Source organism: Heptranchias perlo, chromosome 15, assembly GCF_035084215.1.
Source record: "Heptranchias perlo isolate sHepPer1 chromosome 15, sHepPer1.hap1, whole genome shotgun sequence".
NCBI lineage: Eukaryota > Metazoa > Chordata > Chondrichthyes > Hexanchiformes > Hexanchidae > Heptranchias > Heptranchias perlo.
Genome location: NC_090339.1, coordinates 31388334 through 31510229, shown reverse-complemented (window position 1 = coordinate 31510229; position 121896 = coordinate 31388334). Strand labels below are relative to the sequence as shown.

Below are 121896 nucleotides of genomic sequence, written 5' to 3'. Positions count from 1 at the left end.
GATTCTGTCAGGCTGTTGCTTGACTTGTCTCTGGGACAGCTCTCCCAATTTTGGCACAAGTCCCCAGATGTTAGTGAGGGGGATTTTGCAGGGTTGACTGGGCTTGGTTTGCTTTTGTTGTGTCCAGTGCCGCGTGGTCCATCTGATTTTATTCTTATGTCTTTTTATTGCGGGATTGTACAACTGAGTGGCTTGCTATTTCAGAGGGCAGTTAAGAATCAACCACATTGCTGTGAATCTGGAGTCACGTATAGGCCAGGCCGGGTAAGGACACCAGGTTTCCTTCCTTAAAGAACATTAGTGAACAAGATGAGTTTTTACGACAAGCTCGTAGTTTCATCGTCACCATTACTGATGCTAGTTTTTTTATTCCAGATTTTATTTAATTAACTGAATTTAAATTCCCCAGCCACCGTAGCAGGATTTGAACTCATATCCGGATTATTAGTCTAGGCCTCTGGATTACTAATTCAGCAACATAACCACTATTCTACAGTACCCAGTCATAGCATGGCCTAAAGGAATGGGATCAACTCCCAATTATTTAAAGGAATGGAATCAGTTCCCAATGAATTAAAAGGATGTTACAGTTGGCACTTAGAAAAAAATATACCGCGGACAATTTTTGTTCAAGCTGCAACGAGGCAGAAGTGGCAACTCTAGACAAGCCACCGACTGGTTTCAATTCATCGTCGCATGTTTGGGGAGTGGCTGCTTGTTCAGAGCTGGATTGGTGATCGTTGGAGACCAGGCTCCGAGGCCCTATGTTCGGATGGTTTTCGGATGATTAGCAAAGTCGAAGAGGAAAAGCAATCGCCTTGTAATGCATGTCCTTATCAGGGCCAGAGTGATCTCCTGGCCTACTTTCACCTGAGGGAGCTGGGGGGGGGGGGGGGGGAGGGGAGGGAAAATCGGAGAGGAATTTCCCAGATTCCACCCCCCCCCCCCAAAAAATGGCCTGGGTTTCTAATCTGGTTTTTCGCCTCTCCCAGGACATTATATGGTCTCAGGTGGGGTGGGGAGTGTATAATATTTGGGACAGGTTGAATGGACTACTGGATCTTTTCCTGTCCTGCATTTTTTGTATGTTTTAAGAGTGACGTTATTTCAACAACTTAAATGTGATAAATTTAACATCTGGAAATAAACGTGGAAGGAAAACTAACCAACTTACTGTGTGTTTTCTGATTTGTGCACTGGTCACAGCAAGGAACAGAAAGGGGAAGAAATGAGTTCTCCGATGGGGATTGCAGAATGGGAATTGACCCTGGGCTTAGCTACTAACTGGGTGAACTCTCTGATCCTCACACCAGGCAGGGCCCAGAGACAATCCCCAGTCTGCACATACAAACACACAAAAAGGGCAAGTAAAGACTATCAGGCCCATCAAGCTTGCCCCATCCAGTAGACAGTATAACCTCGCATGTTGCCGTCCGACCTCTTGGTAATGCTGTCTCTTGGAACAGACAAAGAAAATGGACAATCCAGGAAAAACTCTGGGCAATTGCTCTCCTACTCCCTGAGGCTCCAGGAGAGACACATCACAATCTAAACCACTAACTCCCTGTAACTGGACATACATCACAATCCAAACTAACCGCCAACTCTCTGTAACTGGCAATGTTTTCTCAGGAACTTGTCACATTCCTTTTAAAAGGAGTGTAGTGACCCTACACTCACCACATGTGTAACATCTGAAATTCTCTAGTCCTCTGGCACCATCCCCATATCTAAGGATGTTTGGAAGATTATGGTCAGCACCTCTGCAATTTCCACCCTTACTTCCCTCAGCAACCTAGAATGTATCCCATCCGGACCGGGTGACTTACCTACTTTAAGCACAGCCAGCCTTTCTAGTACCTTTATCAATTTTTAGCCCATCCAGTACCTCAACTACCTCCTATTATACTATGACTTTGGCAGCATCTTCTTCCTTGGTAAAGACACATGCAGAGCCCTCGTTTATGTAGATCTCCTTTTTGGTCCCTAATCAGCCCAACCCCTCCTCTTACTACCCGTTTACTATTTATATACTTAAAAGGAAATCCAAAAGTTGTCTTTATGTTAGTTGCCAGTCTATTCTCATACTCTCTCTTTGTCCCTCATTTCCTTTTCCTCATCTCGTCTGTACTTTCTATATTCAGCCTGGTTGTCACTTGTATTATCAACCTGACATGTCATATGCCCCCTTTTTCTGCTTCATCTTACTCTATCGCTTTCATCATTCAGGGAGCTCTACTTTAGATGCCCTACCTTTCCCCCTCGTGGGAATGTACCTAGACTGTACCTGAACCATCTCCTCTTTAAAAGCTGACCATTGTTCAATTACGGATTTGCCTGCCAATCTTTGGTTCCAATTTACCTGGGTCTGATCCGTTCTCAACCCACTGAAATTGGCCCTCCTCCAATTAAAAAAAAAAATCGGGGTGGGGGGGGGGGGGGTGGGTGGGGTTGGCGAGCTGGGAGGACATGGACGACATTGGGGGGGGGGTTCAGCCAGCATTGAGGATCTGGGGGGTGGGAGGGAGGAGAGGGGTCAGCTGATTGCCGGGGTCCTGTCAGCCAGGTGAGTTTGTTGGGCCTGGATGAAGCACTCCTGCTCCTCCCGGCCCATGAGCAGTGCAATAAAGGCACTCACCTCATAGATCCGGCCCTTCCCGCCTGCTTTCACCTGACGTGAATAGGAAGCGATGGGAAACCCGAACAGGCAAGGTTAAATTCATTTAAATTTTCCAATACACAAAATATTAAGTACCTCAAATATTTCAATGAGGTAAATTGCCCCTTTAAGTATCGGCCCGCCGGCTTTAAGTAGGGGCGGGACTTCCAGGTGTCTGCTGTCCACACGCAGACAAACCTGCCTGGGTTAAACACAGAAGTGGGCGAGTTGGTGCCGGGATGCGGTCCCGCTCCGAAAAGTTATTATTTTAACCTCCTACCCACCCACAACCCACCTGTTCTTGAGGGTTAAAATTACCCCCAAGGTGTTTAGTGAAAATATTAGCCTGAAAGCTGAATTTTATTATTTGTGTATGATTTTGGATGGCTTGATAGAAGTGTGAGAAAACTTTTAATATCAACTCTTTCCCTCCCTCCCTCCACAATTAAATGGAAAGGTTTTTTGCTATTTAGATGGATGGTGTAACTGTGATTTTATTTGTAGATTTAGCTGAGGTTCTATGGGAGGGTGTTTGCATAGCCTCAGGTGAACCAAAGTGACCTCCACCTCATTCCCGATCCCAGCAACCTGATTGATAAATCTACTCTTCACCCCTAGAGTGAACTTACTGAAAGATCATTTGGTACTATGAAACCATACAGCTATACAATGCTGTAGGGAAACTACCACCTCATGCATAAGTGACTAAAACCTGGTTCAGTAAGACACAGTGGAACTGCATATAACATATTTCAGTAAACTTCTTAAAGCAAATTTGAAACAGTAGAATTTATTAAATATCATGCAGTTCACTAATGACCAGGACTTATTACACTTACAATAAAAGACAGACTGAACAGAGCCCTACATAACAATTTCTAAAAGTACTGAAGCCTGCCTGCACAGTGATGTTCAGCATTAGAGCTATAAAGTTCAGTGCCAAGAAGTATGCAGATTTGGTCCTTCACTCTGCTCAGTTCTAAGCTGGGCAGAGGCTGCAATGTGTCTCTACAATGGGGAAGGGAAAATGGAAAAAGATGATCTGGCGGGGTGGTACAATACATCTTAGTGCCAAAGAGGATATTTGGCATTGGTCTGCGATCTGGCCACCCAGCTTGCTCTTTCAATGGCACAGGCACGGTTTTAGATGAACTGAAAGAAGATGCAGGTTAACTTAGTGAGAAAAAAACATAACAAAAGCAGCCTGCTCCAGCAATCAGATGTTAAGTGTCAAGCTGACCAAATGTGACTCCAAAGCATAGCCGGTGTGACCATTTTAGTCTCAACTAATTGCTGTGCTGTGGGTTGAGGGAAACCCTCTGCATTCACCATGCCAGATACTATGAACAATACGTAGTACAAATCTTAAAAACAAAATAAAATTTTGACTGTTGCTGTTAGACCTTCGGACAATTAATTAAAATGTCAAGTTCAAAACACACTGCCAACTTCCAATCACACAGAAAATTCAGCTTTTGTCCTGAGCAGACAGGCAGCAATTGCTTTTCGATAGCCTAGGATGCCTTAAGAATGAGTCAATAGAGATCTCTTTAAAAGGAAGGCTGTTTTTTGAACTGAAAGCACAAAATTATCTAAATTTTTATAAAACATCAATTAAAAATTGAGCTTTAGTACCTCCTAGGGATTCATTTCTAGGATGTCCTAGTCTCTCTGGAGAGTAATTAATGCTGTCTGCTTTGATCAACAGCTGAGATTACCTTATCATGTGAAAGAAGTTACCAAATTATTTAAACTTGACATTGTAACGTGCATTTAACAGATTGCAGGACTTGCTCGTTTCACTTTTAACTAAAATTTTTTTTTTAAAGCAGCGGCATATTTATAGCCTGTATAAATGAAAACAAATATATCTACACATACAGCTCAACAAATAAACAGTACTATGATACATGTAAGACAATGGAGTGATGACCCACTGGTACTGCAAGTACTCGGTACAGTATTAGGGAAAATATACAGTTAAAGTTCTGCATCAAAACACTACTTCCGGATGGGCCATTAATATGAATAAATTTAAACTTTCTAACATGTAGTATTAAAACATCTGATCTTAAATACACAGCAATAAAAAAAATTGGCACAGTTTCAATGATCCTGGCTGTATTGAATATCAGAATTGAACACAAGCCCCTTTTTTCTTGCTCAAAGTACAAAGAATGGGTCAGGACTGTGTTTGGCAATACAAGAAACACTTGGAGCAGCTGTAGTATCATAGAATACAGTAGCAGTTTAACAATCCAATTCTCCCCAAAAAAGACTTAACAGTATCTATTTTAGATGCACCAGAGTGTCACATAATTACTGCACATTACTTTTGACCCATTTAAGAAATGACATTGTTGGAATTGGCTGCACCTGATGGCCATTTGCTAAATGAACTGGTTATAAGTACACAAGACAGGCTGACCTGAACTATACTACTGCAGAAATCACACAAACACATCAATGGGATGAACACTATTCTAAACAGTGAATACTCTCAATAATTGCAGTGCAATACAGGAATATACCTCCTGAATCACAATTTCTGATATCTTAGGAGCTTGAAGATGATAATTAACAAAAGGAACTTATCCAATAACTTAAAAGGCCCAAATAACAGAAACCAGATTTGTGTATTTTTAAATAAATGACAAATGATGCTATTTGGATAGATATGAATTGATTTTAATTGGAAAATTTAACTGTAAGATAATGAAATAACCTAGAGACTGAAATATACATTGTAGTGTATTACAGCAATTGTGAATCATAGTTTGGTATCTATGATCTTGATTTCTCCCCTCTACACCAATGTCATTGAACACTTCCTGTACCTGGTCTTTTGATTTAGGCCTATCTTTAGTTATCAAGTCTGTTGAATTACAACCGACACTACAGTGATAAAAGCACAGTTAAGATAAATCCGTTACACAACAGATGACGACATTTCAATAGTTCAATACACTCAAGGACAGGAATTTAAAGGATTTTAATTTTGTTTCTGGTTGCAATGGATATCAATTGTCTCAATTTTCCATTACCAGTACTGGCTGGCAAAAACATCAGCCCAAAGTTTCACCCAACTACTGCTTCTGTTTTTCTTGGTATCAGTGCATTTGGAAATTGAGTTGCTTGATTATCTCTCATTTCAACTGGTGTGTAATCTGGTCTAATTAACTGACTTGTATCTTTCAACTGTTAAATTAAAGCCAAATAGTATTAAAAAATAAGGTAAATGTACAAAAGTACTACTCTATTCATCTCATTTAGGTAATTTATTTAGAGGAGAAACAAAATCAAATAACCAAAACCCAACTCGAAGGTTTGTAGTGTTTTTTTTCTCAGCTGAGTGGTTCCTTGCTGAATGTGAGATCCAATACAACACGTCTCTACAGACATTTACAAGCATCTCGTATGAAAGGGGAGGTGATTGTTGTTTTTGTAAAAATGATTTCTGAATCTTATCTGGACCATTATACATTATATTGAAAGTACTCTGTTCTACACACAAATTCTTCATTAAGGACACTGCCATAGTTTCTTTTAAATATATATACACACATATCTCCCCATGGCTGGGATCTGGCAACAATACATCAGCCTAAGCTGATCACATGGCTTTTAACTAGTGATCGAATGATACATGGATTCAACCTAAACTAACCCCACAGTTGAATAAAACATTAAGTAGCATAGTTTCCTCCTCTATTCCCCGTCATATAATTCATACAACATTCTTTCTCTGATTGAAGGACAGGATTTATCGATGGCACTGCAATGTTACTCTGATTGGCAAAAAGGAAGCGTGTTTCGGGAAGGTGAAGTGGAGCATTGCAGTCCACTCCACATGGAGCCCAGTGGTTGACAACTGGATTTGGAATCTAATATAGCATTGGCACTACTGCTCCTTTCCTTTGACATAACAGAGTGGGCTTATAATTCATCATATAGAAGTTAGAACACACAGCTGGGGTATTACCTTACAGACGAACAAAAGCTATTTGTAGAACACAAATCGAATCTTCAATAAATATGCAAAAGCAAATAAACCTTGTTGCATCACTTTTTTGAATAGAATTTTGCAACAAAGTTTGTATTTTTCATGTACAGCATCATTTTCATGAACTCTGGAGCTTGACTGCATATACGGAAGTCTAATTATGTTTAGGTACATCTAGGATTTTTACAATTTTATAAACATTTATGCATCAACCATAATCTTTCAGACAACCATTCATTTTGTGATTTATATTATTAAATTGGTATCTCTAAAAGTCAACTCATTCTTTTCCCCTTCCCCCAATGGAATCCATTGTTTCCATGTCATCGTCTTTACTTGGAATTCAAGCCAATAGCTTTCCAAAGTGGAACACTCTTTTATACCCCTCTGTCCAGCCGGGAAGTAGGGAAACTCAATTGTATCAGGTAAGCACAAGTCCGACCACGGTCATGAGACTTGAAGCATTACTACTCAGAGAATAAGTTACTGTTCATGCTCACTTACTATTGTTTTAACTTTTTTTATTCATTTGCTACAATTATGATTTAGTGTTACGTTTCAATGGTGAGGGGTTGAAAGAGGCATATCATGGGTTTTATATACTGTGATATATTGGTATATTCCCTGTTTAATCCGATGCAGCTTCCCTTGCTCAGTGTTGCCTTCCAGTCACCTTCAAATACAATAAAGATTCCCACTCTAACCTGCATTAACCTGGCAGCAAAAACAGACTTTAGTTGCAATGCTGGAAAAATTTCATACAATAATTGGTAATAAAAATTTAGATTGGTAAGAACTTGTGCAATTGCTGGAAACGTGTATGGTTTTGCTGGGTCACTATGTGACGAGCATTCTCAGCTACTTGGTGAGAATAGGTTAAGGAGCTGCCTTCATTCACCCAGATCAACACTGAACCGTACTGAAAAACCAGAGATCTGAGCATCTGTATCATTCGATCACCACTCTAACATAACATTTTCAGCTATGGTCACAGTGCAGTGAAGATGTTATCTGAAGAATGGCCAACATTTAGTCATCCTCTCCACCTAACAGGAAGCCAAAGATGAAATTCACAGCACGTTGTCGATCATTCTGGGTTTGCCTCCCAACTAAGTTTGGTGGTGGCCTCAAAAGGAGACTTGCAAAGAGGGTAGCTGTGGATGACAGGAAAAATACAATTATACAATATACCTGAAGTGAAATGCCAATTCCTTCAACCATATGTGTTTGCTTCACATACCTAAAAAACTTGGTCTTTAAACACATCCGTAATAACTACCTTATAGAAGTACAATTAATATTTAGGCTCGCACCTCAGAACATTTGCCTCTCTGTAGAAAAGTGATTCCATTTCATAAATATATTTGGGCAAATCAGACATAATTCAAACTTAATCTCAATTTCTCATTTGGCTTAGACTATCCACAACCCGAGAGACATGAATTAATTTGGAGCTCTGAGGATAAAACATGCAGGGGAAGTCAACCCATAAATTCTGTGTACCAGAACAAATGGCCGCTATTGTCCCTGGAATGCTCCCAACTTACACAATCAACTCCTACCCATGTAGCAGTTCCCTGTCCTCCAGTTAGTACCAATTGGCTGAAGAAACAGCAAGAGTCAAAACAGCAAAAAACACTGCCTGTATATGGTTTTCTTTCTTTGGCCCGAATTTTCTCCCCTCCTTGCCTGAAAGTAATGACTCTGTTGGAGTTTGGTTCCACTGCTACTAACAATGTTCTAAGTGGTCATTCTTCACGTGTGAACCTAGGTACTGAGTGTCTATGAGGAAGGAGGACGGAGATGGAGATATGCCCTAACACTCGTTCTCTGAACACAATATAAAAATTAACATTTGAAAAATATTAAGTGAAACCAAATGCCAAAGAATGAACAAACTTGCATTTACAAAGCACCTTTCACATCCTCAGAATATCCCAAGGTGCTTCACAGCCCACAAATTACTCAAAGTGCACACACTGTTGTTTTGTAGGCGAATGTGGCAACCAATTTGTGCACAGCTAGGTCACACCAACAACAATGACATGACTGACCAGTTTTGTTTCTTTGAAATTTTACTATTTGCACTAGATGGGAATTTTGGTTTAAGCTACAATATAATTTTGATATAAAGTCAGACTCAAGATTCTGAGGTTTAAATCCCAAAGGTACAGCATCTTTTTTTTCTTTTTTCACTTGACAGAGAAAAAAAGCTAGAGCCACTGAAACAATAAGGGGGCTGGGTCTCTTAATGAGTTCTCCCAAAAGTAATAATCCATAACAGTCTGGGACAATACATGAATTATTACCACATTCTGACACTTCTAGTAAGCAATTATGTTATGTTAGAAGGGGCTGCTTTTATATGCACTCAGTATGGACTTGTCTGGCTGGAACCCACTCTGATTGGCAACTCAACTGGTCAATCCTTAGACATGGAAAGCTGTGGGAGGATCAGAGGTCAAGCCTCGGCCTGCCTGCCCAGCGAGAAAAGGAGGACACTGTCTGGGACAATCTGTGAGATCTGGTAAGGAAGCCAGACTTAAAGAGAGAAAGTTCTCTCAAGCACAGAGCCGACTAGATTCAGAAAGAACACTGATCAGAAAAACTGTATTCAGCCCGCTAACAGAGATAGTATGGTGTGGGCTATTTTCTGTGTTACAAGGAATGTTGTGAAATAAGTTATAATTGACTGTAATCGTTATTCTGTTCATTCACATATCATATGAAAATAAATCAGCTTGTTGATTTATATTTAGTTTTGTCTCACTAAAGTGTTCATCAGACCACCTTTTGGAAAACTGGGGAAATGCATGTGGCAACACCCAGTTCACATAATGAGGGATTTTCATCGTTGCGATCCCAGGTCATGCTATTGTATCACTAGATATTGGGCAATAATGGTAAATACCTGATCGTAAGGAATGCAAGGCCCGCTAATGGGAGAGCTGCTGAACCAGAGAAAATATCTATATCCAGACCCAAAATCTGTAACACCAGTTAATCTGTTTTGGTGGTGTTGGTTGAACAACGAACGCTGGCCAGGACAGTGGGAGAATTCCCTGATCTTCTTTGAAAAAGTGCCATAGGATATTTTTTGCATCCACCTGAACAGGCAGATGAGATCTCTGTTTACTGTCTCATCTGACAATTCAGCACTCCCTCAGTATTGCACTGAAGTGTCGGCCTACATCATGTGGTCAATTCCTTGAGTGGGGCTTGAACCCTCGGCCTTCTGATTCAGAGGTAAGAGTGCTACCACAGTAGCAACTGGTTTACCTATAGCCCTAATATTGAGTGCAACAGCTCCTCCAGTCCAAGACATTGTTCTGGAGACCAAAGAGTTGATTTTAACTTCTGGAAAACGGGTGGTAACGGATTGGCCATCCATTATAGTCCCCGTCCGATTTTCTTTTCCGTAATGGAATAGAGAATTGGGCCGAGCACATCACAGGCGGCCGATCCGCTACCATCGGTTTTCCAGCACCGCCGAAAGTTAAAATTAGCCCTCAAGTTTCCATATTTTGATATTACATAGGTTAGGGAAGCATTTAAAAAAAATAAACAAATCAACACTAGTTACAGAACTGGCATAATGGAGGCCTTCCAAGTTCTGTATCTCAAATTGGCACAATAAATGTTTTGAATTATTATTTTACATTTAAAATATATATACTGTAGTCAAAGGGAGAAAGCATAAATCTTCTCTTGCAATATGATCGCTTTCAATCTTGTTAAAACATTGGTAACAAGCTCAGAGTAAGCAACTCAATTCAACACGTCAGCAATCTTACTCAGAGATGTACATACATTGTCATACTGATGCTGTGAGAGATGCTCTTAGGATCTGAAGGTAAATGTGCTTTATTAAGGCATCCAGGAAAAGCTGCCACGTCACTTGACCTATGTTTCAAAACTTTCTACTTATTAATGGCAAAGTGTTACATCTTTTCTTACCTAACATCTTGGCATCAAGCTTGTTGTCTTCTGTGTACTTCAACAATTCCCGTAGAAATGCCATCAAATACCTAAACACGTTTCTGTGACTGCGAGGCAGCTGGGATATCAACTGGAGAAAAAGAAACAAATGTATATGGCAATGTAAAGATTGTTTTAAAAAAAGTCATTGTGATCACTTGATATAGTACACCCAATGTAGTGTAGCACCGTGTAAAACACTCTACAACAATGAATAATTGGATATTAGTGTTTAATAACCTTAGAATACCCATTACATTCCATGATGGCTACAATGCTGTTTACAACAACTGTATTCTATAATTGTTATAAGATAAATCCTACCTAAAGGGATCCGGACTTGATAATTTTTGTACTAAAAATATAGATGTTCAGGATTAATATAACACTGCACTGTGTACAGACATTCAACAACAACTTATTTATATGGTGCCTTTAATGTGGCAAGAAGTCCCAAAGCACTCAACAATTTGAGCAGGAAAAGGAAGGAAATTAGGGGAGGGGGCCAAATGTGTGGTTGAAGAAGTAGGTTTTTTAGCAGCATTTTGAAGATGAGGAGGGTGCAGCAAGGTGAGGGTATTTAGGAAGAGAGCTCCAGAGAGTGGGGATGAGGTGACTAAAGGCTCTGTCATCAATGGTGGGGCAAAGAGAGTGGAGTATGCTTAGCAGATTAAAATTTGAAATGCAGAAGATGCAGGATGGAACATAGGGTTGGAGGGGTAGGGTGGAGCAAGACCATGTAGGGTTTTGGAGACAAATATGAGGATTTTGAAGTTGTTGAGATGACTGATGGGGAGTCAATGGAGGTTGGCAAGGACAGGGGATGATAGGTGAGTGGGACTGTGTGTGAGATAGGATGTGAGAAATGTGGTATTAGTGTACATGTGTTTGCAGAGATTCTGCTGCAGAACCAAGACTGTCTTTTGTTGTAAAAGGTTCCTGTGAAGTCTCTGGGTAACTTATCTATTTAAGACCATCTCAAATATCTCAAGGTTCAGAGTCCATTTGTGTGGACCACGTCCCCGTTTGAGATATCCACCGTTCATTCTGCACTTTTGAGTTGCTGAAGCGTGTGATGGGGCTACTGGTTTGCACTGACTGAATAAAAAAAAATACTGTTTTTGTTACATGGGAATCTGGGGTTTTTGGATGTTTTGGCGATTGCATTCCATAAGATCATCCATTTTTCTTCAAAAACTACAAACCAGTAGTGTTCATGATGTTCTTATCAATGCAAACTTCATGTCTGCATGGCATCCAGACACAAGGTTCAGAAATAAGTCCTTCCTGCTTTATGTACCTCAAAATGTGGTTACATTACCTGGCCATACTTACTGATTTCTCCTGAATTTGCTCTTTGAACAACAGAGTTTGCTACACTGCTTAAACATCATCTTGCACGTGATGAAATGCGACCACGCCCACACTACTTGGAGCCACCCTCCCTGAAGGTGAGTGCCCCATCCTGTAAGAGGACCGTCTGCCATCACCTGTGGTGCAGCTTACAACTGAAATTTCCTCAACATATTTGTCTTGTCATTATCTTAAAGAGTTAATCTCAACATCCAGGGACAACAGAGTATATATAAAGGACCATGGCCTGTGAAGGTGCACTTGTAAATTTATGAAATATGTTTGATCATGTAAGGCCAAGATTCCATGAATAATAGTGTCTGAATTTTACATTGCATGATCTTGAAGCAAGCACTTTAATGACAGCAGGACTATGTCCCAGTCTAAACCCACCTAATAGACATTCAGCTTTAGGTCTAACTGGGATTGCTCATTATTGACTGGGAATCCCAATCTTCCTGATAAAATCAAGCCCTGGAGGACTTAGCATCTAAGCCGCATCTTAAGGAGTTCAGATGAGTCAGCTATCTGGATATACAAAAACATGTAGCCAGGAAAAGGCTGCCACTACCGCCAGGCACTTTTTGAACTGGGTGCTGTTAGGGCAAAAGACAGAGCTTCATACTGATAGTTTACTATTGAACTGCCTAGCAAAATGTTACTTTTCTTAACTTCATTCTATTTTTCTTTTCCATACAAAAAGTCTGTTAGATGCATGTTTCAATCAAACCTCACAGTTGCCAGTTGTGCTTCTATGAATAATCTAGTCACACTGGTCCAATCTAATAAAGGGTCATTTTACTAAGGTAAAGGCCCTAGGTAAATGCAAGTTGTTGTTGTAATAAGGCAGCTAAATTGGCGAGATGTGTGCCTGCTACAGACAATAAAATGTATCTGCACAAACCATGAACCAAGCTAAGCAACAGTGATTCCTTTTATACGTGGCATCCTGATAGTCACGCAAAACAATCATGGAGCTGTAACTCTTACTTGTCTGCAGCTGCGGCCATCGTATGAAAATTCTAGGCATCGCAGATGCAGCTCATAACATATCACAGGCTCTGGGAGGGCTTCAAGGAAGATGAGCAGAGCTTCAGCCACCGAATGATTACTGCCAGCTAGTACACAAAATCAGGAAATGTCAACAGCATAGATGGTCTGGAGTATCTAAAATCAGATACGCATTTGGCTTTGCACAGAACACCTATGTGGTTTCTGTTATATGTTGAAATGTATAGGATTGCAATAAATCTAGACTGTTTGGCACTCGCAGCGGAGCTACAGGTGGGAGTGGACCTAGGAGAGAGCGCAGGACTTGGAGACTACTAAAGGCCCAGGCTCGAGGGCCTATCTGCACTCGCAGCGGCAGAGAGGCAATCGGTGAAAAAAACAAGGAGCGACGTCACAGGACAACAGGTAGGTGATTGGCTGGTGAGTATTAGTTTTTTTCGCTGAGTTAGGGAATTGGGTAAAATTGAATTAAAAACTAGAAGCGTAAAACTACTGGTATCTTATTAAAATTACAGCTTAAACTACTTAACTAGAGTAATATATCCAAAATAACTGTATTTGAGGCTTAATTTGTTTTTTTGCTTGGTTTAAGTTAATCTAATATATTTTGTGGTTACTACGGTCTCTGTGTAGCGGGGACGACTGTTAAGCAGGGCCCTTGAGTATATCACTTAATTCCAGTGTGATTGGTGGGATCCATTTAATTTAAATTTAATTTAAATCAATTAAAGGGTAAGTCATGGGAGGACAGCTCGGCCCCGTGGCATGCTCCTCCTGCTCTATGTGGGAAATCAGGGACACTTTGTGTCTCCGACGACCATGTGTGCGGGAAGTGTATCCAGCTGCAGCTACTGAACGACCGCATTGCGACACTGGAGCTGCGGATGGATACATACTGGTGCATTCGTGATGCTGAGAACCACGTGGATAGCACGTTTAGCGAGTTGGTCACACCGCAGGTAAAGGGTGTACAGGCAGGAAGTGAATGGGTGACCACCAGGCAGAGTAAGAGGTGCAGGCAGGTAGTGCAGGGGTCCACTGTGGCCATCCCCCTCTCAAACAGATATACCACTTTGGATAATGTTGGGGGGGATGACTTATCAGGGGAAGGCAGCAGCAGCCAACTTCTTGGCACCATGGGTGGCTCTGCTGCACAGGCTGGGAGGAAAAAGAGTGGAAGAACTATAGTGATAGGGGATTCAATTGTAAGGGGGATAGGCGTTTCTGCGGCCGCAACCGAGACTCCAGGATGGTGTGTTGCCTCCCTGGTGCAAGGGTCAAGGACGTCTCGGAGCAGCTACAGAACATTTTGGAGGGGGAGGGCGAACAGCCATCTGTCGTGGTGCACATAGGCACCAACGATATAGGTAAAAAAGAGGATGAGGTCATAAAAGCAGAATATAGGGAGTTAGGAGGTAAATTAAAAAATAGGACCTCAAAAGTAGCAATCTCAGGATTGCTACCAGTGCCACGTGCTAGTCAGAGTAGAAATAGGAGGATATTTCAAATGAATACGTGGCTAGAGGAGTAGTGCAAGGAGGAGGGATTCAAATTCCTGGGGCATTGGAACCGGTTCTGGGGGAGGTGGGACTAGTACAAACCGGACGGTCTGCACCCGGGCAGGGCTGGGACCGCTGTCCTAGGGGGAGTGTTTGCTAGTGCTGTTGGGGAGGGTTTAAACTGGCAGGGGGTTGGGAACCTGAGCAGGGAGACAGAGGAAAGCGTGTCAGGAAGGGACAGAAGGTATAGAGTAAAAGGTAAAGTGTTAAAAAAGGAAAAAGCAGGAACTAAGTGTCACAAAACATATTTGAAAGTTCTTTATAATGCACGTGCATTCGTAACAAAATGGACGAGTTAGCGGCACAAATAACTACGTATGGGTATGATCTTGTGGCCATTACAGAAACACGGCTGCAGGGTGACAACGACTGGGAATTAAATATGCCAGGGTATTTAACAATCAGGAAGGACAGGCAGGATGGAAGGGGAGGTGGGGTGGCTATGTTAATAAAGGAAGGAATCACTAATACAGAGAAATGATATTGGGACAAAGGATCAGGATAATGAAACAGTTTGGGTAGAGATAAGGAATAATAAGGGGAACCAGTGGACGTAGTGTATTTAGACTTCCAGAAGGCATTCGACAAGGTGCCACATAAAAGATTATTGCTCAAGATAAAGAATCACTGGATTGGGGGTAATATTCTGGCATGGGTGGAGGATTGGTTATCTAACAGGAAGCAGAGAATTGGGATAAATGGTTCATTCTCGGACTGGCAACCAGTAGCCAGTTGTGTTCCGCAGGGGTCGGTGCTGGGTCCCCAACTCTTTACAATCTATATTAACGATTTGGAGGAGGGGACCGAGTGTGACATATCAAAGTGTGCAGATGATACAAAGATGGGAGGGAAAGTAGAGTGAGGAGGACATAAAAAACCGACAAGGGGATATAGACAGGCTGGGTGAGTGGGCGGAGATTTGGCAGATGCAATACAATATTGGAAAATGTGAGGTTATGCACTTTGGCAGGAAAAATCAGAGAGCAAGTTGTTATCTTAATGGCGAGAAACTGGAAAGTACTGCAGTACAAAGGGATCTGGGGGTCCTAGTGCAAGAAGATCAAAAAGTTAGTATGCAGGTGCAGCAGGTGATCAAGAAGGCCAATGGAATGTTGGCTTTTATTGCTTGGGGGATAGAATATAAAAACAGGGAGGTATTGCTGCAGTTATATAAGGTATTGGTGAGACCGCACCTGGAATACTGCATACAGTTTTGGTGTCCATACTTAAGAAAAGACATACTTGCTCTTGAGGCAGTACAAAGAAGGTTCACTCGGTTAGTCCCGGGGATGAGGGGGTGGATATATGAGGAGAGGTTGAGTAGATTGGGACTCAACTCATTGGAGTTCAGAAGAATGAGAGGCGATCTTATTGAAACATATAAGATTGTGAAGGGGCTTGATCGGGTGGATGCGGTAAGGATGTTCCCAAGGATGGGTGAAACTAGAACGAGGGGGCATAATCTTAGAATAAGGGGCTGCTCTTTCAAAACTGAGATGAGGAGAAACTTCTTCACTCAGAGGGTAGTAGGTCTGTGGAATTTGCTGCCCCAGGAAGCTGTGGAAGCTACATCATTAAATAAATTTAAAACAGAAATAGACAGTTTCCTAGAAGTAAAGGGAATCAGGGGTTACGGGGAGCGGGCAGGAAATTGGACATGAAGCTGAGTTCGGATCGGTCAGGGCCCTGTGGGTGGCGGAGCGGGCCCAGGGGCTGAGTGGCCGGGTCCTGCTCCTACTTCTTGTGTTCTTTAGATTTGAGGTTAGGATCAGATCAGCCATGATCTTATTGAATGGCGGAGCAGGCGCGAGGGGCCGATTGGCCTACTCCTGCTCCTATTTCTTATGTTCTTATAGGCCGATACTGAATTACAGGCAAATGATGGCAGTTTGACCAGTGAAGAAATAACCTCCCAAAACTCTCAATCGCTGAACACAATACCTTTCATCAAAAATCGGACAGCTGTCTGAAAATGCTATAAATTTCACTGAAACCATCAGAGACAAAAGATTTGTAGAAAAACTAATTATGTAGCCTCCTTTTGAGCTTTTTTCCCCCTCCTGCCTGCTCTGGTTTCCAAAACCAAATACCAACTGCAGCCAAGAAGTAGGCAGGCTCCCAATCCTTTACAATGCTGCTCTTAAATTACCACTGCAGGTGCACGAGAGCAGTTTAGTGTTTTTCCATAAAACACAACTGAGATGGGCAACTCTGTGGCAATGGGGTTACAGCAGTGAAGTTATGTCCTCCAATGCATGATGCCATGCATTTCTGCTTTAATAAGCTGCAAAAAATGAAGCAGCTTTTTAATGCACAATTTCTATTTTTTTTCATTTTAAATACAAACTTAAAAGGTTCACATCCCAAATTAGAATTTGCAAAAAAAAACTTAAAATTAATCACAATACCAAATTCACATAGCCTCAAAAACCATGTAGAACCTAATATCAAAAGATAGTTAGAAATTTACATCCATCTTTGTAATCTGACTCCACCTTTTTAGTTCTTCTATAACCAGCTGCAAGGCTGCAACATAGACTAATGCAACGTTTTCCTCACAGTGCAAAATTGAAATACAATTTTTAAAAGTATGCATATTTTTGGAAAACAATAATGTAAGATTAGCCCTGATCCTTAAATTCATAAGTCTGGTCAAACAGCAATCATAAGGTTAATTATTTTCCACTACACAAGGTTTCTCTAATAAGAGTCATCTCCCATTCTTGCCCTCCAGCCTAATTTCTCTTGTGCAAGAAGGCCACTCTCTAAAAAGCATGGTAAAAATCATTAGAGTCATTTGAAACAAATCAGACTACCTCAGGGGCAAAAGGGTTTTTGGCTACTATTTTTTGAGGGGGGGGTGGGGGGGGGGGGAAGACAGGAGAGAAAGATAGAAGGATGCAAAATATTTCCAGCAGTTTTAGTAACTCTCCACATTTCAGCAAAGAAGCCACAAAATTATTGCAGTCATTAGTACTACTGATTCTTCAACTTCTAATAAGCACTCACAATGTGCATAAAAATGAACATAAGCATTTGATATTACATTTAAAAAGTATCTACTCTTGGATATAAAAACCCCCCCATAGTTCTAAGCACATTGATCTATAATGATCTAATAGCTGTGCATCTCATGTTAGAGGCTCTCAAACATTTGAGTTCTTATAGTGACCGTGCAGCTGCCTGTGCAACTAAAGCTTGACTTGGCTCTAGCTCCCTGTTATAGCATAAAGGATACAAATGGTTTGTGGAATGCTCGTGTCCAAGCAGTCAAAAATCCGCTGAAGTTCTTCCTGTGTACCAGGTGTCTGGAACAGGTCCTCCTGTCAAAACAGCAACAGGATTAGATGAAACCTCCTCCAGCTTTTAAATTCTGTGCACTAGTGACAACTCACATTTCAAACTCTCCAGTTTAGTTTTAGATACAATGGTCTAGAAATTTGAGCGCGGTCATTTTTGGAAATGCAAAAAAACGGGTGCTGCATGGTCGAATTTCTAGGCCCAAGACTTCATGCCTCATCTCTTCAGGCTTCCTACAGCTAGATTATCAGCAGGGAAATTGAACAGTGGTTATTAGTCAGATACAAGTACACTTTAAAAAAAACTTTTAACAACATGTCCCTAGTGTAGCACCAAGCCATATAAATTAGAACAACCAGGTTCAACACCTGGCCTATGCTGAGTTAGCAATTGTCAGGGGAGCAGAAGGGAAAAAAAATAGGAGGAATTAGTCTGGGTTTCTATTCCTGATTGCCATTCTGTAACCCCTTCCAGATGTGTGCAAACGGGGACAAGATCAGGTTTGACTGTGAAGCTCTTATAGCCAGGCAACACTGTGTGGGCCCTTGCATTAAGGACAGCCAGCACACGGAATCATATACCAGCATGGGTCAGCTCCTTCAGGCAAAGGGTAAAACTGGAAATAAAGAAGAAAATGACAATGGGATTATGAAAACTCTGTGATAAGGCCACAGTAAGAGCATTCCTTTAAACAGGCAAAGCTGATTCCCAATGCATCTAAAATGTAGCAGTATTATAGCTATTTTTGCAAAAACACAATAGCTCAGATAACATTCCTCAGCCAGAATGATTATTTCATTCACCATTATCTTTGTATATCACAATATGCAAACTACAAGATCACAAGTCTTTACACCTATGGTCATACCTCTCATTAGCAGAGCACTATTTTTTGAGATATGGAGGAATCATTTTGAGTGATAGTTTTACAGATGGAACAGAAGGAAATAAAAATTATTACACCTACCTGTCGAATTGCATTTTTAAAGAGATGATCCACCAACAACCAAATTTCCTTTGGAATCTGCAGAGGTTTATTGTCAGTTCCTATATTATCCACTGAGACGAGCTCTAACCGAGATTTCTCCTATTAAACACAGTAAGAAATTTAGATAATTCAGGGTCAGTTTTTGGAATGGGGCAAGTCCTTTGCTGTGCCATTTCTGATTTATACAGCTCATTCAAATCCAGACCAGAAACTATGCTGTTTATAAAAATATAGGAAAGTAGTACTACTTTAATCAAGTGTTTTATAGCTATAACACTGATCAGCTTCATGAACTCCAAATATTTTACAAAAAAAGTTTTGAAATAATTATCAGCTGCTCATTTTTAAAAACAAAAAGCAACTAGTCTATTTTTTAAAAAAACTACAGAACGTCTCATTTCTGGCACGAGGTGATAATGGCGCTCTTTGGCAGAATGCTGTACTTGGAAATTATGCTAGTCATCTAGTGTCAGTAAAAGGCTATGGCATGAACTCTGGCAACATTTCACCGTTGTTTTTTTTAAATTGCTGGAGGTAACAGAAGACTATATATTTCATTACATTGTGCTACAGGGGAACATGGTGAAGATTACTTTTCGTCCTGACCAATAACACGTTCATCTGTTAACAATGCAAGGAGGCATCGACTCTCTTGCGTGCATATGGATACATGGGCACCAATTACTCAAGGAGCCATATTTTAAACTGGGGCGTGGGAAAGAAAGAAATGCAGGAATGTTAAGGACAGGGAGAGTGTGACAAAAGCCATCTCAGGAACTGAAGACTGGGAGAGGTAGCAGGAAGAAGCATTGGGGTTAGACTGAACTCAGTCAAAATGTCTATTTGAGACCCATTTTCCTTTGATATCTCAATATACAAACTGCAAAATCGTGAGAGGCTATACAAGATTGACATTATTCCAAGATATAAAATCTACATTGTACTGTATAACCATGCAACGTATCAGCTAAAGCATTAAAGAGCTGAAACTCTAATACCTTTTTAACAGTTTTCAGTTTTACATTTTTGAAAAAAATTCCAGAAATATTTTGGATTTAATTTTATTTAAACACAACTAAAATTAGAGATAATAATATTCAAAGTTTTGGTGGAAATTGGAGAAAAAATTATTTTACAGGGTTGAAAAGGTATGGGCATTTTTTTTTATTCGTTCATGGGATGTGGGTGTCGCTGGCGAGGCCAGCATTTATTGCCCATCTCTAATTGCCCTTGAGAAGGTGGTGGTGAGCCGCCTTCTTGAACCGCTGCAGCCTGTGTGGTGAAGGTTCTCCCACAGTGCTGTTAGGAAGGGAGTTCCAGGATTTTGACCCAGCGACAATGAAGGAACGGCGATATATTTCCAAGTCGGATGGTGTTGTTCCCACGTGCCTGCTGCTCTTGTCCTTCTAGGTGGTAGAGGTCGCGGGTTTGGGAGGTGCTATCGAAGAAGCCTTGGCGAGTTGCTGCAGTGCTGCTGGTGGTGAAGGGAGTGAATGTTTAGGGTGGTGGATGGGGTGCCAATCAAGCGGGCTGCTTTGTCCTGGATGGTGTCGAGCTTCTTGAGTGTTGTTGGAGATGCACTCATCCAGGCAAGTGGAGAGTATTCCATCACACTTCTGACTTGTGCCTTGTAGATGGTGGAAAGGCTTTGGGGAGTCAGGAGGTGAGTCACTCGCCGAAGAATACCTAGCCTCTGACCTGCTCTTGTAGCCACAGTATTTATATGGCTGGTCCAGTTAAGTTTCTGGTCAACGGTGACCCCCAAGATGTTGATGGTGGGGGATTCGGCGATGGTAATGCCGTTTAATGTCAAGGGGAGGTGGTTAGACTCTCTCTTGTTGGAGATGGTGATTGCCTGGCACGAATGTAACTTGCCACTTATGAGCCCAAGCCTGGATGTTGTCCAGGTCTTGTTGCATGCGGGCTCGGACTGCTTCATAATTTGAGGGGTTGAACACTCTGCAATCATCAGCAAACATCCCCAGTTCTGACCTTATGATGGAGGGAAGGTCATTGATGAAGCAGCTGAAGATGGTTGGGCCTAGGACACTGCCCTGAGTATTCATTCTCGGTGTATTCTCTGTATGTGTGAATGTGTTAAAGGTATTGTATTAGCACTTAACAATTGAAATGCAGTGCAGGAAAAGAAAGCAAGGTTTTTGGGGAACCAGTAGTAGCATTTCAGTTAAAATAAATGGAAAAATTGGATTTTTAAAAACCAGAGAAAGTGTAACAGCAAAAAAAGGGCAAATATCAGAGAGAAAAACATGATTGGTATGGGTAGAGGAGAAGGTAGCACTTTTTTGGCTGAATAAAATCAGGAAGGCCTGAAAACATAGAACACTACTTATTAACAAACAATGCAAAAATACAGCTCTCTTAACCAAGAACAACAGGTCTCATTTCCCTGTACCTTGAAAGATGTTGATTTTAGCCCATTATTTTCAAGAATGTTAAAGCCACAGTTGCAATTCATCCATCACAGTTCAAAATTCTGTACAATGTATACAATTTTTATTACTTCACACAAAATTCCTGGTGTTGCCTTTAGTACAGAGAAGAAAATTCCCATCGGCATTGAGAGCAATTGGAAAACAAGAGCAAAATTAGAGCAGCATATTCCACAGACCAGATGTTCAAGCATACAAATAGAGTTTTAATATTTTGGGGAAGATTTATGAACTGTGTGTATTATAATCTTTTCATACTCTGCCTACTTACATAAATTGGAACCTGTAGCCCAGCAATTAATGATTTTCAATTGTACATTTTTCATTGACCCACTGTAAAGTTTGCTATTTTTACTTGCACTTTCTTTTGCCCCAGAAAAATAGGAGCCAAAGCACAGCTGCCATTTAGGGCACCTTACCAGCAGTCCATGTCATTGTAGTTGTAAGCAAGAGCGTTTAAATAGATTGTTGTGGAAGTAGATTTGTACCATTATTAAAGCAAATGTTTTAGTGCAACATGCCATGCCAAATCCTGCAAATTTCTACACTTAACAGCATGTAGCATGATTTGCTGACTGAGTATTGTAATTCTGCACAAAGAATGCCAGAAGGAGTAAAAATGCTTCCATATGAATGATAACAGATCACTTGGCCCAACCAGCCTAAGGACATTTCAGACTATAAATCAGTTCTTCTAGTTTGTGAAAGTAGCAAAATAAATCCATAAATACATACATGTTAGTTGATAACAAGGTCAGATTCAAAAACTAGAAGTTAGTCAGTCTCCAATGGAATTTTTAAAATGCGAGTACTGTATTTTAAAAATTCACAGAGAAAAAAAACTGTAGCAGTACCATTTGTGCCATTAAGTATCTGTGGGCCATTTTGTAACTACTGCAGATTTTTATTGTGTATGAAGGTGATGCCTATGATGCTCCTCCAGTGGTCTAGTAGGTCAAAGTGCTTCCTGATGTAATACTAAGCCATGGCCCCAGATCTGCTCAGAGTTAGCTGATCTCAGCCAGGAGAGCAGCTGGGGCACTGCAATTAGTTTCGCCTCCCTGGGCTATGGAGGAGTGGGGGAAAAAAAAAAAATCAGCCAGGGTACTCAATCTTCCTTGTTGTTCAGTGATTCCTGTGTGCATGCATGAACATCAGGTAAGAATAGAATTGAACTCAGCTGGGATGCCCTCCATGGTCAAATAGCCTACACAGTGTAAGTTCACACATGATTGTCATTTCATTATAGAATCATGGAGGTATCAACACCCAAAGAACCACTATCTAGGCAAGGAGGAGAAAACGTCCAGCCTCTTTGCAACATCTTATCATCCACTAGTTACTTATGTATGAAGCCAATAATAATAAAAATGTAGTTCCTTTACAGGCATTTCTGACCCAACGATGCTATCTCATTGAAAAATGGCACTGTAGAGCAGTTAGCCTGGTAATCTGACACTTAACAGTGCTGGCTTCCCAACCAGGTGTTTTCAGGTTTGAGTGATAGAACTACTTGCTACTCTAATTTTTATTTGAGGTAAAGAAATAAAAGTGTCAGTTCTTTGCTGATTACTTGGTGGTGGAAAATTTGACAATGTCCTTCTTGTCGTAGAACAGGGTCAGTAGACCAATAAGTGCGCAGTATGGACAATATTTGCCCTTTCAGCTCTAGTATGTGCAGGAAAATGAAGTCTAGTCTTTGTGGGAAAATGGGGTTGGGGGGAGAATAGTAATTTCCCACCACCCCACAGCAATAAAAACAAGTATATGCTGGGAAAGCAATTATTGTTCATGTGTGAGGCTTGACAGGGAGTGTCAGCAGGCTACTTGACTAGTGGGGTGGGAACACAATGGAGTTCAATCTTCAATCAACTGACATGTGCACTTTCTAGCAGGGATCACTGGGTAGTGATCAGGAGCAAGAATCCTGGTTGTATTTAAACCTTGCTAGCCAGGGGTGTAGAGACCAATAGTAGCACACCAAGCTAACTCAATAGAGTTGGAAATCAAACTTTTATATGGTTTAGGACTACACCAGTGACTTCATACACAAGGCCACTGGGGAAAACTCAGAACATTTCTAACCTTCAAAATCCGTGATCTATTTAGAAAGGATTAGATGAAGTCAGCCAGTATTAGTCTAACACTTGCCAAATGTACTATTACCTTCTGTAACATGCGATCATCATCCTGAACAGGGCACAAGAAGAGACAGGAAGAAAAAAAAGCATCAGCAAAAGAAGGTTTTCTGAAAAAAACAAATCACATGCAGAAACAACAGAATTGAGGTAAGTGAAAAATAATTACTTCTATCCCCTAGAGTGCTGTTCATAACCTTCAAAATATGCACTTTTTAAAAACCTAGTTTTAAAGATGAGCCTGAGGAAGTGCAATTGGGCAACTGGGAAATATGAGCATTTAAAAAAAAAAATTGTGTGTGTGTGTTCGGGAATGAAATAATTTCAAGCATTCTCAAGTCAAGTATAGCACAGCAAGATTCAGGATAAAGCTCTCCTTACTCGGTTCCAAAAATGTAATTTAGCTTCAACCTCAGAAGAGTACTCCCCATTGCACCAGTGTGGCATTTTTCATTATTTCCCACCAACCATCTTTAGGCCCGAGTGACTCCAAATTAGTGCAATAATAATAAGCTTCATAATATCTTTTACTTTCTTGTACTAATCAAGGTGAGGGATGTTAATGCTGGAGAATGGAACATTTTCCATTTTGGGCATTGGGTGTCAACAGCTGGTAATTCCAGGTCAGGTGGAGAACATTAGACTCAGTAAAAATCCTTCTACAATGTACCCTAGCCCCAATCTCAGAAGTGCGTCTCCTGCTGTAACAGTGTAACATGTTCCCATTTCCCACATCAGCCACCTTGTGGCCAATCGGAGTGGGATTACCAACTAATGTTACATTCTTGGTAGTTTTATGCTGTGGGTCCATACTTCGCAAACTGATTTCATGTCAGGTCTTTACAGCCAGCAGACTGAAAAGACATTCTAGTCCATCATTCTGGCTAGATTTGAACTCAGAGATGAAAAGCCAGTGTTTAAACCAATGCACTATACAGGTCTGGGTTGTAACGTCAACGTTGCCTTTATTTTAGTGAATTTATAGAAAGATATAAGAAACTATAACTTTCAGCAGTTTATAATGGACAAGTTGAGACTACTATTACTATAGTGGTTGCAGGTGAAGATGTGGCAGAAAGAATCCTGAGGCAAACATACCCAGGATAGAAAGTAACAGTGGCACATGCATAGCACACATGTGAGATGTATGTCTTTTTACACACAAGATTATGCCAGATAAACAGCAACTCATCCACCAAAACAATATATTCTTGCTCTCAATCAGCTCCTCCATCAACAGTACTCTCCACTATTGATCGTTCTGCTGATAGGCACACTATATACCTAGTAAAAAGCACAAAGAAAAGAGGGATGCAGAATAATTTTGCAGAAATGGACTTGCAGGAATCAAATCTTTTAGCTAGTGCAGCTACTTACCATCTTCAGATCATCAAACAACATATTAGGGGCTTAAAACCACCTATGGCATTCTTTGAGTACATTTCCATTGTGTGTCTCTATGCTCCACAACTAAACTATACATTAACATGTCATTATTTGGAGGCAACTAAATGGCCAGAGAATCACATCAATGATTCTATAGGAACAAAAGTTCAACATTAGTATGTTAATGACAACCAAAGGGCAGCCTGGTTGGTGCTTCTAACTTTAGCTATACCGACACAAGCAGGGTGCAAAGTAGTCAAATGTCTCATTGCCTAGCAGAACCATCCCTTTACAGCAAATACCACTTGCAAAGATCTAAAATTCAGAACAAAATAGGACTGTAAAGAAGCAATGGGGAGAACGTACTAGTAATATCAACAACACTTCTCCAGGGTGACAAAGATTTCTTGCTTTTCATTTAACAAAAGCTCATAGATGTGATCAAACTGAAAGCAATTTTATAAGGGAATGTAATTTTGATCACTCAGTTTAAATCTGGGAGGGTGGGGGAAGAAGGGCTTGCAAGGGGCAGTGTCCAAAATGTTGCAAGACATTAATAATGTAGATTTTCTTATATTAATCCAAATTCTTACCAGGTCTATAAGTTTGGTGATGGGCACTTCCCTGATTGGCTTCTTCATTCGACACAGTGTTTCTAGTGACGTACCAAAGCAGCTTGGCAAGTAGTTTCCACCAATTGTAAGGAAATAATCCTTCCCTCGGTCCAGATGCAAAACCAAGATGTCCTCAATCTTATCCTCACCCGAGTTCAATAATGTCACAGAGTCCTTGCTAACATAAATTTCAAGTGATATATCCACAGACTCATCTGAAAGAGAACAAATACGAAGTATTCAGAAACCTTTTTTTAAAATGGAGACATTTGGATTAAAAACTACAGCTACTTGCATTTATGTTGTGCCTTTAAAAGATTAAAAAGGTCCCAAGGGGCTTCATAATGGAAATAAGTAGGGCAGCGGATACAGAGCCATAGAGGGAGAAATTAGAAAGGATGACTGAGTTTTAATTAGGTTTTTACAGATGAAGAAAAGTGGAAAGCTGGAGGGACATAAAGAGGGTAGCTCCAAAGAATAGGGCTACTGCCAATGGTAGGACAAGGGAGGGGGAGATGCACAGAAGGCTAGAATCAGAGAACCTAAGGGTGTGATTGCGGATACGAGAGTGCGAGAGAAAGAACATGCATTTATATGGCACCTTTTACGACCTCAAGACATTCCAAAGTGTTTCACAGCCAATGAAGTACTTTTGAAGTATAGTCAGTGTGTAATGTAGGGAAACGTGGCAGCCAATTTGGATACAGCAAGGTCCCACAAACAGCAAAGGGATAAATGTTGGCCAGGACACTGGAGAACTCCTCTGCTCTTAGAATAGTGCTATTGGATCTTCTACGTCTACCAGAGAGGATAGACGGGGCCTTGGTTTAACGTCTCATCTAAAAGACAGCACCTCTGACAGTGCAGCATTCCCTCAGTACAGAAAAGAAGCCTTGATTACGTGCTTAAGTCTCTGAAGTGGGCTTAAACCCACAACCTTCAGACTCAAGAAGTGATAGCCATGGCTGAGATGGAATACAAGGGTGTGTGGGGGGATACAGGTGTGCTGTTTTGATTTAATTTTGCTATTTATTACTTTTTGTTTTGATAAGTCACTCTTCCTTGAACCTTTGGTGGTGCTCTCTCTTTAATGGGAGGCACGTGATGTATGCCTGTAGTGTTAGGCTTTACCTAACCCATAATTCCATTGATCTGCTGCAAATTAGGATCCTTTCATATTACAAAGTTTCGGTTAAGTATCCCACCCGCTCCCCCCTACACTTTGGGCAGGATTTTAATATGCCAGCAGAAAGAATCAGCCGTGGGACTTGGGGGGGGGGGGGGGGGGTGATATGCGGGTACAAAGAGAGGGAGAGAGAGACCTCATCGGCAGTTAGGATAGGGGTGCAGAAACAAAGATCAGAGGGGAGACATTGGACATCGGGGGTGGGGTCCAGGCAACATCGTTTTTAAGGTATGTTTATTTACTTTTTTTTAACAATGGGAAATGTAATTTTATTTAATTTATTTAGATATTTTTCATTGATCTGGCACTTCCCGTCTGGTTTCACCAGGCGTGAATTGGAAGCTGTGGGAAAGCCGCTCAGGTAATGTTGAAATCTTTTGAAGTGTCCAATACACAAAAAATAAACTAGCTTAAGTACTTCAATGAGGTAAATTTGCCCCTTTAATTATCAGTCCACCAGATTTAAGTGGGGATGGCACTTCCTGGTGATTGATGTGCACACGCACACAGGTTTGCCTGAGTCTCATTCAAAAATGTGTGGGTTCCAGCTGGGATGTCTGCCCGCTCCCAAAAACACCGATTTAGATTGCCCCCCTGCCCCCAACCCATCTGATTTTCCCTTTTAAAATCCTGCCCTTTATCTTCAATCAACCTACACTTAGGGCAAGGAAATTGGAGGACCTCCTGGTGGGTCTGTAAGTCTGCCAACCACCGGTATGGGATACGATAGATCATCAGGCACAGTTGATCCTGCAGCTTTAGTTCATGCCTGGGTGACCCTTCAGCAGCAACATGCACGTGGCAGTTCACTGGGTACCTTCCATAACCAGTGGGAATGCATGGATTGTTTTGTTTGCTTTCCCCAGACTTCACAGTTTTAATTTTAGTTGTGTATAAACGTAAGTTTGGATTAAATGTCAATTTGGGTAAGTAAACTCCTCCCTGAATTTTTGGTGGTGTCTTCCTTGCATAGAGAGGTGACCTGATGATGTACCCTACAATCCACTTGCCCATAGCAAAATAAGTTCCGTTTATACTTTATATGTTTATTAATATTTATTCCTATATGCACTACTCTGTTTCTTCACATTAATATCAATTTACTATATCTTACCCAACTACATAAATGATCCTAAGTCTTCCAAAAGACAATAAATCTTTCTCATTTTTGTTCTAAAACTATGTTTTCTTCTCTATGATTCCTGTGCTCTTTAAATGTTCATTAATAGCACCCTCACACATTTTTACCATCATGAATGTTAAGTTTGGCAGCCTTTAATTTCCATGTTTGTGCCTGATTCTTTTGACAACTGATACATTTGCTAACCTGAATCCTCATATTCAGATCCAGTATTTATGGATATTTTTTCGTAACTTCTTTGTGTGTTGTAGATTGCTTAGTCCCATTCACTATGATGGGAATTTGCTTAGTCAGTCTCCCTTTGCGAAAATTAATGCAAAGAATGCATCTTGTATACTTGACACATTCTGATAATCTCAATAATTTTATCCAATTTATTCTTTAATGGACCCATCTTTCTTCTACTATTAACAGAGCTACAAAACTTTTTAGCCTGTCTTGCTGCTGTGCAATGTCATTATTTTCTCTTATTTTTTCTAATATTTTCTTTAGCTATCCTTAGTTGCATTTTGTATCAATCCCAAACTTTTTGTTTTTGTTTCCTTGCATCTTTGAAGTATTTCTTTTTGTTTAAGGTTTCTTCTACTCTAATCTCTTTATTAAACTACTGTGACCAGCAAAGACAGGGATTTTGGGGGATCAAGACTTAGGGGTCAATTTTCGGATGGCCGAGCTGGTGCGTTCGTGGCGGGGGCCTCCTAAAATTGGGTATTCCCGGAGCCCGACTCCAACCCCCCACTTCCGGGTTCCTCAATGACGCATGCGGGATCCCAATTAAGATAATTATCTGGGTACTTGAGGTCGTTTACAGACCTCATTAGTTGGAGATTTTTTGAGGATTCGGATTTTGGACTACCCAGAGCGTGTTTCCCATGCTGGGGGAAACACTCCCTGTTTAAACAGACGTATTGCAGCCTGCAGCCAGTGGCAACTGTAAAGGTCCATTTGAAAGGTGCAGGGTATACCCTCATACATTGCAACAGGGCACTCGGTCACCTCAGACAAAGTTTTGCCTGCCACACCGTTGTCTCCACAATCCAAATTAATAAATCACACCCTAAACTCTGCTGTCCAAACGCATTTACTTTCTTTGTGGACCCCCTCACACCATCAGGATTTGGGGGGGGGTCCATTGCTGCATTCATCACACCATTGGAGGACGAGCAACATCACCAGGAGTGCCGTCCACCTCCGCCACATGGAGCTACACAACACAGTGCTGCACAAAAGGCACCTGCACAAAGCAGTCGTGCAACTACACATACACCCACTGTAGGGTGAACCAATGGGTGGCATCAAGGGTGTTCATGGAGAACCTCATGAAAGGGCATTATTGCACAAGCCAGTCCAGAATGGCCAAGACGTGGCAGTAATGGTGACAATGTGATAAGTAATGTGAGTAGATCAGAAATCAAATAAGTAAAAACCATGACAAACCCTCAAACACCCTTGTGCATCCCCTTCATGCTCACGACACGTTTGCCTTATGCTTCCTACTACACATACGTGATGCATGCCCTGTGGCTGCAGCACAGGTAGTGGCAGGTGGGGTGAGGCTGACCGTGAAAGAGATGTATGAGAGGGTGAGTATGAGATAGAGCCATGAGATTGTATGAGTATTGGGTTGAGTGGTAGTGGTGGGATGAGTACTGGGAAGGTGAGGAAGTGCAGGTAAGATGAGGATGAGGGTTCACTGGGTGTGAGGAGTGATGTGACAGAGTAGTGTTGGCAGTGCAGAAGGAAATGTGGGGTGGGGGCGGTGATGTGGCAGATGGAGTGTAGGGGAATGTGTAAGAGTACACACATTGGCTGACCTGGTTAGGTTATTGAAGCGCCTCCTGCACTGTATGCAGGTGCGTGATATGTTGGTGGTGCTGGTGACCTGCCTTTGTGGTGGCAGAGGCAGGCCACTTCCTCCCGTCCGCTGGGTGGAAGATCTCCCTCCTCCTCGCCCCATCCATTAAGACCTGGAGTAAGGCATCATTAAACCTGGGAGCAGCCTTCCCCCTGGACTGCTCCATGCTGTAATTTTGCCTAATTTCTGCAGCATCAGTCATTGGAGGACTGTCCCTTTAAATAGGGCTCCTCCAGCTGACAGCCTATGATGCGGGTGCGCAGTCCGCCCGCTGCGCAGCTTTCCAGCGCGAAACCCGGAAGCCAAAGTAAGTGGCTTCAATTTACTTACGATCGCGTGCCAAACCCACCGATTTTACTGGGCACGTTACTCACGCGCCCAGTCGACCCCCCGCTACCAACCCGCCTCCCTCCTAATATCGGGCCCTTAGTGTTGGGCAGGATATGGACAGTGCAGCTTTGGGCGAATTGGAGTTTGCTTAGGAGGCCAGTGAGAAGGACATTAGAGAAATTGAGATTAAAAAGTCTGTATTACCGTTTTGGTAGTGGTGCAATTGAGGTAGGGACAGAGATGATGGTGAGAGAGACAATGATGAAAATAAGCAGTCTTGGTGAGATAGGATATGGGGTAGCACAGGATGAACTAGCAGCCGGGTCAGGGGAATGGAGTTGGAGGCAAGGGTAGAGTTTTTGCCAGGAACTGATAAGATGGTTTGTTTCCCCAGTGTCCCATTGAAGAAAGTTCCAGACTTTCTTTACTCGTATTTTATACCATTTAATACATGCCATTTTTCTTCTCTTCTATTTTTAAATATGATTTCTAAATCTTGGGCCATCATATTATTTTTGGCCTGAGCTTTGACAACAATTGTGATGGCACAAAGATTGCTCGGTCCCAGGTGGTCAATCTCCAATTTACTAACCAGCTCTCGTGACTTGCTAAACACAAAATACCACATAGGTTCTCCTCCAGGAGCCTAGCGTGCTAGAATCATAGAATGGTTACAGCACGGAAGGAGGCCATTCAGTCGAGTTTGTGCCAGCTCTCTGCAAGAGCAATCCAGCTAGTCCCACTTCCCTGCCCTATCCCTGTAGCCCTGCAAATTTTTCCTTTCAAGTGCTTATCCAATTCCTTTTTTGAAAGCCACAATTGAATCTGCCTCCAACACCCCCTCAAGCAGTGCATTCCTGATCACAACCACTTGTTGTGTAAAAAAGTTTCTCATGTCTCCTTTGGTTCTATTGCCAATCACCTTAAATCTACGTCCTCTGGTTCTTGATCCCTCCGCCAGTGAGAACGGTTTCTCTCTATCTAGTCTGTCCAGACCCTTCATGATTTTGAATACCTCTATCAAATCTCCTCTCAACCTTCTCTGCTCAAACGAGAACAGCCCCAGATTCTCCAGTGTAACTGAAGTCCCTCATCCCTGGAATCATTCTAGTAAATTTCTTCTGCACCCTCTCTAAGGCCTTCACATCCTTCCTAAACTGCGGTGCCCAGAACTAGACACAATACTCTAGTTGTGGTCGAACCAGTGTTTTATAAAGTTTCATCATAACCTCCTTGCTTTTGTACTCTATGCCTCTATTTATAAAGCCGAGGATCCCATGTGCTTTCTTAACTGCTTTTTCAACCTGCCCTGACACCTTCAACGATTTGTGCACATATACCCCCAGATCTCTCTGTTCCTGCACCCACTTTTAGAATTGTACCCTTTAGTTTATACTGCCTCTGCTCATTCTTCCTACCGAAATGTATCACGTCACACTTTTCTGCGTTGAATTTCATCTGCCACGTGTCTGCCCATTCCAATAGCCTGTCTATGTCCTCTTGAAGTCTATCACTAGCCTCCTCACTGTTCACTACCCTTCCAAGTTTTGTGTCATCTGCAAATTTTGAAATTGTGCCCTGTGCACCCAAGTCCAAGTCATTAAAATAAGAAAAGAAATGGTCCTAGTACCAACCCCTAGGGAACACCACTCTATACCTCCCTCCAGTCTGAAAAACAAACGTTCACCACTACTCTCTGTTTCCAACTACTTAACCAATTTCGTATCCATGCTGCCAATGTCCCCTTTATTCTATGGGCTTCAATTTTGATGACAAGCCTATTACGCGGCACTTTATCAAACGCCTTTTGGATGTCCATATACATCACATCAACTGTATTGCCCTCATCGACCCTCTCTGTTAGCTCATTAAAAAAACTCAATCAAGTTGGTTAAACACGATTTGCCTGCATGCGGAAACTATCCTTTACTGTATAAGTGAATTTGTATTTTAATATCTCCCTTCTGCTGGTCTCTGATCTAACCATTGTTAATTATGGGGAATTTCAATTTCAGAGATGTTGAAATTCCCCATAATTAACAAAGTACAATGTTCCACGGCTGTCCTTGTCTGCTTACTCACCTTTCACTAGTGGTCTATAGTTAATAATTTATAGTGGTTTGGTTCTATTCATATTAAGGCGGATTCCCCAGTCAGGTGCTTACCAGAAGCGATGGTTGGGAGATTGTGGGTCTGCAGTTCTTGATCTTTCATCCATTAATTTAAATGGGAAGGAGCGCCACTCCTGATTGGGAGTGCCCGAGTGAGGAAACTGGCCCTATTGTCTCATCTTTATCTCCTTCTACTGTTGTGTCCACTTTTTCTGTCTCTACTAAAATCAGTCCTGATCAATAATGCAATTCCTCCACCTCTCTGTGTACATCTACAGTTTAAATATTTTATACCATCTTAGTTCCAGCTCTTGGTCATCCTCTGCCATTAGTCATATTTCTGAGATGCCAATATTCTCACTACCATTAACTCCAGTACTTTATTCCTGCTACTCTTTGAGTAAATATAAAAATGATTAAGCACGTCCTTCAAAACACTTCTTTTCTTATTTGATTGTTGTTATTTACACCATTCATATTCCTTCTCTCTCTTTCTCTAATCCCAGATTCTGAGGCTATCATCTTTTCCCCTTACATCACAGCAGCAGTCTCCAGAGGGATGCAGTGTAACATGGGAGGCGCTCAAGATGATAGCGGGCGCTAAATTGGGCCGTATGGCGGCCATTGTTTCGGCGCAACATGGCCTCTCCGACATCCAAGATGGTGTCTTGGATGCGCACGCACGTTTCCAGCGGGACGTGCACCAGACGCCATCTTGGTATAGGAATTAGTGCAGGCACAGATAACAAACGCTGGAATCTCGTAAAGTAGGGAGAAAATGGCTTAAAATAGTGTGCAACGCTGATTTAAAATGATAGACACCATTTTGGGACTTAACGCTCAACTCAACGCACAGTCTTAACCTCGACCATCTGAACGTATCTTAGAGTGACTGGAGAACCCCCCACCAGTGCAATTGAAAGGGACCATGCAGGATTTGCAGGTTAGTGACTGGATTATTGCTTCTGGCTGGCAAGACATATTATAACTGTTTTTGGAGGTCTCCTCAACTTCAATACTAGGACACGGGGACATAACCTAACATTTAGAGCCAGGACATGCAGGAGTGAAGTTAGGAAATGCTTCTACATGCAACGGGTGTGAGACATTTGGAACGCTCTTCTGCAGACGGCAGTTGATGCTAGCTCACTTGTGAATGTTAAATCTGAGATTGATATATTTCTGTGAACCAAGGGATATGGGGCTAAGACAGGTATATGGAGTTAGGTCACAGGTCCACCATGATCTCAATGAATGGCGGAACAGGTTCGATGAGCTTAATGCCACTGCCACTTGCTGCCTCTTGGTATGCACCACCTTCTCCTGAAAGAAAGCGGGACGTGTGTCTGGGTGATGTGCCTGTCGTGGTTGAATAACTGCCAGTGTGTGTGGTCTGTGAGATGTGGGTGGGCGGCTTGATAAAGTGGTAATGTGTAAGGATGAGAGGAAGCATCTGATTGGAAGAGTTGAGTACTGATGGAAAAAGTTTATTGGTATGTGGGGGATGGGGGGTATAGTGAGTGGTGCAGTTAGTAGGAGAAGCCACTTGACAGTTGACCTCACTCATCTTGACCACTCATGTCAAAGCATTGAACTTCTCCCTGCACTGCATCCATGTTCATGATGCTGTGCACCTGGCATTGACTGCTGCCTTTCGAGTATATGTGTGGAGGGCCTCTTGCCCGCCCACCCCCGCGGAGATAGGATGTCTCTCCTTCTGTCCACCTCTTGCACCCAAGGTCTCTAGTGCATTAGCACAGAACCTTGGTGCACGCACTCTTGCAGGCCTGGTACCAACTCAGATCGGCAGTTTGGCGAGGTCTGGCGTGCAGATTGGAGGATGTGGAATTTAGTAGTGCACAACCTTTGTTCAATGCTTTAACATAACTCAGTGTGTAAACATAGGGATGGGACCTGCATCTGTGTTTTATGTGTGTGATGTCTGATCTCAGTTCAGACAGTAGACTGTTATTTTCATCAAATAACAGGCACCAGCTACCTTTAAGAGATTTTTAAGAAACATTCTCCCTTTAAGAGATTGAGCTCCCTCTGGTGGTGGGAAGGGCGAATTGCATTGATTCCACGTGCAAGGCCTGGAAAGGAAGGCCAATTGCAGGCAAGACCTCAGGTAGGTCGAAACGTGTGTCCTGCCTGCGTGGGGTCCATCGGGTGCGGGGTACTAGCGCATCGCACTACCCCCAGCCGAAACGAACCCTTATCCAATTTCTCCCCCATCCTCTCAATCAGGGATTAGAGAGAAAAAGTACCTCTGTAATGGGGGTGATGAGAGAAAGAGTCTCTCTGTAAAGATGAAAGTGACTGCTCTGCTAGCTTTCAAGGAAGTGATTTGTTGGGATTGCTTTTCTGAATATGGATAAAGCCATGTGTCATTTATTTTTCTTATAATCTTTTTAAACGATTAAAAATTCAAAATGTTCAGTGGGCATCTGGGAGTTGGGATGGCAGCATTTGGAAACTGTGCATACAATTTTAACCCAGCAGCTTGGAAACATTTTTCAGAATCGTAAGTATTTTGCAGCATTGTCTTGGATTTTTGGGGAATACAAAGGGAAAAATTTCCTCCTAAAGACAAAGAAAATCAGTTCTTAATTTGCCATTTTCAATGAATATAACAACTTATACTTCTGCAGTACTGCTCAAGTACAGAAAAATGTAATAGCATTGACCAAATGTGTCAAAGTTCAACCGAAATTCCAACAGCTAAATTGTGTTACAGGTTTTGCTCGCACTCATGCGGCATAATTTTTGTCTGGAGCCGGGAAGGGGGTGGGAGGGGTCGAATTGCGGACGGGAAACCCGGAGGAACGGGTTTCCCGGACGTCCTTACGATTTTGACGCAAGGACGTCTTTTTTTTTAACGGTTTCCCGCCCAACAGGCCAGCCTGGTTGACAGGCTGGTCTCAGTCAGACGGGGGTGGGGGGGGAGGAAATCGGGGGTTGGAAATCATGGAGGGGGAACGGCACTTGTCTTGGGGGGAGGGGGGGGGGGGTGGGGGAGAGAAGAGGGGCACTCCAGGTAGGCTTGTTGGGCCTGTGGGAATAACTCCTGCTCCTTTGGGCCCACAAGCTGCGCTATAAAGGCACTTACCTGCAGTTTCAGGCTTTCTTGCCTCCTCTCACCTGAGACCTGCAGTCTCCTTAAAAGCTTTTAATGCCTGACCTGCCTCCTGAAAGCGGGTTGGTTGCCCACACCTCATCCCGCCCCTGTGAAAACCGGAAATGGGCAGGATGGAGGCAGTTTTTAGATTTTTGCAATTTTTAATGCCCCTCCCAGCCCCCAACCCACCCGTTTTTCCAGACTAAAATCATGTCCGTGGAGTCTGAGTAGTGCTGTTTAATCAAGGAGGAAAACAGTCATTGATTAAAAATTGTTTCTCTCATCAATTAAATTAAAATTAGAACTAAATTTTTTATTAAGACTAAAACTAAAGTTCAAGAGACAAGAGTAAAATTAAAATGATTTCTAGGATTAAAAGAATAGGAAGTAGTCCACAACTTGTGGAACAGATGCTGGAAATTCAAGCAGATGAATAAAGTCTGAGTTATCATTCAAGCTCTCGTTTATTTCTCAACAGTACTTGTGGCCACATGAGCTGTACGAGAAGTGAAACAAATGTCATTTGTCAAAACATAAATTTTGAAAAAAAGACAAATCTGGAAAGCAAACACAAAATGACAATTTTTTTTCAAAGATTAATACTAAAAATATGGCTAAAATTTGGGAACAAAAGACTAAATTCCTTCTGAACTCTAAACAAAATACTTAAGTTTTAGGTCTAGAGACCAAAGCTAAAATTAAAATTATTTCTAGGTATAAGTCCAACGCTGATAGAAGTCAATGATCTGTGACAGCACCATTATATTAGAGGACAACTAAATGGTGGCTGTTATTCTCAGTTTACTTACTAGGTTCGAGATATCCTTCACGGGGTTCTGCCCGTAGCCACAATTTACTGTAATGGCTGTCATTCAGTTTGGGAATGAAGGAGAAATGACATGGCACCTGCCCATCATTAGTAATCTGAAACTTTTCCTTCTGCAGTTGTCGGAACTTAACGTCCCCAAAAGTAAACTGAAATTAAGAGAACAAAACAAAACATATCATGAGTCTTTTGTTGACTCTCCGTTTTGGTTCAATTATTCCGGTACATGTTTAAAAGAATACTTAAGAAATTACTGGTGGTAATATTTTTTATTTAACCTCATATATCTCAAAGATCCTGGAATAATTGACCTGTTGTCTCTTAACATCACATAAATGTCCTCCTATTGCTTTCACTTTGCCACTTCCACAAAGCTTAGAAAGGATGGATGCCTAACTATTAATGTCCTGTACTGGCTAACACAAGATGTGCTTGCTTTGTGGGCTAGGTGGAATATGAGCATTTGCCTGTTGCAGGATACTCTATCCAATTCATGGTCGAAGAGTTCCTCTGGCTAATGCTAATGACTGACAAGTCAAGCTCCAAGATGGAGCATTACGCTGCTGCATCCAGCAGGGTAGCTGCAAACCGATTTTAAGTTCCTCGAATGAAACTCTTAAGTGATTTGCTGCTAAGCTGGTTAGAGCTATTTTCTTTAATGTGTTCTCCTTTGACAGTCACTTAACTTTTTAATAGAAGAACTTTACATTAGGGACAAAAATGATTAATTATTACCTTGATGCAGAATATCACAGACAAATATGGTTTTAAACCACATTTTCTCCTCATTACTTAATCATAAATATATCTTTCCCAATACAGTACTACTTGTATGATGTACTCCCCATTACTCTCATTAAAGATAATTACACCAACTTGCAAATCAGGCCGCTAGAATTCCACTGAACCTTATATTATAGGACATTCTCTATAGCACACATCCAGTTCAAAAAGCTAAACAGCATTATGAATGGAGTACATGGCTAAGGTTAATTTTGTATCCCATAAGCAGTGACCAGAACAGAAGCTTCATTCCAATTATGGCAGTACTACTTGAGTGGGTAAATATTATTTAATATTCCAGACACAGTTCGCTAAAAGTGGTAAAACTATAGTTGCCATGCAGCTTCTTCTATTTGCATGGACCTGCATATGTAGATATTGTGCAGCAATTTAAGTGACAGTCTGGTAACCAGTATATAAAGGTGTCCACCTGGCTGGTATCCGGTACTTATGGAGGTGGAGCAATCTGATAAAAATCGAAGTATTAATTTTGAATGTTGCCTGACAAAATAGCCTTGGATTCTGTTTTGTCCAGAGTGACATTCAGTGGGTCCTAGGCTACAATCCTGATCTATTCAGGCACCAACACACGCAAAGTTAATTCATATACAGTACATCTGAAATAAAAAGGAGATTTTCACATAGCTCACATCCATTTAGAACCCAATTGTACAACAAACGCTAGCAATATTGTAGGTGACCAAAGGGTTGATAATGTTCAATCAAGAATAGTAGCTATGCACTTACATCCCTTCTGCTAAGGCATAAAGAAGGTAAGAACTCATTCTCCATTCGGTCCATCACTCGAACAATATCTTCAAACACCTTCTTGTACCTGCGCTCATCTACAATTTTCACCTATGGCAGAATGGAATAAGGTAATTATCTGATATTTCTCTTGGTTACACAAAATCTACATATATTAATTTCTACATAGAATCATAGCATCGTTACAGCACAGGTCATTCGGTCCATTGAGCTCGTGCCGGCTCTTAGTAAGAGCAATCCAGTTAGTCCCATTCCTTCTCTTCTTCCCCATAGCCCTACAAATTTTTTCTCTTCAACTATTTATCCAATTCCTTTTTGAAAGCCACGATTGAATCTGCTTCCACTTCCTTTCCAGGCAGCGAATTCCAGGTCATAACTACTTGCTGCATAAAAAAGCTTTTGTCAATCACCTTAAATCTGTGTCCTCTGGTTCTCGACCCTTCCACCAATGGGAACAGTTTCTCTATTTATTTTATCTAAATCCTTCATGATTTTGAACACTTCTATCAACCTTCTCTGCTCTAAGGAGAACAACCCCAGCTTCTCCAGTCTATCCACATAACTGCAGGCCCTCATCCTTGGAACCATACCAGTAAATCTCTTCTGCACCTTCTCTAAGACCTTCACATCCTTCCTAAAGTGCGGTGCCCAAATTTGGACAATACTCCAGTTATGGCCGAACCAGTGTTTTATAAAGGTTCAACATAACTTCCTTGCTTTTGTACTCTATGCCTCTATTTATAAAGTCCAGGATCTCGTATGCTTTTTTAACCGCTTTCTCAACCTGTCCTGCCACCTTCAAAGATTTATGCACATATACCACCTGGTCTCTCTATTCCTGCACCCCCTTTAGAATTGTACCATTTAGTTTATACTGCCTCTCCTCATTCTTCTTGCCAAAATGTATCACTTCACACTTCTCTGAATTAAATTTCATCTGCCATGTGTCCGTCCATTTCACCAGCCTGTCTGTCCTCTTGAAGTCTATTACTGTCCTCCTCACTGTTTACTACACTACCAAGTTTTGTGTCATCTGCAAATTTTGAAATTGTGCCCTGTACACCCAAGGCCAAGTCATTAATATATATTAAAAAAGCAGTGGTCCTTGTACCAACCCATGGAGAACACCACTGTAAAACTTCCTCCAGTCCAAAACATAACCGTTCACCAGTACTCTCTGTTTCTTGTCACTTAGCCAATTTCATATCCATGTTGCCACTGCCCCTTTTATTCCATGGGCTTCAATTTTGCAGACAATCCTATTATGTGGCACTTTATCAAACGCCTTTTGGAAGTCCATATACACATCAACCGCATTGCTCTCACCAAGCCTCTCTGTTACCTCATCAAAAAACTCAACAAGTTAGTTAAACACAATTTGCGGTTAACAAATCCATGCTGGCTTTCCTTTATCCACACTTGTCCAAATGACTATTAATTTTGTCCCGGATTATAGTTTCTAAAAGCTTCCCCACCACCGAGATTAAATTGACTGGCCTACAGTTGCCAGGTTTATCCTTACAACCTTTTTTGAACAAGGGTGCATCATTTGCAGTTCTCCAGTCCTCTGGCACCACCCCTGTATCTAAGGATGTTTGGAAGATTACAGCCAGCACCTCTGCAATTTCCACCCTTACTTCCCTCAGCAACCTAGGATGCATCCCATCCGGACCGGGTGACTTATCTACTTTAAGCACAGCCAGCCTTTCTACTATCTCCTCTATCAATTTTTAGCCCATCCAGTATCTTAACTACCTCCTCTTTTACTATGACTTTGGCAGCATCTTCTTCTTTGGTAAAGAAAGACGCAAAGTACACATTTAGTACCTCAGCCATGCCATCTGCCTCCATGCGCAGATCTCCTTTTTGTTCCCTAACCTGCCCTACCCCTCCTCTTACTACCAGTTTACTATTTATATGTCTATAGAAGACTTTTGGATTCCCTTTTATGTTAGCCGCCAGTCTATTAATTCCGCTGGACCTGATGGCCTACATCTGAGGGCTTATAAGAGGTGGCTGAAGTGGATGCACTGGTTACGATCTTCCAAAATTCCCTAGATTCTAGAACGGTCCCAGCTGATTGGAAGGTAGAAAATGTAACTCTGCTATGCAAGAAAGGAAGGAGAGAGAAAACAGGGAACTACAGGCCAGTTAGCCTGACATCAGTTGTCGGGAAAATGCTGGAATCCATTATTAAGGAAGTGGTAACAGGGCACTTAGAATATCATAATATGATTAGGCAGAATCAACATGGATTTATGAAAGGGAAATCGTGTTTGACAAATTTATTAGAGTTTTTTGAGGATATAACTAGCAGGTTAGATAAAGGGGAACCAGTGGATGTTGTATATTTGGATTTTCAAAAGGCATTCGATAAGGTGCCACATAAAAGGTTGTTAGACAAGATAAGGGCTCATGGGATTGAGGTAACATATTAGCATGGATAGAGGATTGGTTAATGGACAGAAGACAAAGATTAGGGATAAATGGGTCATTTCAGGTTGGCAGGCTGTAACTAGTGGGGTACTGCAAGGATCAGTGCTTGGGCCTCAGCATTTTACAATCTATATTAATGACTTGGATGAAGGGACAGAGTGTAATGTATCCAAGTTTGCTGACAATACAAAGCTAGGTGGAAAAGTAAGCTGTCAGGAGGACACAAACAGTCTGCAAGGGGATATGGACAGGTTAAGTGAGTGGGCAAGAAGGTGGCAGATGGAGTATAATGTGGGGAAATGTGAGGTTATTCACTTTGGTAGAAAGAATAGAAAAACAGAATGTTTTTTAAATGGTGAGAAACTATTAAATGTTGGAGTCCAGAGAGACTTGGGTGTCTTGGTACAAGAAACACAGAAAGTTAGCATGTAGCTATGGCAGGCAATTAGGAAAGCAAATGGCATGTTGGCCTTTATTGCAAGGGGGTTGGAGTACAAAACTAAGGAAATCTTACTACAATTGTACAGGGCTTTAGTGAGACCTCACCTGGAGTACTGAGTACAGTTTTGGTCTCCTTATCTAAGAAACGATATGCTTGCCTTAGAGACAGTACAATGAAGGTTCACTAGATTAATTCCTGGGATGAGAGGGTTGTCCTATGAGAGGTTGAGTAGAATGGGCCTATACTCTCTGGAGTTTAGAAGAATGAGAGGTGATCTCACTGAAACATATAAGATTCTGAGGGGGCTTGACAGGGTAGATGCTGAGAGGTTGTTTCCTCTGGCTGGAGAGTCTGGAACGAGAGGGCATAGTCACAAGATAAAGGGTCGGCCATTTAAGACTGAGATGAGGAGGAATTTCTTCACTCGGAGGATTGTGAATCTTTGGAATTCTCTACCCCAGAGAGCTGTGGATACTGAGTTGTTGAGTATATTTAAGGCTGAGATAGATAGATTTTGGGGAAATCAAGGGATATGGGAATCAGGCAGGAAAGTGGAGTTGCGGTTGAAGATCACCACGATCTGATTGAATGGCGCAACAGGCTCGAGGGGCCATATGGCCTACTCCTGCTCCTATTTCTTATGTTATTATTCTTATACTCTCTCTTTGCTCCTCTTATTTCCTTTTTCACTTCTTCTCTGTACTTCCTATAATCAGCCTGGTTCTCATTTGTATTATCAACCTAACATCTGTCATACGCCCCCTTTTTTTGCTTCATCTTACTCTATCTCTTTCATCATCCAGGGAGCTCTGGCTTTGGTTGCCCTACCTTTCATCCTCGTGGGAATATACCTAGACTGCACCCGAACCATCTCCTCTTTAAATGCCGCCCATTGTTTGATTACAGTTTTGCCTGCCAATCTTTGATTCCAATTTACCCAGGCCAGATCCGTTCTCAACCCACTGAAATTGGCCCTCCTCCAAATAAGTATTTTTACTCTAGATTACTCTTTGTCCTTTTCCATAACTAATCTAAACCTTATGATACTACAATCACTGTTCCTTAAATGTTCCCCCACTGACACTTGCTCTACTTGACCCACCTCATTCCCCAGAACCAGATCCAGCAATGTCTCCTTCCTTATTGGGCTGGAAACATACTGATCAGGAAAGTTCTCCTGAACACACTTCAGAAATTCCTCCCCCTCTTTGCCCTTTACTGTATTACTATCCCAGTTTATATTAGGATAGTTGAAGTCCCCCATTATCACTATATAGTTCTTGCACCTCTAATTTCCCTGCAAATTTGCTCCTTCCCACTAATTGGTGGCCTATAGAATACACCCAGTAGTGTAATGGCACCTCTATTGTTTCTTAATTCTAACCAAATAGATTCGGTCCTTGACCCCTCAAGTACATCCTCTCTCTCCAGCACTGCAATATTCTGCTTAATCAATACTGCTCCTCCCCCACCATTTTTTCCTTCCCTCTCTTTCCTGAACTAAATTTGTGAAACAAACAGAATTCTGCAGAGGGTGACATGAGTTATTGTTCTAGGGTACTTTTTAATTCATTTATTAGATTAATTTAATCGTGCTGAAAGGCGGAAGCCTCTGCACCTGGGGCATTTTTCTGTACTCAACGTTATCTGGTAAATCCCCCATCTAGCATGATTTACATATTGTCTTTCTTCCTCTGGCAATGGCAGTTTTATTTAAAAATTCTGAACAGTAAGAACGCCAGCCGTTAAAAAATAGTATTAATTGAATCACATTTAGTGCTGAGTAAACATTACCCTGACAAAAATGTTAACTGTAACCAATTTAACTTTCTTTTTCCAGAAGAAACATACCTGGTACAATGCTAACTTCTACTTATAAAAGAAAATATTTAAAGATTAGTTGTAGAATTGATGCATGCTAAACTTACTGTAAAGCAATTAAATTGAGGTTTTCGTAAAAGTATAATTTACTTTCGGGGAAAGAGCAGGGAAATGGGACCAACTGGATTGGTCTTACAAAGAGCCGGCACAGGCTTAATGGGCCAAATGGCTGCCTCCTGTGCTGTAACCATTCTGAACACCTTGTATCCAGGAATATTTCGTATCTAATCCTGCCATTTTTTGAGCCAGGACTCTTATTGCCACTACATCATATTCCCATGTGGCTATATGTGCCTGCAGCTCACCAACCTTATTTACCATGCTTTGTGCATTTACACACATGCACTCTAAACTATCTTAGGCCTTCTCATATTCTCTCTTAGTCTGATCCCACCTAATACTGTACTACTTTTTACTCTAGTGCTACTTATCTCTCCCAATCCTTGAGCACCTTGTTTCTCCTTTCGAATGCTACATTTTGGTGCTCATCCCCCTTCCAGATAGTTTAAACCCTCCTCCACAGCACGAGTGAACCTCCCCACGAGTACATTGGTCCCAGTTCTGTTGAGGTGCAACCCATTCATCTTGAACAGGTCCCTCCTGCCCCAGAACTGGTCCCAATGTCCAAAGAATCTGAAGATCTCCCTCCTGCACCAAGTCTCTAGCCACACATTAACCTGCCTTATCTTCCTCTTTTTGTACTCACTAGCGTGTGGCACTGGGAGTAATCCTGAGATTACTACCTTTGAGGTCCTGCTTTTTAACTTCTTCCCTAGCTCCTGAAACTCTAGCCACAGGACCTCATCCCTTTTCTTATGTTGTTGGTACCCACATGGACCACGACTTTTGGCTGTTCCCTTCCCCCCCGCAGAATGTTCTGCACCCTCTCTGTGATGTCCTTTACCCTGGCACCAGGGAGGCAACACACCATGCGGGACTCACATAGATGGTCACAGAAATGCCTGTCTGTCCCCCTAACTATCGAAACCCCTATGACTACTGCATTTCTACATTTTACTGTGCCCCCGTGAAGTCTTTTGCCCCGCGGTACCATGCTCAGGTCCGCACTCCTTTTAAGTGTCATCACCGTCACTAGTATTCCGTGCTGAATATCAGTTTAAGAGTGGCGCACACCCAGAAGATTCCCGCACTGCCTGCCTCTTCCTACCCTTTCGGATGGCCACCCAGTTGCCATCCTGAACTCTTTGGCTACAGGGTGATCACCTCTTGGAACATACGATCCAGGACACCTTCAACTTCACTTATGCTCTGTAGTGACTCCAGCTGCCCATCAAGCTCAGAAACCCTCAGCTTGAGCTCGAGCAACTGGAAGCATTTCCTGCACACGTGGCCCTCCAGGACACGTGAAGCATCCTGAAGTTCCCAAATGGCGCAGGAATTGCAGGCAATGGGTCTCAGCTGCTCGTCCATTATATTTAGAAACCTTTTTTTTCTAAACTCCCTTTAGATACTCGATAATTATTAATTTACTTACTGTTTATTTACCCCAATTAACCTACCCTTTTATTCCGGGTCTGTCAGAGCTCTTCCTCTCTGTTCATAGTACTTCCCCCTCTACACCTAATTCCTCCCCTCACCAAATTCTCAAGTTCCCACTCGGTTCGCAATCCACTCCGTGTTTCAGCAGATAACGGTCCACTTTATACACCTTTGAAGAACACCAGTTACAACTGCGCATAAAATAACCATTTTAAGAAAGAAAAAGAATTGTTCCTCAGGATTAGTTCTTAGATTTACTAAGCCTCTGTGGTGGAAAATAAAAGTAGTACCTATATTTGATCCAGCATGTACTTAATGAAGACAAAATTGTTTTTTTGTGATAATCAGTTTAAGGGATTATAATTTTTAAAGCATTTCATATATTTATTTTAATATTGATTCAATCTTAATTTAAATTCAGATTTAGTATCTAATGTACTGTATTAAACCTTCCTAATGATCAGATTAACTGTTTATTCAGGAAACATATTTAATATTTTGTTTTTTGGGTTGTATGTGCAAAGTATCTTTCACAGATCTAACTGTACTAGGTTACCAAAGCTATTTTTGTTTAACTGATTTATTTCTAGAATTCTGGAAATCATTTTGTGACAGTAGAGACATTCTATTACATTATAGAGCTAGTCATATGCTAGTCTTCATTCTTGAGCTTAGACAATCAGAAGTCTTGCATCTTAAAGCTTTGTGAATGTAAAGAGTTAAGATATTTATAGGACTATTAGCATGAAAAAACCCAGAATTTTTGACCTCCCATATTACACTACTTATATTATTGTCAATTTAATGCTTTTAACAAAATTTACCATGTGATATTGTTGGAATCTTGTTTTGAAAAATGGTATTATAAACCAGGTAGTATTCATAGTTGTTTGTAAAAAGAATGTAAAAAGTACAAAGAAAAAGATTAGTGAAGACAAATGTAGGTCCCTTACAGTCAGAAACAGGAGAATTTATAATGGGGAATTGGGAAATGGCAGAGCAATTAAACAAATACTTTGGTTCTGTCTTCACGGAAGAGGACACAAATAACTTCCCAGAAATGCTAGGGAACCAAGGAACAAGTGAGAAGGAGGAATTAAAGGAAATTAGTATTAGTAAAAAAAAGTGCTGGAGAAATTAATGGGACTGAAAGCCGATAAATCCCCAGGGTCTGATAATCTGCATCCCAGAGTACTAAAAGAGGTAGCCATGGAAATAGTGGATGCATTAGTTGTCATCTTCCAAAATTCTATAGATTATGGGACAGTTCCTGCAGATTGAAGGGTGGCAAATGTGACCCCATTATTTAAAAAAGGAGTGAGAGAAAACAGGGAACTACAGACCGGTTAGCCGAAGGAAAATGCTGGAGTCTATTATTAAGGATGTGATAACAGGACACTTAGAAAATATCAATGGGATGAGACAAAGTCAAAATGGATTTATGAAAGGGAAATCATGTTTGACAAACCTACTGGAGTTTTTTTGAGGATGTAACTGGTAGAATAGATAAGGGAGAACCAGTGGATGTGGTTTATTTGGATTTTCAGAAGGTCCTTTTGATAAAGTCACACATAAGAGTTTGGTGTGCAAAATTAAAGCACATGGGATTGGGGGTAATATACTGGCATGGATTGAAAATTGGTTAACAGACAGGAAACAGAGAATAGGAATAAATGGGTCTTTTTCTGGGTGGCAGGCAGTGACTAGTGGGGTATCGCAGGGATCAGTGCTTGGTCCCCAGCTATTCACAATATATATCAATGATTTGGATGAGGGAATCAAATGTAATATTTCCAAGTTTGCTGATGACACAAAACTAGGTGGGATCGTGAGTTGTGAGGAGGATGCAAAGAGGCTTCAAGGCGATTTAGACAAGTTGAGTGAGTGGGCAAATACATGGCAGATGCAGTATAATGTGGATGATTTTGAAGTTATCCACTTCAGAAGGAAAAACAGAAAGGCAGAGTATTATTTAAATGGTGATAGATTAGGGAATGTTGATGTACAAAGGGACCCGGGTGTCCTTGTACACCAGTCACTGAAAGCAAACATGCAGCAAGCAGTTAGGAAGGCAAATGGTATGTTGGCCTTCATTGCAAGAAGATTTGAGCACAGGAGCAAGGATGTCTTACTGCAGTTATACAGGGCCTTGGTGAGACCACACCTGGAGTATTGTGTGCAGTTTTGGTCTCCTTATCTAAGAAAGGATATACTCGCCATGGAGGGAGTGCAGCGAAGGTTCACCAGACTGATCCCTGGGATGGCAGGACTGTCGTAAGAGGAGAGATTGGGTCGACTCGGCCTGTATTCACTCGAGTTTAGAAGAATGAGAGGGGATCTCATTGAAACATATAAAATTCTGACAGGGCTAGACAGACTGGATGCAGGGAGGATGTTTCCCCTGGCTGGGGGGTCCAAAACGAGGGGGGCCACAGTCTCAGGATACGGGGTTGGACATTTAGGACTGAGATAAGGAGAAATTTCTTCACTGAGGGTGGTGAACCTGTGGAATTCTCTACCACAGAAGGCTGTGGAGGCCAAGTAACTGAATATATTTAAGGAGCTAGATAGATTTCTAGACACAAAAGGCATCAAGGGGTATGGGGAGAGAGAGGAAATATGGTATTGAGATAGAGGATCAGCCATGATCATACTGAACGACGGAGCAGGCTCGAAGGGCCGAATGGCCTACTCCTGCTTCTATTTTCTATGTTTCTACGTTTGTATTTAGGAAGATTGGCACAGGGAGGAATATCTTTGGGAATATGCTAACTATGAGAAATTATATTTGATGGCAAAATAGCAGCGCCTATGGAAATTATATTAGTCCTGCATAAACATAAAATTATTAAAAAGGCAGCATTGACAGTCTTTGGGTTTAATTGTATTGAGGTCTACAGTTACAAGCAACCAACAACCAACTGAAATGTGCAAGAAACAATAGTCTGAATGGCTTCTCAAATGCGACTTTGTATTACATATTCACTTTACAAATTTTTAAAAGGCTCTTGTATGGAATGATAGGGTTAGATGAAGTAGCAAGGAGGCTCATGTGGGGCATAAACACCGGCATGGTCCTGTTGGGCCGAATGGTCTGTTTCTGAGCTGTACATTCTATGTAATTCCATGTTCAATCAGCTTCCAGCTCACAGAGATAACCCTCTAATCAAAAAATCACTTACAGCTGATTAACTGTTAACTGCCACTGACTTGCCGTTTCTGTTAACTGTTACTTAACTTGCAGTTTCTTCTGAAGTTTTAAAGTTCTATGTTAAATTTAAAACTAAATTTTAATTTCAATTCACGTACTACTTTAACAGAGTCTCCCTCTCACCAAATTCTCAAGTTCCCACTCTGTTCGCATTCCACGTATAGTGTACGCTTCCTGACTTACAGAAAGGTCACATTATACTACTTCTGTCATGCCTGAAAGAAAGAACTTGCATTTATATAGCGCCTTTTACGACCTCAGGATGTCCCAAACTTTTGAACTGTAGTCACTGTTGTAATGTAGGAAACGCGGCAGCCAATTTTGTGCACAGCAAGGTCCTATAAACAGCAATGAGATAACAACCACATAATCTGCTTTGAATGGTGTTGGTTGAGAGATAAATTCAAAAAGTGGCATGGGATCTCTTACATGTAGCCTCTATTACAGACCTTCCCTTTTGTTCTTTCCTCCCCCCCCACACTTTTCCTGGCTCTGTACTTGCTTATACACTGTTGAATCTCTAACTTCTTCCAGTTCTGATCAAAGGTCGTGCACAGATGCTGCCCGACCAGAGTGTTTCCAGCATTTTCTGTTTGAGCTTGAATTTATAGTCAGAGTACAGTCAAAAGGTAGTTTGTTCTTCTAATTTAAAAGAAACAGGGTTTTGTGGATTCTGACATCCATTGAAAAGAAACCACTTCAAATTGCTTCTTGGTAATCCTGAATGTGCTTAGGAAATTCTCCCTCACTCTTCCAAATTGGTTTCAACGTCTCTTTTATACTTAGCCCATCTCCTGTTCACTGTCCCAATTTGGGAAATTTCTTCACTAACTTTATTTCTACTCTACCCACTATATCTGTTTTTATCACTGAGGAATCCACTATTTCTGTTTTTATCACTGAGGAGTCCAGGAGAACACCAAAGCTAAAAAGAGGAGAGAAGAGATGGTAAATCAGGAAATAGAGATTAGGTAACACCAAGATTGGAAGAAGAAGGTCGTAAGAAATTAAACAGAATTGGTTTGGAAGAACAGTTTGTACAACTGCAGCTGGAGGGGACAGGGCAGATTTGACCAACTTAGCTGTGTGCAGTTGGCATTGTTGGAGGGAAAGATTTTTTTCATGTACAGTAGGAAAGTTTCAAGTCTACACAGAGACAATACGTACCCCAATATCCAAGAGTGAGCTGACAGGCTTGTGATCGCTGGTTCGAAGCTCCATGTGACTTCGATAACTTTTTTGCTGTACACTTTCACCTCTCCAGAGCACACGATCACACCATGCTGGGACACGACACTTCCCACTGCCAAGGAGAAACAGTCAGCATGATATAGCAGCACAATAATCTTGGAATGAAATATACAGTGTAATGACAGGAAATATTCACCATAAGCTAAACATCAAAACCTATATAAAGTGTCCATCTATCCCTGACACAAACCCAATTCATGGTTTATATGAGTTGTCAGTATCAAACAGAGGTTTATCATTTCCTTGCTTGGGAGGGTGGGTGGGAGGCTAGGTAAGAGGAATAAACAGAGTGCCAATTTTTCTGTGATGCCCAGCAAGCACATTTTGGTGGAGTACAGGCCAATATTAGGCCGAAATTAGGTAGACCTCCAGCCGGTATTCTCAGCCAAGGAAGTTGGCTGGTTTGCTCCATACTCCAGGAGGTGAGAAAAATTAAATACCTAAACAGTAGAACAGTTATAGTTAGGAATAATTAGTCAGGACTGTATTTCTTTTTAACGTAGAGCAGCGACAAAGACGGACTCAAAACAGTGAGTTAAATTGGAACACAACTTAAAATTTTTTAAAAAGATATCTCTATCATTAATAAAACATGCTCCAAAGTACATGTTCTTTGCTAAATATATTTATCAGGATGAGTTTTATACTTAAGACAAAAAACTTACATCGATGACCTTGACACCCAATGTCAGCATCAACCACTTCTATGTTTTGGATAGCACAAAACAGCAGAACGTGGAGGAGCAGGCCATTCAGCCCTCGAGCCTGTTCCGCCATTCAATTAGATCATGGCTGACCTGTATCTTAGCACCATCTACCCTGCCTTGGTACCGTAAACCTTAATACCCTTGCCTAAAAAAAAATCAATCTCAGTTTTGAAATTTTCAATTGACCTAGCCTCAACAGCTTTTTGGGGGAGATTATCATAGAATCATAGAAGTTACAACATGGAAACAGGCCCTTCGGCCCAACATGTCCATGTCGCCCAGTTTATACCACTAAGCTAGTTCCAATTGCCTGCACTTGGCCCATATCCCTCTATACCCATCTTACCCATGTAACTGTCCAAATGCTTTTTAAAAGACAAAATTGTACCTGCCTCTACTACTGCCTCTGGCAGCTCATTCCAGACACTCACCACCCTTTGAGTGAAAAAATTGCCCCTCTGGACCCTTTTGTATCTCTCCCCTCTCACCTTAAATCTATGCCCCCTCGTTATAGACTCCCCTACCTTTGGGAAAAGTAGAGTTCCACATTTCCACTACCCTTTGTGTGAAGAAATGCCTTCTGACATCACCCCTGAACAGCCTAGCTCTAATTTTAAGGTTACATCTCCTTGTTCTGGACTCTCCCACCAGAGGAAATAGTTTCTCTCTATCTACCCTATCAAATCCTTTAATCATTTTAAACACTTCAATTAGATCACCCCTTAATCTTCTATATTCAAGCCTAGTCTATAAAATCTGTCCTCATAATTTAAGCCTTTTAGCTCCCGTATCATTCCGATGAATCTGTGCTGTATCCCCAAAGCCAATGCATCCTTCGAGATGCAGTGCCCAGAACTGAATGCAGTTTGCCAGATAGGATCTAACCAGAGCTCTGTACAGCTGTAACATAACTTCCACCCCATTGTATTCCAGCCCTGTTGAGACAAAAGCCAACATTCCATTAGCCTTTTAACTTATTTTTTGTACCTGTCCATTAGCTTTCAGTGATTTCTGTACTTGGACTCCTAAATCTCTCTGCTCATTGACAGTTCCTAGCTTTGCCATTTAGAAAATACTCTGATCTATCTTTCTTAGGTCCAAAGTGGATGACTTCACACTTTTCCACATTAAACTCCATCTGCCACAGTTTTGCCCACCCACTTAATTTATCAATTTTCCTTTGCAACTTTCTGCTCCCATCTACACCATTTACTGTGCCACCTAACTTAGTGTTGTCAGCAAACTTAGATATTCGTTCCTTTAGTCCTTCATCCAAGTCATTTATAAAAATAGTGAAAAGCTGTGGCCCCAATACAGATCCCTAGGGAATTTGAGTACATACCCATTATCCCTACTCTTTGAGGCCAAAGATCAGCCGTGATCTTATTGAATGACGGAGCAGGCTTGAGGGGCCATATGCCCTAGTTCTGCTCCTATTTCTTGTATTCTCTATCTCCAACCTCCTACCCAATTCCCTATCCAAACCAATAGGTTGCCACCAATGCCACATGCTCTCATTTTTGTTAACAGTCTCTTATTTGGAACTGTATCAAATGCCTTCAGGAAGTCCATATTAGTTACCGCCTCAAAAAATTCAACTAGGTTCATTAGACACGACTTACCGTCCATAAGTCCATGCTGGCTTTCTCTGATCAGTCGCTCTGTCCTTAATAACAGATACTAGTAATTTCCCTACAACTGATGTTAGACTAATAGGCCTATAATTTCCTTGTTTATCTCTCTTATGCTTCTTAAATAGTGGAATGATATTGGCAATTTTCCAATGCATAAGTAAAGCTTAACATACATTGCCTCAACACTGGTTCAACTTCTAAGAGAAGGAGTTATACCCTTGAGAATTTTGTTTCCATCTCTGACTTTATGCCCTCTCAAAGTGAGAGCTGATATAGGTTACTATAATTAATAACTGATTTTCCAGTGACCTGTACATGTTAGGAGCTGGGTCAAAACTGGCATATCATTTCAATTCTCAATTAATTTTTTTAAAATTGAGAACGATAAAGGGCCAATTTTCAGAGTGCAAGATACCACCAAGGTTGAAAAATGCAAGGGAGAAGTCAAAGTGAGTCAGGTAGTAGTGATTACGTGACACTAAGCTAGGATTATAAAAAGAAAGACTATGTTTAACCAATTCCATCACAAAATCTGTGTACGAGGATAGGCAACTTAAGAAACATCTTTGTGAATAGGGTGATTCTAGATACCACTGTACACAACTCCATAAACAAATCTATCCATCAAGATTGTTTACCTTGAGTCCCATCGGTCTGATTTGGTGTCATATTTGTAAGTTGGTCTGAAATGAATTTCCCCCTCCTTGAAGTCTACAAAAGCTTTCTTAGTACTGCGCTGAATATTCAGCTAAAAAATATAGGATAGAAACTAATTAAATTGTGTCATAATCAAATATTAGACATGTTTTAAAGTTATGCTCCTGGTTTAAGCCAAAAAAAAGTGAGGAATGCTTACAACACCCTCCCCAAAACAGATATAATGAGAAGGATGTGGAAATCAAACTGCCGCTGAATTATGTGTGAAGGAAGAGTACAGACTCACATCAACATTTCTCTGAATTGAAAAGTAGTGAGGACTTACTGAGAGTCTTATTTTGTTATCAGGATATACTTTCTTCCCTCAAATATCTAAAAGGTATATAAATTCTTTAAGCAAAAATAAGCAATTAGTCAATAATCCAAAGGAATAAAAAACATTGTGCTATTGCACAAAGTTCCCTCTCCAGAAAGTTTTGACAGCACACTGGGCAATTTTAGTTCTCCCTTCACATCCTTAAAGTTTTTCCTCTTTTCTCTAGTTCTTTAATTCGACCTAAAGCAGGCCTTGAATTTAAGGACGTTAATTGTTCCAGTTCATATTATGGTTCTCAAAACTAACAAATATAAAACAAATATTACTTGAAACAAATATACTGGACGCAAAAAGTACAGCAGTGAGAGATATTCAGTGTTAAGTTGTTCTATATGAAATATACCGCATAGGCTATTGGGAAACTGAACAAATTCTCCCCACGCTGATCACATGCAAAGATCTGAAATTCTGCATTTAACTGCTTATCTTTCAACATTCTGCTTATATTCCAAATGTTCCCATTAGTGGGGTTTAAATATAGAAATGGATTGCAGGTATGGTCCCAAAACCTGTATATTTTAATAACCAATCATAAAGCTCAGATAATTTTTTAGCTCTCTTAATATTTGGCATTCTTAATTATAATATAAGCAAGGTAGCAGTGCCAAGCAAAATCAGCCAATTTTAAAATATATTACTTATAATTACAGTTCGAGTGATTGCACTGAAATTATTAGAGGTACTATTTTCAGAACTCTAAGGAAATCAGCAAATATAAAATAAAAACACAAAGACTTAACTTTCCCTACCTGGTCATATTCCAATAGCTTCTTTAAATCTTGCCTCTCTATCAATGCCTTCACTTCACTGGCATCTGGGAGGCAGAGTCTGTAATTCAGGTCTCCAAGCCAAATAACAACACTGTGACATGAAATATGAATAACATGAGAAAGGTCAGAAAACTGCCACTGCTTTGGAAAGGTGTAGAAACTACATTACATGCAAAAATTGCACATGGTAGTCTTATGCTCTCCATTCACAAAGGAGTGTTGGTTTCAAATAGGAACTTGCCTTGCATACTTTGTAGTGAATATTTGAGACATTGTAGTTTTCACAACTTTTCCAGATATTCAGTAAGTGGAATCTGCTTTTTAACTCCACTTGTGAAAGTCCTGGGTTAATTGATTTGCAGTTGCAACTCACATTAGTCACACTATCTATTGCCCATTACACCTAATTGTGCTTCATTTCTAACGTATGGGCTTTTTACATTTTCCCTGTGCTAAGTACTCAGATGGCAGAGGGCCTATCCTTTTTCATCGACTAGATGTTAGGAAATGTACAAAAGTACTTTGGATTGTTTCATCCTCTCATTTTCCTTTTCTCAGAGAAGATTCTTACACAGCCAATCCTAGAATGCCTCATGTTTCAATTCATATGCAATTCCATATTTATGTTTTTACATAAATTTCTAGATCAGCCTAGGTATTGGGATGCTTAAAGTGGAAGACACGTTTGATATGATTGTTAAGAATTCCTAAGATTTTTCTTGAGAGCCGACAGGCAAAGCATTTTTGCCTGGGAGTATAGTACATTCATCACAAATTTAAATTGTATTGTTAACAAGCGACGTATTTCTCAGTCATAAGAGGCAAATGTACAAACACTTTGAGGCCTGAAACTAACTGAGTCTGGTTGAAGTGAACACCTGTAGATTCCCTTTGTCTTTGGTCTTCTATGCAGGAAGTAATTCAAAGTGGGTCTGTTTTGGCTAATTGGGAAGGATAACATTTTTATATTCCTATGTGCATCTTAGACGTCCAAGCAATGCTTAGACATAACCAGATTGGTGCCCCATGTTTTTTCAGTTTCCAGTTTTATTGCATTGCTATACAAGTCAGGGCTTATAGGGGTTCTGAGGGGTTAATTTCTTGCATAAAGCTTTTCATCATGGACTCATGTTTAAAAGCTTCTGATGAGAATTGCTCAGACTTCAGAATCTTTTATTGTTTCAGAACAGAAATAGAGTGTTTATTAGGTCTATCTGCAGATTTATCTTTTATCATTATATAATTTCACTTCTTGCAATAAATTTGATTAGTAGTTTTTAGCTGAGCTAAATGGTCTATCAGAATAGTGTTTTCCGCTGATTTAGAAGGATTTGAAGGGCACAGTGGATAGGCTGTACGATTTCCAGTGCAAACCCGAATACTAAGTGTTCACTTCTTGCTTGTTGGCTTGCTTTCTTAGATACTTCAAACATAAAATAAGTTCATAGGAAGTGCAGGTTTGTTTATGAAGCTGACTTGTTGCATTAAGTTTAAAAAGTATACTGGGAAGAAGCCTGAATTGCAACACCTTGCTTTTTTAAAATAAAAGTGCCTGCCCAATTGTCCATTCTGAAATTAAGAACAGGGGATTGGATGATGCAGTACCTTTCACCTCTGCAGTCTGGGTTCAAATCTGAAGGGACAAAAACCCCCTTGTATTCTCTTTGCAAGGGTTCTAAATAGAATTAGTTTAGACAGTCTGATTCCAGTTTCCAGTGGACATGGACCTATAGCAGAGAATTTGGTACTAATTGGTAACCCGAGTCAGAGAAACTGGTGTGAGAAATGTCACAGTGATGTAAGAGAGGTTATTCTTCTGAGATTGGGAATGACACATTGTTGGGGCATTAAAAAGGGAGCATTTTACTACATCTAAAACATGCCCTAGAGTGCTATATTCAGGCTCTGGGTGCTTGAATTGGAACAGTATATAATGACCCAATGCAAACATTTCTCACCTTGATGAGTACAACATTCCTCACCTTAATTAGCACAAAATTCAAACACACACACATACACACTTGTTTTTACACCCACACACAAACACTGAGCTGAACATCAATTCTTTAAGAGATACTTAGTCCCCACTAGCATATGTTCCTCAAGCCCATTTTCATACTCACTCATGTTTAATAATGTTTACTGAAGGTTGATTCTGCTCAGACACTTGGAAACTCATGCGAGCGCAGATATCTTTGTAATCCTGATTCCGTCTCTCAAAGTCCTCCACGTGAGCAGCTAGGTGGGAGTTCACTATGCAGAAGCTTGTATTATGAAAGACAAACCGTACTGCTACTCCACCTTTATTACCCTGAGAACGGGGACACCCACATGTTAATTAGTCTTTCCCAATTCCTGCCCAGTTTGGCAGAAACTTGTATGTTTTATACAGAAAGTGCACCTTGTGATACTATTTCAATATAGGGATAATGGCTATTAGATCATTTTTATGGCCATGTGGCACAAAAACTTATAAACAAGTTGCATAGTATGCTACACAACTTTCTTTTTGAATCAGTTATGCAGACCAGTCTTGCAATTACACATCCAATGGTATCACCAGGCATTTAAAGTGTATCTGTTCCAACACGGTACAGTGAAGATACCGGATGGCCTGATACGCTTTAAACTCATTCCAGATTTTAGCAAAGCACTAACAATAGGACCCACTTACTTAGCTCAGTCTAACTTCTCTCCTTGGAGTGATGAGGCAAAAATAATAAATGACACACCCTGTCCCTTGCATGGGCTGCTTTACTTGTTTTTGGCATTATCTTTCTTTTAGATTACTTCCAACTGCAAAAAATGACCCCCTGCATTTTTAGCTTCCAGTTCTAAGCCAAGGGCCGTTTCTTCACAGCTCTTTGTTTAAAACCTGACTGCCTACATCTCTTTTCTGTTATTTCTGGCTCCAGGAAGCCGAGGGGTGGTGCTTCTGACGTCGTCCTGCACAGGGATTCGTCATCAGGCCCGTCAAGCAAACCAACTTGCATTTATATGGCACCTTTCAAGACCACGGGATGTCCCAAAGCGCTTTACAACCAATGAAGTACTTTTGAAGTGTAGTCACTGTTGTAGGAAACGCGGCAGCCAATTTTCACACAGCAAGCTCCCACAAACAGCAATGAGATACATGACTAGATCACCTATTTTAGTTGTTAGTTGAGGGATAAATGTTGGCCAGGACATAGAAGAGTGGGGATCCATCTACCTTGAATAATATCATGGAATATTTTAAGTTCATCTGAGAGGGCAGATGGGGCCTCATTTTAATGTCTCATCCGAAAGACAGCAGCTCCTCAGTACTGCACTGAATTGCAAGCCGAGATTATGTGCTCAAGTCTCTGGAGTGTGACTTGAACCCACAACCTTTTGACTCAGAGGCAAGAGTGCTACCAGTGACCAAAGGCTGACACATAAATCCTCGCTGTGAGCAGTGACATCTCCCAAACTGGCTCATGTCCTTTAATATATATTCTCCAATGCCAGCAGCATGTGCTCTTTGCACTTTTAAACCTGTGCAAATTCCCTTGTTTTAAAACACAACCTTTTAATGGATTTTGGGTTTGAATTACTTTCTGTGAAGATAGAGAAAATGATCAAACATTCAAAAAAGTGACAATCCTCATTATAAATATAGAAATATGAACAGGAAGAAACATGCACTGTGTACAAATTTTTCATGTCCATGAACTATCATGCAATGATGTGCAATGTTTGGTGATGCCCACCAATGTGCACTTCAAATCTGCTGTCGTCACCCTCCCTGCTCCAAAAACCCACCCTTGACCTCGCTGTCCTTGCAATCTACCGCCCCATCTCCAACCTCCCTTTCCTCGCCAAAGTGAGCATGTTGTTGCCTCCCAAATCCACACTCATCTTTCCCACAACTCCATGTTTGAACCTCTCAAATCATGTTTCCGCCTCGCCACAGCACTGAAACGACCCTAATTAAAGTCACAAATGACATTCTTTGTGACTGACTGTGGTGCACTATCCCAGCTCACACTTCTTGATTTGTCTGCAGCCTTTGACAGTGAGGAGGAAAGCTGTAGACTGCAGGAAGATATCAATGGGCAGAAAAGTGGCAAATGGAATTCAATCTGGAGAAGTGTGAGCTAATGCATTTGGGGAGGGCAAACAAGACAAGGAAGTACACAATAAATGGGAGGATACTGAAAGGTGTAGAGGAGGTGAGGGACCTTGGAGTGCATGTCCACAGATCCCTGAAGATAGCGGGACAGGTAGATAAGGTGGTTAAGAAGGCGTATGGAATATTTTCCTTTATTAGCCGAGGCACAGAATATAAGAGCAGGGAGGTAATAAAACACTGGTTAGGCCACAGCTTGAGTACTGTATGCAGCTCTGGTCATCACATTATAGGAAGGACGTAATTGCACTAGAGAGGGTCAAGAGGAGATTTACGAGGATGTTGCCAGGACTGGAGAATTTTAGCTATAAGGAAAGATTGGATAGGCTGGGGTTGTTCTCTTTGGAACAGAGGAAGCTGAGAGGAGATTTAATTGAGATGTACAAAATTATGAGGGGCTTAAATAGATTGGATAGGAAGGATCTATTTCTCTTAGCAGAGGTCAATAACTAGGGGGCATAGATTTAAAGTGATTGGTAGAAGGATTAGAAGGGAGCTGAGGAAAGTGTTTTTTAAACCCAGAGGGTGGTAGGGGTCTGGAACTCACTGCCTGAAAGGGTGGTAGAGGCAGAAACCCTCAACTCATTTAAAAAGTACCTGGATGTGCACCTGAAGTACTGTGACCTATAAGGCTACAGACCAAGTGCTGGAAAGTGGGATTAGGCTGGGTGGCTCATTTCGGCCAGTGCAGACACGATGGGCTGAATGGCCTCCTTCTGTGCCGTAAATTTTCTATGATTCTAATGCCTTTCAACCGATGCCCAGCTGAGTGAGTCCAGCCTCATCCGTTTCCACTCTTACCTATCCAGTTGCAGCCAGAGAATCTCCTGCAATGGCTTCTCTTCTCGCCCACTTACCTCTCTGCCTCTCCACCTCTCTCTCTCCTCCTTTAAAACATTCCTGAAAACCTACCCCTTTGACCAAGCTTTTGGTCCCCTGTTCTAATGTCTCCTTTGGCTCGGTGTCATTTTTTTTTTCAGATTACGCTCTTGTGAAGCACCTTGGGACATTTTTTTTTGCTATGTTAAAAGCATTATATAAATGCAAGTTATGAAAATTTTTGCAAAATCCCTGCAAGTCTATAGAAATATTCATCAGTGCTAGAAAAATGGTATTGAAACATATTGTATATTAAAAATAGTTCCTCAATGTTTCAACTCTTCTGTGCACTATTACGGAGCATCTTATATAAGGAAAGTTTCTAAAGGAAGGTGTGTTGCAATAATCTCCTTACTGAGTTTAATATTTCTATCTAGAAGCGACCAAATTAATGATGGTAAATTACACAGAACAGAAAGCATACCAGTAATGAACCATAAATGTGATAGTCAATTCCAAGGGATGCACTTTACTTGAGATGAAGTGTATCTCAGATCTACTGAATCAGAGCATTGAAAGAGTCAATCATTTAAAAAAATTATTGCAATAAGTCACCATACTGCTAAACAACAACATAATTAGGACAAGTAAAAATTTTTGATTGGGAGTTACTGTCAGATGAAATTTATGTTCAGTCTTTTATTGCACTCCTAGCCATGTTCAAGAACATTTCATAACAGAAAATTCAACATTAACAAATATGGGTAATAAAATCAACACAAATCATGGTTCTTGCCCTTCAACAGAACTCCAAAATCGATTTTATTAGGTCACAGTTTTAGGGTAGGCTTCCAAAATGGATTTTATTAGGACATAGTTTTAGGTGTTTTAGGGTAGGCGTAACAAAATAATAACTTTCCATCAGTTTCCTTTCTATCTAAGGCTACAAGAAAAATATATAGGTTTGAACTAATTTTATTTGCTGAGGAAAACGGAAAGTGAATCCTGACTTGGTCAAGTTTCCACAAGGTCAAAGAAGTAAGAGTTAAGCCAGCTAGTTCAAATACAGCGAACAGAGTAGAAGGTGAATTTACCCAGGAGCAGAGGCTCCAAGAGAGAACAGATTTTATCTTTACGGATAGAGGTTCATCACTTTGACGTCTCAGGAAGCTAACGCCATTACTGTTATGGATTCCGAGTCAATCAGTTCCACCATGGCAACTCATAAGGATGAGGTTGTATAAGTTCTGGAAACATTGCTAATTAACAACATATAGACTTTAATCCATTCAACAGACCAGCTGTCCAAGGAGTATAATCATAAATTAGTCTCACCAATTTGTATCAATCTCAGACACTGATCTTAACTGTCAAATTATACTCAACAAGCCAATTAATGCTGAATTACCATGACATACCTGAACTGCCTTTGTAACCTCCATTATTTATTGTCAGTTAAACTATCTACTAAACAATTTGCATACTCAAATGTCTAAATTTTAAATGCTAATTATGATCATGTAGTTAATAAAGAAATATTAGTTCATGACTTTATGATCTGGCTTCTTCTTCGATGATTCATTCACTTGGTAGCTTGTGCATATCCTAATGGGAGCTTGGTAGTGGATCATGTAAATACTAAATCAATCCTAATTGGTTGATGCAAGGTGGTTTGGCAAGCCAAATTTAGGCACTGCTCTGTTAGGCATAGGCTTGGCAGTAAACCCCAGATGGCAACTTGACAAGCAGTTATGGTGAGGGGTTAAGGATTCATTGGATACCTTTGGATTAACAGTTTATTGATCCCTGTGTCCCAACAATGTTAAACATGTTCCTTTGATTTTTTTAATATATAATTAGACTTTTTATCCCTTAAAATCAGGATGTGAATTGTTTTCGGTCACATTTTAATACTAGAGATCTCAATATGGCAGGTGGTAAATACTTCCAGCAACAAATAAAAATAAAAGATGCTGGAAACGTACACATTAGTCAGCATCTGTAAAGAGAAAACATAGGTTATGACATTTCGGGTGCGTATCCTTCAGTGATATAGTTAACTTGGTTCTTACCATCTTTCCCATGATTCCTGTTCCTACTGTCTCTGCTTCCACATCTCTTATGTGCTTTTCATGTTCTTTTTTAACAAACACGATCATCATCATTCCAACTAATCGAATCAGCTTCACCTAAAACATGGTAAGTAGAAAGGAAAAATCAAGGTACAATTTTCATTCGTGAGCTCCTATGAGTAACAACAGATCTTGCAGTAATATTTTTGTAAGGGGAAGGGGGGAAAAGAGAATGCAAATTAATTTTTATTTTTCACTCCTCTTTTCTTATGTCTACTATTGCCACACAATTCCCCAGCTGTGAGGATAGGCACGTGATTGGCTCTCAGGCCTCTGCCAGCTAGGGTCTGGTGGTGTGTAAGTTTGGGGAAACTTGTTCTTCACTTTTACCTCATTCCACTCAGTAGCTCTCTGATGCAGACAGGACCTTCGCTTACCATCTCACCCGAAAGATAGCACCTCTGACAATGCAACACTCCCTTAATATGGCACTGAAGTGTAACTATTCTGCTCATCTAAATATATTTAATTTTAAACTTTATTTTCCTAGTTTTAGCCTTCTGTGGATTCTTGCTTTCAGACAGTCTCCTTCAGCTGGAAAGACTTAACTGACTGTTCATGCTACTGACTTCTCCCCACAATGCCCACCAATGTTGCAAGAAATTCAATTCATTCTGGCATGCCAAGAGATATGCCAGTAACAAATCTCCTTATCCAAAATGGGTGCCTGAAAGAGAAATTCTGCTGATGCTGCCCAATTGTAAAAGACATCAAAGATATCTCTTCTCCTTTGGAACTTCAACCTGAACTCTGGCTGTTCAAAAGTAATTCATTTGCTGCAAAGGATTTTAGGACTTTGAGGACACGAAAGGTGCTGTATAAATGCCGACCCTTTAGTGCTATTTTCAATTTCCCCTCTCTTTTATAATGCTGAGTAATTTGCAGAGTGACTCCCCACACCTATGCAAAAATTGAAACCTTTTGGGAAAAACTCATTGCTGTACAATGGGTGAAAAGAACAAGAGACTAGCACCTGTTTCTTGCTTAGAGATTTATTTCTCTGATAGCTTTAAATTGATAATAGCTATTAGCTTCACTACCGATTGAAGGCCAAGGCTTTACTTTACAGCTGCTTAGGCCTTCATAATTGGACCACAGAAAATGAAGGCCATTTTTCCTCCCCAAAAAATCAGTCCTTCAAAAGAAACAGAGGTTCTGTTTGAATCCTTGTAGATTAATTTATTAGTTATCTAGTATACTTATTTTTAAATCTCTTAATATTTAGGCACTTATCAAATTTTGTCCAATTTGGTGGAGGTAGTATAACATACTTTGTAATATTTGGCTTTATGATGTAAACTTCTTTCTGCAGCAGTCAACCATTCTTGCTCCTTGGAAGAATCAAAGTAAAAAAAGGCTTCGGTACTCAGATCCAACTCCTGAAAACTGAAAATCAATTAAAAGAACCAGTGATTAAAGTGAACACCTCAAGCAAAATCCATCAAAAAGAGAAACAAATCCTGTTAGTAAAAAAATCTTACTGTTCAAAAGATTCTCATTAGATACAAGTAACACAAAGAACTGTAATAAATCAAATCATATATTGGTACAAATACATTTGTTTTATTCCATGACAATTTAATTACATGTCTCTTACCCCAGGCAGTACACATCAGGTGGCTGTGGGTCAGCACGAAGCCAGGGATCCAGACTAGTATCTGGAGACTGTCCATTCACATTCCAGGTGCCAACGAAAAACCTGGAGCCACAGAGCCATACATGAAATTATCATCCAGTCACTTAATGTATGATTTAATACTGAACTTTTAAGATTATTTTCCAAAGGGGAATTCAACATCTGATTTAAAAAAAAATTACACCAGTTCTATTTTCACACAAATATGATGTAAAATGCACAAATGTGAAATTGGCTTAGGCACTCCAACCTCTAATTTATATTAAAGCTGGAGCCTTAAATCAGTCTTGTGCATAGTTGATTCACAACACAGATTCAATGCACTCAAAATGCTTCACTGCTGCATTTATAGGCGCTGTGTGCATCAACTACTGAGGTGGATTTGGTAAGATGGGGCTCTTGCACCTGAAGTGCTGTGGCAGCTTTATCTACCTCACAGATCTTTGCGGTGAGAGGGTAGATAGAAAGGGCCATAAAAAGGCAAATAGAATACTTGGTTTTATGCATAAGGTCATTGAATATAAAAACAAGGTAACAATGTTGAATTTGTACAAGGCTTAGTTCATAGTTGGAGTACTGTATCATGGAGTTCAGAGCATCCCATTATACGCGAGGTACAGCAAAGATTTATTAGAATGATACTGGGAATGAGAGATTGTACATGGTTAAAATGTGGAATTTTGTCACAAACCTATATTGAAGCAGAATCTATAAATTCTGTTGAAAGGGAATTAGTTGCTTGAAAAGAGGAATAAAAAAGACTGTTAACCAGCCTGCGAATCCTTTCACTACTGCACATTACTCTCCAAGGAAGAAGTGTGAAAATATGAAAACAACAATGCTTTTATTCAATGGCTTTGTCAACAGGAACATGGTATCATAGAGATGGATGAACATCAGCTAGACCCACAAGTCCTTCTGAGTAGCCACTTGTCTGGACGAGGATGCTCCATCAAATACGTGCCAGGCAACAGGAACTTCAGACTCCCTTGGTTGTGATTTCTCACTTCTCAAGATAATAAACAAGGAACTTATATAGTGTGGTTTTAAGCTCTGGAAATAAAACAAGCCTTGACCAATGGGACAAAAGTCTACTCTCTATGACAAATGTTAGGAAGATTAAATGAAATGAGTTAATCAGTCCTAAACCCTTGCCCTAACATTAGGCTCAATTCCAAAACAATGAAATGGTAGAACATACCTAAAATCCTGAATGTTAACAAATTCTTTTTCACGTCGTGCAAGGTAGTGTTTGATCAGACCTTCTCGGGCCACGGATTGGTTATTTGGCTCAAACAGCTTCCGCATTGTGTTGGATACTCTTGGCTGTCCGTTCCATGACCCATCCTTCTCAGTATATGGTCTAGAACATCACAAATACGTAAAAGATAATTAAGTCACTAGTGCTGCTTTAAAGTGTGATGAAAGCAACCAGAAGAGAGAAGGGAATAGAAGCTATTAACAGCATTTGATAATGTGACCGAAGCTAAGAACTTGCTATGTGGGGAACTGCTAGTATGAACCTGTAATCTACAGGACAATGGTACACGTGATAATGGAACAGCAATTTATCTGGTCACACTACGTAAGTTTTTTAAAATCAATGTCAGACTAGTTTTTCAGTGGTAGGTATCTTTAGTTTATACCTATACATGAAAAAAAGTTTGATTATAGTATTAAATTCGGGATATCATGCTTTAATATTAGATATATAAATTAAAGGAATCCATGAAGACAGCAGCTAATTGCTTTTACAAATTAATTTTATTTGACACTGTCCAGGAAACAGTCAAAAATGGCCTACTGGGGCTCCCTCAGTGGCTCAGCTGGCTAAGAACATAAGTAGCTGAGCATTACAGAGCAGAACAATCCCAGGTTTGACTACCTGTTGCTGGAGAGTTACCTAATTTCAGCTGGATGGCAGAGAATATGCTACAATTGGCCATGGTGTCCTTCTGATAGGGAGTAGAAAAACTGGCCGGTTATTTTAGGTAGCAGAAAAATCAACCAGGATTTCTAACCCTGATTGTTATCTAGTAACCCTTCCTGGAAAGTTTGCATACTGAGTGAGGACATGATTAGACTCTGTTATATCCCTGCTGTCAGATAGCTAACTGACATTCACAGTCTCAGCTCACACATGAATAATCGCCACTGGGACAAGGCATCAGAGGACAATCAGTGCCCGTGGAACTGTACCTCACCAAGGAGTTAGCAGTTTCAGGAGGAAAGGATAAAATCCTGGTTGATTTTTCTACTTCCTAACCGTGAAAGATATTGCAATTGAGCCCGATCCTGTTCTCTGACGATGTCCAGGGCCACTGGATAGTGATCAGGAGTTTGAAATTCTAGCCACTTCCACTTCTATACCCTAGTATAAGGATGTTGAGGCCAATTTTAGTAGCCCAACTGCGGTCCCAGCTAATTCAGCACAGTGGTGTATGATAGCTAAATTTGTTACTCACTCTGTACGAGAAGACATTGCCACAGGTGCAACACTGCTTCCAATTTGATTCTGTTGGTTCTTCTTCTCCAGATTTAGAACATCAGTGAAATCATCATCAAACCTAAACTCTAATAGAGAAGCAAACTGCTAAGTAAGCAACTTTAAAGATTTTCTTAAACCGCACAATCCACCCAGAATCAAGGAAGCCTGACAGTTAAATACAATGGGCTCGATTTTCAAATGACGGCGGGATGGCAGCAGGGCTGGGGGGTGTCAATGGGCGTGCGGCAAACCCGGATACTAAAATCTTATCGTTCCCCATGCGATTGCGAGTTAATTGGTGGCCCTTGACGTGACTTCCGGGTTTGCTGTCCGAAAGCTGCACATTGGGCAGACTGCGCACCTGCATGACAGGCTTCAAATAGAGACGCTCCAGCAAAAGCTATTGGACCGTCTCTATTTGAAGGGCCATTGCTCCAATAGCTTTTGCTGGAGCAAAGACCAACAACACAGAATATGAAGCAGCACAGGGGCAAGGCTGCTCCAAGATTCAGCGATGCCTCACTTCAGCTGCTACTGGATGGGGTGAGGAGGAGGAGGGAACTGTTTTAGCCAGCCGATAGGAGGAAGTGCCCTGCTTCTGCCACCAAGAAGGCCTGGCTCAAGGCGACAGAGAAGGTCACCAGCCACATATCCCGCACTTGGGTCCAGTGGAGGAAGCGTTTCAATGACCTAACTAGGTCAGCAAAAGTGAGTACACTTACTGATTCTCCTGCATTCCGTGGTGCACATCAACACCTGCTCCCCCCAACTCATTCTGCACTGCCAAGACTATTCCATCACATCACTCCTCACACCCATCTAAGGCTCATCCTCAGCTTACCTGCTCTTCCTGAGCACTTGCTCACCTCCCCATTTGTCACTCCACCACTACCACTCACCCCAATCCTGATCCAATGTGATATCTCTGTCTCATACTCACCCTGTGATGCACCTCCTTCACGGTCAGCCTCACCCAAAGCAATGCATTCATCGGCTGACCACTTCACTCTCACACGTCTGTACTTTCTCCCCTCAGAAGAGTGTGCAAAATACAGGGGAGAGGGCGAGAACTGGAGGGAGGGCCACAACAAATAGTGGTTCTCACAGAGGCGGAGGAGGAGGCCCTGCAGATCAGTCACACCCTCGAGCGTCTGTCCATCGGGGACAACGACACAGTCCTGGCTCATGTGAAGGTGCTCAGATTGCCAAATGGGTGCAATCGATTACACCCTGTACCCATGGGAAGCCAGCCACAGAATGGAATCCCACTGCCCTCTCCGTCTGGCTGAGGTTGTCCATGGGGAAGTTGACATACTGCGAGCCCCCGCAAAACAAGCTGTCGGTGACCTGCCTTATGCACTTGTGTGCAGACGACAGAGACCCTGGCGATGTCACCGGTGCACCCTGGAGCGATCTGGAGGTGAAGAAGTTGAGGGCAGTGGTGACTAACAGTGACGAGTAATGAGATGCCGCTCGGCCCAGCCGGGAGCAGCTTGCCATGAAGCAGGCTGTAAAGCCCCGATATTGCCAGGAAGGCGGGTTGGCAGCACGGGGGGAGGGGGGTCGACTGGGCCCATGGGTAACCTGCCCAGTAAAATCGGTGGGTTCCCCACGCGATTGTGAGTAAATTGAAGCCACTTACCTGGACTTACAGGTTTCCTGTTGGAAACCTGCGCTGTGGGTGGACTGCGCATCCGCATCATAGGCTGGCAGCTGGATGAGCCCTATTTAAAGGGGCAGTCCTCCAATGCTGCTTCTGCAGCAAACAGCCAAAATTACAGCATGGAGCAGCCCAGGGGGAAGGCTGCTCCCAGGTTTAATAATGCCTCACGCCAGGTCTTACTGGATGGGGTGAGGAGGAGGAGAGAGATCTTCTACCCGGCGGACGGGAGGAAGTGGCCTGCCTCTGCCACCAAGGCGGCCTGGCTCGAGGTGGCAGAGGAGGTCAGCAGCACCCGCAACATATCCCGCATCTGGATACAGTGCAGGAAGCGCTTCAATGACCTAACTGGTCAGCCAAAGTGAGCACACTCACTCATTCTCCGACACTCCGTCTTTCACATCACCATCCCCATCTCACAACTCCTGCACTGCCAACACTACTCTATCACATCACTCCTCACACCCACTCAAAGCTCATCTTCAACTTACATGTACTTACTCACCTCCCCAATACTCATCACACCACTACCACTCAATCCAATCCTCATACAATCTCATGTCTCTGTCTCATACTCACCCTCTGATGCATCTCTTTCACGGGCACCCTCTCCCAACCTGCCTCGACCTCTGCTGCAGCCACAGGGAATGCATCACGTATGTATAGTAGGAAGCATAAGGCAAAGGCTTCGTGAGCACAAAGGGGATGCACAAGGATGTTTGATGGTTTGTCATTTTTAAAAATTTATATTTGATTTTGGTTCAACTCACATTAAATATTATATTGTCACCACTACTGCCATGTCTTGGCCATTCTTGACTGGCTTATGCAATAAGTCCCTTTCGTGAGGTTCTCCATGAACACCCACACTTGATGCCACCCATTGGGTCACCCTACAGTGGGTGTATGTGTAGTTGCATGACTATTTTGTGCAGGTGCCTGTGGCGCAGCACTGCATTGTGGAGCTCCACGTGGCAGAGGTGGACGGTGTGCCTGGCGAGGCTGGTGATGTTGCTCGTCCTCGGATGAAGTGATGAATGCAGCCATGGCGCCCCCCCGTCCACAAAGTAGGTAAATATGTTTGCACAGCAGAGTTTAGGGTATCAATTAATAATTTTGAATGGAATGACAAAGGTGTTGCAGCCAAAACTTTGTCTGAAATGACAGAGTGCCCTGCTGCAATAAATGAGGTATTCCCCCCAACTGTCAAAAAATGATATAGAATCATAGAAGTTTACAACATGGAAACAGGCCCTTCGGCCCAACATGTCCATGTCGCCCAGTTTATACCACTAAGCTAGTCCCAATTGCCTGCACTTGGCCCATATCCCTCTATAGCCATCTTACCCATGTAACTGTCCAAATGCTTTTTAAAAGACAAAATTGTACCCGCCTCTACTACTGCCTCTGGCAGCTTGTTCCAGACACTCACCACCCTTTGAGTGAAAAAATTGCCCCTCTGGACCCTTTTGTATCTCTCCCCTCTCACTTAAATCTATGCCCCCTCGTTATAGACTCCCCTACCTTTGGGAAAAGATTTTGACTATCGACCTTATCTATGCCCCTCATTATTTTATAGACTTCTATAAGATCACCCCGAAACCTCCTACTCTCCAGGGAAAAAAGTCTCAGCCTATCCAACCTCTCCCTATAAGTCAAACCATCAAGTCCCGGTAGCATCCTAGTAAATCATTTCTGCACTCTTTCTAGTTTAATAATATCCTTTCTATAATAGGGTGACCAGAACTGGACACAGTATTCCAAGTGTGGCCTTACTAATGTCTTGTACAACTTCAACAAGACATCCCAACTCCTGTATTCAATGTTCTGACCAATGAAACCAAGCATGCCGAATGCCTTCTTCACCACCCTATCCACCTGTGACTCCACTTTCAAGGAGCTATGAACCTGTACTCCTAGATCTCTTTGTTCTATAACTCTCCCCGACGCCCTACCATTAACGGAGTAGGTCCTGGCCCGATTTGATCTACCAAAATGCATCACCTCACATTTATCTAAATTAAACTCCATCTGCCATTCATCGGCCCACTGGCCCAATTTATCAAGATCCCGTTGCAATCCTAGAAAACCTTCTTCACTGTCCACAATGCCACCAATCTTGGTGTCATCTGCAAACTTACTAACCATGCCTCCTAAATTCTCATCCAAATCATTAATATAAATAACAAATAACAGCGGACCCAGCACCGATCCCTGAGGCACACCGCTGGTCACAGGCCTCCAGTTTGAAAAACAACCCTCTACAACCACCCTCTGTCTTCTGCCATCAATCCAATTTTGTATCCAATTGGCTACCTCACCTTGGATCCCGTGAGATTTAACCTTATGTAACAACCTACCATGCGGTACCTTGTCAAAGGCTTTGCTAAAGTCCATGTAGACCACATCGACTGCACAGCCCTCATCTATCTTCTTGGTTACCCCTTCAAAAAATTCAATCAAATTTGTGAGACATGATTTTCCTCTCACAAAACCATGCTGACTGTTCCTAATCAGTCCCTGCCTCTCCAAATGCCCGTAGATCCTGTCTATCAGAATACCCTCTAACAACTTACCCACTACAGATGTCAGGCTCACCGGTCTGTCGTTCCCAGGCTTTTCCCTGCCGCCCTTCTTAAACAAAGGCACAACATTTGCTACCCTCCAATCTTCAGGCACCTCACCTGTGCATCTATGCATCTCCCACTGGCTGCTGACTGAAACACGTCTGCTCCAACAGGGAGTGTTTCCCACAGCACGGGAAACACGCTGAGGATCCATGAAAATTACACCCCTGACAAAATCTCCTGTCAATGAGGTCCGTCAAGTACCTCAACTAGGTAAGTATTTAAATTGTCATCCCGCCAGTTTTAATTGACGGTGGGAGTCCCGAATGCGGGAGCTGCGCGCGCACCCTAACGGGTCATTGGGGAACCCGGAAGTGGCGGTTTGGAGCTGGGCTCCGGATCCGCTCCGGGATTCCCCAATTTTACGAGCCCCACCGCCCCCAATACACCCAAAAATCGACCCCTAGATGTTTGTGACCACCTGGCAGCTCACTCTCAGCCTCCATATGCACTGCTCCTCAGAGAGGTCCAGGAAACTAAGCAACGGTCTATAGACCTTCTGACTAGAATAGTGCCTCTCTGTTGTTGCCCTCTGTGCTCTTGTGCAGGTCCCTGTGGTGCAGCACTGTGTTGTGGAGCTCCAAGTGGTGGAAGTTCAGGGTTATTTAACATTTCGGAAGGATAGGAAAAAAGGTAAAGGTGGTGGGGTAGCTCTGTTAATAATTTGGAGTGCACTGCCTGAGGGGGTGGTGGAGGCAGATTCAATCATGGCTTTCAAAAGGGAATTGGGCAAGTGCTTGAAGGGAAAGGATTTGCAGGGCTACGGGGAAAGGGTGTGGGAGTGGGACTGGCTGGATTGCTCTTGCAGAGAGCCAGCACGGACTCAATGGGCCAAATGGCCTCCTTCCATGCTGTAACCATTCAATGATTCAATGAAAGGATGAAATTGATATAATAGTGAGAAATGATCTTGGCTCAGATGATCAAGATGTCGAATCAATTTGGGGAAGTAAGAAATAGCAAGGGAAAGAAATCACTGGTGGGAGTAGTATATAGGCCCCCTAACAGTAGCTACACTGTAGGGCAAAATATTAATCAGGAAATAAGGGGGGCTTGTAAAAAAGATAATGAAATAATCATGGGCCATTTTAATTTTTACATAGATTGGACAAATCAAATTGGCAAAAAAATAGTCCTGAGGAGGAGTTCATAGAGCGTGTAAGGGACTGGATCTGGTAATGGGTAACGAAGCAGGATTAACGAATGATCTCAAAGTAAAGGAGCAGTTGGGAAGCAGTAATCATAACATGACAGAATTTCACATCCAGTTTGAGAGCGAGGATCTTGGGTCTGAAACTACGGCATTAAACTTAAATAAGGGCAATTATAAAGGAATGAGGACGGAATTGGCTAAAGTGGACTGGGTAAACAGATTAGATGGTATGATGGTAGATAAGTGGCAAACATTCAAAAAGATATTTTATGACTCGCAACAAAAATATATCCCTGTGAGGAGGAAAGATTCCACAAAAAGGGTGAACCAACCATGGCTAACTAAGGAAGTCAAGGAATGTATCCGGTTAAAAGAAAAAGCATACAACATGGCAAAGATTTCTGGTAAGCCCGAAGATTGGGAAAACTTTAAAAACCAAAGGATGACTAAAAGAATAATAAAGAGGGAGAAAATAAATTATGAGAGTAAACGAGCAAGAAATATAAAAACTGACAGTAAAAGCTTCTACAAGTATACAAAAAGGAAGAGGGTAGCTAAAGTAAACATTGGTCCCTTAGAGGATGAGACTGGGGAAATAATAATGGAAAATAAGGAAATGGCAGAGGAATTCAACAGATATTTTGTATCTGTCTTCACAGTAGAAGACACTAATAACATACCAATAATAGTAGAAAATCAAGGGGCAAAGGGGAGGGAGGAGCTAAAAACAATCACTATCACTAGAGAAAAAGTACTGGATAAACTAATCGGTCTAAAGGCTGACAAGTCTCCTGGACCTGATGGCTTGCATCAGAGGGTCTTCAAGGAAGTGGCTACAGAGATAGTGGATGCAGTGGTTGTAATCTTCCAGAATTCACTAGATTCTGGAAAGGTCCCAGCGGATTGGAAAACCGCAAACGTAACACCCCTATTCAAGAAGGGAGTGAGACAGAAAGCAGATAACTATAGACCAGTTAGCCTAACATCTGTCATTGGGAAAATGCTAGAATCCATTATTAAGGAAGTAGTAGCAGGACATTTGGAGACTCATAATACAATCAAGGAGAGTCAACGTGGTTTTATGAAGGGGAAATAGTGTCTGACAAACTTATTAGAGTTCTTCAGGAAGTAAAGGGCAGGGTGGATAAAGGGGAACCAATGGATGCAATATATTTGGATTTCTAAAAAGCGTTCAATAAGGTGCCACATAAAAGATTACTGCACAAGATAACAGCTCATGGTGTTGGGGGTAATATACTGGCATGGATAGAGGATTGGCTAACGAACAGAAAACAAAGAATCGGGATAAAAGGGTCATTTTCAAAATGGCAATCTGTAACTAGTGGGGTGCCGCAGGGATAATGCAGGGGCCTCAACTATTTCAATATGTATCAATGACTAGGATTAAGGAACAGAGTGTCTTGTGGCCAAATATGCTGATGATACAAAGATTTGTTGAAAAGCAAGTTGCGATGAGGACACAAAGGGCTTGATTTTCGCACCCGCAATCGGGTGCGTTTGTGTCGGGGGGGCTGCGAAAATCCTGGATTCCTGAGGCGGGTCTGGAGCCCGGCTTCAACCCGCTCACTTCCGGGTTCCCCAGTGACGCGCTCACATGCGCTCGCAGCCCCCGCACGTGGGACTCCTGCCGGCAATTAAAGCCGGTGGGGTGCCACTTAAAGTACTTAAACAGGTACTTCAGGTTGTTTACAGATCTGACTGACCTGATATTTTAGGAGGGATGGGATTTCGAAATGAACTGAGACTGTTTCCCGTACTGGGGGAAAACACTCCCAGTTCAAATGGACGTGTTGCAGCCATCAGCCTGTGGCAGCTGCAAAGGTCCATTTGACAGGTGGGGGGGTGGAGGGTGGGGGGAACCCTCACTCATTGCAGGAGGCCACTCTGGACAAAGTTTGGCCTCCACCACCCTCCCCCTAACAATAAAATTCACAAACTTGCACACTTACCCCGGTGTCCAGACACATTTACCTACCTTGCGGACCCCCTCAAATGTGCATCTTCCGGATGGGGGCCGCCGTAGCTGTAGTCATGACCTCCTCGAAGGGCGAACAGCATCACCAGCCTCGCCGTCTACCTCTGACACGTGGAGCTCCACAACATAGTGCTGTGACACATCGGGAGGGCAGCCGCAGAGAGAGATGCGTCGCAGGGGGCACTACCCTCGCCACAGGGTCTACAGACCGAGGCTCAGCTTTGTGGACCTCTCTGAGCAGCAGTGCACATGGAGACTCAGAGTCACTCAACATGTAGTCGTGGACATCTGCAGCCTCCTTCATGCCGAGCTGCTCCCGGATGGCCCGAGCACCATCTTCTTACCTGTCGCTGTCAAAGTCACTACTGCCCTCAACAACTTCTCCTCCGCATCCTTCCAGGGTGCCACCGGGGACATCGCTGACGTCTCTCAGTCATCTGCACAAAAGAGCCCTGCAAATACACCTACATACACTCTGCAGTGACACAATGGGTGGCATCAGTTGTGGGTCTTCATAGTGATCCTCAAGAAAGGGCATTATTGGACAAACCAGACAAGATTCGCAAAGACGTGGCAGTAGTGGTGACAATATAATATGTTATGTGAGTTGATCAGAAATTAAATATAGGTAATCAACATGACAAACCCTCAAACACCCTTGTGCATCCCCTTCATGCTCACGACACGTTTGCCTTACCCTTCCTACTGCACATATGTGATGCATGCCCTGTGGCTACAGCACAGGTAGTAGCAGGTTGAGTGAGGCTGATCGTGAAAAAGAGATGTATGAGTATAAGATAGAGTCATGAGATTGTATGAGGATTGGGTTGAGTGGTAGTGGCAGGATGAGTACTGGCGAGGTGAGTAAGTGCAGGTAAGATGAGGATGACCTTTCAGTGGGTGTGAGGGGTGATGTAGTGTTGGCAGTGCAGAAGGAGATGTGGGGTGGGGGTGGTGATGTGGCAGATGGAGGGGAGGGCAATGAGTAAGTGTACTCACTTCGGCTGACCTACTTAGGTGATTGAAGCGCTTCCTGCACTGTATGCAAGTGCGCGATGAGTTGGTGGTGCTGGTGACCTCCTCCGCCACCTCGAGCCAGGCCTTCTTGGTGGCAGAGACAGGCCGCTTCCTCCGGCCCGCCGGGGGTGGTGGGGGGGGGGGGGGGGGGGGAAGATCTCTGTCCTCCACCTCCTCCTCAACCCAGCCAATGATACCTGGAGTGAGGCATCATTAAACCCGGGAGCAGCCTTCCCCCTGGGCTGCTCCATGCTGTAATTTTTCCTATTTCCTGCAGCATCAGTCAGTGGAGGACTGCCCCTTTAAATAGGGCTCCTCCAGCTGACAGACCTTGCTGCGCATGCGCAGTCCGCCCGCCGCGCAGCTTACCAGCAGGAAACCCAGAAGCCAAGGTAAGTGGCTCCAATTAGCCTGCGATTCCGTGCGGAGCACACTGATTTCACCGGTCGCATTACCCACGCGCCCAGTCGACCCCCCGCTGCGAACCCGCCGCCCTCCTAATATCGGGCCCAAAGTGTCTGCAAAGGGATATTGACAGGTTAAGCGAATGTGCAAAAATTTGGCAGATGGAATATAATGTGGGAAAATGTGAATTCATCCACTTTGGGAGGAAAAATAAAAAAACAAAATATTATTTGAATGGAGGAATACTACAAAATGCTGTGGTACAGAGGGATTAGGGTGTCCTCGTACATGAAACACAAAGAAGTCAACATACAGGTGCAGCAGGTAATCTGGAAGGCAAACGGAATATTGGCCTTTATTTCTCGGGGGATGGAGTATAAAAGCAGGGAAGTCATGCTACAACTGTACAGGGTGCTGGTGAGACCACACCTGGAGTGCTGCGTACAGTTTTGGTGCCCTTATCTAAGGAAGGACATACTTGCATTGGAGGCAGTTCAGAGAAGATTCACTAGGTTGATTCCGGGTAAGGAAGGGTTGTCTTATGAGGAAAGATTGAACAGCTTGGGTCTATACTCATTGGAATTTAGAAGAATGAGAGGAGATCTTACTGAAACATTCAAGATTCTGAGGGGACTCGATAGTGTAGATGCTGAGAGGATGTTACCCCTCATGGGGGAAAAGGGGGCGTAGTGTCAGAATAAGAGGTCGCCCGTTTAAGACGGAAATGAGGAGGAATTTCTTCTCCTACAGGGTCGTGAGTCTTTGGAATTCTTTACCCCAGAAAGTTGTGGAGGCTGAGTCATTGAATACATTCAAGGCTGAGTTCGACAAATTTTCGATCAGCACGGGAATCAAAGGATATGGGGAAAGGGTGGGAAAGTGGAGTTGAGGTAAAAATCAGATCAGCCATGATCTCACTGAATGGCGGAGCAGGCTCGAGGGGCCGAATGGCCTACTTCTGCTCCTATCTCTTATGGTCTTAGTGCATGCCGTGCCATGCGAGGATGGTGATGTTGCTCGACCTCGGATGTAGTGGTGAATGCAGCCATCCTGATGGTGTCAGTTTGAGGGGGACTGAAAAGTTGGTAAATAGTGTAAACAGAAGAATTCTGAGTGGAAACCAAGAATTTTCAGTTTGTCCGAGAGAACTGAGTGCCCTGCTACAATAGTGACCTATTATCCCCATCTGTCAAACAGGCATTTAAATGTCCAAATGGCTGCTGGCTGAATCACGTCTCCTCCAACATGGAGTGTTTCCCACAGCACAGGAAACATGCGGAGGCTGAACGAAAATCGCTCCCCTGCCTCAATCACCATGAAATTAACAACTTCAACAAGTTCAAGGATCTTAATAAGTGCTTTTAATATCAGCCCGCTGGCTTTAATTGCCAGCAGGACTTCTGCATTCCAGAAGCCTGCGCGTACACAGATGCGTCTGTGTGAGACACAGAAGTCAGCGGTTTGGAGCCGGCTTCCTTACCTGCTCGGGATTTTTCCAATTTTCCCAGACCCCCACTTTGATTTGAAAATCAAGCCCAATGAAACAGAGGAAATGCATCACAAAGGCTGCTTCAAAGTAATACTAAATGAAATGCTATTTATGCTAGCAGATGCATTGCAGCTTCCAACCTGCCTTCACATCCTTCTAGGCAAGCTGTAACGCTGACCTTTGGGGATGGTCCCATGAAATGGCAAAGGTAAGCCGCTTCTTCACAACCACCTCATGCATCACCACTTTCACTTCAGCAGTCAAACTGGTGGCGGGGGGGAGGGAGAAAAGAGAGAAGAGTCACGTGCTGGGCTGCATCATCTCTTGTCCGCGGACTCGTGTCTGCACTTCGGGTTTCCTTTCATTTCGCTTTTATCTATCACTTCTTATTCCTCTTCCCCCGGGAACCTTCCCAAACATTAGCATAATTTTTGTTACGCTAGTAAGACACTTTCCTTTAACTGTCTCCATTCCTTTAAATTTCACTTAATCACAATTTTCTGCTCTTGCCACTAGTGTGCTCCTTGCACATGCTCAAATCTGCACTGGACGTTATGCTAATAAGCTGACCTTGAAAAACTCTGCAAACAGCACACTTCAATCTGAATCTGTCTAAACAGCCAGATTTGAGTCTAAACTGCACCCATATCAAAAATTCACGAGTAACATTTTATATTGTTGAGGATAGCCATTTACATTCAAAGAGGGATTGTTATGTTAATTAGGGTGAGGCACGAGTCCCTGAAAGCATAGATGACAGGCTCAATCAGGCCACTGCAGTAATGAAAAATCCAGCACAATGACATAGTCACGTTCAATACACAGGGATTTGTATCTACTTCAAGTGTTATTGTCAAGAATATTATCTCCTTGTAGTGTTTTAAAATATATATTTTACAAGACAAAGCAGCACAAATGTGACGATTTGTGACAACATGAAATAGAATACCATGTTCTACACACCCACTCTCCAAATCTTGCAGGAGATTGAAATACAGTGCACTTCATGTTCTATTCACTTGCATATTTTGTATATTATTTAACAAGCTTCATGAACAGAGCAGCAGAAAGTTGGGAATGTGATAAACTGTTTCTTTTTTTTTTATTCGTTCATGGGATGTGGGCGTCGCTGGCAAGGCCAGCATTTATTGCCCATCCCTAATTGCTCGAGAAGGTGGTGGTGAGCCGCCTTCTTGAACCATATGAATGATCTGTTACATCTTCCTTCTGTGAAGGAAGTCAAGTCAAAAGTATTTAGTGACAATAAAGGTAATAAATCCAAGTCAGCACAGTTTCACTGAAAGGCAGGTCAAGACCAACAACCATACTAGAATTCTTTGAGGATGTAGCCGTTTGTGACTAATAAAGGCAATGTGAGATATATATTGAGAGTTAGAAGGAAAAAAAATGTAACTTTAATGTAAAAGCTCACTGAATCAATGTGATGGGGAGGTCGGGGTCAGGAACAGAAACATTCAATCCAAATTTTAAAGTAACAAAGGAGATAGGTTCTAATCTTTACATAAAGTTCTGTAACCAACATTAACCAGTTCTCCTTTTTCTGTTCCTCGTACCAACTTTTGCTCCGACCTTATTTGGTCAGTTAATGCCAAGATTTCTTGTCCCATTTCATCTGCTCCTCTAATAAAAATTCTTGATCTTCTAACAAGCACTCAGTTGTGTACTCACTCCTACAAGTATAACTGTATCAGGATGGTGGCACTCATCAGGAATGAAACACCATGCATTTGTTGTACTGCTTTACTACCGTTTCTAATTTGAAGACCTGTATATAAAAAAAGGTCAAAAAGCAACCCACAAATTCAGGTAGCTATAAACTTAATTTCTGCTGCCCGTTAGTTCTTGGCATCACAGCTCAGCAACAGCAAAACAATGAACAGTTCTTAGGTCAAGTGAAATCATGTAGCTATTGAAGGTTTTTCAATTGTGCTCTGTAAATAAGTTCAGGTTCCACACTGGTGCCTGTCTAACAACCACTGCCATTTCATTCTCGACATTTGCCTGGTAATAGCTTAGACCAGTTACCTGAGTTAACTGCTCCACTTGGTTTGCCATGTAATGGGTCTACCACTTGGGGCCAATTTGCTGATTCGATTCCAAATGGATCCTTTACCACTTTTTCAGCACCAATGCTTTTAGTTTTGGCTTGTTGAATAGGAAAGAAAAGAAAGTCATATAATTCCCACAACCAAATGGAAGATGGCAAAAAAAAAATCATGTTTGGTTTTCCGACTTGAGAAATCTCCTTATGAGTGATCTCTCAACATGAAAGCTAGATTTTACTTGAAACTAAAATTTTCTTAGTTTTGTATGTCCTTATTGGTGGGGTGGGGGCAACCAGTATTTATTCATCCAACTAATTTTACAAAGATAACTCATAAGCTCTAAAGAATATTAGCTTACATGGCTGGAGAAGCTGGGGTTGTTCTCCTTGGAACAGAGACGGTTGTGAGAAGATTTGATAGATCAAAATCATGAAGGGTCTAGACAGAGTAGATAGAGAGAAACTGTTCCCATTGGCAGAAGGGACAAGAACCAGAGGGCATAGATTTAAGGTGATTGACAAAAGAGCCAAAAGGTGACATGAGGAAAACTTTTTGCACAATGAGTGGTTAGGATCTGGAATACACTGCCCGAGGGGATGGTGGAGGCAGATTCAATCATGGCCTTCAAAGGGGAACTGGATAAGTACTTGAAAGTAAAAAATTTGCAGGGCTACGGGTATAGGGTGGGGAAGTGGGACTAGCTGGATTGCTCTTGAATAGAGCTGGCGCAGACTTGACGGGCCGAATGGCCTCCTTCCATGCTGTAACCTTTCTATGATTCTATGAAGGTCTTCTGCAGTTATACCAAACACTCAAAGCTTTTCTTTCAGATTAAATATTCAAGATCCAGCAGTGGAAAAAAAAAATCTACCGTTAAGAAGTGCCAACAGTTTCACAAAACTCAAATTAACCAGTTGAAAAGTTCAAAAAATTTTCAGTAACAGTTGTTGGAGACCATTTCTGTACTACTTATGCCACTAGATGCTGCCATATTGTAGTTACATATTGATTTCTTTACAAAAATCACATCTGGTGGCAGCAACATACTACACAAAAATGTTCAAATCATTTTGTGAAATAGGATCCAACCCATAGCTGTACACGAACTTTTGAATATTCCCGGTACATTAGTAACACTACCACCTTAATTAAAATAAGAGAAAGGAAACTTATTTAAAATACTCGACAGCTCATTCGAAGCAATTTCCAAGTCTGCTCACTAACGGTGTGGAGAATAAATCATGTCTTATTGCAATAAAGGAGTTAATTTCTCCTTGATTTTATATTTTAGGCAGCCTGTCTACCTTGTTGGACCTTTTTCACTTCAGTGAGGAAACTGAGGCAGTACTCATTATCTGGGAGCTCAAAGAGGTAGTTTGCTTGGTCCCCTTGTATACGGATCCTACACAAGCCTATAAAAAAAGAAAACATCAATTATTGGAACTGTCGTCACTGACTATCAGATCTTTAATAAGGAGTGCAGCGTTGGAGTCCAATGAGGAGAGCACTTGAGAAATTGAGTTTGGAGGTAACAAAAGCATGTTTCAGCTGTGGTTGCAGCAAAACAGGGGAGAAGCAGGTAAAAAGGCTAAAAGTACATTTCGGACGCTGCTGTACAAATTGACGAGTGCTTTTAAGAGCTATCAACATCGGAGGTTGAAATCTAAATCTCTATGTTCAACTGCTTCCAATGGAGGAAAGACAACCTGAAAAGATAAGATTGGGGGAAGTTGGCAGCTGATCAGAGTACTGGTGAGCATATGACCTGAACTGAAAGTCCTGTCCCTTCTCCCACATTTAGATGGGAACAATCAAACTCCTCCAAGTTTCCAGATTGACAGAAGCATTCAAGATGTCAGCTTCTCCCCCAAAGGGACCATAGGCTTGTTCTGACTAGAATATTCCTGTACAGTGTGGTTGGACTTTCATTTTGTCTTAGCAACATTATGCAGTTAATTCAAGGCTGCCAAGTGTGAATTATGCAAGCATTTGGTATTTGGATAAATTGTGAGTTGAAGAAATGTCCATCTTTGACAGAAAATAGATCATCACTCTTCTTACACTAATTTACATCTTTAAATCAACACTGCAGCCATGTATTTACACCTCAAAGGCTAAGATCAGGCAAGAGGATTCCTTGTAATGGATTAGGCTAGCATAAATGGGATGCTGAGAGGTTGGAGAACATCCCAAACAAGGAGGGAAGCAAAAGAGCTGAGCTATTGTGCAAGCCCTGGGCCTTTATACACGGTGGAAACAAGGAATCACATGTGGTGGTGGTGGGGGTGGTCCTGATAACAGCTCGACAAAATACTTGCAATGCCCCAGAATCAATCAAAACTGGGCAAACTGCTACAGTGTTTGCGGGATATCTGAATGATGAACAATTCTATTTGAGAGAGTATATTTGTTAGAAAAATAATGGATTACCACTGTAAGCAAAAAAAACCTACTTCATTACTCCACCCTTACATTAAAACTTTAATAAAAATATTAAAAAGTACTCACGTGTAAAAGGGTCATCTATCAAAAGAGCCTCTTCTGCCTCTGAAAGTAAGCATCACATTCTTAGGTCATGGTAAAGTATCTGACAGTTTGTTGCACAAGAGATACAGCTGAGCATTCTCACATCATTAGAAGGTACATGGCTAACTGTTAAAGAATGTTTTCAAAGAGGGATTTCCAGAAAGTAGGGCTGAGGCAGCTGAAGGCTTAGCTACCAATGATAGGATGGAGGGAGGGGCTAAGCACAAAAGGCCAGAGTTGGAGGACTGAAAAGCGTGGGAGAGAATGAAAGGCTGGAGGAAGTCGCAGAGATAGGATAAAGGGGAGGTGGGGGTCGGCATGGAGAGATTGGAAAACAAGGACAGAGATTTTAAACTCAATGTGTTGGAGCACAGGGAGTCCACGTAGGTCTACAAGGATGGGGGTGATGGGCGAGTTGGACAGGATAGGGGCAGCCGAGTTTTCAACAAGTTAGAACTAATTAAAGACAATGATGGCCGGGGTCGGGGGGTCAACAAGAAGGGCATTAAAGAAACTGTGCCTAAAGTAACATAAGTGTGGAAAAGGGTTTCAGTGGCAATGAAGGTGAAGCAACAGCAATGCACGGAGGTGTAAGTCAGCAGTTCTGGAGGTAGATAGCGTAGGGTTTGAAACTCAGCTCTGGGTTGAAGAGGATGCCAAGGTTTTGCAAATCATGTTTGACTTGAGCAAGTGGTAAGAGAATAAAGTCAATGGCAAAAAAACAAATTTTATGCTAGGTAATGAAAACTATGTTTTGGACTTTCCAATTTTCAATTGGAGCAAACGTTGATTCATCCATGACTTAAATGTCAGACAGACAGCCTGAGGTGGTTACGGGGTCGAGGGAAGCGCAGATTGACAGGTAAAGCTTGATGTCACGAGCATACATATAGAAGTTGATTCAGATGTTGTTACCAAGGAACACTGTAGAAATAAGGAGAGGTCGTAAGGATAGATCTTTGGGGGCTTCTGGAGAGGACAATGTGGGTTGGGAAGAGAAGCCATGCTGATGACGTGGTGGTTGTGATCGAACATGTAGAAATGGAACCACATGGGTGCAGCCTACACAACTGGACAACTGAAGGGCAATGGAGGAAAATTGCATGGTTGACCATATCAAACGCTGATGGGGTCAAGGAGGATAAGGAGGGATGCTTCACCATGGCCACAAATCACAAAGAAGGTCTCTGTGAGCAAGGCAGAAGCCAGACTGAAGGGATTTGAACAGGGTGCTTTGGAAGGACTAGGGAGACGCCAGCATGATCAAAAGAAAAGGGAGGTTAGATTTAGGGTGGTAGGTCAAGATAGGCCAATGACGGTGGTTTTGAAAGGAAGAGTGATGGTATCTGAGCAAAGATCTGGCAATAAATGACTAGACTAGTCATGTGCCAGATGTACTTAAGTCTGTCTGCCTCGAACTTAAGGGGGCAAAGATGAAAACGTTCCTGGGGGTTAACGGCAAAAGTGGGAGAAGGCAAATAATTTGGTGGAAATAAGGGCTTTCAAGGAAGAGTCAAGGGAACAGCCGAGGAGGTCAACAGTGGTAGTGGTTGTAGTGGGGGCAGGAGAGAGAGTTGGAAGTCTGACAGCGAAAGTGAGGTAGTCAAGAATGTTTTTTTTTCCTCGGAGCAACTGAGGAAAGTGATAGGGTTAGATGAAGGTGGAGGAATGTGGGTGGTAAGGGAGAAGAGAAAGTGGTCATAGATAACTTAAACAAATACTTTTCTTATATTGGTCTTTCCAAGATAATTTCTGCTTCTGTTCCCAATCCACCTGTCTGCAATTACTCCACTAGCAATCCAATTTCCCATCATGCCCAAAGCCCATGTGTTTAAGTCTCTTGTTTCTATGGATATCAAGGTGTCCAACAATTTTGGGAATAAGCAATATGTCCAAAAGCAGGAGTGAGTAGGCTCCATTAGTGATACAGCAGGCATTGTTTCCTGTTATGTTCACTGAATTTTCATTCATGCAATGGATGCAAATATGGTCTTTTCTCCAAATAGCTTTTGCTCAGAGAGTGAGTAGTGGTTCATTACATCAATTTGAGACAGCTGGGGATCCATGGGAACTAGATAAATTAGAGAACAAAGGGATCACAGCCCAACATACTCCCTACTGGTCATGGCTCTAGTTCCTATTTTGCTCCAAGTCATATGATTAGCCAAGAAGATGCTCAAACCGCGTAGAATTCCCTGGTAAAGAGTGCAGACAAGCAACAACCACTCAAGCCTCTATAACTGGATGCTAGATGGGTGACTGAGGTCCCGAGGGGTTCAGCTTTAAACTTGCCTTCCCTTTTTTTTCTGTAGGGAAGCACTGGCTTATGCTCAACATCTGCCAACAACATGGCTGAGGCTATGTAAGAACTGCATGTCCACAAACCCATATCCTATTTCTAGATGCCATAATACAGCACACCTCATCACTGCACTAACATCAAATCATTATTTAAATTTACTCAAACTTATTCAAATCGGTTAAAAATAGAAAATAATGGTGTTATTCTTATATAAATATAAAACACAGCCTATAATTATTAGAGGGTAGTGCAGGATTAAAGTTCTTAAAAATACACACACATTGCCCACCACATCTTCCTTTTACAGTTAGGTATTGTTCCAGGTTAAAAATTTCTTAGAGCTGCTGCTCCCTGTACCTTGAATAATGCGAAACTGGTTATTAATGGGGATCACTGACTGACAACCGATAGTTCCAACATTAGCTTCCGGAGTTGAAGAGATGGATAATCTGCAATAAAAAAAGAGAACCATCTTTACTAAATTAGCTGTATAACAATTGCAACTAGTTAATAAAAGTTTCAAGATCCCAGCAATGTAAAACAGAAAACCGACGTATTGTGTTGCACACCAAAATGTGTTCTAATGTGATTTTGTTACCTTACCTACAATACAAAAATGTTTATTTAGAAACCCATTAATTACATTGCATTCTTTTGTATTTTCTATACTGTAGCAGAAAATGAAACAAATCCAGCAGTCAGGTCATAAAATATAAAAAATGGCATGGCTTAGTACCTCAGGTGGTAGAAGAGGGAGGGGAGCTATTTTCATCATGACATCAAAAAAGTGATGCAAAGATGCATTTTGACATGGTTTAAAAACAAAAACATGTTTCCCAGATCTGTGATGACCGTGTCCTTTTAAGATCATCTGCCACTGACGAGAGCAAGTTTCTTCAGTTCTCTGGCAGACTGCTTGGTCGAGGATTTTTTTATGACGAGATGATCCACCTTGAGGATAGGGAAGAATGGATAACACTGATGCTTCCCACTGTATGAGCATTCGCAATGACTGCAAAGGTGTACTGGCTGCAGTCAATCAACACTCCAGGTTTCGAATGTCCCACTCCTAGCTGATAAGATCACTCAGCAACAAACAGCTGGTGTGGGACAATTTATTTAAAAAAATATTTAAAAGCAACCATGCAATGTGGGTGCATAACTCACAAGGACTCCATTGATCACACCCAATGCATGAGGCACTGCAACCCAGTCATTTTTGGACCCAATTGCGTTGTATAAATGAATATTTCACATCGGTATTTACGGTTGAGAAAGGCATGGATGTTAGGGAACTTGGGGAAATAAATAGTGATGTCTTGAGGAGTGTACATATTACAGAGAGGGAGGTGCTGGAAGTCTTAACGCGCATCAAGGTAGATAAATCTCCGGGACCTGATGAAATGTATCCCAGGACGTTATGGGAGGTTAGGGAGGAAATTGCGGGTCCCCTAGCAGAGATAATTGAATCATCGACAGCTACAGGTGAGGTGCCTGAAGATTGGAGGGTAGCAAATGTTGTGCCTTTGTTTAAGAAGGGCGGCAGGGAAAAGCTTGGGAACGACAGACCGGTGAGCCTGACATCTGTAGTGGGTAAGTTGTTAGAGGGTATTCTGAGAGACAGGATCTACAGGCATTTGGAGAGGCAGGGACTGATTAGGAACAGTCAGCATGGTTTTGTGAGAGGAAAATCATGTCTCACGAATTTGATTGAGTTTTTTGAAGGGGTAACCAAGAAGATAGATGAGGGCTGTGCAGTAGACGTGGTCTACATGGACTTTAGCAAAGCCTTTGACAAGGTACCGCATGGTAGGTTGTTACATAAGGTTAAATCTCACGGGATCCAAGGTGAGGTAGCCAATTGGATACAAAATTGGATTGACGACAGAAGACAGAGGGTGGTTGTAGAGGGTTGTTTTTCAAACTGCAGGCCTGTGACCAGCGGTGTGCCTCAGGGATCGGTGCTGGGTCCGCTGTTATTTGTTATTTATATTAATGATTTGAATGAGAATTTAGGAGGCATGGTTAGTAAGTTTGCAGATGACACCAAGATTGGTGGCATTGTGGACAGTGAAGAAGGTTATCTAGGATTGCAACGGGATCTTGATAAATTGGGCCAGTGGGCCGATGAATGGCAGATGGAGTTTAATTTAGATAAATGTGAGGTGATGCATTTTGGTAGATCGAATCGGGCCAGGACCTACTCCGTTAATGGTAGGGCGTTGAGGAGAGTTATAGAACAAAGAGATCTGGGAGTACAGGTTCATAGCTCCTTGAAAGTGGAGTCACAGGTGGATAGGGTGGTGAAGAAGGCATTCAGCATGCTTGGTTTCATTGATCAGAACACTGAATACAGGAGTTGGGATGTCTTGTTGAAGTTGTACAAGACATTAGTAAGGCCACACTTGGAATACTGTGTACAGTTCTGGTCACCCTATTATAGAAAGGATATTATTAAACTAGAAAGAGTGCAGAAATGATTTACTAGGATGCTACCGGGACTTGATGGTTTGACTTATAGGGAGAGGTTGGATAGACTGAGACTTTTTTCCCTGGAGAGTAGGAGGTTTAGGGGAGGTCTTATAGAAGTCTATAAAATAATGAGGGGCATAGATAAGGTAGATAGTCAAAATCTTTTCCCAAAGGTAGGGGAGTTTATAACGAGGGGGCATAGATTTAAGGGTGAGAGGGGAGAGATACAAAAGGGTCCAGAGGGCAATTTTTTCACTCAAAGGGTGGTGAGTGTCTGGAACGAGCTGCCAGAGGCAGTAGTAGAGGTGGGTACAATTTTGTCTTTTAAAAAGCATTTGGACAGTTACATGGGTCAGATGGGTATAGAGGGATATGGGCCAAGTGCAGGCAATTGGGACTAGCTTAGTGGTATAAACTGGGCGACATGGACATGTTGGGTCGAAGGGCCTGTTTCCATGTTGTAAACTTCTATGATTCTATAAGTCTCAGACCAGATGTTTAAATTCTTCCATCACAACCTCTTCATATTAAGACAGTAACCAATGTTTTTTTTAAAAACAACAATTTTGTGAATAATAAGCTGCAGCTAAACACTGCTGATATATTCTCCTCCCATTACTAATGTTCATGTTATTCGTGAGAAATTCAGCCCCAATCCCAGGTGGTGGTGGTGGTGGGAACTGTATTATTCACAGCTATTAAATCACAATCACAAATAAAAACATGCAAGAAATACAACTTCAATGCTGAGTCCAGTGGAAAATTTAACTCTAACCACTGTATAATAGCAACGGCTTGGTTCAATTGGTAGCGCACTTGCCCAGTGGATTCAAGCTCCACACCAGGACTGATTAAGCAGTCAGTCATCTCACTGTTAGTTGTAGGATCTTGCAGTGGATAGTTTGCATCTGTAACTGTCAATGTACTTCAAAGTAAATTATACATGACGCACTTTGAAATGTTTCCAAGGGGTGTAATAAGGAGCTATTTAAATGTAAACCTTTGTTTTACAATAATGAAATCATTTACGTGCAACAGGCCCTTTTTAAAGCATCTCTTGACTTCACCCATTACCTACACCATGTCAAGTCATTTTCCTCCCATGTTTTGAATCATATGCCATTAGATGCCCAATAACCTGAACTTTGCCAACTTGGGCCAAACATAATTTTCCCTGTGTCCAAATATATTATTGGTACTTTAATTTCAGCCTGTGTTCACTCCAAGTGAGCATTTGTATTTATTAATTTTGACCACCTATATTCTGTAACAACAAAACAAATTGGTATTATAGTATCAGTGATATGGTATTTTATACCTTGAGATCCAGGTGCACTCCAACTTAATTACGCAAATTACTTACCAACTTCACAACCAATAGCTTAGAAAAAATGGTTACAGGCACCAGTAATAAATCAAATGAACTTTAGTAAGGTGTCATCCATGGACTATGTACACTGGCAAAAGCATATAATTCAAATGGGGGAAAAAGGGGTGTGTACATGCTTTTTTCAATCCTATAGGATTGCTCTTCTTTGAATATAGTATTAGCATTGGATCTTTTACTTCCACCTTTGGGGACAGATAGGGTTTCAGTTTAACATCTCATCCAAAAGACAGCACCCCTAATAATGCAGCTCTCAGCACTGCACTCAAGTGTCTGTCTAGAGTATGCACTGAAGTTTCCGGTGTGGGGCTTGAACCACGGCCCTCTTCCTCAGAGGCTAGTGCTACTACTGACTCCAGACGTCTATTATTTATAGTTAATTAGCAAAACATACGACAATTTGGGAAGCAGGAAAGTAGAGCTGCTTGGAGCGTCACTACAGTACAGGCTGAGGAGCTGGAAGGTACAAAACTGAGGTGTTCCAGCACCACAATTGGTGGAAAGGTGTCATTAGATTTACAGTAATTTCAGACTTCACTATTCTACTCAGATCATCCACAAAAGTGCTTCTCCTGTACTAACATTCAACATAAAACTGACCCTTGTAACCTGGTCCTTTCACATCTTATGAGGCTATTCAATACCAGAATCTCTAACTTACCTTATTGCTGTTGACTGCAGAACTGGAGAGCTGGTCAAACGTTTCCAAATATAAACCCATAACCAGCAGCTCCGAGTAACAGGGCAGTTTGTCAAATGGACTATGAATCACAAGCCTGCCCCTCCCACAAACTTGGCTCAAGTCTTTCCTAAATTCCCGCAGCAAAGGGATTCAAAACACAGCTGTCTGCACTTGACGATGCCAAGCTGACCAGATTGAATACAACACCTAATGTCTTTGAAGTAACCTTTTGCATACCAGCCCATAATGTGCATTCTCTACAGCCTGAGGCAACAAGCTACAGTAACAAAAATTTATAGTGATGGCCAGACAAAAATATTAAAATAAATACTTTTTTTCTTATTTTATATTCGTCACATAGAACAATACCACTTCAGGTCAAATCTCAGTTTAAATATGTTGGAATCTGCCACCTATTTGAAAAGAGACTACTTTGACTACATACTAAGTACAAACTTCTGACTTCCTGGAATTATTTTACAATTTTTAAGAATATTAGCTACCCTGAAGGTGTTGTTCTTCCAAACACAAGATTAAAACTCAAAAGAACCAAAGGCTTCATAAAAAGTGATGAGGGTCCTAAAATGTAAATAGTAGTAAATTCAATGCAATGGTTCATGCATGTCACTCCACAATGCACATATGTTTTACAAAGCATGCAGCATAAAAAAGGACGTTTGTACTGCATAGGCACAACGTCTAAACATGATACAAATTTAATGTTTAATTTTTAAATGGATTGCATTTCAAGATCATCCTTCAAGTTATTAACTTAAAGCTACAAACTTACAACTACAACATAAAGCCACTTTGATGTTCCCTTATTTAGCCTCAACCACATCCTTTTGATAATCAGCAGTGTTAAATCTTACATAGTAATAGACTTATTTGAACAATGAAAATGGTGAAAACTGTTAAAATTCTTAAATCTGTATCTATATAACATAAAAGCCTGCAACTGATCGGCACCAGACGTATCACATCTGAAGGTATTAAATTTCGGCATGTCCACTCTCTGTAGGGTGAAATTTAGTGATTGGTAATTTTTAAATAAAGCCTGCTTTTAGCCAAATATCCAATTGATTAAATGTGAATAAATCTAAAGCAATTTGATTCAGTTGGTAATTGCTAATGAGGAATGATTAAGCAGGAGAAAAGTGAGCAAATGGTTCTATTTTTTTCAGCGCTAACATTCATTAATCAGTAAATATAACAAAACCAATCAAATAAATTCCAGTTTTCCGCAACCATTTTTCTTCTTCACTGAAGTGAGAGCTTAGAGCTGAAAATAACATTTATGAACTACACATAAAAAATTCTTTAAAAAAAAAATCACTAAACCTTACCCATAGAATTGGTTGATTAATGTTAGAAATGTTTGCAAGAAGGTTCCCTCAGAAAGGTAGACTTATCGGTCAGGAGCCTGAATTGGAAATTTCACTTGGGGTGGGAAATTCCAGCTGCTGGAGTGAAATATAACAAGGGAATTGTTTGTAGCTTGCCACTGTGGAACTACAGTATACAAACCACACCAGGAGACCCATGTCACATAACAACCAGATAGAAGGGGCTAGAAAGTTCTAGATCCTGTGGAAAAAGACAGAGAGAGGGGGAACGACAGGAGGGGAGAAAAAGAAAGAAACAAACATGAGTTGCAGTTTTCATGCTGCTCGTGTGGAACTACAATACCCAACGCATAATGTGATGCAGGTAGAAAATTTACAAAATAACAGGCCTGAGTGGTGAGGGAAAAAAAAACAATTTTTTCTCAATTTTTTGTTAGAATTATTAAATAATAATTGAGCAAACAATGTTATTCGAGATGAGTTCTTTTTGTTGTGTGGCTGAGGAAGGTCGCTATTTGCACTGGATCCAGAGGGGGATGTTTGGGCACCACCTTGATACTGACCTAGGATGTTGCAACCATGTTCAGGTGGTCAGTGAGATATGGTAATCCGGTGAAAATTTCACTTGGCAGTACTACACCAACAGCTTCAGGAAGAATTCATTGTGGGAAAGGAGAGAAAATTCCTTATATTTATATAAACTCAGGAAAGAAAGAAGGTTTTATGGAGGGAAGAACAAACATAAGAACATAATGTTTACAATGTTGCGAATAACAGTAGTAAGCCTGAGCACTGGGAGAGTTTTAGAAACCAGCAAAGGATGACCAAAAAATTGATAAAAAGGGAGAAAACAGCATGTGAGAGTAAACTAGCAAGAAATATAAAAACAGATTGTAAGAGCTTCTACAGGTACGTAAAAAGGAAGAGAGTAGCAAAAGTAAACGTTGGTCCCTTAGAGGCTGAGACAGGAGAAATTATAATGGGAAATAAGGAAATTGCAGAGACGTTAAACAAATAGTTTGTATGTGTCTTTACAGCAGAAGACAAAAAACATATCAGAAATAGTGGGGAACCAAGGGGCTAATGAGTGTGAGGAACTTAATGTAATTAATGTCAGTAGACAAAAAATACTAAACTAATGGGACTAAAAGCCAACAAATCCTCTGGACCTGATGGCGTACATCCTAGGCTTCTAAACGAGGTGGCTGCAGATATAGTGGATGCATTGGTTGTGATCTTTCAAAATTCCCTAGATTCTAGAATGGTCCCAGTGGACTGGAAGGCAGCAAATGTAACACCGCTATTCAAGAAAGGTGGGAAGAGAAAAAACAGGGAACTACAGACCAGTTAGCCTGACATCAGTTGTCAGGAAAATCATATGATTACGCAGAGTCAACAGGGTTATATGAAAGGGAAATCGTGTTTGACAAATTTATTAGTGTTTTTTGAGGATGTAACTAGCAGGGTAGATAAAGGGGAACCTGTGGATGTAGTATATTTGGATTTTCAAAAGGCATTCAATAAGGTGCCACATAAAAGGTTGTTACACAAGATAAGGGATCATGGGATTGGGGGTAATATATTAATATGGATAGAGGATTGGTTAATGGACAGAAAACAGAGAGTAGGGATAAACGGGTCATTCTCAGGTTGGCAGGCTGTAACTAGTGGGGTACCGCAAGGATCGACGCTTGGGCCTCAGCTATTTACAATCTATATTAATGACTTAGATGAAGACCGAGTGTAATATATCCAAGTTTGCTGGGAGGAGGACACCGAGTCTGAAAGGGGATATAGACAGGTTAAGTGGGTGGGGAAGAAGGTGGCAAATGGAGTATAATGTGTGGAAATGTGAGGTTATTCACTTTGATAGGAAGAATAGAAAAACAGAATATTTTTTAAAACGCGAGAAGCTACTAAATGTTGGCATTGAGAGATTTGGGTGTCCTCGTCCAAGAAACACAGGAAGTTAGCATGCAGATACAGCAAACAATTAGGAAAGCAAATGGCATGTTGGCCTTTATTGCAAGGGGATTGGAGTACAAGAGTTAGGAAGTCTTACTACAATTGTACCGGTATTTGGTGAGGCCACACCTGGAGTACTGTGTATAGTTTTGGTCTCTTAATCTAAGGAAAGATATATTTGCCTTAGAGGGGGTGCAACAAAGGTTCACTCGATTAATTCCTGGGATGAGAGTGTTGTCCTATGAGGAGAGGTTGAGTGGAATGGGCCTATACTCTTTGGAGTTTAGAAGAATGAGAAGTGATCTCGTTGAAACATAAAAGATTCTGAGGGGGCTTGACAGGGTAGATGCTGAGAGGTTGTTTCCCCTGGCTGGAGTGTCTAGAACTAAGGGGCATAGTCTCAGGGTAAAGGGGTCGGCCATTTAAGACTGAGATGACGAGGAATTTCTTCACTTAGAGGGTTATGAATCTTTGGAATTCTCTACCCTATAGGGCTGTGGATGCACAGTCGTTGAGTATATTCAAGGCTCACATAGATAGATTTTTGAACTCTAGGGGAATCAAGGGATATGGGGATCGGGCGGGAAAGTGGAGATGTGACTGAAGATCAGCCATGATCTTATTGAATGGTGGAGCAGGTTCAAGGGGCCGTATGGCCTTCTCAGGCTCCTGTTTCTGATGTTCTTAGCAAACAAAACTACTTACATCAAATACCACAAACCCACAGAGAAAGAGCAAAAATATAAGTATTTTAGAATGCAAATAACTGGTAGTTTTGGGGAGGGAAGAAAAAACAAATGTACTTCTATCTTGAGCAACAAGATATTTCAATATCTTTCAATCTCAGCAATGCATAAAAGTTTGAGTTGAGTTGAATGTCAGCATTAACTTTGGGGGGGGGGGGGGGGGCGGGGAGGCGGGGAGGGGTGGGGTACCACCATCACACGATAGGAAAACACCCACCAGGTACATGGTTCATACTCTTGTGACTCGGCCAACGTTGTCTACCTCATACGTTGCAGGAAAGGATGCCCCGGAGCATGGTACATTGGTGAGACCATGCAGACACCGCGCAACAATCGCCAGACAGGAGGGTTCCCTCCCAGTCGGGGAACACTTCAGCAGTCAAGGACATTCAGCCACCGATCTTTGGGTAAGCGCTCTCCAAGGTGGCCTTCGAGACACACGACAACGCAAAATCGTCGAGCAGAAATTGATAGCCAACTTCCGCACCCATGAGGACGGCCTCAACCGGGATCTTGGGTTCATGTCACGCTACACGTAACCCCACCAGCGAAAAAAAGTTATCTGTTTGTAATACAACGGGTCATTCTCTGTCTTTCTCTTCCTTTCGGATGTTTCTCTCCTGTAGGTAACATCTCTCTGTCTGAACACTTTGATTGCCTTGACAACAGGCAGTTGGAAAGATTATCTGTAATCACCAGGTATTATTCTCTGACAATAAATGCGGTAACCTTCCATGGAATCCCACACTCACTTGACGAAGGAGAAAGCCTCCGAAAGCTTGGTGATTTTCAAAGAAAACAGTTGGACTATAACCTGGTGTTGTAAGATTCCTTAGATTTGTCAACCCCAGTCCATCACCGGCATCTCCATATCAAGGATGGTAAAAGGTGAACTAGATGGATGTTGGTCTTTCTTCATCTAGCAATTCCTGTGATGAAGTATGTGCAAAGTGCATGGAATGTCAGTTGAGAAGGCCCCACTGCAGCTGCTTCTGCCACAACCACAACAAATCTCATTACAACTTATTACCAAGCAGCCACTGACAAAATGCTGGCATGGATCTGGTCAACGTAAGCTTTCACGTAAGTGACTATATTGCTGAAATATTGGAATACATGGGTTGGAGGAAGAGTTCGGAGTATTAAAAACAAAAAATCTGTTATAATGAAGGCCCACAGCATCCTTGAAAGCTTTTGACACGAGTGTCAGCCTAGGTTTTGTGCTCAATTTCCTGGAATGGGACTTGAACCCACAACCTTCTGACTCAGAGGCGACCGTGCTACCAACTGAGCCATGGTGTAAAATGGTCATAACAGCAGAATGATATTCTACATTCAATATTTATGGTTGGAAAGTGAAGCCTTTGTGGAACAAACATTGTAGGTTTAGAGAACAAATCTGGTTACTAGGTTGTTGATTTTGTGCTTGAGGTCTAGTGTAAATAATTAGCACTTCCTGGCTTACTGAATGAGTTTCTGTGAGCAAAGAAAACCCTCAATTGTACAATGCAATGGACTGCAGTTAATGTCTATTTCAATTTGCCAGCCTAAAAACTGATAAAAGGCATGAAGTAACGATAACACCCGACAATAACTAGTTCTTTAAAGATGGATTCAATATCAACCACAGACATAAACAATGATGGAGTCACTTTTTGCAGACTGCTAATATAGCTTTCCTGAGATTTTTATTACATTGTCTATTTACATACAGTTGTGAACATCTGTATCCAGCTACCATGTTAATAAAGTAGACAGAAATTAAAACAAGTCAGTCATAACTGTTTTTGAAAGTTATCATAAAATGTAAAAACAAAGCTTGCACAGTTATGTGTCATCTGAACCCCAAAGAATAAATTACTGCCATGAATTAATATTGACTTCCATTGACCAGTCAATTTTTTGTTACTTTTTGCTCATCAGCTGAGGGTGTTAGTGCTGGGAAATGCACCACTTTCTGTTTCAGCCAACTAGTACTAATATTCTTAAATTAAATGCAGAATAATCACTCCACTTTGACCCAGCAATATGCCACTCAGCCCAAAACTCATTAGAGCAAACTTTACTCTGCAAGTATGGCATTTTTCTATTACCGATACCAGCCATTCTGTGGGCTCTCTGAATGAGATTGCCTATTTAATGCTAAATTGACAGCACTTTTGTGCTGTGGCACAAGTCTATTAGGAACTTGACCGAGACTGCCCAAATTCATTTCACAAACAACTCATTTTTTTAAATATAATAAAAATGTCACTCATCTCAAAATGATAACCTCAATTAATACATACAGTCAGAAATCCTTGTGGTAATTCATATCCAAACCAGGCAACAACCACACAAAATCAACCAAGGCCACAAATGACATTAGGCAATACCATGTACACCCACATTTTCTGTATTCTTTTACAGGTCTTTGTTCCTTTGTGCAACACTTAGAAACAGGCTGATATTCATGAACTATTCTTCAGCGCGTCAAGAACTTCAAGTTAATAGAAGAAAGTCAGAACGTCTATGCTGTGGAGTTCTCCACATATGACAGGCATAGCACAGTTAGCCAACAAGGAGAATCAACATTAACCTTCAACAGTGATTTTGAGATGTTTGACAATTATGATACCAGATGACACTGGCAGCCAAATGACTCTCTTCTCTTAATGAGAGATTTTAATTTTCCACATAGACTGCGAGAAACAGAACAGCTCAAGTAGTAAAGGCAATTCATCACGCACAAACAGCTGCAATCAAAGTCACAACCAATCCGTAATCTAAGATTGGCCATGGGAAGAATGCCCATCTCCCTTTCATAAGCTTTTGTACAATTCCTGCAGGTGGGGGCATTCATTCGCACAGCACCATGCTGACTTCCCACCAAGTACAAGTAGGATCCAGTCTACCTGAACAGGTATATTAGAATAGAGTCCACTTGTAACAAGTCCCTTGCTCAAAAGGAATTACCTACATAGGAACATTTAGCAGCAAAGGGATTCAAACCCAGATCCCTAACCACTGGATCACGCAAATCTACCAAAATGTCTACTTTCAGCTCACACTTATGTACATGCATCCAAGTAGTCATATCTAGCCAAGAGATGCAATTATGGCATTTTATTTGCAACAGCAGTTAAGGGTCCTAAACAAAATTAAATTGAACAGTCTTAGCAAACACATAAAACCAAATAAAAACATGCAAATACTTACTCATATTCACCTTTGTTTTCAATAAGAAACAAAACCCTGGGCAGTTTTAGTCCATCTTTCAGCTCAGAACCATTGACAGCTTTTCAAATTGTTAAGGAACCATACACTTCAGAACAAGAGGACAAAAACAAACATAATAAAAGTGTTACTAAATGCCAGTCATCAGGAATACCTATGCCAGAACTTTCTCCTTAAGAAAATATAGATGTGCAAAAATCAATCTTGGAGTCAGGATGAAGTGGAGGAAACAAATTGGGGAAATTACAAGGCAGCAATTTAATCAAGGGTCACATCTTCACATGGCAATTTGGTTACTGCTTTGTAATTATTAACACACACACACCCCTTCATTGCTCTTACACTAACGCACAGCCATCAAATCTCCCACTTGCATCTGATTTGCTCAAATTTCATATTCACAAAACAGCAAAGAGATTGGGGTTGTACCAATCAAAAGCAGGCAAAGTGATGCATAAAATTCCAATGAAAATAGCCAATGAGAAGTCAGAACACAGTATTAAAAAAAAGGGCAACAAATGAAATCATTCCAAATACTTCTTGAAAATCATTTTGGCTACCACTGGTATTAACACCTGTGACATATTTGTATATTTGTTATATTTAATGTAAGATTGTAAACAATTTTACAACACCAAGTTATAGTCCAGCAATTTTATTTTAAATTCACAAGCTTTCGGAGGCTTCCTCCTTCGTCAGGTGAACGATGTGAAAGGAGGAAGCCTCCGAAAGCTTGTGAATTTAAAATAAAATTGCTGGACTATAACTTGGTGTTGTAAAATTGTTTACAATTGTCAACCCCAGTCCATCACCGGCATCTCCACATCTTAATGTAAGATGTTTGACCTTTTGGCTCTCACTGCAAAATTTAGTACTGAAAATATAGATTATAACATAATATACTAGATTAAACGTATGGAGTAGCATTTTGTGTGTTTAAAATGTCCCTAACATTTTCTGTTGTAAATAAACAAATCCAGAAATTATAGTAACTTCTAAACTGAAGTCAGACATCAGTTGGAACTGCTCATAATTTTTAGGCTACAGGTAGCTACTAGCTGGCTTTCTTTCCAGTAAAGTGGATCGCCCATGGTGTTGCTCAAGGTAAGTCAGAGGATGTGCTGTTATTAGGACAGGAGAATGACAGCATCTAATGCACTAATTATTCTACGGGATGTCTGCTGAAGGGCACACAATTTTACCCATTGAAATGTCTTTTAATACCTCCATTAAACTTTTTATTCCACCATTTCAGCCTGTCTCAAAAGCCCTGGATTTTACTTTTTTTTCCCCAAAACAGTTGAATAGATTTCCCAACCACCTATGTGCAAAGTTTACTGAAATTTCCCAAAATGCATCAGTAGGTAGGTTCTTTTGTTGAAATGCTGTTTAATGTTGTTTAAAAGGCAAAACACAGATGGTTTTTTGAAAATGTATTGCATTTTCACAATGGAACAGCAGAAGAGGATTTCAGTTCCTCTCCCCCACCCAAGTAATAAACCTATATGGAACATGAATTAATGGTTCTTCCTGATTTATTTTTTTATTTTCGTTCATGGGGTGTGGGCGTCGCTGGCGAGGCTGGCATTTATTGCCCATCCCCAATTGCCCTTGAGAAGGTGGTGAGCCGCCTTCTTGAACCGCTGCAGTCCGTCTGGTGACTGTTCTCCCACAGTGCTGTTAGGAAGGGAGTTCCAGGATTTTGACCCAGCGACGATGAAGGAACGGCGATATATTTCCAAGTCGGGATGGTGTGTGACTTGGTGGGGAACGTGCAGGTGGTGTTGTTCCCATGTGCCTGCTGCTCTTGTCCTTCTAGGTGGTAGAAGTCGCGGGTTTGGGAGGAGCTGTCGAAGAAGCCTTGGCGAGTTGCTGCAGTGCATCCTGTGGATGGTACACACTGCAGCCACTGTGCGCCGGTGGTGAAGGGAGTGAATGTTTAGGGTGGTGGATGGGGTGCCAATCAAGTGGGCTGCTTTGTCCTGGATGGTGTCGAGTTTCTTGAGTGTTGTTGGAGCTGCACTCATCCAAGCAAGTGGAGAGTATTCCATCACACTTCTGACTTGTGCCTTGTAGATGGTGGAAAGGCTTTGGGGAGTCAGGAGGTGAGTCACTCGCCGCAGAATACCCAGCCTCTGGCCTGCTCTCGTAGCCACAGTATTTATATGGCTGGTCCAGTTAAGTTTCTGGTCAATGGTGACCCCCAGGATTTTGATGGTGGGGGATTCTGTGATGGTAATGCCGTTGAATGTCAAGGGGAGGTGGTTAGACCCACCCTTGTTGGAGATGGTCATTGCCTGGCACTTATCTGGCGCAAATGTTACTTGCCACTTATGAGCCCAAGCCTGGATGTTGTCCAGGTCTTGCTGCATGCAGGCTTGGACTGCTTCATTATTTGAGGGGTTGCGAATGGAACTGAATATTGTGCAATTCATGTTAATCATGGCATACTGCCCCACCTCTTTATTTTGGTACCAAATTCAATTTTATATTTTTTTCTCAAGAGTGAACTATTTTGGAGTGTAAAGGTATTAAAACCAATAAAGTATATAAGCAATGAACTTGTGTATTTTGAGGTAATTTTTGTTTGTTTATGGAAATTTGTTTTAAAGATTGTATAAGTAGGTAACCAAAACTAAAATAAGTACTTTATGACTATTAATGGTGAAAAGCAGTTGGGGAGAGGAGGTTGCAATGTCACTGGATACTCAGTAATATATATATCTTGCTTATAGGTGTGCACTTCCTGTAACACTTTGCCATGCCTGTCTGTCGGTCACCCTTAAACTTAACCTATACATTATACTTATATTAGAATGAGTCCTTCCAGTTCTGTCTGCAAGGCTGGTGGCCCTGTTCTCCACAGCACTGCCTATCGTAGACCTATCAAAAATCAGGCTCACCACCAAATTGGTCCCTCCCCCGCTGCACCAGACTGCTCTTCTCCTCTCAGCACTGCTGCTCCCACCCCTCTCCTTTCCTTATGGTCTCACAGTAAAAAGAAAGCCATATTCCCAGCCATTAGAGGGAATGGCCTCAATTTATTCAGTGCTTTCACTCTCATAACAAACAAACAGAAGGCAATTCAAGCTTATTCCCAGTCAGATAGAAAAATGGCTTTCTTTCCAGTGAGGGTGGGTCCCAGAAAGGCATCATAGCACTATACAATACAAGTACAATATGCATCTTAAACAACAGAAACGTCCCCAGCTCGGTGCTGAAAATGACCTTTTCTCAGATTTCTGGGGAGAGAATGAATAAAGAAACAAAGCCAGTCATCTAGAACATACATATTCCCTTAGCAATTGAAAATATCTTAATCAATACATAACCATTGACTGTTCTTACCTATCAGCACTTTGATAAAAAAAAGCCAGGGTTCTCACATGCAACCTAAAAGTCAATTAAATGTAGGTTCCCTAATGTTTACTTGATAACAGTTAGACGTTATGGCCATCAAGGGCAGTAGAATATATTATACGTTACATAGTATAACACTTTTGTCCTTATAGAACAGTGCCTCTTCTGAATTACGACTAACACCACAGGAGATCTGCCATCATCTCTCTTTAATATAAAAATAGTACACCTAGCACTCATTTCCTGTCTCACAATTCAGTCACATTCAACACAAAAACTTTCAAGGATATCTAGTCTCTTAATTGGCATCCGTATGAAATTACAGTGCTTATTTATCAGCAGACTCTTGATTGACCTCTATGAATCCAGTGCTTACTTAACAAAAACTAGATTTTGCAACCTTAAAGGAACACACTCCTTCATTTTACATTACTTAACATCAGCGCCAAGGAAGATTTGCAAATATATGCATGAAAGTTGCGTCTATATGTCTATCACACCTTAAAACTATGATCACACTTGCAATGGATCTTCTGAAATATATTTGTGAAGCAGCAAATTTTTTTTTATTCGTTCATGGGATGTGGGCGTCGATGGCAAGGCCAGCATTTATTGCCCATCCCTAATTGCCCTTGAGAAGGTGGTGGTGAGCTGCCTTCTTGAACCGCTGCAGTCCGTGTGGTGAAGGTTCTCCCACAGTGCTGTTAGGAAGGGCGTTCTAGGATTTTGACCCAGTGACGATGAAGGAACAGCGATATATTTCCAAGTCGGGATGGTGTGCGACTTGGAAGGGAACGTGCAGGTGGCGTTGTTCCCATGTGCCTGCTGCCCTTCCTTCTCGGCGATAGAGGTTGCGGGTTTGGGAGGTGCTGGCGAAGAAGCCTTGGCTAGTTGCTGCAGTGCGTCCTGTCGATGGTACACACTACAGCCACGGTGCGCTGGTGGTGAAGGGAGTGAATGTTTAGGGTGGTGGATGGGGTGCCAATCAAGTGGGCTGCTTTGTCCTGGATGGTGTCGAGCTTCTTGAGTGTTGTTGGAGCTGCACTCATCCAGGCAAGTGGAGAGTATTCCATCACACTCCTGACTTGTGCCTTGTAGCTGGTGGAAAGGCTTTGGGGAGTCAGGAGGTGAATCACTCGCCGCAGAATACCCAGCCTCTGACCTGCTCTTGTAGCCACAGTGTTTATGTGGCTGGTCCAGTTAAGTTTCTGGTCAATGGTGACCCCCAGGATGTTGATGGTGGAGGATTCGGCGATGGTAATGCCGTTGAATGTCATGGGGAGGTGGTTAGACTCTCTTGTTGGAGATGGTCATTGCCTGGCACTTGTCTGGCACGAATGTTACTTGCCACTTATCAGCCCAAGCCTGGATGTTGTCCAGGTCTTGCTGCATGAGGGCACTGACTGCTTCATTATCTGAGGGATTGCACTTGAACAAACGCATCTTTCATCTGCCTCGGCCATTAGCCTTTAATTGACTTCAAGATGAGACTATTTAGAGTATTTCCCCATAACAAGAGAAATTAGACATTTACGAGACACGGAACACTTGAGTTGCTGAGACTATGGAGGGTAAGGCAGGTAGAAATGGAAGCAAAATAAAAGTGGCAAAGCAGAGCAAGCTCCAATGTCCCAGGAGCCTGGGAGAGGAAACAAGCAGATTGAAATTGAGCTCAGATCATCCCGCCAGCACGGTGTTCCGTTGGAGCGTCCCCATATCAAGCACCAAGACCCTCACAGTTTTGGCACATTCTCGTAACATAGGACATCAATGATACAGCACTATTACTATGCCCTCCTTGAAGTCCTTACTGTTATCACTAAGTACAACATAGAAAAATATTCTAGACCCATCATGGCCACACCTCACCTAATAGAAATTTATAAATAGAACTCTGAAGTAGTCAAGAACATTCCATAACGTTTGAAGGAGGACCTTAATACACTTTAAACACAAGCATCATGTTAACATGAATCTCCCAAAGCCAAGTGGTGCATATAAATTGCACAAACCATTTTCTACCTCATACATGACAACCAGAGTATAGGGAAATTTGTTGTGGTATATTCCTTCTTTTGTAATTGTCTTGTTAAAAGTAAAATTACAATTACATTTTAAAAGTCAAAAATTTTCAGATTGCGATTCAGTTTAAAAAAAGGTATGTATTTTTGTTCAACACCAATTTATTTTCTCAAACCTCATAAAAGCATGTTTTAAATTTTGCACTTTTCCCCAATTCAGTACAACAACTGTAGCGAGATGCAACAATTTCCCCAGGAGCTGCCTGGAAGATAAGGTCAGGTTACAGGTGGCTGGGGATACAAAGCAATAGCATAGCCAGTCTGCCCACAAGCAAAATAGCAATCATAGGAGAGTATTAAAAATCTCACTTGTAAAATTTTAAAATCTATTTCATAGGATTACAATATTGCTACTAACAAGTAAAAAGAACAGTACTATCGGCGAGGGATGTATTTTGAATATAAACTATATCCTCCTTCCACACTGCATATTCTGAGGGGGGGGGGGGGGGGGAGAAGAGGGAAGACCTAACTGGTAGGATATGTTTGTAGTTTTAAATCTGCTTCTCTCACTTTCTCCCCCCCCCCTCCCCCTCCAAAGACCAACTTGCCATTTCAGGTCTCCCCATCACCAGTGGACCATTCCCATGATGTCAGTGAAAGAATAAACTTGTATTTATATTGAACCATTCACATCCCCAGGATATCCCAATGTACTTTACAGCCAATGAATTACTTTTGAAGTGTGATCACAGTTGTTTCTGTAGGCAAACATCACAGCCGATTTGTGCACATGGTCCCACAAACAGCAATTACATGAATGACCCATTAATCTATTTTTGGTGATATTGGTTGAGGGATAAATGTTGGCCAGGACACTGAGAGAACTCCCTGCTATTTTTTGAATTGTGCTGTAGGATCTTTTATATTCACCTGATCAGGTAGGCAGAGCTTTGGTTTAACGTCTCACCTGAAAGACGGTACCTCAGACAATGCAGTATTCTTTCAGTATTGCACAAAAGTGTCAGCTTAGATTATGCACTCAAGTCCTGGAGTGAGGCTTAAATATAAGATCTTCTGACTTAAGAGGTGAGCGTGCTATCACTGAGCCAAGGCTATATTAGCCAGTAAGCAGCTTCAAAGATGATCAACATCAGGAGGACAATCAGATGTCCAAATGAGCAAAATTTAGTATTGGCTGGGACTGCTAAGTACTGTACAGAAGGAATGTAAATTAAAAATACATATCTTCTAGGTAGAGGAGGGTGTATATTATAGCGAATATACTTCAACACCCCCCCCCCCACAACGTACACAGTAGTAAAGTTGCTCTTTTAAGTACAAGATTTACTGAGTATTAATTGCGATGAATGTTAGCCAAAAGAGATTTGATTGAAGTGGAAATTAGGTGACCAAAAGTGATGGAAGTTGCAAAAAATTAAGTGGATATCTGGCATCAATTGTATTGTAGCATTTTATAAAGGACTTACGACAACAAGAGGAAGGGAAATAAATAAAAATTCTTTGGTTGCTATGTATTGCAGATAGGAACTTAGGAATGAACAGAGCAAAATATCCCGAAAGCTTTCTTTTCTCCACTTTCCTTAACCTCTTTGTAATTCACGTCTGATGGCCTTCACTGTACTGTCTCCAATGTCAAAATGTGAGATCACAGAATCCATTACATACAACCAGGGGTTTGATTGTTGTGGCTTCCAAGCCGTGCTATTGGGTAGTGAAGTTATACTCCTGATAATAGGGCTATGACTGTGATGCTGAACCTGTGTTGGCCTGAAAGTTGTAACAGAAGGTATAAATCAAGAAAGTGATGGTTGCCTTGTAATTCACTCAGATGTTATTTTGGGTGTTTCGCCAGAGAGATGGAGCAAGAGTACCAGGAAATTTTAATGAGTAAATTCTGGTTTCTGTACAAAAAAAATATTGTGTATCTGAAACACAAGTATATATGTAGTACTTCTACCAGTTTTCTTACTGGTGTCTGCTAATCACTGAGTATTGTCCATCACATACTGAGCAGGGACCAACATAATCTCAGAACCATATGAAATGAAGTGGTCATAAAGCCAACTCCTCACCACCTGTAAGCAAGGCTACAGGAAATCTAGTAGTACTAATAAAACATTTCATCTGTACGAAGTTAGTATTGGAGAGAAACCTCTTGACTTTGTAATCAGTGCATACTAACCATGTAGTATTGTCAGTCATATGGTTAGGAGCAACCAGTTATTGCAAAACTAAAAACAAAGCATCCATGACAGTTCAAAACCATTCATCTTCAAGCACCTGAGAAACAAATAGTATGTTATCAACACATCTACCTGCTCTATGAGCATCACTTGTAAACTGGCTATCAAACCCTATCTCTGCCACTGCTTGCTCGACACCTCTGGTCCAGTCTACTGCCCTTCTTTGGCCTTGTACCATGAGTAACACTGCAGGAGATCCACCAATATAAAATAATTGTGAAAAGCAAGGCAGCTACGCAACTAATTTATATCTGCAGTGTTTGAGAAATAAAGGGCTTCTATTCTGGAGTATCTGGGTACATTTTTGTTCCAAAATCACTCAAAATGCTCTAGTAAATCTATTAAAATGCTTGATTTTCATTTTAAAGCTGGGTTGCCCAATATGGTTACTTTTCAAATGAAATACATTTCCATAGTGTTCACCCACTGGTACTTGTAGCAAGTGTCAAATATTTGAGTAATTATTTTGGAATCTTTGGAGTTGAACATTTTGACTAAGTTACATTAAAAATGCATAAATTCCTGGCCCAATTTTGTTATTTGTATCAGAAATCAAACTGCCTGCACATTGTAAACAAACATCCCAGCTTATAATATGAGCTAGTGTGAAAATGCACCACGTGATGTGGTATTAAGATATACAGACCAGAAAGTCTATGCTAAGTTAGCTGATCTAAGGTGATTGGACTGGGGAAAAGGCAGCAAAAGAAACATCAGCCAGGAATCCTAATCCTGTTTGTTATCCATGACTCCAAGTATACACACTGACACATCAGGTGAGGATAGCATTAGGCTCAGTTGTGATGCGCACCATGGTACAATGGCCCATCAGCATTCACTTTGGGCTCACACAGAGAATTGCCATCTGGGTGCAGTACTGGAGGGTTGTCAGCATCTGTAGGACACCACCCCTGCATAAGTCAGCACTTTAGGGGAAGGAAAAAATTGTGACAGGGGAGGAATCCACTACGGATGTGTTAACATCTGGAAGAAAACAACAGATTAATGTTTGCCTTTCAGATGCTGGCTGGCATCGTGTATATTTCGCTTTTTTTTTGCAAAAGTTGGATAGCTTTAAACGGAACAATTCGGTTTAATATATGAATTTAAAAGGACATTTTATGCATTTATGCAGACTGATCCAGCCAATGATGAAGCACGGATCAATATTATTGGAGATCAAAATTCAAACCACATTGAAAAAGGGCAGACTGGAGAGCACAAACTCTAAACTACAGCATCCATTTGCTAAATACTGTGGGCGTACAGCATTCCCAGCAACCATTATAATAATGCATTCAGAGTAAATCCTCCGAAAGTCTGGCTAAAAAAACACACACACAAAAATAAACTGAACAGTGAAAAGATCGATTAGATTTTCTAAAGAACCGTCACTGCACATCTAACAAGGCTGAGGGTCTGGACAAGTTTCGGCGGTGCGGGAACCGCTTCAAGGCCGTATATTGCCAGAGGGCAGGAACATCCTGGCCTGGCCCCGCGCTGCTTCCAGCGGCCCGGGCTGGCTCTGCTCCTTGACTCGGGCCCGAGCTTGTTTTGTTGTGTTTGTCGGTTGCCAGGATCCCGGCCCGATGTTACACCCCGTTGTTGATTTGCTCCTCTCCCCAGGTTAAAGGATATTATCACAGACTTCCCAGCGGCGCTTATCCCTCTTGATGCCGGCTTATCCATAAAGTCTGTAAACGTTCGACTCGGCACCAATTGCTTAATCTCGACTACAACTCCACCGTTTCACCTCAGCGCCATCGGTTCACTCAGCCAACGCCAACGAGTTCGCCCCTCCCACAAGGACAAGACAAGAGCGGCACTGCCTCCCTGGCTGGAGCGTGTAGCGCCGCCCTCCCGCACTTGTGAGCATTTGCTGCCCTCCTGAGCGCAGCAGAATAAAGGTGTTTTCTGCTCTTACTAAAAATTAAAGGGTTGGTTAGACTGTTAACTTTTACACACCACGCTTTGAATATGTGACGTTTTACTATCTAATTTCTCAAAATGGTTGCAAACTATCTCACTTTTTGCTCATAAGTCTCATTCCTAACATTTCTAATGTAAGGAGTGGCACAACACCAGGTTATAGTCCAACAGTTTTATTTGAAAATCACAAGCTTTCGGAGGGTTTCCTCCCAGTCAGGGAACACTTCAGCAGTCAAGGACATTCAGCCTCCAAAAGAATCATAGAATCATAGAAGTTTACAACATGGAAACAGGCCCTTCGGCCCAACATGTCCATGTCGCCCAGTTTATACCACTAAGCTAGTCCCAATTGCCTGCACTTGGCCCATATCCCTCTTTACCCATCTTACCCATGTAACTGTCCAAATGCTTTTTAAAAGACAAAATTGTACCCGCCTCTACTACTGCCTCTGGCAGCTCGTTCCAGACACTCACCACCCTTTGAGTGAAAAAATTGCCCCTCTGGACCCTTTTGTATCTCTCCCCTCTCACTTAAATCTATGCCCCCTCGTTATAGACTCCCCTACCTTTGGGAAAAGATTTTGACTATCTACCTTATCTATGCCCCTCATTATTTTATAGACTTCTATACGATCACCCCTAAACCTCCTACTCTCCAGGGAAAAATTCTCAGTCGATCCAACCTCTCCCTATAAGTCAAACCATCAAGTCCCGGTAGCATCCTAGTAAATCTTTTCTGCACTCTTTCTAGTTTAATAATATCCTTTCTATAATAGGGTGGCCAGAACTGTACACAGTATTCCAAGTGTGGCCTTACTAATGTCTTGTACAACTTCAACAAGACATCCCAACTCCTGTATTCAATGTTCTGACCAATGAAACCAAGCATGCTGAATGCCTTCTTCACCACCCTATCCACCTGTGACTCCACTTTCACGGAGCTATGAACCTGTACTCCCAGATCTCTTTGTTCTATAACTCTCCCCAACGCCCTACCATTAACGGAGTAGGTCCTGGCCCGATTTGATCTACCAAAATGCATCACCTCACATTTATCTAAATTAAACTCCATCTGCCATTCATCGGTCCACTGGCCCAATTTATCAAGATCCCGTTGCAATCCTAGATAACCTTCTTCACTGTCCACAATGCCACCAATCTTGGTGTCATCTGCAAACTTACTAACCATGCCTCCTAAATTCTCATCCAAATCATTAATATAAATAACAAATAACAGTGGACCCAGCACCGATCCCTGAGGCACACTGCTGGTCACAGGCCTCCAATTTAAAAAACAACCCTCTACAACCACCCTCTGTCTTCTGTCGTCAATCCAATTTTGTATCCATTCGGCTACCTCACCTTGGATCCCGTGAGATCTAACCTTATGTAACAACCTACCATGCGGTACCTTGTCAAAGGCTTTGCTAAAGTCCATGTAGACCACGTCTACTGCACAGCCCTCATCTATCTTCTTGGTTACCCCTTCAAAAAACTCAATCAAATTTGTGAGACATGATTTTCCTCTCACAAAACCATGCTGACTGTTCCTAATCAGTCCCTGCCTCTCCAAATGCCCGTAGATCTTGTCTCTCAGAATACCCTCTAACAACTTACCCACTACAGATGTCAGGCTCACCGGTTTGTAGTTCCCAGGCTTTTCCCTGCCGCCCTTCTTAAACAAAGGCACAACATTTGCTACCCTCCAATCTTCAGGCACCTCACCTGTAGCTGTGGATGATTCAAATATCTCTGCTAGGGGACCCGCAATTTCCTCCCTAACCTCCCATAACGTCCTGGGATACATTTCATCAGGTCCCGGAGATTTATCTACCTTGATGCGTGTTAAGACTTCCAGCACCTCCCTCTCTGTAATATGTACACTCCTCAAGACATCACTATTTATTTCCCCAAGTTCCCTAACATCCATGACTTTCTCAACCGTAAATACCGATGTGAAATATTCATTTAGGATCTCACCCATCTCTTGTGGTTCCGCACATAGATGACCTTGTTTATCCTTAAGCTTGTGATTTTCAAATAAAACTGTTGGACTATAACCTGGTGTTGTAAGATTCCTTACATTTGTCCACCCCAGTCCATCACCGGCATCTCCACATCAAGGTTATAGTCCAACAGCTTTATTTGAAATCACAAGCTTTCGGAGCTTTGCTCCTTCATCAGGTGAAGTGAAGAGATGCATATAGGCACAGCATATATAGTCAGAGAACAATGCCTGATTGTTACAGATAATCTTTCTAACTGCCCTTTATCACACCTCGGCAGAGAGATAATCACAACAATCAAAGGAGCGAATGGTGTTCAAACAGGTTAGTCAGGGAAACATTACATCCAAGAATACTGAGGTGGGGTCACAAGGGGTCAAATGTAGCAGATGCTGGGGTTTGTATTGAAAACAGATAACTTTATTTTGCTGGAAATCGCAGCAGGGGTCTGGCCGCAACTGTGTATGGAGAACAGGCCAACTACGACTTGAGTCTGGATGACTCTACGTCAGGTGCGGTTACATGTAGCGTGACATGAACCCAAGATCCCGGTTGAGGCCGTCCTCATGGGTGCGGAACTTGGCTATCAATTTCTGCTCGACGATTTTGCGTTGTCGTGTGTCTCGAAGGCCGCCTTGGAGAACGCTTACCCGAAGATTGGAAGCTGAATGTCCTTGACTGCTGAAGTGTTCCCTGACTGGGAGGGAACCCTCTGAAAGCTTGTGATTTCAAATAAAGCTGTTGGACTATAACCTGGTGTTGTGCGACTCCTTACATTTGTCCACCCCAGTCCATCACCGGCATCTCCACATCCTGACATTTCTATGATGAGGATAGCTCTATGGTTTGGATTAGTACTTTTTGCCAAGTACAAAATTAGACTGAGAGTACAATAGGGATGAGTCAGCAGGTGGGATATGGATTAAGTTCTGATGTTTGGTAATAAAACAATGTTGGAAATTTTATTTACCTTAATAACTAATGGCTCTACAATACAGGGTACAAAACAAGTGGGAAATAGACATCAATTTATAAAAACCCTGAATTTGGGGGGAATTCTTTGTGCATTGAAAGTAGCTTATATGTTAAGTAAACATTATCAACAGTGATTTTGTATGTTAGTGCTACTACTTCGATTGTTCTCAGTTTTTCCTCTATTGAAATTAGTTGCACATTTATAATTGTTCATTTTAATGTACAGATTTGGTGTTAAAGGCTTTTTTTGCTTGTTGGATACTTGTTAATGAACAATTAACAGGATAGTGATCAGGATTCACTCATTTTCAAACTTTTCATTTTCTCCAAATGAAATTGGCAAAAAAACACTAGATGGAGGTGGCAATTTCTGAGGGGTGAGCTGAATGAAGGTACTTTATTAAATTAGTCTCCAAGAAACAAAAGGCTTGAATTTATATAGCACCTTATCACACCATGAGAAACAGCTCAATGTGATTCACCTACAATTAATTTCTTTGAAGTACTGTAACTGTTATGTCGGCAAATGTGGTATTTTGCACACAGCAAGATCTTACAAACAACAATGAAATGAATGTATTTTTGGTGTAGCTATTTGAGGGAGGAATATTGGCCAGTACACCCTGAACTCCCTGCTCTTCTTCAAATATATACCAGAACCAGCAAAACAAGGAGATAAGGCCTTGGGTTAATATTGTATCTTATCTGAAGGACAGCATCTCCAACAATGCAGCATTCCTTGTTAAGTTTCCAGTATTCAAATATTCAAGCTATCCCTTTGTAAGATGGGCATAAACAAACAATCTTGTCCTTCTAGTGCGTTGGCTGACATAGAGTTGGGTAGTTCTGCTTTCCTCTGGAATGCTCGGCTTTAACTCTGGGGTTGCCTGCGACAACATGCCACCTGTATTTGATGTCTTCTTTCTTCAGTTGTCGTCTTCTCGTTCTAGCTTAACTAACCTTGCAAGGACAAGTTTCTATATATTGTTACTGTTACTTTTCTCTGTATCTTTGCTCAGAGACTTTATCAAAAGGGAAGTTGTGATACATTTTGCAAGTTTTACTCTTGTTTGATTAAACTCTTAACCTTCTAACTTTCACCCTTAACACTTTCTCAGTTTGTTAGATCTTTTTCCAAAGCTCTTTGCAACTTCCTTTAACTTTGTACCCCTTCTGAATCTTCCAAAAAAAATTCCTGGATTGGTGGGCGAAGCATGATCTTTTCATATACCTTTATTTTTACAAAGTAAGTCCCACTTAAGGAGTACAGCTATTAGTGGCCAACAAATATGGTTGATTCTGTTACATGTATCCATTCCAAGGTGTCACTGAACTTGACACATGTCAGAAACTATAATGATCAGATTTAAATTAGTTTGACAAAGGTGTTACACTCCTTTCCTTTTCCCAATGCCTAATTCAAAACAGGGAGACACCTCTTCTGATGTCAGGAATACTCAAGGTTCTTCCTCACTAGTTACTCTTATCTACCCAAGTATTGTAACATTAATTAATATATTGGCCTGCAACCTTGACAGGTATCGCTTAATCTAGCGCCATGGCTCACCACCACCTTCTCAAGGGCAATTAGGGATGGGCAATAAATGCCGGCCTCGCCAGCGATGCCCACATCCCATGAACGAATAAAAAAAATTGGACACATCTGGAGATACTAGCATGTATGAGCCTTCATCTGCTTTGACTTTCTTAGAATTCAAGTATTAATCATCATAGTTTTCCCAGAATTCAGTAGTATGGTTTGGAATTGACAGTTTCCTACCATTTCCTTTTGTGAATCCAGGGGAGGGTTCGAGGGGGAGAGTGCACCTGTGAAGGTGAAGGTCGCTGTTCTGGTAGCTTTTGGGGAAATGATGGCCTGATTGGTATATTGTGCATGAATAAACCCACAAGTCACTTATAGTTTTCATTTCTTTTAAATTAAAACTGGGTGCAACAACAATGACAACTTGCATTTATCTGGCACTTTTATCATTAAAATGTCTCAAGGCACTTCACAGAAAGAAAAACAAAAGGGAACAAATGATGAATGCGTGTGGGAGAGTTAGAAGAGGTTACTGAAAGCTTGGTTGAAAAGGTGGGTTCTAAGAAAGCTTGTAATGGTGGAGAGAGAAGAGGGGCAGAGGAGTTTAGGATGGAGTTCCAGAAGGTTGCAGTCAAGGCTGCTGGGAGTTCTGCCACCAATGGTGGAGCAAAGGGAAGGGGGAATACACAGAACACCAAAGTATAAAACTAGGTGGTAGAATTTAACCCTCTGTCCATCTCCCTACCTAGAATCATAGAATTTTACAGCACAGAAGGATGCCGTTCAGCTCATCGCACATGTGCTGGCTCTCTAAAAGAGATATGTACTTAGTTCCATTCCCTTGTCCCTTCCCCATACCTTTTAAATTTTTCTTTGTCAAATATTTATCCACTTCCCTTTTAAAAGCTTTTGTTTCTGGTAGGGCATTCTATGTCTTATCAACTGTCTACATAAAAAAAATTCTCCAGGCCTTTTTCTTCATTCTTTTGGTGATGACTCTAAATTTATACCCTCTTGTTACTGATTCACCAAGCAGTGAAATTTACCTTATTAAAACTTTATAATTTTCAACACCTGTATCATATCTTCCCCTTCCTTGTTCTTATGGAAAAAAAAATCTCTAGTCTATCCTTATTACTGAAGCCTCTCACCCCTTTTATCATTTTGGTTAATATCTTCTGTAGCATTTCTATTGTCTTGATATCTTTTCTATAATTAGATGTCCAAAAGTGGGCACAATATACCAACTGCTGCTTAACTAATAATTTGTATAGATTCAGCATTATTCTTTGGTTTGGATTTGATGCCTTAATTATAAAGTCTAGCACCCTATAAGCTTTTTATTTACAGCTTTATCAATTTGCCCTGCCAGTTTTAAAGATTTGCATAATTGAACCCCTAAATTTCACTGCTTCTCTATTCCTTTATAAGTTTTACCATTTAATGTATATTTCTCTCATTCTTTCTCTCAAAATATATCACCTCACATTTAATTTCATCTGATGTGCATCTGCCCAATCTAGAAATGTGTCTCTGTCCTCCTGGAATCACATCACAGATAACCATGCTCCTTATTTTCACGTCATCTGATAATGTTAATATTGTGTCCTCTATACCCAAGTCTAGATCATTTATGTTGCTGCCCGCATCATATCCTGCACCAATTTGTGCTTGCCCATCACCCCATCTTCACTGATCTACATTGCCCCCCATATACCAGTGTCTCAAATTTAAAATTCTAATCCTTGTGTTTAAATCCCTCCATGTCCTTGCCCCTCCCTATCTTTGTAACCTCCTCTAGTGCTACAACTATTCCCTCAAAATTTCCATTCCTTTGACTTTGGCCTCTTGTGTATCCCTTCTCTTTTCTCCCCACCATTACGGGCCCAAACATTAATCAGCTAGGCCACATCCTTTGGAATAACCTCCCTAAGCCCCTTTGACTCTTCACCTCCCTCTCATTTAAGACCCTCCTTAAAACCTATCTCTTTGACAAAGCTTTTGGTCATCCCTCCAATATCTCCTTCTTTAGCTCTGCATTCATTTTTCCTTGATTCCTCTGTGGAGTGCCTTGGAATGTTTCACTACATTAAAGTTGCTATATAAATACAAGTTGTTTCAAACTTTATTTTGATTTCTACAGTTCCCAAATGGTGCACTGAACCAACAATGTAAGTGGGCAGGCTTACCGTTGGTGCTGTGTTGTGTGGACAATTTCTGAAACATTGACACAAAAATAAATAAAGAAAAGCTACGTAGAGCATTTGAAAAGTAGGGATTTATTGTTACTATTGTACATTTTCTTTTTCAATTAAAAGGGGCATTTGTAGTCAAAGTATTGAAGTACTCAGGGTAACATGATAATAACATCTTGAGTTTGCATGGGTTTTACATAGAAACCAGTATTGTGATGACTTGGACATCAGAAGATCAATGATCTGTGATCGATGATCAATGATCTGTGCCAAGAGCCATTGAAATGCAGATTCAGGTTCATGATACCCAATAATGATTCTGAACAATCTTGTTATCATGCTATCAAGGGCAGATGCTGAGCCTGGTCAAGGCCTTCCTTAACAGGGAGGGAAGGAATATTATAAGGGAGCCACTTCAGGCTGATACGCATTTACTATTGGTTAGGTGCAGCAGACCATTAGCAAAGGGCTGGGAGTAGGCTGTTTGCCCGTCCTCTTGCCCATGGCATGAAACAATCAACAGTAAAAATGAAGAAAGTAGAAAATACCTTAAAGAGATGGTCTCACCTTTAAAATAAAAGGAAACAACATACAGATACAAACAACATTGAATTAAGAACTCAAAATGAATGTTTGTGTGGGCTTGGAAGGGGAGGATGCTCATCTTGCCCCCTACAGGCTAACATATGAACAGAAGAAATAGGAGCAGGAGTCGGCCATAAAGCCCCTTGAGTCTGCTCTGCCATTCAATAAGACCATGGCTGATCTTCTACCTCAACTCACTTTCCCACCCTATCCCCATAACCCTTGATTCCCTTGGTGTCCAAAAATCTATCGATCTCAGATGTGAATATACTCAACAACTGAGCATCTACAGCCCTCTGAGGTAGAGAATTCCAAAGTTTCATAACCCTCTGAGTTAAGAAATTTTCCTCATCTTGGTTAGAAGCATAGAAACATAGAAAATAGGAGAAGGAGTAGGCCATTCGGGCCTTCGAGCCTGCTCCACCATTCAATATGATCATGGCTCATCCTCTATCTCAATACCATATTCCCGCTCTCTCCCCATACTCCTTGATGCCTTTTGTGTCTAGAAATCCATCCAGCTCCTTCTTAAAAATATTAAGTGACTTGGCCACTACAGCCTTCTGTGGTACAGAATTCCACAGGTTCACCACCCTCTGAGTGAAGAAATTTCTCCTCATCTCAGTATTAAATGTCCTACCCCATATCCTGAGACTGTGACCCCTCGTTCTGGACCCCCCAGCCAGGGGAAACATCCTCCCTGTCAGAATTTTATATGTTTCAATGAGATCCCCTCTCATTCTTCTAAACTCGAGTGAATACAGGCCGAGCCAACCCAATCCCTCCTCATACGACAGTCCTGCCATCCCAGGAATCAGTCTGGTGAACCTTCGCTGTACTCCCTCTATGGCTAGTATATCCTTTCTTAGGTAAGGAGACCAAAACTGCACACAATACTCCAGGTGTGGTCTCACCAAGGGCCTGTATAACTGCAGTAAGACATCCTTGCTTCTGTACTCAAATCCTCTTGCAATGAAGGCCAATATAAAATTTGCCTTCCTAACTGCTTGCTGCATCTGCATGTTTACTTTCAGTGACTGGTGTACAAGGACACCCACGTCCCTTTCTACATCAACATTTCCCAATCTATCACCATTTAAATAATACTCTGCCTTTCTGTTTTTCCTTCCGAAGTGGAAATTCACATTTATCCACATTATACTGCATCTGCCATGTATTTGCCCACTCACTCAACTTGTCTAAATCGCCTTGAAGTCTCTTTGCATCCTCCTCACAACTCATGATCCCACCTAGTTTTGTGTCATCAGTAAACTTGGAAATATTACATTTGGTTCCCTCATCCAAATCATTGATATATATTGTGAATAGCTGGGGCCCAAGCACTGATCCCTGCGATAACCCACTAGTCACTGCCTGCCACCCCGAAAAAGACCCATTTATTCTTACCCTCTGTTTCCTGTCTGTTAACCAATTTTCAATCCATATTACCCCCAATCCCACGTGCTTTATTTTTGCACACTAACCTCTGATGTGGGACTTTATCAAAGGCCTTCTGAAAATCCAAATAAACCACATCCATTGGTTCTCCCTTATCTATTCTACCAGTTACATCCTCAAAAAACTCCAGTAGGTTTGTCAAACATGATTTCCCTTTCATAAATCCATGTTGGCTTGTCTAAACCCGTTGATATTTTCTAAGTGTCCTGTTATCACATCCTTTATAATAGAACCTAGCATTTTCCCTACTACTGTCTGTAGTTCCATGTTTTCTCTCTCCCTCATTTTTTAAATAATGGGGTTACATTTGCCACCCTCCAATCTGCAGGAATTGTTCCATAATCTATAGAATTTGGGAAGATGACAACTAATGCATCCACTATTTCCATGGCTACCTCTTTTAGTACTCTGGGATGCAGATTATCAGGCCCTGGGGATTTATCGGCTTTCAGTCCCATTAATTTCTCCAGCACTATAGGCCTAGTAGACCCAACCTCTCCTCATACGTCAGTACTGCCATCCCAGGAATCAGTCTGGTAAACCTTCGTTGCACTCCCTCCATGGCAAGGACATCCTTCCTCAGATAAGGAGACCAAACTGCACACAATACTCCAGATGTGGTCTCACCAAGGCCCTGTATAACTGCAGTAAGACATCCCTGGTCCAGTACTCAAATCCTCTTGCAATGAAGGCCAACATACCATTTGCCTTCCTAACTGCTTGCTGCACCTGAATGTTCGCTTTCAGCGACTGGTGTACTAGGACACCCAGGTCTCGTTGCACCTCCCCTTTTCCCAATCTATCACCATTCAGATAATAATCTGCCTTTCTGTTTTTACAACCAAAGTGGATAACCTCACATTTATCCACGTTATACTGCATCTGCCATGTTCTTGCCCACTCACCCAACTTGTCTAAATCACATTGGAGCCTCTTTGCATCCTCCTCACAGCTTACATTCCACCCCAGCTTTGTGTCATCTGCAAACTTGGAAATGTTACATTTAGTTCCCTCATCCAAATCATTGATATATATTGAGAATAGCTGGGGTCCAAGCACTGATCCCTGCGTTACCCCACTAGTCACTGCCTGCCACCCGGAAAAAGACCTGTTTATTCCTACTCTCTGTTTCCTGTCTGTCAACCAATTCTCAATCCATGCCAGTATATTCCCCCAAATCCCATGTGTTTTAATTTTGCACACTAACCTCTTGTGTGGGACCTTATCAAAAGCCTTCTTAAAATCCAAATACACCACAGCCACTGGTTCTCCCCTATCTATTTTACGAGTTACATCCTCAAACAACTCCAGTAGATTTGTTAAGCATGATTTTCCCTTTCATAAACCCATGCTGACTTTGTCCAATCCCATTAATGCCCTCCAAGTGTTCTGCTATCACATCTTTTATAATAGACTCTAGCATTTTCCCCACTACTGATGTCAGGCTAACTGGTCTGTAGTTCCTTGTTTTTTCTCTCCCTCCTTTTTTAAATAGTGGGGTTACATTTGCCACCCTCCAATCTGTAGGAACTGTTGTAGAGTCTATAGAATTTTGGAAGATTTTGACCAATGCATCCACTATTTCCAGGGCCACTTCCTTTAGTACTCTGGGATGTAGATTATCAGGCCCTGGGGATTTGTCAGCCTTTAGAACATAAGAACATAAGAAATAGGAGCAGGAGTAGGCCAATCGGCCCCTCGAGCCTGCTCCGCCATTCAATAAGATCATGGCTGATCTGATCCTAACCTCAAATTTAAATTCATGTTCAATTTCCTGCCCGCTCCCCGTAACCCCTAATTCCCTTTACTTCTAGGAAACTGTCTATTTCTGTTTTAAATTTATTTAATGATGTAGCTTCCACAGCTTCCTGGGGCAGCAAATTCCACAGACCTACTACCCTCTGAGTGAAGAAGTTTCTCCTCATCTCAGTTTTGAAAGAGCAGCCCCTTATTCTAAGATTATGCCCCCTAGTTCTAGTTTCACCCATCCTTGGGAACATCCTTACCGCATCCACCCGATCAAGCCCCTTCACAATCTTATATGTTTCAATAAGATCGCCTCTCATTCTTCTGAACTCCAATGAGAAGAGTCCCAATCTACTCAACCTCTCCTCATATGTCCACCCCCTCATCCCCGGGATTAACCGAGTGAACCTTCTTTGTACTGCCTCGAGAGCAAGTATGTCTTTTCTTAAGTATGGACACCAAAACTGTATGCAGTATTCCAGGTGCGGTCTCACCAATACCTTATATAACTGCAGCAATACCTCCCTGTTTTTATATTCTATCCCCCTAGCAATAAAAGCCAACATTCCGTTGGCCTTCTTGATCACCTGCTGCACCTGCATACTAACTTTTTGATCTTCTTGCACTAGGACCCCCAGATCCCTTTGTACTGCAGTACTTTCCAGTTTCTCACCATTAAGATAATAACTTGCTCTCTGATTTTTCCTGCCAAAGTGCATAACCTCACATTTTCCAATATTGTATTGCATCTGCCAAATCTCCGCCCACTCACCCAGTCTGTCTATATCCCCTTGTCGGTTTTTTATGTCCTCCTCACTCTCTACTTTCCCTCCCATCTTTGTATCATCTGCAAACTTTGATATGTTACACTCGGTCCCCTCCTCCAAATCGTTAATATAGATTGTAAAGAGTTGGGGACCCAGCACCGACCCCTGCGGAACACCACTGGCTACTGGTTGCCAGTCCGAGAATGTACCATTTATCCCAACTCTCTGTTTCCTGTTAGATAACCAATCCTCCACCCATGCTAGAATATTACCCCCAATCCAGTGATTCCTTATCTTGAGCAATAATCTCTTATGTGGCACCTCATCGAATGCCTTCTGGAAGTCTAAATACACTACGTCCACTGGTTCCCCTTTATCTACCCTGTACTTAAGCAAATTTGTCAGACATGACTTCCCCTTCATAAAGCCATGCTGACTTTGTCCTATTAAATTATGTTTATCCAAATGTTCCGTTACTGTCTCCTTAATAATAGACTCCAAAATTTTACCCACCACAGATGTTAGGCTAACTGGTCTATAATTTCCAGCCTTCTGCCTACTACCCTTTTTAAATAAGGGTGTTACATTAGCAGTTTTCCAATCTGCCGGGACCTTTGCCTAGTCCAGAGAATTTTGGAAAATTATTACCAAAGCATCCACAATCCCTACTGCCACTTCCCTCAAGACCCTAGGATGTAAGCCATCAGGTCCAGGGGATTTATCCGCCTCGAGTCCCATTAATTTACTGAGTACCAATTCCTTAGTGATTTTAATCGTATTTAGCTCCTCCCCCCCTCGAGCCCCCTGTTTGTCCAGTGTTGGGATATTCTTAGTGTCCTCTACCGTAAAGACTGAAACAAAATATTTGTTCAGCATTTTTGCCATCTCCATGTTTCCCACCATTAATTTCCCGGTCTCATCCTCTAAGGGATCTACATTTGCCTTAGCCACCCTTTTTCTTTTTATACAACTATAGAAACTCTTGCTATCTGTTTTTGTATTTTTTGCTAATTTATTTCAATAATCTATCTTCCCTTTCTTAATCAATCCTTTAGTTACTTTTTGGTGTCTTTTGAAGACTTCCCAATCTTCTATCCTCCCACTAAGTTTGGCTACCTTATATGTCCTTGTTTTTAGTCGGATACTATCCTTAATTTCTTTACTTAGCCACGGATGGCTGTCATTTCTTTTACACCCTTTTTTCCTGAGTCGAATATATATTTTTTGAAAGTTGTAAAATAACTCCTTAAATGAACACCACTGCTCATGTACCGTCTTACCCTTTAATCTATTTTCCCAGTCCACTTTAATCAATTCCGCTCTCATACCATCATAGTCTCCTTTATTCAAGCTCAGTATGCTTGTTTGAGAACCAACCTTCTCACTCTCTAATTGGATATGGAATGTAAACATGTTATGGTCACTCATTCCAAGGGGATCCTTAACTAGGACATTATTAATTAATCCTGGCTCATTACACAGGACCAGGTCCAAGGTTGCCTGCCCCCTTGTAGGATCAGTTACATACTGCTCAAGAAATCCATCCCTAATACACTCAATAAACTCTTCCTCAAGGCTGCCCTGCCCAATTTGATTTGTCCAGTTAATACGATAATTAAAATCCCCCATAATTATAGCTGTTCCCTTATTACATGCCCCAACTATTTCCTGATTAATGCTTCTTCCAGCAGAGTTGCAACTATTAGGAGGCCTATATACTACGCCCACTAGTGTTTTTTCCCCCTTATTATTCCTTATCTCTACCCAAACTGTTTCATTGTCCTGATCCTTTGTCCCAATATCATTTCTCTATATTATAGTGATTCCTTCCTTTATTAACATAGCCACCCCACCTCCCCTTCCTTCCTGCCTGTCCTTCCTGATTGTTAAATACCCTGGCATATTTAATTCCCAGTCGTTGTCACCCTGCAGCCATGTTTCTGTAATGGCCACAAGATCATACCCATACGTAGTTATTTGTGCCGTTAACTCGTCCATTTTGTTACGAATGCTACGTGCATTCAGATAAAGAACTTTCAAATATGTTTTGTGACACTTAGTTCCTGCTTTTTCCTTTTTTAACACTTTACCTTTTACTCCATACCTTCTGTCCCTTCCTGACACACTTTCCTCTGTCTCCCTGCTCAGGTTCCCAACCCCCTGCCACAGCTTTGATGCTGGGTTAATCGCCTTACGCCTTCTCGTTTTTATTTTATCTGTCGTGCCTAAAGTACGCTTTTTCCTTTCACTTGTTCTTGAACAACTGTTTGTACTATTTGTATTGTAGATTTCCCCTGGGACTTCCCCTCTCTTGCTGCTCTCAACTTTATTCCCTTCTGACTCCCCGCTCAGGTTCCCATCCCCCTGCCACACTTGTTTAAACCTTCCCCAACAGCACTAGCAAACATCCCCGCGAGGACATTGGTCCCGGTCCTGCTTGGGTGTAACCCTTCACGCTTGTACAGGTCCCACCTTCCCCAGAACCAGTCCCAATGTCCCAGGAATCTAAATCCCTCCCTCCTACACCATCCCTGCAGCCACACATTCATCCTGTCTATCCTCCTGTTCCTTTCCTCACTAGCATGTGGCACCGGTAGTAATCCTGAGATCACTACCTTTGAAGTCCTGCTTTTTAATTTATCTCCTAACTCCTTAAATTCACCCTGCAGGACCTCATCCCTTTTTTTACCTGTGTCGCTGGTACCAATATGGACCACGACTACTGGCTGTTCACCCTCCCCTCCAGAATGCCCTGCAGCCACTCTGTGACATCCTTGACCCGAGCACCAGGGAGGCAACATACCATCCCGAAGTCACGTTTGCGGCCGCAGAAACGCCTATCTGTTCCCCTTACAATTGAATCCCCTATCACTATAGCCCTGCCACTCTTCTTCCTCCCCTCCTGTGCAGCAGAGCCACCCGTGGTGCCCCGAACCTGGCTCTTGCTGCTTTCCCCTGATAAGCCATCTCCCCCAACAGTATCTAAAGCAGAATATCTGTTTGAGAGGGAGATGGCCCCAGGGGACTCCTGCTCTACCTGCCTAGTCCTTTTACTCTGCCTGGCGGTCACCCATTTCCTTTCTGCCTGCGTAATCTTTACCTGCGGTGTGACCACCTCACTGAACGTGCTATCCACGATAGTCTCAGCATCGCGGATTCTCCACAGTGAATCCACCCGCAGCTCCAGCTCCGAAAGACGGTTAGCCCCATTAATTTCCCTAGCACTATTATTTTACTAATATTGGTTTCCTTCAGTTCCTCCCTCTCATTAGACCGTTGGTTCCCTAACATTTTTGGCAGGTTAAGGCAGCATTTGACCGAGTGTGGCACCAAGGAGCCCTCGTAAAATTGAAGTCATTGGGAATCAGGGGGAAAACTCTCCAGTGGCTGGAGTCATACCTAGCACAAAGGAAGATGGTGGTGGTTATTGGAGGCCAATCATCTCAGTCCCAGGACATTGTTGCAGGAGTTCCTCAGGGCAGTGTCCTGGGCCCAACCATCTTCAGCTGCTTCATCTATGACCTTCCCTCCATCATAAGGTCAGAAATGGGGATGTTCGCTGATGATTGCACAATGTTCAGTTCCATTTGCAACCCCTCAGATGATGAAGCAGTTCATGCCGACATGCAGCAAGACCTGGACAACATCTAGGCTTGGGCTCATAAGTGGCAAGTAACATTCGTGCCAGGCAAGTGCCAGGCAAGTGCCATCTCCAACAAGAGAGAATCTAACCACCTCCCCTTGACATTCAACAGCATTACCATCGCCAAATCCCCCACCATCAACATCCTGGGGGTCACCATTGACCAGAAACTTAACTGGACCAGTCATATAAATACTGTGGCTACAAGAGCAGGTCAGAAGCTGGGTATTCTGCGGCGAGTGACTCACCTCCTGACTCCCCAAAGCCTTTCCACCATCTACAAGGCACAAGTCAGGAGTGTGATGGAATACTCTCCACTTGCCTGGATGAGTGCAGCTCCAATAACACTCAAGAAGCTCGACACCATCCAGGACAAAGCAGCCCGCTTGATTGGCACCCCATCCACTACCCGAAACATTCACAGTGGCTGCAGTGTGTACCATCCACAGGATGCACTGCAGTAACTTGCCAAGGCTTCTTCGACAGCAAGTCCCAAACCCACGACCTCTACTACCTAGAAGGACAAGAGCAGCAGGCACATGGGAACAACACCACCTGCACGTTCCCCTCCAAGTCACACACCATCCTGACTTGGAAATATATCGCCGTTCCTTCATCGTCGCTGGGTCAAAATCCTGGAACTCCCCACCTAACAGCACTTTAGGAGAACCTTCACCACACGGACTGCAGCGGTTCAAGAAGGCAGCTCACCACCACCTTCTCAAGGGTAATTAGGGATGGGTCATAAATGCTGGCCTCGCTAGCGATGCCCACATCCCATGAACGAATAAAAAAAAAACTATTTGCGCTGTTAATTCGTCTACCTCATTACGAATGCTTCGTGCGTTCAGATACAGTGCCTTTAGATTTGTCTTTTTAACATTTTTAGACATCTTATCATTTTTTTGTACTATGGCCCTATTTGTCTTTTTACCATTTTTTCTTATCCGGACCCTGTTTGTAGTGCACTCTTTTGTTTGTACCTCTGTCCCTTCCTGACACAATCTGGATATCCTTAGCCCAAGCACTTTCCTACACTGCTTCTTTGTCTTTTCTCTTTAGCATTCTAGATTTCTCTCCACCGGAACCCTCCCCCTCTCATTTAGTTTAAAGCCCTATCTGCCTCCCTAGTTTTTCGATTCGCTAGAACTCTGATCCCAGCATGATTCAGGTGTAGTCGGTCCCAATGGAATGGCTCTCTCTTTCCCCAGTACTGGTGCCAGTGCCCCATGAATCGAAACCCACTTCTCCCACACCAATCTTTGAGCCACGCATTCATCTCCCTGATCTTATTTACTCTATGTCAATTTGCTCGTGGCTCAGGTATTAATCCAGAGATTATTACCTTTGTGGTTCTGCTTTTTTAGTCCCTAGCTGCTCAAACTCTCTCAGCAGAACCTTTTTCATAGCCCTACCTATGTTGTTGGTACCTACGTGGACCATGACAAGTGGATCCTTCCCCTCCCACTCCAAGTTCTTCTCCAGCCTGGAGGAGATGTCCTTAACCCTGGCACCGGGTAGGCAACATAGCCTTTGGGACTCATGCAGAGGACAGTGTCTATCCCCTTAACCATACTGTCGCCTACTACAACCACCTTTCTTTTTACTCCCCCAACTTGAACGGTTTCCTGTACCATGGTGCCGTGGTCAGTTTGCTCATCCTCCCCGCAGTCCCCGCACTTGTCCACAAGAGTTGCAAGAACCTCAAATCTATTGGACAAGTGCAGGGACTGAGGGTCCTGCAATACTACCTCCTGGATCCCTGTACCTGCCTCACTCGCAGTCACATCCTCCTGTCCCTGACCACGTGTCAATTCTAAAGTATTTAATCCAAGGGGTGTAGCTGCCTCCTGGAGCAAAAGGTCCAGGTAGCTTTCTCCCTCCCTGATGTCTCGCAATGTCCGCAGCTCGGACTCCAGCTCCTCAACTTAGAGCTGAAGTTCCTCGAGCCGCAAACACTTACTGCAGATGTAGTCTGGACAAAAATGTCCACAAGCTCCCACATCTTGCAGCAGCAACACATCTCCTGTTCTCCCATTATTTTATTTATTTAATTAATTAATTTAGTGTTAATCAAATTATTTACCTCGTTTAATTTATTAGATTAATTAAATTAAGTTTAGTTTTTAAAAAGTAGTTGAATGCTATATGTTAACTTAAAATTTAGCCCACAGTCACTACCAATCATTTGTCTCACCTGTGACGTCACACCGCAGTTTTCTCTTGTTGTAGGTCTGCTGCTGCTTTTATCCCCGTTTTCGGTCTGCTGCTGCTCAGGTCCGCCGCCACTCTGCAGAAAAAGTTAGGAAAAGCAAGGCAAAGCAGCACCTTCTTCCCCTACTTCACCGAACTCCCACACTTACCAAACTCTCAAATTGCTCACTCCGTGCCCGCTGCACTCAGAGCCGGTTGCACTCACAGGCCCCTGTATTTCTACTGTTTGTGACTCAGATGAGTCAACCCTGCACTGCTATTGTTTCAGGAACCAGTTTAATCTAGCTAACCAATTAACTAATTACAGCAGCTCTCCAGTAGGAGCTTGTTTGTCTCTGCTTAAACCTGACAGAAATTCAAAAATTTAAAGTTTAAAAGGTTCTAAATGGCCGACCCCTTATCCTGAGACTATGACCTCTAGTTCTAGACTCTCCAGCCAGGGGAAAAAGCCACTTAGCATCTACCCTATCAAGCCCTCTAAGAATTTTATATGCTTCAATGAGATCACCACTCATTCTTCTAAACTCCAGAGACTATAGGCCCATTCTACTCAATCTCTTCTCATAAGGCAACCCTCTCATCCCAGGAATCAATCTAGTGAACCTTTGTTGCACCCCCTCTAAGGCAAATATATCCTTCCTTAGGTAAGGAGACCAAAACTGTACACAGTACTCCAGGTGTGGTCTCACCAGACCCCCTATATAATTGCGGCAAGACCTCCTTACTCTTATACTCCAACCCCGTTGCAATAAAGGCTAACATACCATTTGCTTTCCTAATTGCTTAGTAACATATATCCAGTGATAGTCATTTTTTTAATGCAGGTTTTTAATCCCCTTTCTTCCTGTAGTTGGTGATATATTTCTCTGGCCAAGAGGCCAGATGAGCTAAAGCTAATGCTGCTTAACAGAGAGTAAGGATAAACGGGTCATTCTCAGGTTGGCAGGCTGTAACTAGTGGGGTGCCGCAAGGATCGGCTTGGGCCTCAGCTATTTACAATCTATATTAATGACTTAGATGAAGGGACCAAATGTAATGTATCCAGGTTTGCTGACGATACAAAGCTAGGTGGGAAAGTAAGCTGTGAGGAGGACACAAAGAGTCTGCAAAGAGTCTGCATAGACAGGTTAAGTGAATGGACAAGAAGGTGGCAGATGGAGTATCATGTGGGGAAATGTGAGATTATTCACTTTGGTAGGAAGAATAGAAAAACAGAATATTTTTTAAATGATGAGAAACTATTAAATGTTGGTATCCAGAGAGACTTGGGTGTCCTCATACAAGAAACACAAAAAGTTAGTATGCAGGTACAGCAGGCAATTAGGAAAGCAAATGGCATGTTGGCCTTTATTGCAAGGGAGTTGGAGTACAAGAGTAAGGAAGTCTTATTAAAGTTGTACAGGGCTTTGGTGAGACCTCACCTGGAGTATTGCGTACAGTTTTGTTCTCCTTATCAAAGGAAGGATATACTTGCCTTAGAAGGTTCACTGGATTAATTCCTAGGATGTGAGGGTTGTCCAATGAAGAGAGGTTGAGTAGAATGGGCCTATACTCTCTGGAGTTTAGAAGAATGAGAGGTGATCTCATGGAAACATATAAGGTTATGAGGGGGTTTGACAGGGTAGATGCTGAGATATTGTTTCCCCTGGCTAGGCAGTCCAGAACTAGGGGGCATAATCGCAGGATACGGGGCTGGCCATTCAAGACTGAAATGAGGAGGAATTTCTTCACCTGGAGGATTGTGAAACTTTGGAATTCTCTACTCCAGAGGGGTGTGCATGCTGAGTCATTTAATATATTCAAGGCTGAGATGGATAGATTTTTGGACTTCAGGGGAATCAAGGGATATGGGGATCGGGCAGGAAAGTGGAATTGAGGTTGAAGATCAGCCATGATCTGATTGAATGGTGCAGCAGGCTCGAGGGGCCGTAGTGATCTACTCCTGCTCATATTTCTTATGTTCTTATACTGCTCTTCAACCAACTGTTACAAAAGACACAGCAACAGATTGATTGTATAGCTATACAAATCAGAGAAACATTAAAATAATATTTTTTTAAGATGACTGTACTCATCATTACATAGCGCATACAATAAATTCTTAAAAACTTACATCCTGGACAAGAAATGGATAACAATAATTACATAAAACAGTGCAAGAAAACGTCTTGGCATCTCTGCGGAGGGGTAAATAGCTACTTTTGATCATAAGGATACATCACGTAGGCGACCACAGTGACCAAGAGGAAGTTAATAGGTAGAATGACTTGGAAGCTGCTTAAAAGCGAAACAGGAACCTGTTAAATGATTAACAGGTTTCTCTTCCCTTTTAAGCATTTTGCAACACATTCTATTCATTAACTTCCTCTTGATGATCGGAGTATATGCTGCCTCCTCTCATCCCCTTTTTTCACATCCAACCTAAAACGGAATTTGCTTTTCAGTTCTGAAGAAACATTAACCTATCTTTTTCCTTTACAGGAAC

General features: G+C 41.8%; 1 protein-coding gene across 2 annotated transcripts; it reads right to left on the bottom strand.

Annotated features, from left to right (window-relative positions):
- Positions 1 to 3433: 3433 nt before the first annotated feature.
- ocrl (OCRL inositol polyphosphate-5-phosphatase) lies at positions 3434 to 102139 on the bottom strand. 2 transcript variants are annotated; one of them, XM_067997010.1, is made up of 24 exons: positions 101990 to 102139; positions 92685 to 92765; positions 81246 to 81337; positions 78569 to 78607; positions 77365 to 77472; positions 76041 to 76160; positions 63625 to 63733; positions 62361 to 62522; positions 61121 to 61222; positions 60795 to 60909; positions 59464 to 59580; positions 54546 to 54733; positions 52402 to 52513; positions 51258 to 51367; positions 48195 to 48330; positions 37537 to 37647; positions 35990 to 36155; positions 25419 to 25654; positions 23468 to 23491; positions 18831 to 18950; positions 17802 to 17886; positions 12984 to 13111; positions 10620 to 10731; positions 3434 to 7816 (listed from the first exon to the last, which is right to left on the bottom strand). In XM_067997010.1, exons 1-24 carry the CDS (start codon positions 102037 to 102039, stop codon positions 7692 to 7694), a joined length of 2748 nt encoding a protein of 915 aa, XP_067853111.1. In that variant the 5' UTR covers positions 102040 to 102139; the 3' UTR covers positions 3434 to 7691. The 2 variants fall into 2 exon arrangements, with proteins under 2 accessions (XP_067853111.1, XP_067853112.1); XM_067997011.1 differs by lacking the exon at positions 23468 to 23491.
- Between the last annotated feature and the right edge of the window lie 19757 nt (positions 102140 to 121896).

Bases quoted from the DNA above. Each gene is read 5' to 3' on its own strand.
- ocrl (XM_067997010.1), bottom strand. From the start codon at position 102,039: ATGGATAAGCCGGCATCAAGAGGGATAAGCGCCGCTGGGAAGTCTGTG. The intron at 81,338-92,684 runs GTAAGTATTTGC...TTTTTATTGCAG, and splicing joins GAAAACAAAGGTGAATATGA to ATTATCCATCTCTTCAACTC. The intron at 60,910-61,120 runs GTAAGAGACATG...ATTGATTTTCAG, and splicing joins CCTGATGTGTACTGCCTGGG to TTTTCAGGAGTTGGATCTGA.